Source organism: Sipha flava, unplaced genomic scaffold, assembly GCF_003268045.1.
Source record: "Sipha flava isolate LNK unplaced genomic scaffold, YSA_version1 193_pilon_pilon, whole genome shotgun sequence".
Classification (NCBI taxonomy): Eukaryota; Metazoa; Arthropoda; class Insecta; order Hemiptera; family Aphididae; genus Sipha; species Sipha flava.
The window spans coordinates 196,096-340,274 of NW_020272753.1; the positions used below are offsets into that span (position 1 = coordinate 196,096).

General features: G+C 28.1%; 7 protein-coding genes across 19 annotated transcripts in view; 1 reads left to right on the forward strand and 6 right to left on the reverse strand.

Moving 5' to 3' along the window:
• Window positions 1–20,602: 20,602 nt before the first annotated feature.
• On the reverse strand, window positions 20,603–97,700 carry LOC112681637 (organic cation transporter protein-like). Of its 6 annotated transcripts, none has more exons than XM_025551887.1 (14): window positions 97,403–97,700; window positions 92,113–92,321; window positions 72,443–72,460; window positions 27,260–27,531; window positions 25,447–25,614; window positions 25,267–25,370; window positions 24,308–24,462; window positions 24,072–24,240; window positions 23,876–24,005; window positions 22,479–22,668; window positions 22,115–22,243; window positions 21,208–21,392; window positions 21,004–21,137; window positions 20,603–20,941 (listed from the first exon to the last, which is right to left on the reverse strand). In XM_025551887.1, exons 2-14 carry the CDS (start codon window positions 92,222–92,224, stop codon window positions 20,866–20,868), a joined length of 1,842 nt encoding a protein of 613 aa, XP_025407672.1. In that variant the 5' UTR covers window positions 92,225–92,321; window positions 97,403–97,700; the 3' UTR covers window positions 20,603–20,865. The 6 variants fall into 6 exon arrangements, with proteins under 6 accessions (XP_025407672.1, XP_025407673.1, XP_025407675.1 ...); XM_025551888.1 differs by lacking the exon at window positions 97,403–97,700 and adding an exon at window positions 97,065–97,342; XM_025551890.1 differs by lacking the exon at window positions 97,403–97,700 and adding an exon at window positions 92,850–92,868.
• A 12,666-nt stretch (window positions 97,701–110,366) lies between these two features.
• Window positions 110,367–112,897, reverse strand: LOC112681627 (xaa-Pro aminopeptidase 3-like). Its single transcript, XM_025551872.1, has 8 exons — window positions 112,532–112,897; window positions 112,330–112,463; window positions 111,957–112,257; window positions 111,702–111,886; window positions 111,218–111,521; window positions 110,840–111,081; window positions 110,651–110,771; window positions 110,367–110,578 (listed from the first exon to the last, which is right to left on the reverse strand). Exons 1-8 carry the CDS (start codon window positions 112,572–112,574, stop codon window positions 110,409–110,411), a joined length of 1,500 nt encoding a protein of 499 aa, XP_025407657.1. The 5' UTR covers window positions 112,575–112,897; the 3' UTR covers window positions 110,367–110,408.
• Window positions 112,898–113,133: 236 nt separating this feature from the next.
• On the forward strand, window positions 113,134–120,466 carry LOC112681629 (nucleolar complex protein 4 homolog B). 2 transcript variants are annotated; one of them, XM_025551873.1, is made up of 8 exons: window positions 113,267–113,389; window positions 113,457–113,694; window positions 114,383–114,577; window positions 114,695–114,755; window positions 117,801–117,911; window positions 118,589–118,746; window positions 118,840–119,033; window positions 120,066–120,466. In XM_025551873.1, exons 1-8 carry the CDS (start codon window positions 113,267–113,269, stop codon window positions 120,180–120,182), a joined length of 1,197 nt encoding a protein of 398 aa, XP_025407658.1. In that variant the 3' UTR covers window positions 120,183–120,466. The 2 variants fall into 2 exon arrangements, with proteins under 2 accessions (XP_025407659.1, XP_025407658.1); XM_025551874.1 differs by lacking the exon at window positions 114,383–114,577 and having other exon boundaries at window positions 113,134–113,389.
• An 862-nt stretch (window positions 120,467–121,328) lies between these two features.
• Window positions 121,329–124,374, reverse strand: LOC112681630. Of its 3 annotated transcripts, none has more exons than XM_025551877.1 (5): window positions 124,167–124,374; window positions 122,430–122,511; window positions 122,340–122,367; window positions 121,984–122,261; window positions 121,329–121,916 (listed from the first exon to the last, which is right to left on the reverse strand). In XM_025551877.1, exons 2-5 carry the CDS (start codon window positions 122,495–122,497, stop codon window positions 121,427–121,429), a joined length of 864 nt encoding a protein of 287 aa, XP_025407662.1. In that variant the 5' UTR covers window positions 122,498–122,511; window positions 124,167–124,374; the 3' UTR covers window positions 121,329–121,426. The 3 variants fall into 3 exon arrangements, with proteins under 3 accessions (XP_025407662.1, XP_025407660.1, XP_025407661.1); XM_025551875.1 differs by having other exon boundaries at window positions 124,163–124,374; XM_025551876.1 differs by lacking the exon at window positions 124,167–124,374 and adding an exon at window positions 123,457–124,048.
• A 6,641-nt stretch (window positions 124,375–131,015) lies between these two features.
• On the reverse strand, window positions 131,016–134,603 carry LOC112681638 (tektin-2-like). The gene is made up of 6 exons (XM_025551893.1): window positions 134,354–134,603; window positions 133,968–134,184; window positions 133,704–133,918; window positions 132,866–133,088; window positions 132,580–132,803; window positions 131,016–131,359 (listed from the first exon to the last, which is right to left on the reverse strand). Exons 1-6 carry the CDS (start codon window positions 134,554–134,556, stop codon window positions 131,221–131,223), a joined length of 1,221 nt encoding a protein of 406 aa, XP_025407678.1. The 5' UTR covers window positions 134,557–134,603; the 3' UTR covers window positions 131,016–131,220.
• Window positions 134,604–135,351: 748 nt separating this feature from the next.
• On the reverse strand, window positions 135,352–137,761 carry LOC112681632. The gene is made up of 2 exons (XM_025551883.1): window positions 136,902–137,761; window positions 135,352–136,843 (listed from the first exon to the last, which is right to left on the reverse strand). Exons 1-2 carry the CDS (start codon window positions 137,292–137,294, stop codon window positions 136,295–136,297), a joined length of 942 nt encoding a protein of 313 aa, XP_025407668.1. The 5' UTR covers window positions 137,295–137,761; the 3' UTR covers window positions 135,352–136,294.
• Window positions 137,762–139,289: 1,528 nt separating this feature from the next.
• The window catches only part of LOC112681631, a 6,523-nt gene continuing 1,633 nt past the window's right edge, over window positions 139,290–144,179 (reverse strand). For 2 of the 5 annotated variants that reach the window (XM_025551881.1, XM_025551879.1), the window contains exons 2-3: window positions 142,258–142,357; window positions 139,290–141,172 (exon numbers count right to left, since the gene is read on the reverse strand). In XM_025551881.1, coding sequence (XP_025407666.1) covers window positions 139,457–141,172; window positions 142,258–142,350 — 1,809 coding nt within the window. In that variant the 5' untranslated portion in view covers window positions 142,351–142,357 and the 3' untranslated portion in view covers window positions 139,290–139,456. Of the gene's footprint in view, window positions 141,173–142,257; window positions 142,358–142,988; window positions 143,019–143,680; window positions 143,758–144,179 lie in introns of those variants that run through there. The other 3 variants (XM_025551882.1, XM_025551880.1, XM_025551878.1) reach the window with 3 other exon arrangements.

Genomic DNA, 144,179 nt, shown 5'->3' on the forward strand with positions numbered 1-144,179 from the left:
ATTTTTTCTCTAAATATAATGTTTATTAAATCCATTTAAGTATATGGTTTTGGCATTACAGAAAACACCTTAGGCTTAGGCGTGCACAGATATGATATAGGTTGTAATCTACTTGATAATTTTAATTTATTTAAATTTAAAACTGATAATTTTAGGGAATATTACAATAATACATCAGACTATGGGCATAGCATATACTAGTGTGCAATTTATTACTATGATAGAATGTTTAAGAAAAAAATGTAATACGCTTAAAACTAATTAATAAATTATTTAATTCGTAAATTTTCATTTTTCTTCATTAATTTTCAAAATTACTATCATTAAATAGCTTAATTTTTCAGTCCCCTATTAAAAAATATAAAAAATATTAATAGTACTTTATTTACTACTAGACGTAAAATAATAATTTTGAAGATATTAAAAACAAAACGGCTTTAATGAAAGTTGGTGAAATTAATGAATGTAGTTGAAGTATAAATAACCCTAGTAATAACGCACCCGATTTTTCTAGTGTCTAGCATATCTCATTATTTTTCTGCACTTAAATAATTATCATTGTCGTGCCGTTTTGCTCTAATATCTCATGTGCTAAGTTGTTCATCATATAAAGTTAATCCAAAAAATAATATAACATGGAAGAATAGATTCAAGGGATTTCATGGTTTAAGAAAAATAATGGGAACACATATACTATGCCCTGAAGTATAAATCGCAATTATTAATCAAGTTTAAAATAAGAAAAGGTTAGCAATATTTTGTAAAAAGAGATTTCGGTAAATGTTCTAAAAATAATGTATGTTTTTTTTATTGAAATTAACAAAAGATTTAAAATTTTTACTTAAATTTTTAAAAATTGTATTAAATAATACACTATAATATAGGAATCAGGTACCTATAGGGTAAACAATTTTTTGGAACCACAATCCAATAAATTTATAAAAAATTAAATCATACGTAAATTTTTCTTCGATAAATTTTCATAAGCTACAAAACTACTGAAAAATTTCAAACGACGTGTTAATTAGAAATAATATTTACCATTCAATTTAGTATATTCTGCAACTGCAAGTAAAACTGTTTGTAATAACCTCAAATCTATGTAACCTATCAGCAACATAATAAAAAATATCTAAAAAAGTAATTAAAAACAAAAAATCACTTAATCGTAAACCTAATATAGTCCTCATTCTTTATATATGTATTATAAAAATTATAAAGAATGTTTAAAATCTACGTGTCTCATACATAATAGTTAAAAAAATATTTAATAAACTAAAGACCTCAAACATTCTTACATCTCAAAAAACATTCAATTGATGTTATTTGAAATAATCAAATTAATACAAATGTTATTCTATTACTACGAATTTTCACATTTTCAATATAAAGCCGATTTTTTTATTGTTTAAGTATTAACACAGCCAAAAAAAAAAAAAAAAAAACAGAAGATCAATACCAGAAGATAATATAAATATTTGAATATATTATATTATATACGAAAACAGTAAAATTCCATTAATCAATACAGATTGTTAATAGTTAAAAATAAATATATCTATAAATGAGGTTAATCGTAATTAGGAGTTATCGAGATATTTATTTAAAATTAATCAATGTAACTTGTAGTAAAATCTATACATTATAATCTGCAAAAGTGTACACACATATAAGTTATAAATAAAAATAAATTTAATGTTCAAAAATACATATTTACAAATGGCACGCTATATTATGCTCCGAAAATACCTTTTTCAACTAAAGGAATTTGAAAGAAATTTTCTAAACTATTTTATGTTTACTTTTATATTTACTTTACGACTGGATACAGAGTTTTTTTGTAAAAATACATTTTGGTTTAAAATGATTTGTCATAGTTAATTCGTTTAATTTTCATAATATAAATTAGCTACACAATAAATCTGATGAAAATGTAAAACGTTATTGTATTATAATATATTAAACATATATTTTATAATTGTTTTTAAGGTGTTTTTGTAATTTATGAGTGTTGAAAATTTATGTTTCTTTAAAATTAAAACGTACTTATATATTATTCTAGTTCATTCTAGTTCATGTTATCAAGCAATATCAAGCAAAATATAAATGCTCCAATGAGTTTATATAGTTTATAGTCTAATCACTAATTCCGTCAAATTATATTCCATGAATAAGAAAACACATGTTTAGGTGAATACAATATAAATTCATTATTTTATTCGTGAACAACATAAATTTTTAATGATCTAAAATCTAATTTAAAATGGTGTTTCCAATGGATTTTTTCATCACACGATATTCATATTATTTTAATCTTATTAATATAAAATTTGCTTATTTTAATAGATTTTTTTGGTATAGATTGTAAATTTTCTTTAATAAAAAAAATTGTATTAAATTATTACTAAAATATTATAATATTTTTTTTACTGAAGTAAATTTTGAAAACTTCGAGTTTGTTCACATAATATGTGTGCAATATTCAGTACATAATAAAAATCTATATTTTCTTGCAGCACACTCAAAATTCGTTAAACTAAACAAATGAAATTGAAGGTTGATTTTTATGTAAGCAATACCTACCCAGAATTACTGCGAAGAAATCTTAAGATTTAAAAGCAGCGTTTGAAAGTTTTAAAGTTGTAAAGGTAATGCGAAACCGCACTCAAAATACTTACCTACTAGTTGTTAACTGTTGTGTTTAAACATTTTCAACGTACAACAACGGAATACGGACTACTTGATAGTAATATCGAGCACGGTCAATTAGCTATATAATTTTATGTTCAAACTTTGTTTAGCCCACAGGCTTTCTTTTTGTTCAAACGTGATATGTCTGTAGAAAACTATATAAGTATTTAAAAATTAAACCCAACAAAACAAAACAAACTAAAACTCCAATAACTGCAGTGTCATTTTTTCCAGTAGTTTTAAGTTTTATTATCTCTGACGTGAGAATGATGTATTATCATAAATAATATCTACTTTTTTTTCTTACAATATAAATTATCATTAAAATTTAGTTTTAATTCCTTACAAAGTTTTTAGATTTACCAATGTCACATTATTTTTATTTTTAATCTTTATCAAACAATAGATTGATCAAATTCCCTAATTTTCTTACGTAATTAATTATTAATAACATAAAAATTAATACTAATATGATATACAAATGTTTTCAGTAGGAATTAGTTATTCAATACATAACAAGCACTTACAATAGTAAAAAAAATTATTTAAAATTTAACAACAATAAAAATATAAATTGTTATTGGTTTTAAAATAGTTAGGCAAGAAAAATGTACTCGCATTTCATAGTATTAATCACAGCAAAAGTTGAGGTTCAGTAATGAACAGTAAACGTATACATGTTGTTTAGAAACCATTTTAATATGCACATTGTTCTATATTATATTCGAGTATATTATCATGATTTATTTAAATTAAAACGAGAATATTATTTAAAATCCGAACAATATCATACTAAATACTTACGTCGGAATTAATGAAGTATAATTAAAAAAAAAACAATTTAAAAACGACACATTCCCCTCGCTCATTTTTAATTCGAAACATTGGAAAAAGTCTAGTTATTATTCAAGAGTAACTTTTTCGTCATTTAAATATATTGTTATCAAAAATAATAATCATAAACTAAGGAAAATGAATTAGAATAAGCTAAAGTTAACACTGGTTTTTACACCTCGATAAAAAGGTTTTATTCAATAATCACTATTGCATTAAATGCATTACAATTAGGCAATTATAATAATCTCGTGTTCAAATTTAATTTGATAATCTAATTTATACAACATACGAATAATTTATAAACACATGATTATTTTGTATTTATCTAATAGTATCTATTATACATCTGATAATTGTATTTTAACAATTTAATCAGGGACATATATACCGTTTAAGAGCTGCTCATATTACAAACCGAAATGTAAAAATGCAGTACATTTACTAATTTGCTCCTATAAGTAATTAACATCCATTTTAAGGATATGGATACATTACATACGTATAATTTGTTTTCGATTAAAATATTTGTATTTAGATATATCAACGGTTCAAGATTATACTGTAAACCAAGAACTCATGTTTTCACCTACATTCCGTATTACTTATATATTATACATTACATTTATAACAAATAGTCGTATAAAATTCCATATGGTAATAATTTAATGTTTGCAAAAATTAATACATTTAATGTTCAGTCGGGTTTTTATGATTCTGTATCAGAGAAACGCCACTGATGCATCGTAATAAAATATTTAATAAATTATATTAAATATTAATACATATGTATATATATATAAAAAATTTATCGCAACTACAATGGAAAACTTGTAAAGAACTTTTTACCCATTTTAAATTAGTCTTAAGTATACAATTTTTAAGTCTTATACATATTCAACTATAAATATGATGCACACTTTTGGACATTAGTTGAGTTTTGTCAAAAATAATAAAATTATTTTCTTCGTTTCTCCTTCACGATAAAATAATATTTAAAAAATGTATATCTTCGATAAAATCTCTCGAGTGCATGGGTTTCAGGCAGCCATGTTCGTCACACTAACAAAAATCACTTCCATTTCCTTATCGCATTTTACTCAAAACTTTTAGTATACATACTTGAGCGTTTTATTCAGCCAAAAATTGGCTCATGTTTGTAGAAGTTTAATCGGATTAACACGCCCTCACCTAAGGAATCTTCGCATAAAGTCACCTGTGCATCGGATTTTTAATGCGCTTGTTTCGTAGAAATCATAAGGGCAAATAATAAACAACGCCCTAACAAGATCAATAACCTTCCCGGACAAATTCTGTAATAATTCACAGGATTTTCGCTGTTTGAAGATTAAAACTGTTTCACGCCTTAAAAGCTTTGTATATAAAACGCCACCGCACGTTAAACACTTAAAAAAAAATCAAACCCTAATAAAATCATTCTCGTTGAAATTTGTTATTAAAAATAATATTTATTATACACAGATTTTGAAATGTTTACAAATAATAATTATATGTGTTTACTATTGAAGTATGAAATAATTTATGTTGCATACACGATTAAGTATTCAAAACTAATTACCTTACGTTCTGTGCGAGGTTTGGAAATTTTTTGTTCACTTTAAAACCGTACAGATATTTTATACATATCAAATAACCAACAGTTTTGCACATTTTTAACTGCAAAATAAAATGTGAGGTTTTTGTGGCGTGTTTAATAAACATTTTGTGTTAATAAAATTTAATTTTCTACGTATTTACTAAATCTTTGATTGTTTTCGATAGTGTATGATATTTAAAGTTTGATTATGAAAAATAAAATAGAAAGAATATTTTTACTTACTGTGAGGTGCGTACTGAAGAAATGAAAATCATTTTGGGACAACTGTACTATTATTAAAGACGGACGCATAATCCGGTTCAAGACAGAGTTTTGTCCTCACTTGGATAAACAGAAACTAAACTAAAACGGAGTATTTCTTATACATCGCATGTAATTTCTTCCATCATTTTCGCAGTATTTCGATACGCGGGGGGAGTGTATTATAAGTGAAAATGTTGTTAATACTGTGAACTGCAAACAAACATAATACAAAACGTTATTAACGGTTATTAACGATACGTGACACGAGCTTTCCTTTAAATATAATAAATTGTTAATCTATTTTGACCCGTTATAAATCATAGTAATACATACGTAACGAGCTCTATTAGAAATAATCTATATGACTATACGCAATGCTCGGTTTCGACCCTTCAAATCGAAACAAATCAGCCACGCTCAATAATCACGTATACGTACCACACCCTTCACAGGATATGTAATATGATAACAGTATACAAAGACGTGGCGTGAATAGATAATTTCTAAGGTATGGGAGGTTCACATTTAAAAGGTTTTTATATAAATATACATATAATATATATATATATATTATATTATATAAAGAATGATACTCGTATATTATAACAGATTAGGAAGATTAATTACATAAAATAAATAATTTAACGCAATTTTCATACACTTATAATTTAATTATCATACATAAATATGTATGTTAGAAAAAATTCCCAGAGGAGGGTTGAACAACCTCCTCCCCCAAGCCCACATGAACTTTACTAATACAAAGTGTATTATCCTCTTATTTTCCGTGACTTCAGCTTGCAGACCATGTCATTCAACAAATTTTACTTCAGGTTCCTTATCCTCCTATCAATTCATCCCGGGTCTCAATTTTTCTATCTTTTTTGACTCTATCTTACCTTATCTTTCTCGACTTTCCTAGTGATCGATTCTCTTGAGGTGCATTCTTCTATACTAGCCTTAACAAAATTCCTACTTTATGCCAAGATTGATCTGTCCACTTCAGCCTTCTTTTGTTGATATCTTCATTGATATTTGGATTATTTATACAATGCCTGGAGCTCGTTGCTTTTACTTATTCTCTCCATTTACCTGTATATTTATCTTTTCGCGGTCCATAGATTTACCTCAGTATTTTTTTTTCAAACACTGAATATTTTCGTCCATTTTCTTGAGGTGTATGGTGTTAAACAACAGGCCCTCAAAAATTATTATTATTAGCAAGGCTGTATTTAAGATTTCTCCACCCAGGGGCAACATTTTTCCGGCTCTCTTCCCTGAAGTATAAAACCGAAAATAAGTGTCTCCAACTATTCATTAAAAAGACGCTAGCAATTACTTTTCCCTATGTATTTAACATTATTACACAACATTTGTAATTAATATTAAATCCAAAATAATAACTAAGTAATAATTACAAAAATAAAGTTATAGAAAATTGTCTTTTATAAGACTGATGGCGGTACCCTAAAAAAATTAAGTACCTTTTGGTCTGAATGTACCATCCCCATACAAATCAAGATTAAATCAATTCCAGTATCTTAATAAAATACCATGTCGAATAAAATATTCTTAATATGTATATCAATTTTGTACGCTACTAATTAATATAAATGATTTTATATTGATATAAAGTATTATATTAATATTTATTTATATTTTAAAATATTGGTAAAATAATATATTTGTTAATTCATATCTTAAATGTATTTTTTATAATATAAAATCACTTATTATTTAGAAAAATGTAATCGTTACCATCAAAAGAGATGTAAAATAGAGTATTTATTTATTATTTAATACTGTATTATACTGTACAAAACTTTGCAGTATTATTTCATGGTAAATTATATTCTTAAAATACCAAATTCATTTTCTCAACACATTTTGAAATAAATTAGGATTTGAATAACTTTTAAATATATCTACCGGTTTCAATTTTTTTACTTCTTGCGAGTACTAAGTACTTGTATTTTATATCAGAAATTTGTTGAAAATAAATTTATATAAGCTAAATTATTTGATTTTTAAAAAAATGTAAATAAACATAGGTATTAGGGTATCTGTTTTTTTTTTTTTTTATATTGAATTTTATTATAAAAATGAATATATAGAGAAAACTATAGTTAATACGTATAGTCTCTATCTTATTATTATGACAAGTTGGGAAAATAACATGTTAAAATAATCTATGATAATAACAAATAGCGTTCTCATGTACGACGATAATAACTATAGATAACGCGTTGAATTGCTTTTATCTTCGCCACGTGTTCAACACCGCTGTACCTGTAACGCGAACTCTCAACTGCACCCTTGACGCGTCGACGACACCGACGGCAACGGGATTTCCGCGGCGGCTTGCGCGCGTCGTGAGGGTTGTACGTTTCGCTATAGTATTACGTCGTCGCCGCACAGAGGATCGTGGCATGCGCTGTGGCCCGACCGCCCGCCGCAACCGCCCTCGGACGCTTACGCGCTTTGCGGGACACCCGGCATCCATTACGTTAATTACGTCCCGGATCCGGTAAGCGGAACGTGTGCCGTAAACGCGGCGGAGTTGCAACGTGCCGGGTCCTGGGGTGCGTGGGAGTGCACGAGTTGTCACGTTCCCCTGCGCGCGGACCAGCGGACGGGCACTTGACGCGGTCGAAGGGTCCCCCGGGGCCGGATATCGAATAGGTCCGGTTGACCGCGAACAACGTTGACCGATGGCCGTCGCCGCGCGCCGTACGACACCGTCATGCGCGTTGTGTACGCCGCGCGCACCGCGTATACAACCAGCACCGCTTCCGCCGTCGACGCTCCACCACCACCCCCCTTACCCGATAACAACATGCGCGCGCGGTGTCCGGCAAACGGACGTTGGTCGACGAGACTAAGGATTTACCGTTTTCTAATCCGGTAAATGTTGAGCTGTAATACTGTTCTTACTTGAAGCTCTTAAACAAATAATAAAAAATACATCACTAATTTACGTGTACCGCGCACAATCCAAATAGAAACAAAATGTCACATCAACTGTGAAGATAATCAGTATATCTATACTGCATAATAACTATTTATGTCATAATTATATCCAAACAGCTTATTGCATCGCCAATGACATATCATTTTATCAATAAATGAACATTTAACTCTAAATTTATAATTTTTTTTTATAAAATACCGTTTTATATGATTGCAGTGTTAAATTTCAATTCGATCAATAAATCAACCGCATTATGTTTTCGCTCACCATATGAAAGTTTAATTTATAAAATTAACGATTTTATGATGAATTTTTCGCTTTACTATTTATTAGATGCTATTTTCAATAACATTCTCAATAACGGTTATATTTTCGTTTTGATAAAATTAAAGCAACATCTGTGTCCCGATTTTAATTTAAAGATATTTTATGTGGAACTTTTGAAGCAGAATTCTTACACTTCGATGCGTGCTTGGGACGTGTTTGGCGTGTTTGTTTCCTTTGTTTCAGAAAATAATATAAAATTATAACAATATCGTACTAAAATCGTGATTAGGTAGAATACAACATGTTTTCACATTAATTTTTTTGTTTTTAGTTTTTAAATATTCAAAACATTCATCAAAAAATACACTTTACCTGCTTACTACAGTACATGCGCATGAACGAAATACTTAAATTTAAATTATTCCAATGATTTATTTTATTTAAATGTAATACGTTTAAATTTTTCTTATTTACAATCAAATAAATGATGTTATTGAATAAAAAATAATCGAATGTCTCTGGAAAAAAACCCATATACCTGCAAGTATTTAAATTCAAAATATCAGGAGGATAAATAACATTGCATAAAATAATTACCATTCATTTTTTAACCAATATTTTTATCCTATTATTGTATTGAATTTAATTTGGAGTACCTAATTCATTGTGCGCTTAATAATGTACTAAATCATTTTGGTGCTTTATGGAAACGTCAAAAGGAATACTCAGATTCTACATCTTATTGAAAGACCCTCAAACTGCTGTCGAAATGAAATTAACAGGTATATTTGAAGGACATAACGTAATAAGATCCGAGTGGTTTGGTTTTGATAACGTCGTTGAGTATAAATTAGATAATCTCATTCAGCCGTGAAGAGAAAAAAAAGCACTTTGCATTTCACTAGATGACTTTTTCCCTTCTTTTTTCTTTTTTTTTCTCTTTTTTTTCTTTCTTGTGTTTCAATTTATTGATCAAAGTTATCTTTTAACTGCGTATCTACATAGATGAGTGGACGAGTGGAAGTGAGTTAGTTCGACCGTGAAATTTCCCTCTCGGGTCGTTTAACTGATGCAAACCGTTCCTATAGGCCCCTAGCACCATCCCGGGTAATATCACTTCAATTTCAGACATCAAGAAACTTTCACGGTGACCGCAGAGGGCTTAGACAAATCCAATATAGCTGATAGCGCCCTGTTAGGTAAAGGTTTTTTTCCTTAGCTGTCTATTATTTAGGTATACGACAAAATGACAATGTTGTTATTATTATCATGTCACTCTGTTGTTAAAACACCCTTCATCGTTTAATAGCCAAGTTGAAACATAGTTCCTATCTGTGTATAAAAATCCAATTGATATTTAAATAAATGCACGAAATGCTATTACCATTAGCCGTATGCTAAGTCATTACCATGTATTTTTACCACATGAGAATGCACCCATTTTATATTTTTTTAGGAGTATTGGTATTTTTCATAACAAAACAATGTACATATTTCTTGCATATATAATACATAGACAATTTTTATAAAAACTCGTGAATAAAGTTTATTTAGTTTCAATATTTAAGGAAATATATATAAGTATTTTGTAACATTTTTAATTATAAAATTATTCTTATTTATTACTATGTTATTTATGATTATTTAATTCCTCTTAATTACGTAATATTTATACAGATATTAATTACAGAAAGAATTATTTAAATAATTTATGTAATGAATTAACTTAACTAAAATGTTACATTTTTTTATATTTTTTAAATTAAAATTCCATTATATTACACTGAATAACTTATTGCTGTTTAAAAGTGTAAATGATTAAATCAATAAAATACAAATATTTTATCACAAACATGTTTTTACTATTTCATTTTATTTCACTAAACTTAAATCTGATAACTATAAAATATTTGTTCTATAATGATACTTTAGAAGTTAACAATTAATATTTTATGTTATTATTCTTTTGAAAAATAAACTTGTTGTAGTTTGAAAATCAAATTTCCCTTTAGGTTTTCAACAAGATAATTAGGAATATTTTCAAGAATATGAAAAATTATAAAATTAAAATTTCAAAAAGATTTAAAAAGATAAAATATAATAAATGTAATCGTACAAGTATAATTATAATTATGTCAATAAATTATAACTAAGTGTTGAATATAATTATATTATTATTCATAAATGATAAAAAATAATAACGTAATATCGTTTAAAATATTAACATTATGTCATACAACTGACGTTTTACATATGATCATGATATAGTATCATAACATCAATAACATCATGTAACTAATACTAAAGTATCTACAAGTTAATACTCATAAAGTAATAATAAAACAATTTTTAAGGAATTAAATGTTTAAAAATAGTTAAGTGGAAAATCTACCCATGTATCATTATTTTCAAAAAACAATAATAAATTAAAAATTATAAGTTAAGTAGAGTTAAGTAATTTTTAAATGGGTTACTGTCAAACATGTTTTTAGCTTCTTGACAGCTGAGTCACTCTCACTCTCTGATCACGTTATATTTTAGATATAATAACTGTAATATTAATATATAATACATAACAATGATTGAACCCAAATTCTATGCATTTTATTTCTTTTAATTGCATTTGATTGGTAATTTCCAACAGACGATACACTACAGCAGTGTTTTCCAACTGGTGTTCCGCGGAATCTAAGGGTTCCGTGAGCTTGCGCGAAGGATTCCATGAGAAATTTGGGAAAATATAAATTAATTAGCAATATTTTGATTTGAACTATGATTTGAACATAGAATTCAACATAGAACTGGAAGTAACACATTTCCCGATGTGAGATGCGTAATTTGTAGCCTTCTGGCGTTCCCGTCCTTCTTTTCGAAAGCTTTTTTTCGACGATTATTGTTAAAAATAAAATACTAATATTATTGTAAGGTCATAAAAATATAATTTATTATTTTATTTATAAAACACCTAAATTATGTATGCATGCATTTGAATAATATAAATCAAAAAATACATAGGTTCATCGGTTATATGATTAAAATTACACTATTAAAGATCTACAATTTTGCTCACTAAATAAAATGCACGCAACATCATTACTATTTGCAAAACAATTATTATTTGTAGTAATTTTTGTACAGCTCATTTTATACAAATCTGTTCACATATTATCTCCGATATCGTAATCAGATAATAAATACTTCGATTAAACTTTTTGAACATTATAGTGTTAATAATTAGCAATTGTAAGTTAATTTTTTTAATATTGTGTTATTTTGATTTTTTTTTTTTTGTTTCCATTTCAGGAACAATAACCTTCGGAGAAAAGAACATTCGGGAATTTCGATTCGGAAAAAAATACCGGTAACCACTTTTCGGTTTATACAAAGACTAAGAATAAGTTTCGAAATCAACTGAACGCGACTCCGAACTAACAAATCCAACTATCAGGAATAACTCCAGATTTAAAAACAATTATGAAAAAAAACTATAGAAAGATTTGAATCTTCTCATTTGATCAATCTTAGAGGTAATGAGAGAGAAATATTAAATTTTAAGCTTTGATATGTACATTTATAATATTTTAATAGTAATAAACAAAATAAAATGTTAAAGCCGTCTTGTTTTTTTTATATTAATGACACTCTTGTGCCAGAAGTATCCGATAACCCACTCATTTAAGTGTACAAAACATATGTCTGTATTAATATTATAGGAAAAATATTGGGGTTCCACAAAACGTTCAAGCTCTTGCAAAGGTTCCGCGGGTAAAAGAAGTTGGGAAACACTGCACTACAGTACAACAATTTAAAGAAAATTCGTAATATTATGACATTGCGTGAACCTTTTGGCAATGAATTGTACGAGATAGTGATCAATGCTCGTTTAAGTATTAATAGAAACGCAGTGTACATCATGACCCCTCGTAGAGTCTGTCATTATTATCATCATACGTGTGATAAGCAAATACAAGTAAAGCTAATAAATTTCAATACAGGTATTCATTATCTGCTACCCCTCCGGATATCGAAAATAGTTCAACACTGGTAATTCGGAAGGCGCCCACCCTATGACTCGAAAACCAAACAAACACGATGCCGTTTGCCTAAAGCCACAGAGGGTTCGGTACATTTGATCCATTGACAAACACACACAAAAACGTGTATGTGTATGTCTGTATACAGGACTGAGACCAATCGGAATCGACATTTTGTAATTGGATTTATTGACTTGAACAACCTTTTTGTCCTTTGTGAACTGCATCCAAAGATTATACGTCTATCACATTTGGTGGTTGACAGTGACCAACAAAATCTTCAAACCGAAAGCTACGACGACATATCCGCCAATATTGTACAACATAATAAGTCGTCTCGATGTGCTCTTCACATGAAAGCTATTCTGTTTTTATTTTTTATTATACTAGATCCAATCATAACACTAGGTAGTATATTTATTTGTATAGAACCTTGCGAATCACCACTTTCAAATATTATGTAAGCAACATACAATATTTCTCATGATATGGTTGTTTACATTACGGGAAACTCTAACAAACTTAAATTTTTATTTTTAACTAGTATTTCACAATGAATTATGTAATTTTATGCAGTACGAAAAGTTTTATACAGAAAAATAAACAAAAAAAAAAAAATTATCGATTTTCCTTTTATTTTTTATTATTTAAAAAATATTTTATAGCTTTCAGCACAAACCATATTTAAAATTCCCTAAGTTATTGTATCAAACTATATTCAAATACCTTTTTTAACATACGTATACACAAAAGTTATCATTTATGATTTAAAAATCATAAATGTAACTTATAGGCAGTGTTTATACTTATTTAGATAAAAGTATTAATTCTTACTAATCTTCAAAAACTTCAAAAGAGATTTTTCAACGCATTACCTGAGTAAATACTACAATAAAATTTAATAATGAAAATGTATAGTTAAAATTAATATGATTGAAAAAGTACCAGTACATTTTCCTTAATTTCGATGAACAATTATACCCTAATGAGTATCGACCTAATTTAGCTATTATCTATCACAGATATATAATATATCTGCGGGCTTCACTAAATATAATCATATTTAATAACGAAATTTATAACTTTTTGGGAAATGGATAACAATTAACAATCATCATCGTCTTCATATACTGTTTCTTGGTAAAAACTTTTAAAATCTTATTTAAAAAAAATCTTTTGTTCCAATCAAATCAGTATTTTTTTTGTTAACTTTATATTAATAAATAGTAAAATATCGTGACGCGCTACACGACGAAACGGCTAAGGCAATCGCTCATCCACCACCAATAACCGTTCGCCAGTGTTTTTTCCAGCATGCTCGGTCTTATCTTGAAAAGCGTCAACGCTTAAATAATATTACAAAATAAGTACATATTACCGAATTTTCCCACAATTTTTTTTTTATTTAAAACAAATAAAACACTTTAAAATCGAGATACATTTAAAACGCCTCAAACAAATAAAAAATGTTTTATTCATGATAGGCCTGATAATTTTTTTAGTTTTTTTTTTTTTTGATAATTTAATATAAAATCATTGTTTTTTAAAAAAATATCTGCTTTCTATCAAGATGAATTATGATTATTTTTTACAAAGATAATTTTAGTTAAACTTATTTTTATTTCAATAGATTTTTGGTATACTATATTTATCTTAATGTAGATAAAAAAGTATTTATCTGGGCTTAAAGTTGCACTGTAAAGTTAACTTTTATTAAAATAATAATGCAATTTCATATAATTGTTCTGTCGTTACTTTATTAGATTAATCTTCTGAATACACAATTTCCATTAATTTCTCGGCTTATGAACATATTTTCTAATACTTTCAAGGAACCAATAATATTCTTGGATAACAGTTATATTTTTCTAACAAAAAATATCGCTCAAGTAAAATAAAAAAGTTATACAAATAAATAAACTGTTTTTCATTTAGTTTAATATCAAAACACTTTTTACCCTCAAAATTTCCATCTTCGATAGGTTACACATAATACCTATTCACTGTAATCGAGTGTTGATATTTTACTCATATTTCAAGTATACTTTTATAATCCTTGACAAAAACCAAGAGATAGATTTATTTACTCGTAATTTGAGATCTAATATCTAATATATATTATTCAATCAAAAAACAAATGAATTACTTCAAAATTTAAATTTATCAAATTTTTATTTTTATTATTCAAAAAACACATAGAAAAAAAAAATATTGACTTTGTTCAATGGTTATAATTTAGTAAAAAACATAAATTCTTAAATTTATAAAATTTTTTCCTAAAATATCCCAGTTCTTCAAATTTATAGTACTTTATTTTCTCAATAATAAAATAGATGATAGATACTTTAGATATTTTCTCAATTATAGATTCTTAGTATAAGTTAGTATAAATTAACAAAAATATAAAGTTTACACCTTAAATTCTTAAACGAGATAAAAAATAATGGATCACAATTTGTCTGAATATCTCAACTAATAAAATTACGTTTACTACAAGAGTTAATTACACCCTAAAAAAAATTATTAATACATGTATAATACAGTACACACACGATATCTGCTTCTATTTTAGACATATTTATGTCTATGGAACGTATAATCGTATATAAGTTTAGATGCAAAGGGATCGTTGCCATTAGAGTTATGAAACATTACTATAATTGATTATTGTGATTTGTTTCGCCAACGAACACGACTTTTCACTCATAACAATTAAAACTTGGATTATCTAAAGTTAACCAACTAGAAAGTTGATCATATGCCAACTTTTGCAGTACCTGAGCCAGACCCCGAGGCTGTTGCTGATTGTTTTACAACTGAACGTTGTAAGAAGATAAACCAAATACACCAAAACTTACAAAATTATACCATCATTTGATTGATAACCGGTAATTTTGTGTATAAAGTGAAAACTAACTTCATGAACAAACTAGTCTCGTTCATCGCACTATAATACTTTAAGCGCAATAGGTATATTTAATACACGCAATTTAGTCCAAGATAATATTTCAAATAAATTAAGTTTCCGTATCTAATTACATTCTACAGTATTAAAAAAAAAAAAAACTCATATTAATTGAATAAAGTAAACACTTGTATAACTTATAGAAAGTATGTTTTATTTATTTTACATTTTCAATATTTTAATAGTGTTCAAATTTAATATATTATCTATCAGCCGTTTTCGATTAATTGTTTCCAATAGACAACCTATACTTTCATATTTGATTCTAGTTTATGATATTATATTAAATTTTATTCTTCTAAATAAATACCAAATAATTAATTTATCCACTACTAAAGTTTAAATAGAAATATAAAATTTCTTACAAAGATATATCGACTTATTAAGTATTTTAGAACTCGTGTCACATTATAGTAGGTAAATATATTTAAATTATTCATTAAACTATTCTGTCCGATAAAAATTTAATAAATTATAGAACTTAAATTATAACTAATAATATAAGAATGGATACTGAATATTAAAATTAATATAAAGTTTGTATTTTATACATTATTTGAAATCTGTGAAATCTGTTAGAACCAAAAAAAAAAAAAAAGGTGTAGGTATTAGTTTAAATTAACAGAAAATTGATATTGTGTTTTATTACAAAAAAATTTGAAATTGAAATGCTACACTGCACATGATTTTCGGCCAAAATCCATTAAATGTTGAAGTATTATTTTTTTTATTATTTTTTTGAATTCTTTGCATGTGTCAGTGTAATGTCTATATAGTCGAGTGCTACTTTTTATATTTTTATTACGTGATAAGAAACGTCTGGTGTCAAGTTTACGCACGTGTACGGTTAGTGGTTTTGATTTAGGTATATGTACAGCAGAGGACGTTTTTGTGTAAACAATAAAGGGGAGGGCCAAACAGAAAGAATGGATAGTGATAGTGGAAGCAAGTTTGGCATTGCGACGCGGTATATTTCTTCCCATTAAACATTCACCCCGCGGGTAGTAGTTTTTTATTTTATTTTTATAGACTCATAGTTTTCAAGCACATGTTGTCGCCCTCTATGAAGTAACAAAAATGAACGGCTCCTCGTCACTTTCCAGTCTGAGACCTAAGTGGGAGGTAGAAAACGAAAAGGATGAGAACAAATGGTGGGGTGGGAAAAATAAAAACCATATAAAATATTCAAAACGGTTTTGACAGTGTTTTACCACGGATTTTCCAATCCAAATCTCGTTGCATAATTTAGCAGCAGAATACAGGTGCTGAATACACTACGCTGTTACCCCACACGTTCATTGAGAAAGTCTGTATACAAACGAAGCAATTTACTTTTCTGGTCGAAATAAGGTCTCGGGAAAACGTATTATTTTTATTCAAATATGTAGACCGTATATTATAATATAGTATATTGCCACCATCGAACTCGATCAAATGGACAAATCGTATACGAGATTTCAACACATTTTAAAATATATATGAAATAAATTCGAAAAAAACAAGCACTAATATTTAAAACTAAAACACATGCGCACAATCACAATTGTTTCGTTAACATAAAAGATCAATTTAAGTTGTTGGAATGGCGTTTTCCATATGTTTATTTAATTAAAGTCCAGTTTACTAAAACTAGTACAATTAACATAATTTATCGCACTCCGAAATCATTGGTTTTTTTCTTTATAATTTATAATGAAAATTATAATATAATATATCGCAATAAATATGTTATATCACGTACATACAGAATACATTTTAAACTGAACTTAATATCATACACATATATCCTTGGTTGAGCTTGTTTTGGACTGAAAAATATTTATATAACTGTAACATATATTTTAAAAGTATAATATTTTATGACATAACTATTTAAATTTGTCTAATGCATTAAATATTTTAAAGTTTTATTATTGAAACTTTAACACCTGAATATAATTTTTCATTAATTTTATTCATTCCAAAATAAAATATTGATATTTGATTGGATTTTGTTCTGTGTAAAAAATGAATTATAGCTTTAAATCTTAATATACTCGCAGTTACATAATATTATTGAAAATATAAAGATTTTATCAGCATTTCGATGACTTTGGTAAGAAATATGTATACCTTTGATATTTTTTTTCGCAGTTCGACCACGTTTTAATTTTATATAATATTATTTTTATAATTGAAACAATGTAAAAAATATTGTGTAAATTCCGTTTTTTGTTGGTCAAAATGTTATGAATAATAATTTCAGTAATTAATTAAGTTAAACGAATTGCTTTCGATTTCTTAATTTAAATTCTTATATTACAGGAATGATTGAAAGATAAGTGAAGTTTCTATTTGAAATTAAAATAAAATTTTTGTTGTATCACTGAAATAATAATAGTAAATAAAATGAAACAGTATTTTATTATTTTAAAAACTACGATATCTTAAGCACGTTTAACTTGTGAATTTTTTATTTCGATACGACTCCTTAGTAAAAATGAACGATATACAGGTGCTTAAAGTAAAATAAAAGAGTAAATTACTTTTTATTCTGAATTTAACTTCACTATTTTCCACTTCGATTTCAATTTTATCGTGAAACTCAATAAAGCTATGTGTGTAATCTTTCGGTCGAATTCGATTTCTATTATAGACTCAAATGTTATTTTTAATCATACGTTCCTGCGATGTCCGATGAAAGTAATTTTTTATTTAGGCTTGTCAAAATGTGATATCAAAGGTTGAGAAAGAGTGGACGAGTTTTATTTTTCTTTCTGTCCCAGCAGCAGTAAATAATACTGTATTCTCGGTAATTTGACAACGGACCCTCTTAAAGAGCTTCTCTGTAAAAAGCCATAAAACCAAAATAAAAATGTACTATATATCGTATTCTTAATAGCCACTTAAGTTTACACCAGGGTAATAACTTTGACTTTTTGTTTTCGAGATTAAATGATGTTTATATAATACACCAAATAATAACAGATAAATGACTAGTAGGCTATAGCTATATATATATATATATATATATATATACTTAAGTCTACTCGCTTTTGGTAAGCGTAATACGTATCTAAATACAGACAACACAGTTGTGAAACACTTATTGTAATGTGATAATGTTGATGAACGAGAACAACAAATTTTAATTAATTAAGTTTGGAGTCTTAACATTAGAAATGTTTAAATAAAAACCAAATGCGCTAGAAACTGATAAAATGTTTTCTCCAATAATGAATACGGAGAAAATAATAAAATATTATGGCTGTCTACTTATATGCGCTTTTAACATTACGTATTGAAAAATCATGTGGATATATAAAATATTCCTGATTCATAATTAATTTATGTATCTCTTTTCTCTGAATATAATTGTTTTCAAGTCTATAGAGATGCTTTTTTAGGTTAAAGGACAGAATAAATAATAAAATTAATATCGCTTAATAAATTTCGTTTCAAATGAACTTGTGTAATTTATATGAAAAGTAGTCCTTGTTAGATGATATCAGTATTATGATAAATTCGTAATTGAAAATTAATTAAATTATACTGATTAAATTATACTTACTATGCAACTTTTAATAAAAATAACTTAAATACTTCCTTTAATCGTGATATTGCTGTATCGCGACGTTTTAAATTGATTAATATTCTATAAAAAAACAATAATTACTACGAACCATAAAATCAAAAATAATCAAATTAATAAACATTATATATTTATGCATACTGTGTTGGTTTTTATAAGTTTTTCCGAAGAAAGTACTTTGATATTATATTATAATATATTAAGACACAAACATTTTTAACCCATAAATAATTTATTACTTAAATGTAATTCTTATACAAATTAAAAAAACATAACATAACATTTTAAACCCTAGAGTCTCGAACGAATAATATATCACAGCCTAAACTCGGAGCCTGTGGGAAAATTCCAGACCCCCTTGATCTCCCCACCGTAAAATCACCACTGTATGCTTAAACAAATATGCAATATTTTTACGTATTATAAACACCAATTGAAGAAACTTATTTTTAATTGTATAATAAAAATTATTTAACAATTTAAAATGAAAAATAAATCAGGAACTCATTCAATAGAGAACACCTGCATAAATCTTAAATATTATTTAATTACATTTCAAAAAATAAACGTAGGCAACATAATATTGACAGGTTATTTGTTCCCCTGCTAAATTATATTTTTAGCTTTTTTTTACTTACATTTTAAAGTAATATTAAGTATTATTAAAAAAAGTGATTGTTTTTTAAATTTAATAGACCAAAAAATCGTATAGATTTCTTAAAATCTGATGTTCTATACCATATTTCCGAGGTTTTCTGAGTATATTTTACACTCAACTATTCAAAGTGTCTTAGAAACTATTTTTATCGAAGCACCTATTGCACAGGTACATATTTTAAATGTGTTTTCTATATTTATTTAACTTCATTAGTTGTAAAAACCTTATAAATTTATTTTTTATACTTGATTTGTTTTAATTTTATTTCCATTGAACAATTGTTGTTTTTATTTAAATTAATTAGTATACTACAATTTTTATGATATTTAAAAATTAAACAAGTGAATTCCATAATCTAATATAAAAAAATTAAACATTGTAATCAATATCTAAGTATATTTATATTAAGTCTTGGTCAATTATTGCTATATCATAATATTTAAGGTTAACTTAATTGGTAAAATCTTATAAATCAAACAAATATATTAATATTTAACGTTTTGTATACTATAAGATTAACAAAATCATAAATAAAAAAATATTTATATTTATTGTAATCTTTAAGTTAATTATTCTAATACATTTAAAATACATACACAATATTATAGTCTTATTAATATAAATATATACATTTTATAATATTAATTAAAGTAAAATACTAAATATAAATAACATTTATATATATTTGATATCTGATGTAATATTAACCATAGGAAATAATTTGTATAAAAAAAAACCATAACGAAATCTGTCATAATTTTAACAAGAACTTAAAATCTTAATTAATCAACTATAATTAATATTTGTATAAATCTATATTAACATAATATAATTTATCGGTGTAGTACTTTCGTCAACTTATTGATCAACTATGTTTTTAAATATATTTATCACAGAAAAATGTCGAATGAATAAAATAAAGTTAGCTTTTTAAAACACTCATAAAAACGTAATAAAAGATTAGGAAGACAAATGAATAAGCAATTAGCTGCATAATGGATATGATAAGGTTATTATTTTTCGGGTTGCGTGATCGGTACGTTACTACTAATTGTATCGATGTATTTTTTCTGTGCATTGTTAGATATGCTAAAATAAAAAAAGAAACAATATGATAATCTTCATCATTACTATAAGAATTATTAACCTACCTAATACATTCTTCCACTTCTTCTAGTGTATCAGAAAGGTGATTGCCTGTCTCCGGTAACATAAGTACAGATAATCCGCCGATGACACTAACTATTCCCAGTACCATTAATGGTAAAACAGAACTAAACGATGACTGAAACAAATGATAGTTGCAATCAAGGCACATTTCTATTTTTCACGTGTCCTTTTTTTTTTGTACTTACAAGATCCCAAAGGTACGGAACCATGATAAGCGCGATTCCGGCTGGTATATTGGAAGTTCCTACTCCTAAATTCCTTATGACCGTTGGAAACAATTCAGCCGTGTACAATGGCATAATGACATTTGCCGAGGATACCGAAAATTTACCGGCCATCACCAATGATAGCGAAACCCATTTTTCCGTATCTATAAGGAGAAGCATTCAATTGGCTGCATTCGAATTGGGTCCCGAATTAAAAACCACTACACTAGTTGGGTCCCAAATTGTTTTAGGTACTACACTAGTTGGATTTCGAATTATTTTAGGTACTACACTAGTTGGGTCTTGGATTTTTATAGGTATTACACTAGTTCCTGAATATTTTTTGGTAAGTACTATATTATATTAACATTTTCCTCCCCATTTTAACAGGCATAGATAGTCATCTATGATATATTTAAACCACAGGTATGGTTAAAATGTTTTTTATAGATTTTTTTTTGATTTTTTAGTTTCTTTTCCATTATTTTTTGTTTATATTATATAATGATTTTAACATTTTTAATATTTTTACCAACAGAATTCTAATAATTTATATTTTAATGGAAAAAAAATTAAAAAAAAAAAAAATCTATAAAAAACATTTTTAACCATACCTCTGGTCTAAATAGATCATAGGCAGTCCTAAGTCTGTTAAAATGGCAAGGAAAATGTTAGTATAATGTAGCACTCACCAAAAAACATTCAGGAACTAGTGTAATACCTAAAATAATTCAGGACCCAACTAGTGTAGTACCTATAAAAATACGGGACTCAACTAGTACACTACCTGTGATTAGCCCCTAGTACTCGGGACCCAACTCGGATGCTCCGGTTCAATTAACTGTGTATCGAGCAACATAATGAAAAACAATAAATCAATAAATACCTGATGGTATAATTGTAGTAAACAGGCACGCTATTCCTCCAGCTACCATGGTGATGCATAAAGGTAATCTTCGACCCATTTTGAGCAATATCACTACGCTGATCAGTATTGATGGAATCTCGACCAAACCTAAAAATTAAAAATCTGAAGTTAAAGTACATTCGCTGATACCTTAAATCGATATTGAATCGCATAACATAATATTATTGTGTATACGTTTAATGATTCATCATAATTTAAAATTATATATCGATAGTATAACCTATTTCTATAATACAATATTAAAAAATAAATTATACATTACATTATACTATATTACAAGATTAAGCTATGACTATTGTGTCAATTACTGTTTTTAAATTACCAGATATTATAGTATTAACGTAAATATTTCCACCGATGTTGGATAGATTAAGTACAAGACCATAGTATACTAGGTACAGACTGAACCAAAGTATATATAAAACAAGTGAAATTTTCCTTATATTTTTGGTTCGGAACAAATCTGAGACTCGAACTTTAGGTTTGCCATTAATCTCGAATTTGCTAATACTCTGAAAAAAAATACAGTCAATGAAATGCTAAATCTAACTATCATTTAAATATATATTGTAACTAAATTCAAAAATATTATGTTTGCATTTAGCTTTTTAAATATATCAAGTCTTACAGTCATTAAATTTATCACATTTAGAATGTGTCGATTTGTTTTAATAATGTACTGCAATTTTAATAACCTGTTGATATTATAATAGTTATAACAGATCTCGATTAACATCTTGTCTCTGAGTCTAGATGATTCAATAGTAAATCAATGATATATTAACTTTCGAGCTCATTTCCAAACTACTAATTACGTGAATGAGTCTTTAGTGGTAAAATTTGAATTTTTTCGATTACAGGATATTTTGCGTAAAATTTAGTAATTGATAAATTAGTTTAAGTCACAATGTTCAAAATATTAACAGACCAAATAATATAAGGTTAGTTGTGATGGATACAGCTTAAAAGGAAAATACTGAAAGTTCTAGAATGTTCCCCTGCAGTTCTTAACTAGATATATCACTTTATAATTAAATAAAGATATTTCAAGTTTTCCACTCTAGATGAATTTGTTTCTCGTAACCACTGATTAATATCAATCCCACGCAAACAGTTCTATTTTAACTAAAATAAAAGTTTTAAATTAAAATAATGTTTATAAAAATAAGTTTCAGTTCGTCTGATCGTATGAATTTAAAGTCAAATCGTTTTTGACTTTAAATTTTTGAGACACTGTTAATCACGTTCGGCGTATTCTTTTCCGATATAGAATCTTTAAATCGGCTTTTAACTTACAACTTCAGTACAGGTTTTAATTAACAACCTTGAGTAAGTTCATGTAATGGTTAAGTAACCTATAACTATCTAAACTACGATACGGTCTACGAAGGAAATCATTTTAAACAATAATTTAAAGCGTTCAGTTCAGTGACCGCATCAGAACAATTTTTCCATCATCTCCTGTGAAAATTTTGATATTCATTATATATTATTAAGATAAGCTATTTTAAGAATACAACTATATTATAAGCAAAATAATTTTTAATTTATTAAGTTCACAAAACTATAGGCAGTTAACTGTAAATACAATGAATACCCAATACACAAGTTCTTCAAAACATTCAAGTTTGTTGTTAGAATTTTTAATACTTACACAGAATTAATTTTAAAGCTTGCATACAATATGTTCGTATGTTTTATAATTTAATGTTTACTTACTTGATTGAGAATTTTATCTATATTAGCTGGTAATGGATTGTTATTGATTTTAGAGGCCTTAATTAAAACTTCCTTGGTCTCTTCGACTTTACCCATGGCCAATAACCACCTCGGTGATTCTGGTATAAACCTAGTAATTTATATTATTAGAGTTGATTTTTACCATGCTTCTATTTATAATTATATATTTGCATACCAATGTAAAACCAAAAAAAATACTGCGGGCAATGTAACACACCACTGCAACAACCTCCATCCTCTACATATGTATGCAATGCCGGAAATAATTATATAGCTCATCGGTACTGGGAGCAAATAAAGTACCCCTGCAATTGTTAACCATTTACCGCCGACCAGTTCCATACCTATGAACAATAAAAATCAGTGATTAATTTATTTTCGAAGTTATAAGATCGCCAACGAAATACTTACACAACACAAAACCGCTAAAGACAATGCTCACACAGACGAATCCCAATATAAATCTTAATACCATATACAATTCAAACCAAGGACAAATGGCAACTAAAATACCGAGAGTCAACTGCATAATTAAAGAAGCCATTAACGTCTTTTTTCTACCAAATCTGCAAGTATAAGACAATACATGTATTAAGTAAATTGTGCATATATTTATACAAAATAATATATTATGTTTTATCATTTAAAGAACGTAGTATACCTATAGTAAAGTGATTAATTTAGTGTAAACTCAATTGAATTCTCAATTAAATTTACTTCAAATCGATAAGTTTATTATCATCTAATTTATAAGATATTTCTGTTTAATAGATAATAATACTTTATCTAATTTATATATTTCCAACAATTATGGGTATTATAAATAATAGTTATCCAAGTATTGTGATGTTTAAACGAATTGTACAGGCCATCGAACAAAGAATAAGGATATTTAACTACATTTTTTAGATGCAAAGAAAATAGTATGAAAAAATAAAGAGAATTATGAACTCTGCACTCTGATATGTTATAAAATTCTCCATTTCGTTAATCCATTAATTATACTTGCAAAATTAATACGTGTAAGTAAAACAACTATGAAATAACATTACTTACAATTTACTGAATAATAATAATATTAATGCAGTATAAATTAGGTAATATATCTATCTTAGGAATGAATAATTTAAACGCAATATTAAAATATACGTTCTTTGAGTTTAAACAAAAACATCAACTGCAGTAGGTAAGTATGTGAATATTTTAATGAATTTCGTTACCAGGGTTTAACAGTATTGTAATCAGTTCATCCAAATAATTTTCATAATCCTTTTAAAAGTTTGTACCCTTTTTGTAGAATTATAAGAGATTACTGTATGAATAGTTGTGTTCGCTCGTTAATGTTTTAAAGTTGTCGACATTTGGCTTACCTGTCAGATACGAGACCGGAAAAGAAACCTCCAAAAGCTACACCCATCAAAAACATCATCTCGGCAAAGTTTTTTAATTCTTTCCGGTCGCAAACCAGATTCCACTGTAAACACAATACATTTTAAATTAAATAACAACTATAATTTGTTAGTAATTTTTTAATTGCTGTTAAAAATTACTTCAGAAATTATCGTATCCCCGAACTCTGATGTATTGAATTGCCACGAATTACACATTTTAATCTTATCATTCTGTGTGTTCCTTTTTAATAATTCTTCATAACTATTGTTTTCAAGTAGAATTTCGTAATTCAAATCACGATAAGAACAAGAGTCGTATGGTGAAGTCTAAATAAAAAATTTAAGTAACGTTTAGTAAACGGTAAATTAAAATAAAATCATCACCATTTATTAAACTCGTATGACTTTTTTATATCGTATAATTTTATTAGTAAAATAAAACGTGCAAACAGTAAAATATAATTTTGATAAATATCTTTACAGTCGTGTATTAAACATACTAAACAATTTATAATTTAAAACGAATTAATAATATATTAAATATTCATAGAGTAATAATCCATAAATGGAAATATATGTTTATAATATGCATTTACTGTTTCAATAACATTATGAAGTAATATTCAAGGATATTGACATCACAGGCTTCAACAATTTCAGTTTTTTCTAATAGGTACGTACAATTAAATAATACTATCTAAAATTCAACTCCATTCTATACTATGCAAATTATATTTACAATTACAAAATTTAATTTGTTTGAAATTTAAATTTATATAATAAAAAGTGTGTAGTTTTGTAATACATATATATATACATAAACTATATCTTAACGAATTAATATTTTGAATTTCATTTAGTGCTTACAACATAATTTTGATAAGTATAATATTATTGTTACTTTTGTTTTCCATAAAAAATAATCATTATTCGATTAAAAGTAAAATAAATGTAATAAATATAATAAACTTTTTCTTATTAATTCCACTAAACTTAAATGATACCATTAATTATGTTTATGTCGTGCATTATCAGATCTAATTGAAATTTAATTTTTAAATAATTTTTTATGCCTATAGCTGCTACAACGTAATAATTTATAAAAATAATATATATTACACAAATAAGTTTTTGATATTATTATAATTTATATGTAATAATAACACATGCACTTAAGTTAAAAATTAGTTTTTAAATTATATCCTTAAGTTTATAAATTGGTGATTAATTATTTATGGTTTACGCCATCCGTGGCGTATTAATGACTTATTCATCTTGGTAGTCCTACTTTTAATGAAACTTTAAACTTTCAATAAAATTAACATAACCAACATTTCTGACTCACATCAAGTTTGATTCCGCTGGATAAAATTTTACAGCAAATATCTTTATTTCTTTATAAATGATAAATTTAATTATTTACTCTTTGAACATAAATATAGTAAATAGAAAATCATATTAACTCAGTTTAAAGAATTATCATAGTACATTTTTATTTATCTGTCCTTTCAAGATTATTCAACATTTAAATTTATGATTACTTCAATTTTTTTTATTTATGAATATAGCTTTTTTAATAAAAAATATCATCAAAGAGATAACAAAAAATCTATACGTATCTCTGATAATCTTTATCAATACATTTATTACTACTTAAAATTAAAAGTGTAAAAATTATTTTTATTTTTGACACATTATTTATGTTGGTGTTGATTTGTTTTTCATATAATACAACTTAAAACTATGCCGATCGCTAAACCATAATATACAACATGCATTCAATAATAAACATTTCGTTCGGCGTTATTATACGTAATTCACTTGATTATACAATAAAGTTTAAAATGTAGAACAAATGTAGAACTACACCCGTATTACGTAATTTAAATCATAATATATATTTTGTAAAATGTCATTCTTTATTCACGATTTTCCTGTACTCCCTCCCATAATAATTTCATTTGTGCTTTACCTTGGTCGACGACACACTGAATACGCCACTTAAATTCTTCCATTGGTCCACAGATATATGGTGCAGCACGCCCGGCGGTGGCGTACACCAGAAGTCTGTGTCTGCCCCCTGGAACGTTAATACGAATATATGCCAGGTACAAGGCAAGTTCAACAAGGACAAAATCAAAGTAAGGATGGCTTGCCATCGGCCAAATTCTCCGATCGCCATAGACACTGGATCATCGTATGTTTTCTCCGTCCGTTGATCATCTTTGAAAACTCCAACGTTACCTGAAAGATGAAAAATAAAAAAAATTAAATATTAACTTCAGGTTCAACAAAAAATTTTATTTTCAACGTAATAGCCTACACGTCATGCGAAATGCTAACTGATTGGACACCGCAAGTAAACCACAATAATGTATTGAAATACATATACAAGAAATCGTTTCTTTCCTATCAATGCCAATTAATATCAAAATAATGAATGTTTTTTAAATATGAATACAATTCAATAGTATTATTATATACTATTCTTGAATAATATTTTAATGTTCAATCCAGTAGACGATAAACTACATTTTAAATGTATTTAATTTTATTTCGAGCAGGCAAAACGGACGAGCCTGACGTATCGCTAAGAATGATACAATTTTATGCATTCATTTAGTACAATATAATATAAATAGATGCTGAAAAATGACAGGTTACTCATTGAAAAACAAAATTCAATGCAATGATAAATAATAATGTTGGTGTTTACCTCATCGAACAACAAATGATCCAAATGATCTACAATTATTAAACAACACATGATATTTTCTCTGTATTTTATCGCATTTAAAACCACATTTATTAATCGACAGCAGGAAACAATAATACTGTAATAGTCCTTGAACGGTATGGAATTGCCATCGACATACATGTGTATGTGTGTGTCTGTGTGTTTGTGCGTGGAGAGAAGAAATTGTAATATATCGACAAACGCGGGGGTCCTTCTATGCGAACGTATACGCCGAGGATACAGAACAGAATAAAAATTAACTTCCGGACGTGTTTAGCCGGTACTGCATTAGATCCCGTTTACAAGCATCACAAATTACGACCGTAGTCGTTGCTGCCATTGCATCAATCACGAGCACCGAATGAAAGCGAAATTCGTTCTGAGTGTTTAAATTCTAATCGACTGACCGCCACCCATAAGTAATAGAAAACTGGATAAGATATCGATACTATTACTATTATCGCATGAACGTTTAGTATTGAGTTTTCGAGGTTACATTATATTTATATATATATATGTACATATATAAGATATTCGTTTACATTGAAACAGTTATCTATATACTCTCATAATAAATATTTTATTTATCACACTCATGAAATGTTAATGCTGTCTCTGCCGCGAAAAGAGTGTCAACATAAACACTATCTCTCCTATTAGATCGCATATTTGTTAAAGGGCAGATGGACAGTAGCGATGACTGAATCGCTTCTAACAATCATTTTTTTCTGATGCCATACGGTTTCATATTTGTCATTAATGTTAAATTACAGTTTGCATATTTTAATACTTGTTAAATATATTATATGCATGTACAATGCAATAAAAACGATGTATCATAAAAAATATCATAATACATGTAATAAATGTTATTAAGAAATCTACCTATCAAATTATGCGTCTATACTTAAAAATTTGTATTCAAAAACTTATAATTATACATTATTCAAATGAGAAGATAAAGCAGAGTCCACCCCTATAATGTTATTTGGGTCTTAATATAATCATCTCCTCGGACGAGCTTTAGACGTGCCACTGGTCTCGTGCTAAATCTATGTCTGTAACGTTAAGTTTCGTTAGCTTTTATCGATTTCAAACCGATTACGGGTGTTTCACTGTTTGCCATAACGTCCGTTGATCGTGCACGGCTAAAAATAATTCGCCTTCGGAGAAACATTTTTTGTTACTGCGATTGTTCGTAAACGTATTAGCCGTACACATAACATTTAAGTACGTACACATATTAAACGTCATATAATACCATGGTACCAAGGATAAAGTTCTTGATGTGTGCTTATGTATCTGTATATACATATACATACATACACGACCGATCTAGGTATATCGCACACTGCATACGTAATATTATAAATTGATTACATCTTTATACCTCTCTTCTTTCTCGCTCATTCTCTCGACCTCCGTTATTGCGTTCAGAAATACGTAGGCACACCATATATACAGATTGTGTACTCCATAACAGATCTGTGCGAATGTGTGTTATACATTTGAATAAAATATCGTTTTTCAATCGACTCCTTATTAAGCACCAACGTCTAACCAATTTGACAGCGGTATCTGTTGAGCTCAAAATGTCGAATGTGTATCGCGACGATCGTATTTGTTTATAATTATTTCAAAAAAAGTTTCGAACAATGATATAACATCTTAAGTGACATATTAACCGAGGTCCCATGATGTCAACATACACTAAAAAAAAATAAAAAGCTTTCTTATCAAATTTCATCAAACGTCTGTAATGTTTTTTTTTTTTGGTGTAATTTAATTGGTATGTAATAAGCAGTACCTATAGTATAGTTTTATTTGTTTACATTTGAGAGCAGTGTTTATTCATCATCACAATATTCGAAAAATTAATTTTAACGAATATCAGTGTATGAGATGTACATGTGTTTGTAAATACTCGCGATGGTAAAATTCGATGTGATGAATTTTAAACTTAAAAATATTTATTATATATTTAAAGAATAATCGACGGGGCCGAATCGTCTGAATTCTTAACATTCAATAAAATAACTCAGTGTTAGCTTTGTACAGAAAGCCATTAACTTGAACCATAAAACATAAAATTACTCATTTTGTCAAAAAAAATACAAACGGTTGCTGGACACAATTCTATATTATTTCAAAACGTTTTTTTTTTCACTTTTTTTCACTTTTAACAATATAAAACTGTAAAGAAAATTTAAAAATTACCGGAAAAAAATATCTCTTACATCCAATTACCAATTTTTAATTTATACTGTAAGAAACATTTGATATCAATATACAAAGAATACAAAACTTTGAACAAAAAAAAAAAAAGAAGGGGAAAAATTTAGAAAGACATTATTCTAGAACATTATTTTAATTTAAAATATATCAAGTGTAAATGAAATATACAAACCTGCTTTCCATTGATATAAGTAAAATAATATATGGTACAATTTTATAGTATACCATCTAGTTAAGATAAAAATATAACATTAGCTTAAAAACAAATATTATAAAATACGATTCGTATATGAAAATCAAACTAGTATATACACATATAAACTAGGGATGAGGTATCACGTCATCGTTTTGATCATTGTGTGACTAATAATTATTTACACTTATTTGTCTAAAATTTAAAGAACGACCCAAAATTTAAAAAAAAAAATTAGTTACACCTGTAAAAAGTTTTAAATACGAGTATGTCACTGAAGATTGACATGATATTGACCAATAGTGATGATAAATTAAAAGATAGATTTTAGCCGCATCTATTACGCAAACCAATTTTAGATTATATGTTTTATACAAATATACTATACAGTCAACAAGCACCTAAGCTTCAATCCTATAATACATTCTATATAATTATACCAAACTCGTACGTCGATTTCATAATTCCCTGAACGTATAGTTATTCGGTTAAATATTAGCTACACAATGGGTTTTTTTTTTTTTTGTAATAATTTAACTTCCAACATAGAGATTTTTAATGAAATTAAAAACAAACGATATATAATTATTTTTATGAATAGACCTATTAAAATTATAAATATTGTATATCGCCTAGTTACTATTCTGCTGTAAAGAAGCTTACGACTGACCACTCTTGCGTGTAAAAAAGTATAACATCGCTGAATTAAGTGAATAAATATCGCTTTAAAATATGTTCAGCTAGAAACTTATGCAAATTTAATGAAATTAACTCTATATAATGTAAATTTGTTTTTATCGAATTGGCGATCGGGAAACTCATGACATTTTAATTTTATCTCTAACAATAATAACTATACCCGGGAAATTTCAAAAAATATTATTATAGAAACATCGTCGTCATTATTCGTTCAAACTTCAGAGTCATGGCTATTTATCATTATTTTTTTTTTAAATACGTGGACCGTGAAATTTGCAAGGAAATAAAAGCATAATTTTCCATGTATAATTGCATGTGTAACCACTTTCGAACTTTATACATTTTTTAGCCAATTTAATAAAATATTAGCATATGACCTCGACTCTTATTCATTTGGATAATTGTTTTCCACAGTCCGGGATTTTACGTATAAAATTCATATTAAAATGTATTTAACGTTCCATTCTAAGATATTTAAATAAAACACACGTCATTTTTTTCGCACTGAAGATTCTAGTATGATTGAAATACTGCTACAAACCCGTCTTTTAAAAAAAAAATAATTATCCTTAAGATTATTTGATTCACTCATAAGCTAATAATAGTAACGTTGCTGAATAAAAATAATCGAACAACAGTGTTCGTGTGGGGAAAATTTAAATTATATTGGTATATAAGGTGTGTGGAAACAATGAAGTGATCGGAATCAAAAATCGATTAAAAAGGAACTTGGCTGTTCAAAACCAATTCAAATTTTTTGGAAAAATTCATTTATTCGTCATATTTTTTATTTTTCTAGCCATATTCTGTGTTAGTATAATAGTATACATATTAGTTAATAATCTGTGTTTATTTCTCAAATGGTTGAAATAAACCTTTTTTTAAATATTTACTGTTCTAAACAGCATTAATTTCTTATTAAATTCTTTGCAGTAGTTAGAAACTAACGCCAATGAAATAAATTCCAAGAACAAAACGGTAAGAAAATATAAGTAAACTTGTACTAAATACTTGTTAAGATGGAATATTTTAAGTATTTGAATAAACTTAACATTATTTTGAATCGGTTTTCAAATGCGTTAATTTATATATTTGAACTTTATTACTGTTCCTCGCTGAAAGTGTAAGTGATGAAGTTCTGTTGGATAATTATTTTGGTACATAGTATTTTCACAAAAAAATCTCGTTTTTAACATTAACAAACAATTTTTCCTTCTTTTAATAATAATACTATTTACTAGAAAATCAAACAATTTGTAAGAGATATTTTCTTTTCTTTAATTTTTTTCTTTTTTGCCACAGATCAAAAGGACGTAATTCCTACATAAATCATATAGACTATTAATAAACGTTCTGCAACAAAAATCGATTTACAGACATATTGCACGAACTTCGTTGGGATATTTCTAAATTAAACTTCAGAAACAACAAAATGAAATCTACTGCATCCGTGTAATCCCGAAATATAGAAGGGTTCCGAAATTGGTTTCAAGTGTTTTTCTTTTATTTTTTTCCAGTCCTTCAAATTTTCGTTTGCACCCCACGTATTATTTTGTAGGGTTTATTATTTCGCTATACAATATTTTCAAACATCTTATTGATAAGTTGAATTTAATAATAAACATTATATTTTTTTATTTTTTCAATGTATACTCAAGACCCTTAGATTCTCGTATAGCTAATTCAGAAACTGAATTTCATATTATTTTAAAAACTTTAAAGTGGGTAAGTGTATATATTTCATAATCATTTTAAAAATAATGAGTTTGGTAAATTTTATACGTGAATACTTATAATTTAAGACCAATGCAAATTCATTATTCTTTTTAGGTGTTTCTTAATAATTTAATACCTGGTATTTTTTTTTATCATTATTATTATTATTATTTAAGTTAAATATTAATAAATTACTTATCTCCAATTTTAGAAAATAATACTGCCTATGAATCTAAAAATGTAATTAAAAAATAGAAATTGTTGCTTAATATATTATGTATAATATTCAAAAACAAATATGAAACATAATATTTTTATATTTTTAGTTAAAAAAAAACACGAATAAGAATTATTTTATATAAACAAATCATATCATTCACTAAATATATAGTATTTAACAGAAAGTTATTTTACCTACTCAGATAAAATATATTATAAATAAAATTCTTACTATTAAAACAACGATTAATATGATATGTATATTATGCGTGTACGAAACGAAGCTTTTGTAAACAAAAATTTAGACTGCAGTGAGGATTCTGATGAATGTAGTTTTGAAGTTAGAAAACGACCAACATACCCTTCAGAGTTTGTTTAAGGCTTCATCCCTTCGTTCAAGTACACAGTCGACGCATTCGTGGGAATTCGTTTTATCAACACAGCTTACCGCAAAAATGAATCCGCATGAATACTCGCAGAGTTATTTGATATCATTTGAATGCACACCCCCGCGAGCATTATAATATGCCGAATTGTCAGCACAACTTCCCGCCACGCCCTTAATAATTGTGCGTTGTCAACTTCCATTATATTGTCTGAGTACAAGTTATGAGTGTTCTTTGCAGAGGTATACACAGCTCCAGTTTATTTATACAATTCACAATTTCGACATTTTATAAGTTTAACGCGTATTATTACACGGTATAACACGCATCATAATAATTTAGTCTTAAAAGAAAAATTAAAAACTACCGGGAAAATTATACCCATTTAAAATATAAACACGAACTCAAAGTTCTTTGAAAATAATTTCAAATAGGTACTCTCAAAATGTTTAAGATCAAGTGGAAATGTTTAAAAACCATAACTTCTATTCTGATTAACTGTGATAACTGTGAGACATTTCTATAGAGTGTTTCATTTTTTTTTTTCATTTTTTCACATAAAACATTTTATTTTTATCGACTATAAATCAATTAAAACAACGTAACAAGGACTAGTTGCTCATCACCTTGCCGAAGCATTTAAAGTATTGAAACTCTGTGTTTACAATTAATAAATTTAGACTGTACTGTTTCAGATACTTATCGAATACTTGATTTAAAAAACTGTTAACTTAATACGATACGTTTAGTTAAGTGTGCTTAAATACGTTTACTGAAATACTTTAAAAGACTGACGATGTAATATACATTACGCACGCTTTCAATACTATCGCCCGTAATAAACATTTACTGCGCTGTGGCACGGGTCATTTTTCGATTTACTCGAGACAACTCGGAATGGTTAAATTGTAAAAAGGCGGAGTGTGTGTGTGTGTGTATGCACTGCGTATATATCGTAATACATGTTATAGTTATAAATGTAAAGCGCTAAAAACATGTCCAGACGGACACCGTTTCGTTATTATTGTCCTCTATATTGGCGTTAACTATTATATCCGTAGTTTAAAAGGCGTTAAACGACAACGAAACCTGATGAAATGGCTCTCGATTTTTTTTTTTTTTAATGGATAGTTAGTAGATTAGAAAATAGACCTATAATTGTATTGTAAACGGACCGCCATCGAAACGCGGGACGCACCGAAAACCCCAGCGAAGACCATCGTCAGTACGCATACGCGTATACAAACAACATACACAACACCGAGGCTGTCAACCCATTGAAACACAGCCCACGATCCGTTCATTAAGCAAGATTAATACTTTCTATTATAGTATTGTGTTATAAACACTTCAATGTCAACGAGCGACATTAAATGGGTGACCACTTTTCACTGTTTCCAGACAATGTTTACGGAATATGATTTCATATTTTCTTTTCACGTCTAAATCATTTGATCAGATACAATAAATGTTTTTAAATCGGTATACGTGGTACGTTTATGGACAATGACGAAGAAAATAAAAAAATAACGATTAAATAGAAAACAATATTTGTCTAACTTCTATTTAATACTCCTGCAGAATATATACTATTTTTAGTAAGTGTGAAACAAAGATTATACGAGTATTGCAATTGTCCCATCATATAATGTAAATATAGAAGCAAAGTTCATCGGTCAACTGAATACATTTTTTTTTCTGTAAAACTTTATAATAACAATAATAATAATACAATTAAATTTTAACGTGTTAAAATAAATTTTAATACTATGTTGGTATATATTTTAAATCCTTCACTTTTACTAAACGGAGATAAAATACGTAGTGCGTGCGTACATGTACATATATAATAAAATATATCATTACATTAGGTCATTTCGAAATAGCAAATCTAAATATAATTTAAACAGCGTTAATACACTAACATGTCAACACACATACTGATACTAGATTATCATTAATTTGATCGTAATTACTTACCTATTTGTTAATCCCATTGTATTAATATTTTCATAATATTATTATTTAATATCTCTTTAAGATTAATATGCATGCGATAATGTTGTCCCATTTTTAAATTGAGACATTTATATCGATCGTTGATCGGCAAAAATAAAAATAACAGTTTTATTTATTGATGTAATCATACATTTTATCGAATTAAGATATGACTTTTTGAAATAAAAACATATGCATATCAATATACTTATTTTTTTTATATATAATCGTAGCAATCGAATTCGTCTAGACTCTAAACCATTTTTGAATATATTCTAAATGTTTGTACTAATACAATTTTTGACAACTGCAATTTATTCATTGACGTATGATATCATATTGAAAAATGATACAAAGTTTATTTCAATGAAATTTTATATTATTTACTTATTTATTTATTCATTTACATTCAGGACAAGAATAACAATAAATGAAGCATTCCATTAGTTGTTTAATTATTCAATAGTTATAGCTTATAACGAAATAACATAAGGTATTCATATTAAACATGTACATCGGTATACCTACGTAAAAGAAAACATGTAGATAACCACAAAAATAATAAATTTAATCTATGAAAAAATATAAATATAGGTCAGTTAATTACAATTTAAAAAATATTAATTACAGATTTAAAAAAATATTGTTTTAAAGATGATTAATTTATAGATGAAATCATGTTTTAATCAATAACAGATAACATAAATATTGTTTAAGTACCCATATTTCTTATCGTAAAAAGAAAAATAATATTAAGATCAGTTACTTTATTACGAAGAAATTAATCGATTTATTTGAAAAATATATTATTAGATATTTAATTATTATTTTAAAACTCTTATTAAAAAAAAAACAATTATCATTATTGCATAACATACGAGTAGTTCAACGACAATTTTCTATATTTAGAATAAAAATTAAGTTATTAAAACACTGTCGTTAAATTAATATTTCAAATAACAGCTTGCAGTATATTTTATTTTAATACGATTTTATTAACGTTATTTTTCAAATAATACAAATGATTTCTTTAAATTTTAGGAGCAATTAACCGGAATTAACCGGATGCAAATCAAATTCCAGCTTACCTTCACTGCATAATTAATCGGAAATCATTGAATAGATAAAAATAGTTCACTTTCAAAATATTTTGATAAATGGTAAACGAAAAGTACTAAACTTTTATCTAATAGCTATAATATAATGGATAGTATATTTAACTTGGTACGTTTTCCGGTGAGTTTAGTAGTTTTTACTTCCGAAAAAAATGTTCAAAAATGTTCATGTTTATAAAAAAGTTAGACAGCATTTATTAATATAAAAATTTGATATATACACATAGTACATGCACAATAGGTAGTAGTACTACGGTATTATGTATAACTAAATAAGTTAAATAGTTAATTTTCATTTGGATGTTCTATCTCCACTCGGTGACCAAATTTCTTAACACAAATTATTTTCCTATAGTCAGCGCAATATCTGATAATTTCTCAATCCGAACACTTAATTACAATACATAATAATATTGCCAATTCGATAATATCGAATTTGGAATTATCGGGTACCTACCTAAATAATATATACCTATTCATACACAATCCAAAATCGCGAATGCAGTTGTCTCACGGGAGAAATTACTTCAACAGCTGATGTGATAGATGGTTTATAGAAATTATAATTTCTCCCTGTTGGATTGACGAAAAGATAATTTTACAAGTGTAAAATATTACTACAGACAATATACCTATTATTATTAAACAACAATCGGCAGCACATGCTATCGTTTAGTTAACAATACTCAAAGCGTAACAAAACATAATTATATCGCGATCAAATAAAATCGTTCACGTGGTTTTAAGACGCCGATAATGTACGGCGTTCAAGTGTTTACAGTGAACGAATAATCTGTAATATTAAAATATGTCTATATCATTTCTTATGTCGAATTCTCAACATTTATCACATGTTCAAAATCGCTTACCTATATAATAATTACGTATTGAAACCATACATTTTCTACCACACGTGTTATTGTATTTCTTTCGATAACTACGAAAAAAAAAAAAAAACCGCAAGCGAATAACCATATATTTAACATTTTGAAATAAATTTTTATTACACAGTTCTTAGTTCAAAATTTTATTTTAAACTATAACACGATCATATAATCACAACATACTTATTTAAATATTCTGCTAATCTTGAGCCATAACGATCGCATTTTAGTAATTTTTTAGTTCAAAACAAATACTAATGTATAAAATTGTAAGTGATCAGCTAGTATAAATAAAAAAATAAGCGAATTATCGATAAATACATTCGAATAGAGTAAACGTTATTAAAGAGATAATAAATAACGATTGTAGAAAAACAAAAATAATCAAGGGGGACTGAACAATGGCAATTTTAAAATTTGCATGCCATATTGTGAAGTAAGTATATATTATTACAAGAATCGGTTTGTTTTAAGTTGTAGGACGTAACATTCTATTTACCTTTTCTATGTTTTGCGAAAGAAAAGTTAAAAATACTTTTTAAAAAAAAAAACAATTTAATTTTTAAATAATTTAACACCTTGACTAATTTAAATATTTAATTTTCTTCCGTTGTTTGTGGTTGATAAAGAAATGTACTTGAAATCAGACGACTTTTTGTGTTCGACCAAAGACTTCACAAAATAAACATAATTACACATCATAACTGTATGTATAAAATAATAATATATCATATCAATATTATAGTTAGATGAAAAATCTAAGCGCTAGTAAACTCGTCATGCTCGACGAATAATAAATGTCACAATATAACATTTACTATACGATTTAATATCATTTATAGACATATAAAAGTCTCATGTCTTCTACTAGAAATACGACTCCGAATGAAACACGGCTGTAAGGCGGCCACACGTGTGCGTAGGGAGAAAAAACAATTACACACGTCCTTCGACTTTTGTCAACTTGTGTGTGTGTGTGTGTGTGTGTGTGTGTGTGTGTGTGTGTGTGTGTGTATTGTGCGAACTACAAAAAACGATCAACTGTCGTGCATATGAATTTGGGGGAAAAGAAACAGACACACCGAAAGCCCTAAGGGGTAAGTCCATAATAAATTGCAAAAACAGTTAAGGTGTAGTAATAATCGATAGGAAAATACTGTAAATACGACATATGTTACAGATTTCGAAAATACCTTGTTTCTTACATATTTCTTGCGTGTTCTCATATTTTTATGAAAATATACTATTATGTATTATTTTAGCCTCGAGTTATTTTCTCTAGTACCAATCGTTTTTTGAGTGTCGACTACTCTGAAATTAAAGTAAATCTTCAATGGAGTGACGTAAATATTACAGTAATAACCTAGCTACCAAATAAACTATTTTACTTTTTCGATATTATAATTCTCTCTCCTCGGATTTCGAATTGACATGTCTAACTGGACTTATGGAATAAGACGCATAACAAATATACGACTGTTGCATTTTAATAACTATTATTAACTAGAAACGAAATGCAATTAATAAATTTGACCCGAAAATTGTTTAGTTACTTACGTATATCTTTGTTTATATAAAGATACTGCATATTAGTTAATATTAGTTAAAAATAATGATTAGATAGTATATTTAATATTCAATCAATAGTTATAACGATTCACGAGTTTGTATATCAACCAGAGTCAAATCTATATCCAAATTCTGAGCTTGATTTTTATCGGATTTTAAGCTTAGTATTAACAATTTGGGTAAAAATCATTCGATTTTTTTTCTTAATTTAACAAAAATCCCATAATTACAAGCAGTGTATATGCCACATACTCTATAGATCATTGATTAATATTTTTTTAACGAATCACACTCATAATCAACACTACATCGGGATGATAATCATTGTTGTGCGCGATTCTATTAGTGTCCAAATTTATACTTACACAAATATATATGCGTTATAATAATACTCGTACAATATTGGTCAACTATTTTCAAGTCGATAAAACATGTTACAATCATGATTAATTGTTTGAAACATTTGTGAATGTTAAGTTGTATCACGACGGTTTCGCACACTAAAAAATATCGTAATTTATAATAGTGATACGCATTAGAAATAATCAACACTCAGCTCAATATTATTATAACACTCGTGTGCATTACTTCGTAGACAAATTACAATTTTTAATTTTATAAAATTACAAAACTCAATTCTGTATGTAATTTAATAAAAATGCAATAGTTAACAAAAAAGAAAAAAAACCAACGAATAAACAGTATACATAACATTAAGTTTTATAGTAGATACGTAGTTTTAATCATAAATGAATCCCCAATTATGTTAAGTTATTCACATCAAAGAAATATTTATGTATATAATTGTTTCGCAATCAATTTTAAACCATCTTCTACAGTCGCTGGCAGTTGCAATCAGATGTGATGGAAAAAGTGAAATCTCATTGTTAACGTAATAATAATAATATGAAAAGAGACAAGTGGGTTAGTGGTTGCATGCTCATTTGTATATGTCAATTACGCAAGTTTATATTGATTATTATTATTATTTTTCTAGTCTAAAAATGAACTAGACATCGTGAGATATGTTTTGTTAACAAGAAAGTTCGTTCGTTCATATTTAATTAGGTTCAACGATTCAATTCAATTATCTAACACTTATAGGCATACACATATAAACGTTATTACGTTGAATTGATCATCGAGAGAATCGTTTCAAAGCCGCAAATTATACAGGGTAAAAATTGATTTAGGTTAAAAATTAATTGATAGACTTTCAATTCAAATGACATCGTCATCAATAATTTATTCGATTATTTCCTTTAAGTATGTAGACATTACATTAGCACGAGTTCGGCTTAAGTTGTTCATTTTTTTTTTTACACAATTCTGTGGGGCACTTCCATACTGTCCACATTTTCATATTTACCATTCGATAAATTAATTTCGTTAAGAAATTTTCTTCAAAAACAACTAATACTGCTTATAATATAGCTAATATACTCCGGGTTATTCGGATACGATGAAAACTAATGAAAAATCATGGGAACAAAATATAAGTCTTGTCGTATGTACATTGCCATTTATTGAAAACTAATAGAACTCTTCGGGCGCGTTCGGTGAACGAAAAACGATAGGTTTGTTTCGAGAATTGAGTGCAAATCGTGTGATACGTACTAAAATCACAGTACGTTGGTGTAAAACATTTTTTTAAAAAAAGAAACAACGTACACGATGGATTTGCGATCTTTACGCGTACATTATTTTCATATAACGTTTTGTTTTAAAATAATTTTTTTCAAAATGACTAAATGTTTATATACGGTAGGTACTCACGTTCGACGGTATAGTTCTTCGACTGTCTCCTGAATATCTTCGAAAATATCTTATCGATAACGAAAGTGGGTATCACCGTCATGACGTCGTCGGTGTACGGTGGCCGTTAGCACGCGACGCGCGCGTAACTCAATGGAGTCGAGCGAGGGAAATAAATAAATCAGTTGACAATTGAAATCATAACAATAAAAATATTGATCGTAATAACAATAATAACGATGATGATGACGATGAAAAGTTTGTCTCGGGCACGTTAGCGGTTGGTGCACGGTGTTGATGAGATAATATCCTAAGACGCGTTTGAATGCGACTGAACGAAAATCGGCCGGTCGGTGCACCAATTATTGACGGGAAGAGGACATGCCGCGTGCTTTTACCGCGCGCGTACGTGGAGGGGAACGCACTCCGCCGACACGTCCAACAATATCATTGCCAGGTACATTTGTCGTAACCGCCGTACCCGCGCGTACCGTACGCATCGCGTACCGTACGCATCGCGTACGTATTGTGCGTACGTACAAACCATCATATTCATGCCGTGCAACAGGTACACGGCCGTGCTCGCGGGCCCATGATCCCTGGGCTCGTCGGGTCCTTGACGGCGGAGATCGTGTTTACGTGTAAACTCAGTGTGTACTTAGTCCGCATTGTTGTTAGCGATGTATTAGTTACGCGAGAAAAATAAAAGAAGAAGAAAAAAAAAACAAAAATTAATGTCTACTTTATATTTTATAATCAACGTTATCGGTATTGTTATTGCACGCATCCCCAGCTTTACTTCTTTCGGGTGACTTCCAATGTTTTATCGGTACGATAAAATGTAATTGTTGGAAATAAAAATATAAAAATTAAATCGCAACGCTGTTACACGCAGGTCGCGTAGTATTGTGTACATATATTTAGTGTTTTATTAACCCGTGACAATAATACAGCGTGCGCGCGCGATACTGAAATTATGACGGACACGACGTACAGGTAAATTATTATAATGTAGTACGAAACGATCGCGGTAAACAATGCGAAAACCAATTAGCCGAAACGACGCACGTCACCGATTTTTTTTTAGATTAACCGCCGCCACGGATTAAATTCATGAACTTTGTTGTGGATCCAATGACGTTGCGCGAAGAAAAATCTATGAACAACGTGGATTCGTTAATTACGCTTACACGGGTGTACACGTTTATTCAAAAAATAGTGCAAATGGATAGGATGAGCTCGGATGAAAACATGGGCTTATATAGACTCACATCTAGGGTGGAGGGTGGATCAAATTTTTTCTTTTATTCAGGCTCAAAATTTACAACTAAAATTGTTGGTAATATTTAAATCAGGTGATTCCTTAATATTTGTGGTCTTTTTTTTTTTTTAATCTAATGCCGTATCCACTTAGAATCCACTTTTGTGTAGTTCTTTTTTAACAACTGTGTTTTGAAAGTTACGCTTATGTTTTCTTTAATTTTCCACTAAGTACGGAACCGACAAAAAGCCCAATTCAGTATTCATAGCCAAGCGTAATTTGATGTCGTTATAAAATGATCATAAGAAAAAAATTTGAAATGTGTATCTCACATATAACCAATTCCTTAAATACGGATTCATGGGGAGAACGATCGCCCCTTCGTCCCCCCCCTAAAATACACCCATGGATGAAAACTATTTCGCTGCTAGTTCCGTTGACGTTCAATGACGTATCCATATGTGCATACGTACCGAGTACAGTGGTGCGTTTTTATACGCGCAGCGCCTGCTGTTTGAACAGTGCACGCGCATCGCATACGCGATTGGCATGTGCGATAATATCCGTTTGAAGTTATTGTCGCTATATCAATTGAAAAAAAATATGTATACAAAAACTAACACGGATCGAATAATACGCACCCTGTAGATGTTACCGTACCACGAGGTGTACGTTGTGACCGTCGCGGCGAAATAAACAAGTCCCAGGCACTGCTACATGGAAAATCTAAACATTGTTTTAAAACTACGAAATCGTATTTGTTATCGATATTATTAAAATTGTAAATTCATGATTGAATATTGAAAGCTTATTAAGATATATCCCTCCATAAAATACTTTCCTCCCCGAAAACATGGACAATACTATTGTTTGCTTGTTTGTGAGCTTTATTCAAAAAATACCCTCTATCTTACAAATTTGAATTATTCAACGTCAAAATTATTTATGTTGAATATAATTAATATGTAAATAAATAAACAAATAGTTTATTTATAGCAATAGATAAAAATAGAGTAGTATCATATTTATAAAATACGACCGGTTTCAAATTAATAATTCATATAAATATATATAAAGTTAATAAAATAAACGAATTGTGATACTCGTACATATTCGGCTATATGAGTCAAAATCAGTGCTGGATTATCCATTAGGCAGAGTAGGCGACCTCCTTATTAATGTTGATAGTAATTATAGTTGTATGTAAAAAATAATTTTTAGGGTCCAAAATTTTAATTGCCAAGGGGTCCACAAATGTTTAATCCGACACTGATCGCACTTAATAAATATATTAATACTCCAGGCTGAGCATTTATTTATTTATTTCTATAAATAAAGTATTTGTTTATTTATCAATATAATAATTTACGAGTATTAACCATTTATTAATTTTTAACTTTTGTTCTATTTTTTATTGTTTTATCGTAAATATAATTGATAACAAAAAATATTATTAATAACAACGTACTAAAATACTTTCGCACATCAAATTATGTTCACTGGACATTTATTTATTTATTGGGTAAACGCCCAAGTGAACTAAAGTACAATGACAAAATTAATACATTCAATGAATACATAATAAGAATAAAATACAAAAAAGTGCATTAATAGTATGGATTCAATAACATAATAATATAATTAAATTTACAAAATAATAAATAAAAAATAAATTTAGTAATATAAATCAAGTACACAAGTATACATGGTTAAGTTATCTTAGTGCCCTGGTACTATTTCTACATTTTAAAATTCTAATTAAAAACTCGTTTCCAAACTTCACAGTATATATATATTTATAAATATATAATCTAAATATACAATTTTCAATTATTATTATCAACAAATATATTTAAAATCGTTACGCCCCAGGTTAAGAAAACTCCTCCTCAACACTTTAAGACATTTATGCGTAAAAAAAAACATATACATGCACAGAAACCATTTATTACAAATTTAAATTGAAAGACAATTAAGACGGTTATTTATTTATTCATTATGATAACAGCCGATAATTATGATAATATCAATAAGTATATTACGATTACAATGTTATAACATAAAATAAGCAAAATGTTATTTTGTTTACAGTGTCATTTTTCTGCGTAACTGGTTCATAAAAAATACTTTAAACCTGTTTAAAACGAGTTATTTTTCGTTATTAATATTTATAAAATAGTTTTTTTCTTCCGAAATAATATATAATTAATTTTAATCTGAGTACTTAAGTATATTATTATATTTTTTGCAATAAGCAAAAACTTATTAAAACGATTTAAAGTTCGTGAAACAATAACTGTCCCATATTAAGTACTAAATTACATCGGAACATTCCAGATTTTGTAATTGCTATTATTATTTTTTATTTTTAAGTTTTTTTTTGAACTGTTCACAGAGACAAAAATTAAATATTCTGTTATAGAAAATAAAGCTTATCTAAATAGCTGTTTCATTTATGGCACCACAAAATTATATTTAATTATTTACGTCATTAGCTTGTTAGTTTTTTTCAATTTAGATTTCAAATCTACTTTATTCGTGCATTGAAGATTTAAATTACAATAAATAACAACAGAAACTGAGCCAATATACTGAGTCGATTGACAAAAATGAGACACAGGTCAAAAGTTTTTTTCTCAACATACTTCTTTTAAACGGCAAAGAGAATAATTATGATAATAGAATCATCAAAAATTATCTGCATTGCATGGGCAGAAAAAAAGGGCTGTCCATCGTCGTATGGGCGAAAAAAATAGATGTAATGTCATTCATATTAAAAATAAAGTTAAAGCGACTATCAAGATAAAAATTATCCATTGACTAAAAAATTGTGATAGACGTATGTAGTCTTCAAACATATGGATTATGATCTTAAATTTAAGTGATCTAAAATTAAAGAGCATATGTGCCAAGTGTGATCTGCAAAACTAAATAATAATTTATGAATGGGGCACTTACGAATTAAGAGCAATCAGAAACAGTATAGTTTATATACTACTGGATTGATTTATATTATTATTTTAACACCTGAAACACATATTATCTAATAGTAATAATGTGTCATCAAACACATAGAAAGTCTTATTCGGTAAACGGAAAACTGGTACGGTCTTTATAAACGCAAAATACTGTTTCGATCCACAATACTTAAAGTTTCCCAAACTTTTATAAAAAAAAAAAAAGACTAAAATATGAACATTATTTTTAATTTTATTTTACCGACGATCGATGAGAACATCGAGTGACTGCGAGTGAAAATAATCGTTATTGTTATGTAATTACGGTACAATAATATTACGATAAGATATAATAAATATCTAGTAATCAGTAAATGTCATGAACTATATTCACCAAGTTCTCACCAGTAAATAATTTGCAATAGTGGATTGAGCACGTACTATTTTTCACAAAAATTATACCTTAAAATACATTAACTAAAACAAATTTAAAAATCAATAGCTTTATTGATGGATTTCGCTTTCCATTTAACGTATATTAAAATATGTTATAATTTTCAATAATAACAAGGCAATACAATTTATAGTACCATAGTAGTGAACCGCAATTATAAGCCATGTTTTCAAATGAGTTCAATCATATTGTGTATAATTAAAAGCAAAGCTGTATTATTCAAATTAGTGGCCCTGGGTTAATTTATTTTTGAGGGTCCTAATTTTACAAAAAAAAGGAATTTTATATTATGCCAATTGATATTTATTAGTTAAATATGAAAAATATTTTCCCTCAGAGAGCCAATTTGGATTAGATACATAATGTATTTATTAAAAAATACAATTTAATTAAATACTAAAATATAAAATATATGGTAATACCTAAAACAAAAATAAAAATAAATGATTATTTAAAATTTTTTTTTCTGTATTTACTTAATGAAAAAGTATCTAAGATGTTGTCAAATTATTTACATATGTCATTGTCAATTGACATTGTTAATGCGTACAATTATTAATACGTTTAACCTATCTTCTGTCTGTGTAGATTTTTGTCGATTTTTAATTAGAGTTAACTTTGAAAATGAACGTTCTACTTCACAATTTTTCAACGGTATTGTCAGATATAATCTCAATGGAATGTATAAATTTTGAAAAATATCAATAAGATTTATATACATAAAGAACTTTTGTTATAGCACCACAATTTTCAATATCTAAAGAAACGATTTTGATATAATGATAAAAATTAGATATTTGTATTATCAAGTTATCATCGAGATAGTTATGTAAAACTGAATACAGTTATTTAATAAAATAAAGTCTGGTTCATTGTTAGTTTTAAAGTTAACTAATCATTTGAATTAAAAAAGAAAAAACTATAAGAATTTATTCTTTTGTCAAGTTCTTAAATAAATTGTATTAATAAAGAAAGTATCGACTTCAAACTTTTTTTTTCTACTTAAAATAGTTTGATTTTCACATCGTCTTGGTTTTTTTTTTACCAACGTTTTCATATTTGGCTATAATTTTCGTACTAAAAGTCTTGTCAAACCATCATACTTTTCATAGTTTTTCTTTCGTGAAATATAAATTGTCATAAAGAACGCATTAAACAACAACCAGATAATAAATCTAACCCATGTTTTTGTAATTGTTCACAAACTTTATTAAATCTTTTTAAAATAGTTTGACACGAGACCACATAAAAGTCAAGTCAAATTTAATATATTTATTGATTTTGATTCTCTTCTTACATTAGCTTTTTATTTTTCTTTTTTCATTATTTAAGTCTTCCAAACAATTAAGAATATTGTCACAATTAATAAATAATGTTATCATGATTTAAAATAACAACACCACATAGTTTAATTCAAACTTTTAAGACGGAGTAGTTTTTGATTTTCATTTGGACTTTTCTTTGAAAATTCGTTGTTAAAATGATCCACGAAAGGGAAAGATATAAAACAATTATATAGTTTTTACAAGTATGAAAAAAAATGAATTGCTTCTTGACATGATTCGGCAGCACTGATGCTAACTAAATTTAGTGAGTGACCTGCACAAGGAACAAATTAAGCAAGTGAATATTTTAATAATTATTAATGAATTTTAATATGAGCTTATAATCCTTTGTATTTACCGGACATTGCGGCGTTATCAAATTACTGTCCACGGTAATTTTCTAAAGCTAAATTATGTTGAATTAAAAAAATATTAGCGACAACAAAAAGCGATTTTCTTTGACTGTTTATTGGAATAAAATATACATATCATTTTTTAACTTTAAATATACATACCTACAAACAATTGATAATTGATAAATATGTGAACAATCTGGTGTAGAATCTATAATTAATGAATAATATTTAGCGATATGTATTTCTTCAATAATTGTTTTTAAGACTTTTTGCCCATAAGTTGAATTAGAACTTCCCAAATAGTTTTTGATAAATAAAAATGATTTCTTCTTCCTTGATTACCGTATTTTTGATATGTGTTCTTTTAAAAATGGGCCGAATTGAGATATAAACTCTAAAATTCCTAAATAATTACCATATTTTTTAACTCCAACAACTTTATTATCGCCTTTAAGACTTAAGCTTCGTTTAAATAAAATTTTTACAATGGCCACTACTTAAAACATCAATCCAGTAGGTAGTTTCATTCCTCATGATTCAATAGACTTTTATCAATACGAAAATTATCATGTTGACAAATCAACTATGAATTTACTACATTTTTTATGTTCTATACTGTTTTCATGACTAGTTACCAATTCATCAGCATGTTTCCAGTCTTGAAAACTTGATTATAAAAATAAAAACTTAATTTAGTGTCAAATGGAAATAATTCGTATGGAAAAAAGAAAACTGTTCCAACTGAATATATTAACCATTTCCTGGTTATTATTTCACCATTATACATTTTTCAATCGAATAAATTGTCGGACAAAAAAATATTAAATGTTTTAAAGCTGGATATTCTTTACTTTTATTTTTAAAAAATACAGATCTTATGGTAATTTTATACATTCTTCTCTAAAATTTGTATCAATTGTTCCAGGCCAAAGTCCAGGATCTTTTAATATTTCAATGTTATTATAAGACGATATTAATACATTATTTATGGAAACACTGTTATTCACAACCAACTTTAATTCCGTCTCATGATTTTCAATTGTAATATTATTATCAAAAGAAAAATGAATAGTTACATTACTTTTGGCGTCATTTTCTAGCGCTTGAGGAATTTGAAAATTGTTGGATGATTTTTTTGCTTAATTTTCTGTATTATATTTTAATTTTTGTTTTTCTGCGCAAGAAAGATACTTTCTCGAAGACATTGGATTTTATTAAATAATTAACTGATATTTTAAAATAAATATATAACAAGGCGGGACTGACGTGTTACTCAAATGAAAAAAGACTGAATGTAAATACATAGAAACATGGTACAATATATACAACAGAAAACAAAAAGATAACAAACAAGATCAAAAACATGATATCTATACCCCTTTACATAAAGCTTTACAACAAAATGAAATAACACAATACATTTCATGTTGTATGTACCTATCTAATTCAATAACATGGTTGTCGCAGATAATTATTTTGTAATTGTGGAAAAGCTGCAGGCTTGTAATACTTTTTGGAGGTCCCTGGACTATAGCCCACTTAGTCCCCTCCCCTTTATCCGGTTCTGATTAAAAGCCATGCTAGCGATACTATAAAATTTTTTTTATTATAACGTGTGTATTTTCAAGTATAGTGATGTGACAGAATTATTGTCACGACGTACCAACGAGCGTTTAGTTAGTGATCGTTGAATCCACACGAACTGGTTGACATTTTTCCTTTGGCTTTTCACGTTTGATCAAATCGTCGAGAACTGTGAAATGTAAATGTTTCAAGTCAATATCGTCTCTAATAAGTACTGTTTAGTCCCGAAGAAACGCAACATTATGCTAAACGATCGAATATTCATCCGCCTCGATCCATCACTGCGATGATAATATTATTATATTTTATATGAGTATTATATACTCGTACACCGATTTTCAATAATATTAATTCGCTTTTCATTTGAAAATAATCATAACTGTACATTAATCTGACGTAATTACAGGATAGCCACGAATTCTTTAGAAAGAGTGTGATGAAACTCATCATCTACTCGAGTGTATGCATTTTTACACCATCTATTGTGATTTATTTCATTTAGTAGCCATACCCAATCGATTTTATTACTATTTAACAATCGGTTGTATATTTTTCTAGATACTTTATTTGTTGATTATACAGTTTCCTGGTATCTTACATATTTCATTTACCTATCATTTTAAATGATTAATTCGTTACCATCCTATGCATTGTTTTGAATACTCGTAATTTGTATGTACGTTTTTAATACATTGCTAAAACATTAGAAAACCATCAAAGCAATACAATTATATTTTTATTGTATTATCATTCACCAAGTGATCATATTTATAATTTTCATTTAATGTTATTACTATTATAATATAATGTTGAGGTTGCTGAACGGACAAAAAATCCAACTACTCATATCCATACTTAAATAGTGTCACATTTTTCACTTTAATCAATAAACAATGAATCACTCTCGACTCACTATGAAGGATACTGCCTGAAAATTATTTTGGCATATTGGCCGTATTAATGTATTTAAAACTCCCATTTGGCTAATTATCTGTTGATTCAATATTCGTACACATGTAGAAATATGTTTCGATATGACTTTACAGACGATCGTACGAATCCCTCACCCTTTTCCGAAACTGTTTCGAGCTATATTATCGATCTGAAATATAATCTTAATGATCGCCTGATAATACAAAAAGAATAATTGATGTTAAAAATATGAAAGTTACACATTAAACATTACGTTCTAGATTTTTCTTCTAATTTTAAATTCAAAAATACAATAAAATTATAATAAATATGTGACGTTATTGTAATTACCAACCAAGGTTTATGGACGCGACAGTGAATGAATGTTTCGTGGCACGTTTGATTTTGTTATTTTTAGTATTCTTTGTATTTCATTATAGTATCTTCAGAAGACATCGATAATATTTAATTCATACTTTAGTAGACGGACGGCACTGCGCAAACGCATCGTTTACAGAACCGACCCACGAACGGTTAACACCGAGTCGGATCGACCGACCAGTGGCTGGAGCGCGCGCGTAAAACGCGACCCCGCGCCTCAGCTCACCGAACGGACAACATCGGTGTACCAGTCCCATTTGGAGCGCAAGACAATACGCGTCCTTGGCCAATCGCACGATATCGTTTATCCTTACGTCACACGGCGAACGTACGAACGTAATGTTATCGCGACGTCAGCTTATATTCAATATATTATATATGTATAATGAGTGGCGTAGATACAATTTTTTTCTGGGGGGAGGGGGGTATTTAAGATTCAATTCATAATATTCTTAGTGTATCTTAATACGAGGTCCTATATAATAATATTACATTTAAAATGATATTATTTTTATATCCCGTATTTAATGAAAATTAATTTGTAACTCAACTTTTAATATATAACCAATCATGGTAAAATGAAAATATAATTTTACTATGATATGTAAATATTAATAAATAATAATTAAATATCATAAAAAAAAAAAACCTGGATGGGGTGGAAATCTCTAACACCCCCCCTCTCCCCACGTAACTATGCCACTGTATATAATATATATTTATATTAAATAAAAGTACAAGGGTAGCGAACGCGAACGATCGTCAGCGGGTCTAGCGCGAACAGTGGTGGTACGGCTTTCGTACGTCGTGATTCATGAGCGTCGTAGATTTCCACTCGATCCTCGTGACTTACGTACTTTTGCGACACACAAAGTTTTTTTCAAAGTTGCTAAACACAACACTGCACATTTCGTCCTCCGTACGGTTCGAATCAGGTTCCGCGAACCGAATCCGCGTACGTCCGATCGAACCATGATCGAATTCGTTCTCATGAAATTCATAAATAAATGCGATGAACGGAAATAATTGTTTTTCAATACTCGATTCGTCCAATAAAGCCATGCAGGAATGTGCGCGCGCGACATATGTTATCATCGTGTGTTGCTATAGTGATGCATAAGTGTACATTAGACTAACCCAAATTCGAATCAAATATGGTTTTGTGACGTCTGCTCCAACAATCAATAGAATTATGGTAGTCGACGAGAAAATAGATATTCAGAACAATTTTTTTGTTGTTGTAATTTTTCGATTAAAAACACATTACATGCGTGCACCCCGACCTGTGCCTACAGTTCGCAGGATGAATAATTTATATACTATTTATATTCAACCTGTTGTGCGAACTTCAATATTAATTTTTTTGTTTTTTCTGCACAATCTCGTTGGAAACGACTAGTCTTGACATTGACATTCACAGGTACATAGTAGGCAACAAATATGATCCTTCTATTAAAATTGTATAAATCACTTAAGTCGATTTAGTACGTTTCTAATTTCGACCGAATACAGAATCACTGCGTACGAATGACAGAGAAATAATTTATACGTAATCGCAGATTGATAGAGTTTGAACGAATCTGTAAACCAGTCACCGTCCAGTTACGAGAATTAAACGAGCTGGCCGTGCAGAAACAAGAAAATCTGCAATTCGACAACAGCCTTGAATGGTGGCGCTGCACACTGCGTATCAGTTGCGGTTTTTAAGTATCTTGCCGGTGGCAGTTGAATCGATATTATAAAACAATTTGCAAATCAACTGAAAACTGTACCGATCATATCGTACAGTATATATATATATATATATATATTTATCTAATTGCTTAATAATATATAAGTGCACTGGAAGACACGTTATTATTTGGTTTTTTTCGTTTAATTTATTACTCTTCGGAATATTATTATCCGGTATATTATCTGTACACCATATTTCATGTGCGTTACTCCTACAGGCGTTCGTTATAATAAAAACTATGATAAACGTACTCGTGAAAAGAACTATACGTACACGATGACTCGTCTGTATTCGAGTCAATTAACCGTGATTACATTTTTTAGCTTCGTCGACAATATTGCAATCCACGCGTATATTATCATGACAGTCATAAAAAACATTCTTGTCGCACGTGTGGCATACGCTGAAAAAAAACAACGGACACCACAAAAGTTTGTGGAGAACACCTCCCGCAGGGTGAAAGTAGCCGTACAAATATTATTTTTCTCTCAGTCGGTCGTCGTCAACGATGACATCCGAACGGTAAAAGTGCGTAACAAAATTCATGATGATGACCAACATAATGACGTAACGACACGTTACGTTTGCGCATCGCAACATGATGTGTACACGTTGTACAGTGGCACAATGTACGAAGGAGATTTTGATCGATTGGAACAATAAACGTATTTCCAAAACGACGAAGTGCCTGTGCGAAACGTGAATTTTATCGATCACCTCACCATCGTGATCTTGAAAAGTATACCAATGATGATAGCTGACATAACTGATAATCCACGCATGCGTTATATTAAAACATGTTCGTCAAGAACTCGTATGAAGACAAAACGCGTACACTAGGTTTAAGACCGTTGAGTGTGACGCGGTAAAATTGAAATGTAATCGACGGTGCAAAAATAAAGACTAGTTAATTGTTATTATTATAACACGTATGCCACAGTGGGAATGACATACTGCGTTTACTAACATCGAATTGTTTTACAAACGAAGCGCCAATTAAAATGCAATAAGCACTTTTTACACATTATCTAATTTGCGGAAGAAAGTTATATAATTTCAATACAACGCTTCAGTTTTGTTTTTCATTTCACATGTTTTACTGGTTAAATTGAAACTCATTCCAGTGCAGTTCAACACATAATTTCTCAGTCTCTTATGATTTTTTTTTTTTTTGTTTATATTCTTTCCGAGTTGGTTGTAATGACGCTTTGTGTTGCCGCGTACCTTTCACGAACCATAATATCTCTCGGACCTCATAACGAGATATAAGTTTACAGGAAAAGGTCGAAAACAAATTACCTTCAAATTAATCCCAGTTCAAGATTTTCCTCTTTAACTAATAATTGAATGACTGTCTCTTCGACTGATTAAGATCAACTTTTTCTTCAACAACAATTTAATAATGTCTACATTACCATATAAACTATATAAATACATAATTTTAATCTCTAATGAAAATTGTTAGCGTTGTTAGTTAAAGGCAGCATATATGGAATTTAAATCAATTATTTTTTGTAATTTTATTTTTTAGAACCATTTCTCTTGTTTTAAACGTTAATTATTTCGAAAACGTCTTACTAACTCAATTGGTATAACATTGGTATTATCCATTTAAATTTAACGAAAACTCGTTGACAACAAAAAAATAAAACACATTTTAGTTTTTTTGAGTCGTATGTAAAATTTTAAGTGTCTATATAAAAAACATTAACGAGGATATATTTTTAATTCAAATTTCAAAATGTTAATGCTGAGGCAGTGACTGAGAGAATCAATGGAATTTTGTCCCCTTAAAAAATGTTCTAGTATGATGTACACATATTCAATGCCACGATTTACATTTTCGTTTATATATGAACAATACTACTATTAAATAAGACGTTGTTCAATCTTCGCATATGCATAATCTAATTCATACAATTTACGTAAAAAAAAAACTGAGATCGAAATTCTGTAAAAACGATTTAGTTTATTAAACCAACTACGTATGAACTTTAACTTTACTGTGCAATGTAAACTTTAAACTGTTCGTTGACAGTGTCAACAAATTAGGTCGCAAAGTGACCGACGTAAAATAAATTTATACTCAAGTTGAATGTCATTAAGTATTCATTTTTAAAGTGGACTTATTTACGTTAATATTTAATGAGTATGTGCCTACCATTTATAAATATATAATAATCACTTGCCTAACTTTTTGTCGCCCACGGTAAATAAATATATATATATAACCAGGGCCAAAGATTGTTCATCATTTTTACATGACCAATTATATATTAAGGACTATTATTCGATCTTGTACCGTGTTCTACAACCAAAGCGTTTTTGGGTTTACGTGGATTGACAGGCTGTTTTATAATTTATGGTTTTCTATCCTTCTATATATGATCAGTTGTCTCTGCGCTTGATTATCAATAGGTCACGGATAAATGTGACCAAAACTCCATCTGAAAATGGTGTTGGACGCCTCGGTTTTCCTTGCTCAAGTGCTCGGGTGTTAGATGTAATAGACAAAATCAAGGCTCGCAATCACTACCTAAACGCTTGCGGCTAATCAATATAGCGTTTCAATACATTTATAACTGTTCAAACAAGGATTTTATTATTTTTTCAAGCATTAAACGCGTCATTATATAAATTAATATATGATAAATATTTGATGGAATTAATATGAATTCAACTTTTGATAATACCTATATTTCAAATCATATATATTAACTCGTATTATTTAACTTTTTTTTGATTTGACAACACAAAAAAAATACCATCAACTCCAAGATTTAATCGTATACTTATATTTATGGTCGACCTCATTATAAAGTAGTACATAAGTATCTTTTTTTTTTTTTATTATTATTAAAAGTAGTGTATTAACAATCTATACAAACAAGGTATTAATGAGTAAGTGTGTGATGACTTAAAAACTTAAAATAACATTAATTATAAAGAAGGAAGGCTCCCAGCAGTGCCATCTAACAAGAAATTAGGGTTTTAATTTTTTAATATTTTTTCCTTAGTTAACCGTTTTTTTTTTTTAAAGATATTGAGCAGTCTGTTGGCCATCGTCTTTTTAACCTTCCAGGAATGATTGAGATAGAGGACATATTTTTAATTAAAGGATTTAAATGAGCGCGAAGCTTTGAGTGGAATTTTGAGCAATAGAATTTAGCTAAGTCGTTGAGGATTGGTATGTTCAGGTCTTTGTGAAGATTTTTGTAGGTAACATACCAAGAGGCACCGGTTATTAGGCATAGGCATATGAATTGGAAAGCTTGCAGGGTTTTAGTGTTTGATAGTTTTGCTGGTCCCCATAGTTGAGTGCCGTAAAGCCAAGTTAGACGAATTATCGATATGTATATCGTAAGTTTGTTGGCTAGAGAAAGTTTCGATTTTAATAGAGGTCTCAGATGCCATCTAGAGCTCACTGATTTACGTTTTTGACATAAGTATCTTAAAATTGTATTTTATTAATGAATTTAAAATTTATTTTTGTAATTAATAAATTCCGTCGATTAATTGAATTTAAAAACACGTTCTAATTGAAAATTAATGTAATAAATTTGGAGGTATTCAATACTATATAATTATATACCAATTATACGGTATAAAATCAATTATTAAATTAATTACATTGAAAATTTAAAATATTATAAAATTGTAGTCTTAGGAGCATATCTAATGTAGGTACATAATTTTTATTTTTTTAATTTAAATATTTTTATGTTTATTGTTCTAAATAACTTTGATATTAATGTATGACTTCTTACTATAGACAATGCAATGCTTTTTCGATTCAAATTTAAAGTACACTACTTCCATACGTGATTATTTTATTGTTTTATTCGTCAAAAATTACAGTCGACATTCACTTTAATACGTTAGTATTTGATATTTCATTAGGGTTCATGAACTTTACTGATATGAATCGTAGGGGGGCTAATCGACTAAATTCTCAGCGTATACTGTAGTTTAACCCCCTATGGTTACAATGCCAAAAATGTTAGAAAAAAACAAACCATTTGAAAGTTCCGGTAGAGTGGTGAATTCCACCAGGACACCTATAGAGATAAAATCATTGAAACAGTCCTTATGAAATCATAATTGTTTTTTTCCGTGTTATTATTTCTCCTAGTACACGTGTTCGGTTCTCATAAATTATATTTTAACGCTGTAACTTATCTCCAACACACGACAATTATGTAATTGAAAAACTCATAAAATTCTATTTTCATCCCAATCAACTATATTATTTTGTAAATACAAATAGGTCCAATATAGTTTTAAACTGAATAGACACTTCGCTTATGGACGAAATGGAAATATTATGCACGAGAATATATATTTACGACGTGTTTACTTCATAGACAAACGATAACTGTCGTACAGTATACTTAATTTCACGACTTTATACGTATAAAACGCAAGTATTATCGTTTGATAACATATTAAAATCAAACACATGATACAAAAATTAATGATCATCAACTTCCGCGGTCGTATAAATCAATATCATTATTACTAATCGCTACAATGTACACTCACAATACATGATTTATTGTCAATAAATTTTAAATTAACGGTATTTAATAGCATTATGTAACGTCAAGTAAATTCTTATCTAGTTTTAATGAAACACACGACTTCTGAGTGACATTTTATTACCAACAACGCACTTTAAATTAGTTGTAAGTGTATAAAAACGAATCAGTGTTATATCAATCTGAGAATTAGTGATGCTGTATATTATATATAATATTGTATTGAAATTAAATATAATAGATTATAAACTTATAAATTTGAAAACTGTACAATTTTTAAAATTTTATTTTGAATAGTATACCTATATAAAATATCACATGTTTTATGGTGTTTCATTGTTTTTTAGATCTTAGACGTATCATTGTCATCACAATGTATTGTTTGTTATTAAAACAATAACATTTACGATAAACGTGATTTACTCGCAGCCAATTTTGTAAAAATGTTATATTATACGTGTAAAATAATACATTTCAATTCGACTTTAGTCAGGTTATTGTTTGACCTAACCTTTAGTTAGGTCGTGAAATTATTTTTTATTTTTTTTTATTAGATTGTTTTGTTTTTTTCAAAAATAATCTGCTTAGTATGTTTACATTATTATATTGCATGTTCGACATCACTTTATCCTTATAGTATTTTAGCAGTTAATTATACAGAGGTACCTATTCGATTTTCCGCAGTCGCGAGGTTTATTGGAAAATATGTATTTTACGGTGTCAATGACAAAAAAACATATATATATATAGAGAGAGAGAAAGAGAGAGAGGGAGAGATTTATTGTCTGGACCCTGGAATGTTTAGTAAATGGAACCATTACGGTTAATGCACAAATATTCTGTACATGCTCGGTAGTTGGTATGCTGGGTATGAAGTAATAAATTCAATTAAATAAATCAAACCTCGAAACAAATTAACTAATTACACATACTTTCTCGTTGCACTCGTGTCACTTTTATAACGATCGCCGAATCCCTATTGTATTACGGACATAAATGCAATGGTTTATATTATCAATCTGTAACTGGATAGCTTGAACTCTGTACGGTCGTTTTTGGAGACTTTTCATTAGAACCCTACAATTGTACGTATATATTGTGAACAAATTAAAACATTTTTTAAAATTATGGATATATGGAAACTTTCCACGTACGACATCTCGTGAAATACTGTTGTATCTTATCTCGTTTCAATGTATAACTTAAACCTTAAAATGTTTAAAATTCAATAATTATTTATGACCAAACTGCTACCGTAAGACACAAGAAAAAATTAATATTGGAAATCGGTCACTTTCTTGTTTTTAATTCTTACCTATGGTTTATAATACATAATATACGAGATTATTAAAATAAGCTTAAATATATGTATCTCTAAGATTAAAAATATTTTCTAAACAATAAACGTTAACGAGATTTGCTTATTAAAATAATATCTACGTAAAGTTTAATTAATTATTTTTAAATAAACAATTTTTTTAATTTTAAAAATGCACTTTGAATTTTCATTTAAGATAAAACCTATGAATTTGTGCATTATTGTATCACATACTTTCACGATCAATTGAAATACGATAACACAAAAAAAAAAAAACATTTCAACGACGACAATCCTACCTCAATCGTTTTCATCATGATTCGATTTTTACAGGACACTTGTCCTTTTATTTTGATTCAACATAACATATACATAAGAGAAACAACATACACACACATAAAATATGGATCGAAGGCCTATAGTAGTAACACGTCAACGTACGTCGGCGCTCGTTCACGGCTACAACAGTCTGAACCTTTCACCTGGGTCGTAACAATAATTATTTATCCGATAATGAATTCTCCAAGTGAAGCAAAGAAACATAATTTAATAATATATAACATTAACTACCTATTATAATGCGCAAGTACGCGCACTGTGAATATTGCGGAATATTAAATCAGCGCGGACAAGAAAAGAATATTTTTAATCATTTTTCTTCGTCCGGAATACTGTCACTTAACAAAACACATATTTTTATTTCATTACTTTTCCGCTAATAATAACACTTACTGGCAACCATGTATAAAATACACTATAACATTATAGTAATATTAGTAGGAATACTATATTTGCTTTGATAACCAAACTGTCTTTAGCTTAATTGCATAATATTAATACGAAATCGTTATTCATTCAAAAAATTCATAATATAACATGGTATGGTTACACTTCTACATTTATATACGCTATCTGATGAGTTATACAATTACAAGAACCACATTCAGTGTTTATTACAGACCTTCTATCCCGGGGGGTGGGGGATGGGGGTGTTTCGGGAGGAAAAGGGTATGTGGTAAGCAGTATGTTATAGCAGTAAATAATTAATTAATAAATTTTTTTTTGTGGGAGGTCACCCATTTTCTTCGAAAAACCCCCTGTTACCTCTTGAAATAAACACTGACCGCACCGTATTTTATTTCATGATTATAATAGTTAATTAAACATATAGCTAAATTAGTAAATCGGGCCTAAGCTGACATTACGTAAAGATAATAATATTATAATAACAGAATAATTGAAATAAAATAATTTCCCAAACAATCTAAGAAAAAATATCTAGATTCTTATCAATAATTCATCGGTGTACGCGTTTTTAGAATAATATTTTAAAGGACATGCTTTGTATTGAAGAGGTATTTTTGTGCTATTTTAGCTTGCTTTCCATGATGATAGTATAATAATAATTATAATATTATCACGAACAAATAAAGAGAATAACAATAAAGTCTCACATCACCGGTAGTAGAAGAGTAGTAGTAAGACAAATTAATGTTTATCGGAGTAGTAGCGCGACTTGCCCGACAGGCCATACCAGATCGCAAAATCGGATGGACCCCATCGGGGATTTTCAGACCATTTTGTTACGGATCATCGATATATAATAGAAAAACTCTGGCAAAATAAACATCGAGGCCGTTGCGTTCTTAATCCAATTACGATGCAACACAAACTTATGACACACGCGACACACACACACACACAAACACAAAATTATGCGACCGTATATTGTTCGCCATGAGGATGCATATCAAACAAATACGGGAATTTATCAGTGCGCGCGGAAGTCAGATGACGCGGTGTGCCCGGTGGCAAGAATCTTAGCTGCGGATATACTGATTTATTTAATTTTCTCTCTTTCTCTCTTCTATAACGAGACAAAACTAATAAATAGATGCATTGTTTTCGCGAACAACCTCAATAACGGCCTGCCGTTTGAAGGACATCGAATATTAAAAGTTCCAAACTCAATAACCGGGATGCGTTCCAATCATATTGTCTGTTATTACAATATATATATATATATATATATATATGAGCAAAGCAATCTTAATAATACGGATATGGATAGTATGTATGTTTGTATACCATCAAAAGAGTGCATCCAAAGTAAAACAATATATTCGAAATAAATTGCACGTGTGCTCATGATATAGATATCTATACAAGTATATTGTCATTATTATATGCTACGAAAGTTACTTGTCTCTTTTACAATCACCCTTGCGCTGAAACCAGAGGCGGCGAAATATTCTTCAGTGTAATTAATGGTATATCCTTCGCCGCACTTCCGCGATGTTGATATATGCAGATAGAAATGAGCCTGATTAAGTTAGTTCCGAGAATCTAAGCCCCTAGAACAATGTCCATGATCCTTAGCGTTCCGATGGGTAACCGTAGGGTAAGCGCACCTCCCACGCGTACGGACTTAATGGCCGAGTTTTCAAGTAGGCTCCCGATCCCTTCTTTAGAATACCCTATTTCGTAGTAAAACTACACGCGTATATGCGATTCTTAATGCAAAAGGGTGTGCGGTGCACTTAGGATATTAGACGTTAGTCATCAAACTTTGAAAAGTCAACAAAGCGATATTTTTTCAAACTATCGCGCAGGCAACCGAATTAATTAAATTACAATATTGAAAGACCAAATCCACTGCAAACCAAAACCGATTGAACTATCCTCGTGTATCAAAAATATAAACCATAAATATGCTTGTTTACACAGATTCTACAATTGTCATATATTGTGCATGTCTGATTTTATTACAATGTTCTGACAGACAACTTTACCTGTAGGTACATGCATTGTCGATACCGGAAACTTGTAATACATCATTATTTAAATTACTTGTTTTTTTTTTTTTATAAATGCACCATTTCCTCGTTTTAAACACTGTTCTCTCGAGCATGTCACCAATTCAAAAATAAAAATAAAAAAATGGTTTTATTTCAGATATTAAGTCATTGAACGTTTTACGAGTTTCAATAGAAAAAAAATTGACAACCTGAACTGACCTTTCAGATTAATATTTCATAAGTTTCCAGTTACTTTTGAAAACTGAAATTATAGATCACTTTTCAGTAAAATATTTTAATATATATATTTTTTTTTTTATACAAATAAATAAAATTCATATATACTTTTGTCATCAATCAATATTATTATTATCTTTATCTGTCTTCCTAAAACCTTATATATTTTATATGCATCTGTGTTCAATATCTCAACGTTTCACTATTATTTTTTTTTAAATTATTCCCTATATACGAATATAATATTTGATATCCCATTAGTTTTATTTTTAATGCACATTGATCAACTATACTCAAACAGTATTACTATTGCGATAATCGTTTAGAAAATAAATGTTTTAGAATTAAATTAAGAAATATAATTCTCTTTTACTCGAAAATTTTCCAATTTTATTACATTATTAATACTTCATTATAATTAATTTATTCGTGACATAAGTTTTTTTATTTATTTTATATTTTTAATTAAACTTTTATCCAGCCTAAAACTTGTATCTCATTGGAGTCACTTAACACCGAACAATGCGTAAAGTTTCAACAAAACTTTCCAAACATACATTTAAGAACTCGCAATGAATATTGTAACGATGGTTGGTATGGTATATAGCTTTAGAAGTACAACAACCTTGTTCGGTTTTTTTTCAAAATATAGTTCTCCACGCAAAACCCGTAAGACCATCAAAAGTCAGTTTTTAACCTTCAAATTTTATTAGTAATCACAATAGTGACTGATATTATATAAACCATATACCAAATATGCAAATACCATATTAATTAATAAACGTTTAATCATACATAGTACATAGTTCAACATAACGTAAGCTCAAATATTACAAAAATCAATACTGTATTTAATTTACGTTGAAAATATATTGATACCTGATTTAAATTATTAGTGAAAAACATTAATACTATGAGTTCGACCTTAATCCGAAATAATAACAGTATGTTATGAATAATGAATGGGTATGTAGGTATAATATATTATTAAAATAAAGAGAATGCAATTAGGAACTATTACGTTTTGTTGTATGACATTACACTTATGAAAAATAATAATTCAACCTAACCTCATCGATGAACATCATATTTTCAGAATATTTACTTAATTTAAAAAAAAAAATTATAAATTATTCAATACATTTCTTATGGATGAGAAAAAATCGATAAATGAATTTATAAACTTAAATAAAAAATAAACATTAGTAGTCCATTGGCACAGCAAATAAATAGTATTGCTCTTTATTGCATACAAAAGATGTATCAAAACTAACTTGATGTCAGTCACTGGTTTCACAATGATCAATAAGTTAATTAGTATTATATTAATTGTTATTTTAATAGATCTATGATAGTAATAAAACACAATTTTACACAATTTCCGTCACACAATAATAATATTAATATATATATATATATATATATATATATATATATATATACTGAGATGCCCCAGGTACAGTTTTATTGCCACCCTTACACGTATACGTTAAAGACCTGCAAGGGCCAGGTTGACCCAAGTCAGTCCTCAAAATGCCCGGCCCGTAATGAGATTGGACAGAGTAGGGCCTTAAAAAAAATAATAAGGGCTATATCGGACTTTCGTTTTCGTAAAAATTTTCAAGCCGGGCCAGGCTGGACTTTTTTTGCAGAACTTTTCGGGCCAAGCCGGGCCGGACTCTCAAAATAATAAGCCCAAGGATGAATCAAGCTTTTTTTTTTGTAAAACTTTTCGAGCCGAGCCGGGCCGGCTCTCAAAATAATAAACCCAAGGATGAATCAAGCTTTTTTTTTGTAAAACTTTTCGGGCCGAGTCGGGCTTAAGGATTTTTACATCTGGCCGCGCTTAGATATTTTATGGATTATTTTTTATATGACAAATAATTGTTATTTAAAATATAAATGATAAATTCACATTACGACGTAGGAATAACCACGAATATTATGTAATTCGTGGAACGTGGGTACTGAGTAATGGGCAGTGCCGCAAAAACCGGGTGTGCAGAGTGTGCCGCACACACGGGCCCCAAGGCTTACATACATTTGGGGGGCCCCCTAGTTCCAGCTTGAAATAAACTACACTTAACAAACACACAATTATTTAATAATAAAAATAAATTTTTATAAAATTCAGGTTAGGTTGTTATAATATTTTAGAATAATATAATATTTATTTAACAATGAGTCCATTGAGTATTTGAGTAGGCATACAACATACCTACATAAACTACTTAAATAAATTTACTACATAAATATGTAATGAAGTATAATTTACAACAGTTATAGGTATTTAGTTTGATATATATACATATATCATACACCAACTGATATGAAATGTGTTTTAAAACCTAAAAAAATTGATACTTAAATTGAACAAAGATAAATCCTAGGAAGGGACCCTTACAATTACCACACACGGGCCTCCTATTTTGTAGTTGTGGCACTGGTAATGGATATAATAAAGTTATTTATATATCATCCGTAAATATGTCGTTAATAAGTAACAACACTACCAAAATATATGGCATACTATTAGCGGGGTAGAGGTACTTTTCTATTAGCGAAATTATTATTTCTATATTATCATAGCACCAAGTACCAATATAAAATAGAAACGGTAATTTGAAGTATTTAAAAAAAATCCATTGTGTTTGACTATGAAGATTGTTAACACAAATATAGGAGATTATACTATAGCCGGTTTCTCCTGCCTAGTTTTAATGTTCCACGTTAGTGTACCAGTGAACATATGTTGCGTACCTACATTTATTTGTTTGAATCAATATTATAAGGTAAGTTTTTTAATGTTATCTACATATTTAATATAAATTTGTAGTATTTTTTCATTTTACTAATTTATCAGTATTTATTATGAAAAGAGTAATAACATTAAAGAAAAAACTGTTGAGAAACCTATTGCTTTTTAAAATATACAATATACAAGCAGATTTATTTCGCCTTTCTAAAAATACAATAATAATCAAATTATTGTTTTAATTATTTGTTAAAAGAATTACCCAGGTAGTAGGTATCATAAAAATTTGTTTTTAAGATTATAATGAATAGGTAATTAAATAATATTGATGAATAATAAACAGTGACTGCTTTTAAATATTATTTTTTTATTTGATTACCTATATTATAATTTTTAGAAATATTATATTATATATATTTATTATTTATATATTTATATATTATATATTTATTATATTAATTTGAACATGTTTCGAGTAAGGTAATTTAATAAAAATGCAAATTGCAATGTGACAAATTCTCCATGTTTCGTCCAAGAAACTTACTCAATATACAAACATACGTTATATTTTATGAACTGACCTCGTGTACTCCACACTAAAATATACCGGATACCGCAACATTTATAGGCGACGTAAAATTACTGTGTCGTAAAAAAAAAAAAAGTTCCCAGAATGCATATAGATTCGATTCACGAGAACGTGTACCAATGTAAGAGTGATACAGAGAGAGAGAGAAGAAGCCGGAACAAAGACGTATCTAAAATTAATATCTCGATGTCGGCGCGTGTTAACAGTCGTTATGCTTTTTGTACAAGCGAGCAATCAAAATGATCATTAACAGTGTACGCTAATTGATATTTTATAAATTAAGGAAATTACCTACCACGAGTGTTCGACTCGCAGAAAATTGAACAGATATTCATTATCAACGTGTGCATGGGCGGGCATTAGTATTATTTCATTGTTTTACGAACTAACACAATGATCGCCCGAGAAGTCTCGTACGAATCGTAAGTATAGTGCGTTCATCAATATTATTTCCAAAGACAAAAAAATAAATAAAAAAAACTCTTTTAGTCGTATAACTAGGATACGGTACGGGAACACTGCACAACGTGCATGCATACTTAATATCCTCCTGCGGCCATAATTACCAAAACATTTCATGCTTATCTATGTGACACGCGGATCTCACTAGACGATTTAAAACGATTAATATTATTTTAGAAACTTAAAAAATAAATTACTTTTTATATTTATTTCATTTTTAATGTTCCTAAAGTGAAATGTTTTGTAAAGTTCTAAGAAAAACTTTTTATATATAAATATATCTTAAAAGGATTATTTCTTTAAAATCAAATATTGACTTTTTTTTCGCAGTTCTCCGCCAAAATCAACCATTCTGTGTACCGCCCCAGATGTACGATTAAAATAATGTATACTTCCATTTTCTACCCCAGTGAAAATTAAATTTTTTTAGTTATATAAATAATTCCGTTAAGGACCAAATCTACAATCGACATTATTCACCATACAAAATTAAATACTCTCTCATCTGGCACAGTAATTTGGTATATTTTATTTGTGTTCAAAAATATGTGATACAAAAAATTATTAAGTATACGATGAACATCAAAAATTTTCGATTTTTATATTCAAGAAATTTCTAGATTCCATATGACCCTCACACTTAGTTCTGAGAGTGCTATCAAAACCTAAACCAGAGGGATGTAATATACTCGTATATCAGGATAAATTGCCGTATGATTAATGCTTTAGCGTTTTTACCTCTCAATGAAGTATCCAGTGGAATGGATTATTTATACACAATAATTCCTATAGAACTATTGCCAGTAGCTAAATATTTTGATGACATCTATGTCAGTGGTACTAGTGGTACCTCAATGTTTTCTCCAATTTTGTGGAATATATTCGACGTCACATTGAATGGTGATATATTCCAATATATCACACCAATATTCCGCTTATTTCATTTATTTTGTTCAAAACACAGTAACCGTACCAATTTTCCGTTTACCAAATTGAATGATTCGTGTGAGAGGCTGTAAAACGGTTTTACCCGTATCCGTTACCTCCAATAAGAAAATTTAAAACGAAAATTAACGATTTATTTATGTTTGTTAAATGATTATTTAGATAGATTTTTACATTTATAATCATTACTTTTTTTTGCGTGAGTTGAAAATAATTAATAACTAATAGATAAATAACTGTACACTATGTATCGAATATCATATAAAATGACTGCAATGTATAAAAAGCTATAGATACCAATTGTAAAGTGATAAAATGTTATTATAAAGGACCATTCAAATAAATTCAAATTCCTGTAATTTGAAATCTATTGCAAACGATTTATTTTATGAAAAACTTAACATATAGGTAAATTGCGAGGACATAAAACTATTAGATGAGAATATAAAATAATTGTAATAAAACCAATAATATTGTAAGCAGGTAAATAGTAGGTAAATAATTAACAAAGTTGGTATGCAGAAAAATTATGAATACTCAGTTCCATTATCATGAAATACAAAACTATTAGTTTTATCACAGAATAGACAATAATTTATTTCGTAATTTATGGTTTTACCGTCATTTGAATACTGTCTATTATAAACAATTGCAAATTCAACATGACCAAACAGCTGTTCGTTTTATATAAGCTTTTCACACCGTGTATAAATTATTATTATTTCATTGTGTAAAAAATATTGTGTCTGTAAAATTTACAAAAATAAGTAGGCATTCGTTTCTTAAAAATATTAATTTTATTGTACTTGGTTGCAAAGTGCTAAAGTATAATAAATAAACAACATGTTAAATGTTATACTGTATCGAAAATCAATGATTACTTGGTGTTCAATATTTTGTTGCATTGTATAGAGAAATAAACATTTGCTTAAAAAACTATAATTAACCTTTTATTTGCACACCATTTATATTTCCGGAACAAACAAATAAAATTTTAAAATTATATAATTGGGTATTAAAATTTTATACTACCAACGGTGCGATAATACAAGTGGTAAATGGATAATTGGTACGGTTACTGTGTTTTGAACAAAAGAAATGAAATAAGCAGAATATTGGTACTATAAAATATTTGATTTTCAATGGTTCAAAAAATGTGTTCGAAATTAAATTAAATATGTTCAAAAAAGTAATATAATAGTAAAAAAATATGTCCTTATATGTAATAATAAAAAAATGTGTCCAAAATTAAATATAAATTCACAATAGTCAAAATTAAATACAAATTTACAGTAGTTCATAATACCTATTTACAATAGTTTCCCTATGGAACTTAAAAAAATATCCATTGTAATTTCTTTATTTACCTAACTAGTAATAGTTTCATGAAGTTTATATTGAAGTGAAGCATATTTTTTATTTTTTTTTCGAGGTGTTAAATTATTAGGTTTATGCCGTATACTTTCAATTCGCATCATAGATTCATCTTGTTGATTACATTGAAGAGCTAACCAAAATTATGGGTTGTCTGTTCCGACAAGCTTATTAAAATAATTATTCCACCCTTCATAATAGTTATTTGTTCGTTCACCACCATTCAATATGATGTCGAATACATTCCACAAAATTGGAAAAAACATTTGGGTACCAGTAGTACCACTGACATAGATGTTATCAAAATATTTAGCCACTGGCAATACTTCTATAGGAATTATTGTGTATAAATAAGCCATCCACTAGATACTTTATTGAGAGGTAAAAATTCTAAAGCATTAATCATACGGCAATTTATCTTGATATTTTTGTTATTTTTGTAAACAGAACTTAGACCTAGTTGTTGAATTTTTCGCCACATAGACTGGCATAAATGAAAAAACATCCTTTAATCTGCACACTATTACCAAATACATGTTTAGTGGCACATATAGCTCCTATTTCGAAATCCATCATGATATATTTTGGTTTTGGATTGTTTGAAGTTTGAATACAATTAATAACAACTTGTTGTAAAATAGTGATATACGTACTTTTTAACTTATTTGGTAAAAATTCATACACGCATGTAGAGATTTTATTTTTATACTTTCCTCGTATAACATAAATTTGTTGGAATATAGTAGTTGAGCACTTAAAAGTTCCATCCATAAACCAAGTTTCCATGTAAGATAAAATATTTAAAGCGAAATTAGAGAAAAAAATCAAAATTCGTGAATCAGCTTGTTTATTGTCAAAAATCAAAAATGGCTTAAGTTCAGCACCCATCGTAGTTGTCCACTCATCAGGAAGACAAAAATTTACATTTAATGGTTCATCGGGGAATTTTCTATGTCGATAATTTCGTATGTTACGTTTTATGGAAGACAAATTGCCAAGTGTCACCACTGTATCTTCAAAAATATTGTGCATGATAGTCGAAACCAATTGACTAGGAGTTTCTCGTGTGTCTAAGGCTCTTTTTTATATTATGTTTAATAACAGTTATTTCGCAAATTTCACTATTTGAAATGTGACTATGTGACACTATATTTGAATAGTTTATATACTGAAATAAAATTAATGATTTCACCTTACATTATACATTACAATACATACAATAATATAAATTTTTACTAATTTAAAACGTACGGGTTTAATTAAATTTGTTGTAATTTTTCCCGGACATTTTAATGACGTATTTTGTGAACATTTCCACCTAATAGTATTATTATTTTTCTTAAAATAACATACGAATAATTATTGTACAGCATTAGTTCATTTCCCTTTTCAGAACTTTCCATTATAATTTATAAGTAATAACAAAATTTACAAAATTGGAAATTATGTGCACGTGGCAATATGTTAAATGTTTATCAGTTGTACTAGTCGCATAAAACCCATGCAATATTTTAATTCATCGTTATCGACATTATCATTTTTCGTTGTAGATTAGATTAATACTTACCTACAAAGTCATGCAGTACTTATCTTATGTATATATGCTTCATGATTATTTTTATAGTTTAAGAAACCCTGGTGTTTAACGACCGTACCAATATTCCACGTTCGAAACGACCGTAATAATTTTCCGACAATCATTCAATTCATGAAATTACTTAAGTCACCAAAATGACTTATATGCGTACATATAATTTTGGATATGTCTAATCTATATGTCAATAGCGTAAGCCTTAAGTCGATTAACGACCACAACTGACTAGATGATGAACATAATAATATGATTGCGAAAAAAAAATATTGATAAACCTAATAACATACGTGAACACGTATCATTAAAGCCACTGGAAAAATTTTGTATTTCCGTTCCAACGCAGCCGATCGAGCGGACTTTAATAACATAGAGAACGAGACCAGCAATTTCGAAATCATTTCCGTCGACATAGCGTGATTTTTACGACAATTCTCTTTCTGTCTCATATATTTATTTTGGACGTGCAGTATTACTATCACACGATCACGTCATCTCCTCCACACGTGCAAACAATAATAATATTTTATTATTTTTACAATTTTTTTTTAATTTTTTTTGTCACGTAAACATTTTGTTGGTCACCGACTGCTATGTATGGCGGTGAATTCGTTGTACCGACAGCAGCGGAAGCGCAGACACGTCCGATGACAATTGTGGACAACGTTTCCTTTCCAATCATCACGATGACCGGTGAGGTGCAAGCATGCACATTCCAACGACCATTCGATTCCTTCCACCGGCTGCTTTTATTTCGCCAGTCCTAACAAGAAATGGACGATTTACGAAAAACACAAGCGACCAAAATCGTATGCGGTCTCCGATAACGTAGCGAAGCAGTTGTCGGAGCAGGACCCGTTTTCGAAGCGAGAAGAATTATGGTAGGACGATGAACTACCAGGGAAAGATGAGAGGCCAGGGCCAAAAAATAAGCAACTAAAATAAAGCAAGGTGATGGAGAAAAACCAATCGTCGAAAAAAGTTCGACCAACGAAGAACTTGTCGGAGGAAGACAAGTGGTCGGCTGGAACAGCGAAAACGGTCGGTGAAGGACTTAGCGGTCGGTGCCAAACGTCGCCAAAGGAGCCGGAGTACGGACGACCGCGGACGACCGCGGACCGTGACAACGAGTACACCCTATACCAGCGGCGACCGTCTCTCACCGATATGTAACGTTCAGCCACCGTTGAAGTTCAAAAAGCGGGAAACGTTCCAGGGCGACCGCAGCAGTAGCAGACAATCATCCTGCCCGGCCGACCGTTACCGCTGTTATTACCGATGATTACCGATGTTGGTTACCGTTCGGTCAGAATTGTCATGGTGAGCCGGCGGTGAGTTTGCGCGATAACCGACAAGTATACCACAGTGGTAATAACAGCACGGCACAGCGCTAATAATAAATATTTCGATTGCACGCGCGATCGCGTGTAACAATAATAGTATTGGCAATAATAATATATGTAATATAATAATAAATGTTATTACTATCATAACTTCTTGTGCATAATCATCATATTACACGTTAGAACTGTGTTATAATAATAATATAATGTTATGTGCGTATATGATATTATGTTATTCGGCACTGCACGAAAATCGAAAACATAATCGTCGTCGTCCATTCCGGTTGAGATAAGACTACTACGACGATGACGACGTACTTCGTACGATATTATTTATATGTACAACCCCTTTCGTTAGCCCACTCGAACGCGCAGAAATTTTCGTTTTTTTATATCTCCTTTTCGCGTGTTTAATTCCACTCTTGTAATTAATATAATTCGAGCCCGTCATGATCGGAATATTGTAACAAATTAACTTTAAAACACGGCTATATATATTTGTTTATCAATACTATAGATGCACATAGTATTACAAAAACGTCAGTACGAGACCAATAAACAGCCAAGGAAATAAAATCACTACACAAAAAAAAATTATCAACTCCACGTGTTAATAATTTTAATTAATTTTAATTAATACAAAACCACACGATAAAACGACAAAATGAATTATTTTTTGATTATGATTTTTATTTAATTATGATTACGAAAATAATATAATGTAAAGGTTGAACTGGTCGAAGAGACGTTTTTGTGGCGTTAAATAGAGTCCAAAGAATTGTCCAGAATCATCACCACGTTTACGTTTTTAATCCATTAAATGGATTGTTGTCTACCGGTTTAAAAAATAAACATTTAAAAATGATAAAAATAACAGAATAATCAGTACTGCGATTTTTAACAAACATTTTTTTAAAGGTGTATACAGATCTTCGATAGAAATATAAATATTAATTTATATATATTTTTATTTCTTCAATATAGTTAATCAAATAATTTAGCAAACGCAATCCTTTAATAAATAAACCATAAATTTATTTTTTCCCACTTAATCATTTAACTGAATTATTATTGTATAAATTCAGATTCATAATACCCCAGTGATATGAAGAATTATACATCAATTGTCGTCCAGTTATGACGTATTAAACCGCACTCAACTCGACTAGTGGCATGATAATGTTGTTGATCCTAATGTTAGTTCTGATTCATCACTGACCTCTAACATTTTAATCGTGGTTAGCAATAACAGTGTTGAACTCATTTCTCGTGAGGAAAAAAATGTATGTAATATATTCCCCATCCCCTTAGCTATCCTAATTACGTTCAATAATTATATAAATATACCCGTTGTGGATCCTAGGGGAGGTTATAGAGTCACTTCCTCTATGACCCATTATATAATATACTCATAATATAATGGTAATATGTTACATTTTAAATGTTTGTAAGTTTTTTATTATTGTCTTGAAATCATCTTTTATTTTGTAACATTCTATAATTTGTATAAAAAATATTGTTGGCAGAGGGCACACCAAGGGTTCTGTATTATAATTATGTTATATGGGCTTAAGCAATTGCGGTTACTAAACTAATTTCTAGAAACCAACCACCTTATTAGTATATTCCTAATAATATATTGTAACTGACCGACGACGACCACTGCATAAACAGACTGATGTTTTTGGTGTACTTATTTATTACTACATTTTAAACTATAATTAACAGGATTTGTGCTGTAAAGTAGCGTATTTCATCCATTTTTCATTCGCGTACTCCTTAACCTCTCGCCATTGCTTTACGTACCCCCCAATAAGAAATTACAAAATAAGTTTGATTGGAATATATTTTACAATTCAATTTTAATTTAATCCTTGGGGTTGTTTGATAACACTTAATTTTTTAAATCTGGTTCCACAGATGATAAGTAAACTCGAAAGTCTAAACTTACAAGAATTCTATAACGATATTTATTTTTAATGAACGTGTATGACAAAAAATACTCGTTATCAAATATTTCATAAATAATTTATTAATTAAAATACATAAATTTTTATATTTTTCTTCATTACCCTTTTTTCCGATTACCATTTCATTAAAATGTCGTATGCCACCAGGTATACGCATACCTCCGGGTGAGAAATACTGCTATAGATTGTAGGATGTAGGTTATATAAGTAAGACATATATTTGTACACGTTGTATATTTCTATTTTCTATAATATATTTAGATAATTACGTATTTTCTGCAGACGGATTACCCATCCACCAAAAATTTTGAAAAAGTAATTTCCAAAATAATACCTTCACCATATCACTACTAAATATTAATATAAAGATAAAATTCACTGTTGTTTAAAGCCTTAATTTCATGTACTGCATAAACACTAGTTATTTCAGTATCATTATTGTTAAAATACAATAGCAAGTGTTTAATAATAAGCCTGGAAGTATAATTCAATCAATTAATATAACATTTATATATACATATTGCCTATATCTTAGCTCCTCAACATGGTAGTTTTATACCATCTTGTTAACCAATAATAATAACAACAACAATCTAAACATTCATTTACATATTACAATTTGAATTTATGTACAAAATGTTTGATTGACAAATATTATTTTAAGTTAACAATTCATATATACATCTATATATTTATTATGAACCATATTTAGTCACGATAAACATTATATTATTGGTTTATAAAATAAATTTACTTTTACTTACCACTTATAATTTTTTCTTCTGTAAAAGAAATGTAAAAAAAAAATAAAAATAATTATTATAATACATAAAATTATTAAATATATAAATAAATATATAAATGTTATAATTAAATAATTGACTTAAGTTGCAAATTATTTTTTCAAAACGTTTACGAATTATAATATATTTAATTAGCTTAAATATACATGTATAATTTGAAAAAACCATTCAATATTTATTAAACGACATTCTGACAAGTCTCAAAACGACCAACAAACATTAAAAACCAAGAAATAACTAAAAAGATAATCTTACTTAGTCGTTGACTAGATGATTTCTAATTTTATGTATAAATTTAAATATATAAAAAAATTAATATCAAATATTTGGATTTTAAACTGCAAATAATCATAGTAGATCAGTAAATGCAATAATTTTACATCGCGATAGGTATGATTGGTTTTTGAAATATAATTTTGCGGCAGCTTGACCCACCCGGTGACATAACCTATTCGTGAACCACCAATTGACAAAAGTTAAACTGCCTCTGGACGTCAAAACGGACGTGGTGCAGTTGATAACGAAGTAAATATACAAAACGCATACTCATCGTATTTTCTGCATCTGTCGTGATTTACAAAGAAATTGTTTTATGTACACACTTTGATACATCGGTTATCATAACAATATTTTTTTGTATCGAGTGCATTTTCGAATTCGCCGCCGATTTTTACCACTGTACAAGCAAACAGTACCGGCGAATGGGTTGCTCTGAACGTGCGCGGCGAACGACCGCTCATCATCCACGTCACTAAATCGAAAACAGCCGCATCGAACGACTCTGAATAGTATAAATTAACCCATCTGCCCACTTGCACCACTATTGCGGCTACACGCGTAAGCAGTGAGCGTATGGAAAAATTTTAATAATAAACCCCACTGATGATAAGGGTAGATAACGTCCATCCAACATTTCGACTCGTTGTCGAGGGTGAGGAAAATAAATAATCAAAAAACCCATTTTTCCTAAAGTCCTTTGCCTTAATTGATGATAGCGCCGAGTGTCAGATCCTGTCCAAAAAAAAAAAAAGAAAAAAAAAACGTCGACGACTAGATTTGTGTGCAACACACAATATTATTATAATATTATCAAGGCATAAATGAATTGCGAAAACTACGTGATGCAATGCGATTACCAGAGCGCAATTCGATTTTAATTTAACGCCCCAAAACTTTGATCATAAATCTCGTTTACCATGCCACTGTCCTAGTATTACGCACCGTCTATGCTCGTGTGGCGACCAACAGAAATCTACCTTTTCATACAGTCGATGCCCTTAGAATTTTCATTAAGTAAGTTTACCAAGAGAAAAATAACGAACAGTAACGAAAATATCCTCATGACGGCATGGGTTCAACTTAAACAGTTTCCGCATCTTACATAGAGGATATTATATCTATATCTATTATATATATAAATTAAATAATAATCAAAAACCAGTTTTGTTTCAAAATACGTAACATTTTTTTTTTATTCTGTACTCCGAGCGGTCGAAGCTTTAAGATTTGTCGCATATAATTATTTTTCCGGATGAATCGAAAACAATGTTAATGACAGACCCATGTTTACTGACGTCCCGGTAGATATCACATTAAAAATGCACCCTCATAAAATATGGTCATGGTTTTCAATTTAATACTTTACCCCAGACAAAAATATTAATATATATATAATAATTTCATGTTTTCTTAAATATAATTTAACTATTTACAAGACCTATTCTTCATTGAGTTGCAAATACAGCTTATGTGTTCAAAAAATACAAATTAATATTTCTAAAAAAATAAATATTAAATATGACCATAAATTATTAATTATTTTAGTACTACATTTTTTAACGTTTAACATTAAGGGGATTGTAAACCATGATTTTCTTTCTCTTTCTCTTTCACACGCGCAATATAAGGATTTAGACGTTTTCTATTTCCAATGTACCGATTGATCTATTGATGCGATAAGGATTTTGAAAACTGATTTAAATTCATCATAAAGTCTTCTTTAGATCGACATTCCCACTTTTTTGATTTTATCTCCCAAAATTTCAAAAAATAGGATTAAAAAAATTGGAAACATAAAAATTAATTTTTAGGTATACTCGTATTAAACACAAAATTTAAAAAATGTAAGAAGGTCAATCTAAAGAAGACTTTACGACGAATTCAAATCAGTTTTCAAAATCTTTGTCGCTTTAATAGATCTATCGGTAGGTATGTTGGAAATAAAAAACGTCTAAATCTCTATATTACGCGTGTTATAGAATGAGAAAGAAAAGCATAGCTTTCAATCCCCTTAATGAATAAACTTAATAGTTGTATCAATGAAACTATTTATTCTTCAATGACCATAAAAACTAAAATAAATATTGATGCACTAATCTCTACGGTTGGACAATAAATAATAAAGCAATATTTTATTAATATATAAATAAATAAACAAATAGTTTGAACACAGAAATAAATGCTTATCATGGAGTATAAATATTTTATTATTAAAATGTTGATGATTTTCAAATATAAATTTAGTAAGCTATTAAATAATAAATTAATATTGGTCATTCAAATTCCATATTTATTTCTGATTAGACTTGAATGTTCCATTAGCAATATAACTGTGTTGCTAATAGAACATTTGGGTATTTTAAAAATTTCATGATTTAATGTATTTTTTTAATAATTTTTCGGTATTCTTGAGTAAACCTTTTTCAGGTATTATTACATGATGTTAAATTATTTATGACATAATTTTTAATAGATTATAGATTTTTGACTAAAATTCAATTAATTATTTACAGAATATTATTCTAGATTATTTATCACATCTGAGTAATGAAAAACACACAATTACGATGAAATTTTTTTTATATACATATAATTGTTGATAAAATAAATGACAATTGATTTATAAAATAATACCTAATGCCTACGTTATATTTTATAATATTATTTTCCTTTCAGATTAATGCTTGATTTATAGTTTTAGCGCTATCTAACGATTTATACATAAACTATTAAAAGCATTATAATAACAATTCACATTAGTTATACTACTAGGTCCGCTTATTACGATGCCGTATAAAACGATATTCCGAAAAAAAAATGATTCCCATCAATGTATTTGGTCGATTTCATATCTCAGGTGTACTTATTTTGGTTGTATTAGTTTTACTTATAATATACGAGTATAAAATATAAACTAAAATGTACAGTATTGCAATAGTGTTTATGTTTTTAAAATTCTCAAATGTTTTTACTTGAGTTCTTGAATTTGAAATATGAAATTTGAATATAAATAATTATATTTATATAATATAATATAATATAATATAAATAATTATATAATAATAATAAAAATTTGAATATGAATTTAAATATTATAGAAGTTGTATTTAAAAATCTATAATTGTATTATATAAATATCATGTTTAATATTTCTTAAATGATAAAGAAATGTAAAGTTATATTAGCATCTACACAATGTATCTTAGTGAGGCTCAGTAATTTGTAAAAAGATAAAAATAAAAAAATAAAATAAAATAGTTATTATTAAGTTATGAACAAGCATTAAGTTTAAATGAAAATCAATAGAATCAGCTTAATAATAATCGTTTGGTAGAATAAAATAAACATTTTTGTAAAATCAATATGAAAATATGCTATAAAAAAATCAATTAAACTATTTTAAGTGAATGTCACAGTTCTTTATCTTAACGATGCTCGATTTGATTAACGACAGCGAGCACGCGGTTAATTGAACCGTTGAAAAAGGTTTACGTTGGTCGGAGACGATTTCTTGTGTCGACCGATGACGGTACTATTATCACTGCTCCCCGTGCAAATAATATTTAAATCGATATTGATAATCAACATTTACGCCAGGTATTATGTTAATAAATATCAATCGTTTTGTCATTGCAATCTAAACTCAATGACGAGACAATGGAATAGATAGCCATCTGTCAAGACGATGACATGTACTGGGTTTAAAGTAATCATGCACTTTTGGGCGTCAAAAGTTCTTTGGAGCGATCGGCGCGTTCGTCGCCAGATCACGAAATCCATCTCGAAACCCGTTCGACAAGACAAGATTGGAAAGGAAAATGTACTGTTACGCATAATCTCATACGCGCAGATAATGTACAAAACGTTTTGGTTTTTCGGGATCCGTTCGGGAAACGATTCCCGTACGGAGAAAAGGTGTACGGTAAAATTGATAGTAACAGCTCATCTTAGACACGAATCTTTGACGGCGCCCAATCGATATGACTCCGAGCGATTTCTGTCCACTGAACGCGAGACGCAATAAATGAATAACTCCTACGTGCCCGGTACATCGTAGGACATTATTACGGTGAACGACCAGGGAGGGCGCAGGCAAATATGCCTTTGAATATTTCTAGTCCAAATCCAAATATGGTGTATTATCCCTTGGTGAATGTTGTTGAAACCTGTCGGTAGAATTCCAGCCGTGTAGTGGTTAAAAAAAACCCAAAGATGATTTTCGTTCAAGGCGATAACAGCATCCTAAAATATTAATACCCCTCGGGCAGATCGTTCGACCCGGGTATAATGTACGACTATAATATTATACTTGGATCACGTTTAACCGCGGTGGTACTCGTGAAAATATCCGAAACAAAAGACTGTACCATAAATAATATTCCAGAAATAAATATCCGCGAACGAAAATATTCCCAAAGACGTAGGAGCCCGGAAAATTTCGTACGATAATGGAATGTCACGTGTAAAAATGAACTTAGCGCACTTGGACTTTACTGTAATTTATTGTTACTTAGCAAGAACTAGGTGTTTTGGACTTCTTTTCGTTAAACATGTTAATAATACTGTTTTCAATTTACATTACGTTATCATAATAATATTATACCAATAAATCTGCTCGACTGCAATTTCTCAACACTTGGTGTACATTAAATTGCGTTTCCGCAATGAGTAAGGCGTCCGTGTGCTAACCAAACGACAGATATTGAAAATAATATAAAACACTTTAAGACTGATATTTTTATTTTTTTTTACCACTATTATTATTATTGTTATTATATTTTTTTTTTAATTAACGATTTACAACTATTATTGCTATAATATTTATTTTGCATATCACGTATTTTATTTAAACGGACAATAAACATACTTTATCGTATTACCGTGTACCTATATAATTATAATATTAATTATAGACCCACGACGATTACCATAATAAATGTCGACACGTCATGTGTAGTTCCTTACTTTGTTTTCAGTATCTAATTATTGTATCCCGTTAAATAAACGAAATAACCCTATAACCGTTTGATTCGAACATAAATGATTCCCAATAAATTTTGTAAGAAGAGTGAAATTAATTAAAGTATTAATGATTCTCCCAGGAAACTTTAACTTATACGAGTGTTATTAAGTGTGTATGATACACAAAAGCTGATATATACGTAAACATTTTAATGACTTCTGTTAAACATTTGTTAAAACACATGTAATTTTCTTATTTATATAATTATTGCAATATAATGTAGGCACTGTATAAAAGGTTAAAACTAATACTATATTGACGAATCTTACCATTTGTCCAGGTGCATGAAAAAAAGATTAACACGGGTTTTTATGATATTATCAATCGTTTTTAAAAATCAAAATATTAATATTTCTCGATTAATGTTATTTTAAACTATAATATAGCAGGTATTTGTGAATTACGTTTTTAATACATTTAAAAAAAATCGTCTACAATTTTTATAGAACTTTTATATTCATTAATTAAATGGCAACTATTTAATACACAGTAAGTATGATATAGTAATTTTTGCACTTTTGTTTTTTTTTATAGAGATGACCCATAATTTCGTTTAAACATGAACAAATTAATGAGTAAAATATTGTATAATTATCTTCTCAAAGAGAACATACACTTGTAAATATTTCGGTTCTCAATCATTCGAAACAATGACGGGTCGGCAAATATTAATAACGTTTAATAGGCACAGCCAATGCATAGTGTTTACAAATTAAAATTAATCAAATCTACTTTTCATTCCATTGATTAATAATATAACCCGTGGTAACGCTGTTCAATATATTTATCCGTGACGCTTAATCACTGTCTATATCTGTGACAGCTGTGTTGTGTTTATACTTATTATACGGTCATAATTTGGATAATAAATTATATCAACATGGTTTTCTACATAACTTCTAAATTACATTTTTCTACTCTATTGGCTTTTTTTTTTTTTTGGAATTTATTAATAAAAATGCAATTAAATTAACTAATTAAGTACATAAGCGTTTTGATCATTTCACTCTAAACTTTAACTTGTAAATTAGTGCATTTTTTAACTAGTTAACTAGGCGACACAAATTTCGCCCACTGATTATACTCTGTCGAAAATATTTTAAAAGATTGGGTGAAATAATGCAAAACAAACGTGTAATACTATAATCGTACTATGGTATTATACATTGACTAATTTGAGAAAAACATTTTTTGTTGCCCAGTGAAAATTCGTTATAAAATCCACTGTTGTAAATAGATACATACAACAAATAACAATTCTCCGTTCAAGGTACTATAACATGAAATTAGTTTTCAGTGCGTTTATGAATATCTCTAAAACGCTCAATAGTTTTACATTGACGATAATATTCCCCTAAGTTAAGTTTTCATTCTTGGTTTCCGTAATTGTAAAATAATGACGTACTATTATTTCATTAAACAATCGTAAATCAAGATATTAGATTTGGATTATCATTGTAATAAGAAAAGTCATTAACTTTCTCTAACCCGATGCAATAAGTATTTTAAGAATATTTTTTAACGGTCGTTAAAAATAAATAATACTAAAATAGTTCTAAGAATTTCAAAAAGTATTTAATAAATATCGTATAAGCACATTGATATTTGAGAATTATCTTGAGATTTAAATATGAACATGTGCATTAAAATTAATGTAGGTCAAAATATATACAGTATTAATTATTTATTCATAGAATATTTGCATAACAATATATAAATTATGAAATGATCAATTTTAACAGATTAAAATTTATAATTATATCATATTTAACGGGTGATGCTCTGTTTCGGTAGGCTATCATTCCCACGTTTAATCCGTTCAAGACAGATAAGTTATATCATATTTCAGACACGACCCGTCCAGAAGAACTAATTTAAAAAATGAGTAATGAATTAACATCATGATTCTGATTATCTTTTTTACCTCAATCGGTGTAACATTTAAGTTGCTCCTCCTATGAAATGAAGATAATTACATTTTTTACTAACTTTATGTACTATGCGAATCGAATAATATAATTACATCCAATATAACTTTGGAAGATTAAAGTATTATTATTATTATTATTATTATTGATAAACAATGTACTAAGTAATATGTCCGTTGTAAGCAAGACAGCGAAATAAAAAATTATTCAAATATTAAATCTATGTATTATGTTTTCAATATTATACCTATTACCATTGTTTATAAATTGTATTTCAAATAATCAATGCTATTATAAATGAGTCACGGGTAATGAAATATATCAAATTCTTTTTTTAACATGTAAATCGAATTGAAGCACCTTCGAAATAACCTTCGTTGAATTACAGGTGTGTTTAATTTTACTTTTCTTTGACATTTATACGGGCCCCCATTTGTACAACATCAAAACAATAATTATCAACCAACGACTGAAAAAGATTTTGCCATATGAAAGAAAAAAAAACCAACGACGGATTATTAATTTTATATGATATTACTATTATGTAAATATATAAAACGAAACAATAATTTTTATAGAAATGTATATTATACAACTTCTAAATGCCATTAAAAATACAACACTGCCTTAAAATATCAAATTATAGTCACGTTCTCAAAAAAAAAAAAAAAGACTAGTTACATTTAACCGTAAACTTGTTTTATTGTTCGGTGTTGTTTGCACATAAAATGTACAAAACAACGAATCTTATGAAAGGTAGTTATCAACAACAAAACTATCCAAATGCCCATGGATAATCTGCAACTTTCCAAGTGAAATTAAAATAAGAACCCAGCAGCTTTATCTTTTATATTAACCAAGTTAATTCAGTGGAAACTTAAGAATATCCGGACAATGTTGGATTGTGTGCCTACTATAACACTCATAACACGTATACCTAAACTACAAACTAAATAAATAATATATTAACTAAACAAATTTGTTTTGATTTTAATAGCTTACGATTTTCATTAGAAGAGTTAAATATTAACATATTAACATTAATATTAAATCATTAATAAAAATGTAACATTGGTATAAGTTTTTACCTTAGGCTAATCTTAATGTGTTAAAAACGGACAACAGTTTATTAGACAGCACTCGACTCGTGTAAATTACACTAAACTCAGCTATTACTTAAAATCTGATATAGTGTTACAGTATATCAAAAATTGTCATCAAACTCGACGATCTTTTTATGCTTCGAAAGTTTGCTAATCATCGTCAGTCCATAAAATATGTTTAATAACCTTAATTAACGAAGAATCTCACACCTAAAGTTGTAATGCTGATAAATACTATTTCACTGTTTACCAGACCATTATAACACAGAAAATACCTTCTGTAGTTGGATATGTTTCCTATATATTTATCAGATTACAAACGAAAACAATTAAAATTACATTTTGTCATTTATTAATCAATTATCGCTTATTTAGTATACATAGTGAATAAACTACTGGTTAATTTCTCTTACGATAAGAAAAAAATTATTTCAATGGTATGCAGCGGTAATGCAAATATTACAATATTTAATGAGTTAATTATTATCAATAGTTCGCGGACCCTGAATCACAAGGTAACACATACATTATTGAATGACTCTGGAATTTGGCAGAAAAAAAGTATGACGAAGAAAAAACAGAGCGTTTCCATCACCGAGGTAACCGAAATATTGATAAACTACAAAATATAACACAAAAGCTTGGTATAGTAAAATTGTAGGTGTCATATTTATAAACGAGAATGTACCTATCACTAAAATAAAAAAATTAATTTTTTAAATATATAAATTAAATTTGATTCCAATAATTAATCATTATATAGTTGTTAAACTATGATCATAATATGTATGTCTTAAAAAAATTTGTATTCAACTAAAAATATTAATACTAAATTTCAACGGTAAATGTTAACAAAGCATTATTTTACAATTAAATTACATTTTTCAAATAAATTCTTATAATTTTATTCTGTATTCTGCATTATTTAAAGATATTCTAAAAATTTTTATTTTTCATGTATAAACTACTATTAACAAGGTAATAATAAGATTGTTTATCTTTATTTATTTCTTATAAAATAATGCCAAACAGTAAGGGCTGCAATAAATTTAATATGTGTAAATGGAACTTTGAAAAATTTTGTAAACACCCACCCGCTAACTCATTTAATCTTCACTAAAATTCGCATTTTCTTATACAATATTAGGTTAACATTTGTTTTCATCGAAAATACTCAACAGTCAACTATAAAATTAAAAATATTATTAATTAAAATAGTTAATAATTTCTGTAAATACATAATGTCGATCATTTATTTATTTCACAATGTTTTTAAAATAAAATCATCAAACAAATATGAACACTGGTTTTTAAATTTTAAATTTTAAGTATACAAAATTATTACCACTGAATTATATGAACGTATATTCGTAATAGCATCAAATGGCATTTAATTAATCAATATCAGTATTCACTATCCAGTATGATTAGTTATAGTATCATTAAAGTTATTCGATATGAACACAGCGAAAAATCCAAAAATAAAGTATTCAACAGGTTTTATTTTAACAGGCGGTACGACCCAAGTTGGGTAGTAGGAAAAATCAAAAGAGCAATGGACTTTATAAATATAGGCACCTTACAAAAATATAATTTTCCTTATAGAATGATTGAATATCTACTGAGTAATTGAAATTTGTTGTATCTTATAAGCCCAACCTAGTACCTAATAATAATAATAATAATAATCTTTGCTACTTCGACAATTGATGAATCTATGAAATTTAAAGTTAAATAGTGGTATAGGTACGTATAACGGAAAAGATACGTATTTTTTTTTTTTTATTTTTTTTTTTAATATTTTACCACGCGATGGTCAAAATTCTAAAATTTCAATATATAATTTATTTGGGGAAGGGGTCAGTATTATAATCCAAATGAATTTCATAAAACAAACTTTTCAGTGTATTTTGGCAGTAGGTAAAAATCCTTAGAATAAGCCCAGGTATTCAAAATACACAAAAATAAAACTAATAAGGGAAACTACTTTGAATTTTTAAAAAGCAATTGTCAAATGTCCTGCATTATCATAAGTAAAAATATATTTGGTCAGGCCCAAGGAAGCCATGCAAGATCAACCTTCCTGGTCTTAACGATTAACACAAGAAAACAATTTTGTCAAGTGAAGCTCTAAACAATATGATAAATAAAACGAATTACAAGAAAAATATTAAATGTATCACCAAAAAATTGTTTAAACAGTTCATAGAAATTTGAAAAATTGGAATGGCAAAATAGCTAAATTTTTTCAAATCAAAGTGCAACGTTAAATTGTACGTTAATTCATTAACCATTACTTCTACAAACTAAGAATACGATAAATTACTTAAACGATAGCAAACTAATACAATTCTAAAAATGAAACTTCTTAATATTTTATTTCAGTTCTAAAGTAAATATAACATTTTCTGAGCATTTTAAATAAATTTAAGCAAATAATTATAACGAATTAATTAACGATTACGATTTGAAATTAAGTTTATTTATTCAAGTTAAAAAAACATTAAATTAAAAAAATTTATGTTGAATAATATTTTTTGTAAATAATTTATAACGATATCAAATTTATACATTTATTTAATCTTAAATATTGAAAAATTACTATAAAAATTTGTGAAAAGTATGGTTTATTTTATTTATTTAAACACACATACCATAATAGAAATTAACTTTTTAGTACATAAACGTACAATTAAGTAACTACCTTGAAAAAGTTTATATTTTATCTATGCGAAACAAATAATGAAAATTTTTAAAAATGTAATACCATAAACCATTTTTAATTCGTCTAACTAAAGAAGTTTTATGCATTGTTTGTTTTATGATCGTTTGATTATAAGGAGAAAAAAACATTAAAACTGACAATTATTATTTATTTGTTGAGATCCCAATTTTAAATGAAAATACAACAAATATTTCTTGAAGATTCGTTTTGTTGTGATTAAATTTAATACTTTTAAATATTCACTATCAGAGAAATGTGCGTTTACTTATCAAGGATCACTCAAGTGTGTACTTTAATTTATAATAGACAATAGGAGAATTTCTGTTTCATTTTTCATTTTTAATAGCAACATAAAAGTTTTATGAGACGACTTATAGTATAACAATAAGTAAATAAGTATCTTGCCTACTTAATATATCTTTACTAAAATAATGAAACAAATTAAAACAATAACATGACCTTCTTAAAACTCTAAAAATTAAATGATATAATCTTTTCTTAAGTGCTTAACACTTCGTAAAAAAATACAAACTAGTTAGTACTTTCAAGTTTGATATTTATAAAGGTTTATTTATTATACGGAATGCATCGATGCAACATTGTTATATTGAATTTGAACTTATACTATTTTACGTATATTTTAATTAAAATTAGTTTAATCTCGATTAAAATGAAATTATATTTCGTCGTAATTGATTAACAGCTACATTTACCACTGATTTAGAATATATTCGATTATTAAAATATATTATAATAATATTGCGAGCGCAAGTAGATATTATTATTTACAATATCTGATATATATTAATGAAGGCAAAAATAAAAACGATGTACCGATGAAAATGTAAATAATTAAAATTAAAAAACGAACAATAGCTATTACAAAAGCTCAGTGTTTATAAATTAATTATCATTATCATATAAATACAATAAAAATGTTCAAAACTTATAAGTTCTTAGCACTGGTTTTTTAACATAAGTACTTCTTTCTTGAAAGCAAGAAAAACAATTAGCAAAAACGTATGATTATACATATATCTATCGCAGCGTAGAAAAGAAAAAAAATCTATAAACAGTGTTGATATTTGGTCAACTTGATCTCATGATACGTAAAAATTCGTTAGCAATAGAACATTTAAGATTTAGAACTCGAACATGTACGTTTCCTATGCCCGGTCATTGTAAGTCTTCAGAAGAGCATGCACGCTTTATTTTAAAAAACAAATTAAAAAACAAACTAACAAAGTATAGCACCACATGTATAACACGCCTCCAACCAGCATATTTGTATAAATATTGTTATACAACACAAATATATTCATAATCAACCCGATAAAATCATGACTTCCCGGCCAAGGACAACCGGGTCGCGTGTAGTGTTAAGCTTCGTTGGTTCGTACCTACATGGACCAAGAGCAGTGGCAGGACCAAAAACACGCTCGTCCTTTATTGTTTTCGCAAAACCCGCATCGTTGCCTTGATCATGCGTTGGCTGTTTAACATCATGCGCTATGAGACGATATTATTAATTGCATTTAGTATAATTTTAATTTTTTTTTTCAAACATTTCTACGTCATTAATTCAAAACAAATATCTACTAAATAATACGTAGTACGTTCGCAGGACCGCGATACAGTCGCACGCGGCGAACGTTACGAGTTAATTTCAGAATCTCACGGATTGCGCAAATGGTTTGACCGCGGTAAATACCTCGTCTTGAAGTAGATACCTACGGTTTTTTCTCTGACTGAACTCAACCTTTTCCGGTTTCAACGAGTTTATTTCGATATATTACCTACGTCTCGTACAGTCCCGGACAAACCCTCGAATTCCAATTACAAAACACATGCAAACACCCACGCGTGCGAGCGCCTAAACACACGTGTACGAATTTACGTTTCTATGGTAATTATGCGCACATCAACTGCATATATCTCGTACGATGTATACAATTAAACGGTTCAAACGCTTCCCACTTGGATTACGTCCAATTCTACGTGTAATTTATACAACGATCCGATGATTTACATAACGAGATATATAATGGTTTGGTGTTATTTAATACGATATTCAATCCTATATATTGTTGTTATTATTATTGTTATTATTATTACTATTTCACGTATAATAATTGTATCTATATCCAATATGTATATTATGTATGTATTAAAAGTATCTCCTTATTCAATGAAACTCTCTGTATAATCTACTGTAGGTATTATAGTTTAGGTATGTTAACTGAATAAAGTTCTCAGCGTTTAATATGTGTAATTAAAATATTACAATAGAGTTCTATATTTGGAATTAAGTTTAACAATTATGTACTATTATAAAACAATTTTATAAATTAATCAGCTAATTTTTTTTAAATAGTATGCAGAATATGACCTTTTTTACTACCCCAAAATCAATATCAATAGCAAATATTAACCAAATTATACCATGTTTTTTGGTTTCACTCAAAAATATCACCAAGTTGAAGCGCACTATTAAGGTTCATGACCAAAATCAAAAATTAACAGTCCCAAAAATAAGCGTTTCTCTGAAAAGAGCATTAATATATAATAATTAACTGTATTCTGTATAGAATAGTGAAACTGCCCCTCATCATATTAAAAACATAATCATAATTTTAAATATACTTTATATATTTTACTAACCCATGAGAAAATAACAAGATGTATCATGTTACTGTAGACAGTATAGTTATTCTTGTTAATACTAATATTATTTATCTGTTCTAAAATTTCAAAATCAAGCAAAGTATTAATGACATTCATGCTTTTATGATCTATAAATTATTTCTAAAATTCATTACACAATAATCAAAAATGCATAAGCCAACAAAAATTCCGTCCTTGAATCATAAACATTATAATTTACATGAAACCCAATTCTTAATATTTTATACTACTACTCCTTTTAAAAATATTTATATAAAATATAATTAAAAAATTCCAATGAAGTTGATTTTAATACGAATCTATATAATAATACATAAATAAATTTTAATTTATTACCTTTCGTATACCTACATTACAATCAAAAAGTTTAACTATTTTTTATGATATGAATTTTTTTGTATATAATTTATTACATTCCAGTGTAATATCTAATTTAATATAAATCATCGATTATATGATGTTTTAATTAATAAGAAATAATAATACTTTGGGAAAATAAATCAATTACTAAACCACATTTAATTTTATTTTTTTTATTATATTATAATTTTGTATTTAAATAAATTTAAATAGATTTAGTTTGAATGAAAGATTATATAAAATTATCCTAGAAAAATATATTGTGTAAAAAAATTATTGCTTTGTGTATTTATTATTTTTCATCAAAAATGCGTTAACAATTATTTACTGTAGTATATTTATACCGGCGTTGAAGTTACTTGTGATAAAATAAACGCGGCAACGTTCGACTAATCCTTATACGTAAATGACACATACATATGACTGTTAGATATAAAATGCTCTTATCCAATTGAAATTAATAAAATTGTCAACTTCTTTCGTAATGCATGTGTGAAAGTATTCATTTTTAAAATAATTAATGACGATTGGGAATTCGTTATGATTCTGAATTGAAAATTGAGAACAGGAATAAATCGCTTTTTATAAGTGTATATATGTAGTTATAGCGATAAGTAAAGATATAATGAGACTTAAAAAAAAAAATCCAGGAACCCTGCGCCTGTGTATAAATTACCTTATGCACAGTATTATGCGCGTTGCGGTGACATAAATAAAATTAATTTAGAGAAAACATCAGATTTCCCGTTATTTTCAGAAATATATAACTATATATGCATAGCGTAGATTCTGTACATTAACGGTCACAACTAATAATTACTATTTATGAGACATCAAGGTTGTTGAAAGACTTTAAAGGTCCCCAAAATTATGTAATGTGTAACGACCAATTGAAAATTCGTCCTTTTATTCACTTGTTTGTTTACAGATTCGGTTCTCAATAAATACATGCGTGTTATCATACATCGAAATAATACATTTTTTAACAATGGCAAGGTTATATGTAGGCCAATCGAAAACAACAAACGCAATATTTACGATTAAAAACAAAAGAAAATTAAATTGAAAACTCATTCGATGCATTTAAATCAATAGCTACGATATATATATATATATATATATCATCACATAAGAACTTAATAGCGCAACATGTACTCCCATGTTCCAAATTTGATATATTAATATACACATTTTAAAATGAATTGCAATACGGCATCCACTATGGTCAAATTACAAGCAAAACTGATATATAATTAGGGCCGGGATTTTGATGCACTTGGCATTTTTTTCTGAAGCTTTCTGTACGATGCTCGTTTTGTTACAAATATGTTTTAGCTATTTTTAAATTAGAATATGAAATTTTATTTTGCATTTTTTTGCATTTTATGACAATTTTTTATTTTAAGATCATTTTTCCCATTTTTTAGGGCATTTTAGAGATTTTTAATTTATTTTTGGTGCTTTTGAATTTAAAATTATAGATTATAAATTTTTCTACCGACGAATTAGTGTTGTGTAAGGTATGCGATGTAAAAGTTGCTGTTGAAATACGTTTTACCATACAACAACATATATCAAGAGAAAAACATATTAATGGAGTACAACAAAGAAAAAAAAATTGAAGAACAAGAGAAAAATATGTACATCTACAAAAACTTATTGGAGAACATCAGGAGATACGCTCTCGTGACTTATTGCAACAACAAAGAATTATTTTTTTATTTTTTAATATATGAAGTAAAATAAAATATTTATGTACATGTAATATAATTTTTTTTAAATTTTAAAGGTATTTTTGAATACATTTTTTAAATTTTTTGAGTCATTTTTGCATTTTTTTAGGGTCATTTTTCGCGATTTTTAAGGACACTAAAGACCCAGCCCTAATAATGACCATATATTTACTTGATTATTTATACAACGCATGCCCACTTCCTACATGTTAGACATACCGAAAAAAGGAGCTGAAGTCAAAATATTATATAAATTTTTTTGACATATCTACAAGTATTAGTATACCCACAAATTATTTTTTGATCAAGATCACCTACAAAATAAACTGACTGGCATCTAATACATTAATGTATGAAATATCGGAAAAGAGAACAAAGCTAACGGGTATGTAGGTATGTATCACCTGAAATTGTCCCTAGGGTAGTGTCGGTAAACTACCATAAAAATAATGTCAAACCTACGTTCGAAATTCGTGTAAAACAATGATAATTTATTATTTCTTAAACGGTACAATACGCAACCGGTTTGCCCTCAGTATCTGACGAGGCTTAACATAATATTGTAATAGATTACCACCACTACTTAATGTTGAACCATATTAATAACAAATAAAATTACTCAATTCCAGACATACAAGTAGGGTGCACGATATATACACAATCGAATATTCGTATGATATATTATACCATGTCCTACTAACCATTCGTCAATCCATCAAGTTCCAGGACATTATTTATTGATACGTTAAGTTAATGGAAAATATATTTTAAAAATCACTTGTGCCTGTTGGGTTATACAGCAATGATATATACTATAACATTTAAGTTTTCTATTTTATAATATACTAAATTTAAAAATTAACCGTATTCTTACAACATTACATTTAGCGTTTGTTAATAATCAAAAACGCAACTTGTTATAAGGTGTTCGGTCCTCTTGTCCTTGACATTAAATACGTAGACAAATACACAAACGACTTGGACTTGCAACGATAATTTGTTGCCATGAAAACGTACAAATATAGAGCTTCAATCCAATGTATAATAAATATTCTGTACTACTTACACTTTGCTCGAGTATGTTTTCTTCACGACGTAATAATACGAGCTTAAACTATAAAATTTATACATATGACGAGCATATTTACTTTCTAATTAATTCATCACTTTTAAAGTGCATTAAGTAGTTGGGACAATGCCGAGTTATGTCACCAACACTCTTTAGAGCTTTGAGCAAAGCAAGACCTACAGTTTTTAATTCATGATTTTCCAATAATGAGAACTGATTATACCTAAATTACGTACATATTTTTAATTATTCAAAAAATATGTTTAATCAAATAAAATTCAAGTATGTTAAAATACATGAATAACCTTAAATATAATTTCACAAAATTTAAAAAATGTGAACATTTTGTATACTCTAAAAATCTATTTTATAATAGGAAATAATTGATTTTATTTTTATTTTGTATTAAATTAAGAAACGAAACTATAATAGTTCTAGATTCGAAATATTATATTATATTAAACATTAGTTGACCAATGACTTATGGGTCATAATGTAAAATATATTTCTGTTACTCAATTTTATTTCATATTAACGTTTAAAAAAAAACAAACATAAACATTCAAGAGATATAAAATCAAATACTAATTAATACCATTTTCAATCTCATTTGACATGCGTAGAATTTTTCATGGACTATTTTTACAAATGTTATTAGTAATGAAAAATTAGAGCAGCGTTTCTTAAACTTTTTATCCATAGAAACCTTTTTGATGTCCACATTTATCGTGGAACCTCTAATTTTTTTTTAAGCTTTTTAGCTTTTTTTAGGATTTTAAATAAATTATAATCATATAATAATATTGTTTTTAAAGGTATTTAAATTAAAAAATATGTTAAAATTAAAACTAAAATAATAATAATTGTATACATATATAATTATACTTTAATTAGACTAAATATAAATTTAGACTATTTTATATGGCTTGTACATTGTTATTTAATATAAAAAGATTTTTTTCCATAATGCAAATATTTTTTCACCATTACTAATCTTTAGTTGGACATTTTAAAGTTATTTTCATAAAAATATTTAAAAAATTACTTGAGCTTCGCGGAACCCTGAAGTGATCTTTGAGAAACACAGTTTAAGAAACGATGTATTAGAGATTAATAACCCATGTATAGTACTTTATTATAATACGTAAAAAATGTCAATAAAAATAATAACGTATTGATAAATTCAATAATAAGAAACCCAATACGTGATTTCATAAATCATTACATCCAACAACTATAAAAATTAATTACAAAAATAATAATAATGAGTAAGTATCCATAATATTTAATATCATAATTGATACAAAAAATATATTTATTAATTTTTTTGTGAACGGTATAAAGAATAAAATATTTAAGTCTATTACAAAAAAATTAATTTAGGTACTTCATTAAAATACACAAATCTTTTATTCAGTTTTCGTTAAATCCGTGTTTAATAACTAAATAATTTTATTTTATATTTTAATATTTTGTACATTAATTAATGAGAGTGACTCGAATTTAGTAATTTGTTTTAACTACAGTGAACTTTTTTTTGTATTGGCAATCAAGAATAATGAAAAAAAGAATAATAAACTGTCATACATTTTAATCCCTATTAGTACACATTATTAAAATATAATAATATAAAAGTAAATATTTCTTCAGGTAATATTTGTGTTATTTAACCAAGGCCAACAAATATTTAAAAAACATGAACACATAATATATAATAAAAACCTTACATATATAGATGTACATACATATAAGTATATTGCACTGTCGTATTGTTGTATTTAATAGATCTTAAATTTATATCGGTTAAAATATGGACACTGAAAATCATGTTTAAATACTTCATATTATGTTTATCTTAAATATATAAATCACAAAATGTAATAATAATATATTATGAATACATTATGAAGTTTAAAAAAATGATCTTCAGTAGGTAGGTACCTATATTTTCATCAATATAGTTAAATTCAAAATCTAATTGAACAATAAGCTACAACAGTACCGGCGCCAAGAGTAAGCCATATAAGGTGATAACTCTACTTAAAATTTTCTGAACCTACCACTAAACATTAATCCGACCTTAAGCATAATAATGTAGTCAGTAATATATATAAAGGAGGGGACAAGTGGGTATTCTTGTCCTGATGCTGTTAGTATAAAGGGCTTTTAAATTTATGAAAAATTAAAAATTCGTGAACATACCCCGTAATTTCCACCTACGTAAAAGTGCTATATTTTTACTAGCCCCGGGCGTCAAATTTCCAAGAATCGACACTGAATATAGTCATTTTTTAACAAACAGAAAAAAATTGTAATGGTTCACCGAAAAAACACGAATATATATATATATATATATTCGTGTTTATATATATATATATATATATATTAAGAACCATACAGATTTTAGATAGTGTAAAATTATATAAAAAACTACCCACAACCATAATCATGTAGGTATCATATAATATTATTTGTATTTACAGTCAATAAATATAATATTATTGTTGCAAGGCCTGACCACATAATTTCCGACCTCTCATTGGCCCTAACTAGTAAAATTTTTAAGTCTAACTTTCTTTTCTGTCACAACAAAACGTATCGAAACAGTGCACATTAACGTTATATTTTACCACTTTGGAATAAAGTGACAGCTTGATGATAATGTCTCGCAGCACTTCATGGTTATTAGACAGTTTTCATTAGGTAATTACATTAAAGTATCTTACCGGATTGCCGACGGTTCTGTCTGACGAACCCTGGCTGCGTGCTGCGGTCTTCGCCCAGAAGGAACGAGTTTGGTTCCGGTTCCTCGGACCAATTTTCTGCGCTGTTAGCCATGGTAAGATCTGAAATTGACTACGTAGGACGACGATGTAGTACAATAACGGTCTTCGATTCCATCGACAAGCGACGAGTGCGGAAAAACGAGAGATGGCTAGAAAAAAAAAATCATAAAATCACCTAGTGGGTTACGACTAGATGGCCCACCCCTGCACCTCAAACGTTCGCGCGCAATAGCTCGCAAGGATTGGCCGGCCGGTTGAGATATGATGCGAAAACGTAAACTGGAAATTTAGGAGCAGGTTCGCGCATATTATTGCACTGCGGTTACGCAGAGGTGTACATTTTATTAAGCGTGCGCGCAGTAGGCATCATATGTACCGGACATCAGGCAAACGCGACGCCTCGACCCTGCCGGCGCTTTTAAACATGAACATGTATGTTTATTCATTGTAAGTACAACTGTTTTGCGACAATATCATACACGAACCGATACACCTCTGTACAACAGCAGCTGGATAAGCGATCGGACAAAGTAGAATTTCGAACGGGAAAGAAAAAAACGCGCATAATTAATGTATTAAATATATTATTACGATTGCACTACACCGTATTATCGAGCCGTTATACCGGCACAGTGCGTACCGGTACGCCGTACGCGAAACAACGTAGTCCTACCTACCTTACACCTGACGTCGAGGGTAGGAGTGACGAACGCGCGCGATACGTGTAAACGCCAGTTAGGCCATACGTAAATCATTTTTTTTTTAGTTCAAGGAACGTTCTCCGCGTGTGCCAGCCGCCACCACGCGCGACGGAAATCAAGGACTCAAAATCGTGTGCGTACATACGTGTGTAGAAAAAAACGCCGTGCTAAACCGATATTATATTACATTACTAGGCTTTATCATTATTATTCCTAGCATCGCCGATTGTAAACGCGCGTGTTTTGACCGTACACTGCTGGACAATTCAACGGAATAGTATCGTTGTCGTTATGCCAGTGTATTATACGGACAAGTAGTCATGCGCGCGCGTTACGAATCATGGGTTACGGTGATAAATACAGCAGGCACGAAAGCAGGGGAGGGATTTAGGGGTTCAAACCCCACCACGAAGCATCAGAATAAATTTTATAAAAAATTGACCAGACATACAAAAGTTTGCCGTGGTACTTGCAAATAAAATGTATATATATATATATTATATAATGAGTTATAAAGCATGCTGTTTATCAACATTTTACATTTATTATACTTTCAACCCTATTTGAAATTTTTTCCAGCGTTCACCCCTTCTATATAGTGATGTACAATACTAATAGTGATTAGAGCTCGAGTCTACAGATATTTTCTAGCCGTTATTGAATAAGTGCTGATAAAAATAGTTAAGTAAAACTCTAAAATTCATATTTATTATATATTTTTAGAATATTTTTCTAGTTTTGATTTGTGTTTTTTTCTGCTTATGTGCATTAAATTTTATTTATTTTGTAGTATTCATAAAACTCGTAATTAATAAAATTATAGAAAAAAACATGATTAGAATATAAAAATATCCTTGTATTTCCATTTCGTTTTCTATAAATGTATTAATAAATAATAAATAATTATTTAGTAAATATACATTTTTTTAAATTGTTTACAGAAAAAAATCATTTTAATTTAATTTTTATTTTGCTATTTTTCATGTTTTTTAGGAAATATTAAAGAGCTTTTTTTAATATATTTTATTTTACATCATAAAAATGCGCATATTTCATTACATTTTAATCCGAGGTCCCGTTAGTAATAATCAATGGACGAAGCTCATCGTTTTCGAGATTTTTGGGGTTCCGACGCGGCGGGGACCTATACATGTCGTTGTACAATATACGGGTATAATCGGCAGCGCTCGGATGCGACAGTGATTAGTAGTCTAATAGGCGAACGGGATTTCAATCATCCGACAAGCGCATGGAGCACGTATGTACTGCAAAACCCATGTTATACATAATATACATAATAGTACGAGTGATATGCATGTGTATATAAGTTCCGTGTACGTGTTTGTACACACGAATTTCTAAATATACGCCATATATGTGTCAAATATCGACAGGAAAAACCGGAAAATTGCACAGGGCACTTATTTCTTATATTTGTCGAGTACATTTAAAAGAAAGAAAAATATGGTAATTTGGATATTTGTGATCAAATAGTTGCGGTCCTCCAAAAAACCTTCGTAAAAATGTACCTACCTTTAAGTATGGCAATGTTTATCTTAGTGATACGTGTAGGTACTTACACGTTTTGTATAATAATATTGCTTCGATTCCGTGTCATATTATTGCATTTATTTTTTTTTGGAAGGCCATATTGTCGACGATCAAAATTCAAGGAATCCTAAAGGCTTGCTAAACATTAAGCAATTTATAAATGATCGAAAGCTCGAAATATCTACAAGCGTAATCTACGAACAGTATATGCACAGCTATAGATAGTTTGAGCCCCTGAACATATTTTTGACTCTCAAAAAACACAAGATATTTTTTTTAAATATATACAATAATAAATTATATACAAATAATATTGTTATATGTTACAGTTGGTAGCAAAAGGTCCTAAAAAATAGGTAATACTAGATACATTTATTCAATATTCAAAATAATATTTAGTACATCAGAATAATTTAAAACGTTTGAGTATTGTGACACAGTTTATTTTATTCAATAGTGACACACATGGACGATGATCAAAAAAGTTAGATGTTATATAAATACAAGTTAACCCTCTAAAAATTGCATAAATTATTGCGAATTTCAATTTGCAATGAATATAAATGACTGCTATAATTTTTTATCAGTTTTTTATTATTTTCGATTAAAAAATCAAATTTTATATAGCAATACATGAAAATTATACGCTCTTCATATTGAAAAAAGAGGTACAGTATAATTTTAAACTCGAGGAATTATTTAATGATATTAATGATAGTCTCAGAGATCATAAGGCAATTGCCTTTAACATTGTCAATTACTTCCTTTTTACAAACGACATATAAATTATAAATTATTTATATATATATAGAATATAAAAATATACATTTTTTATGACCATGAAGTACAAAATAGGTTGTACATTAGCAAAAATGCTATCTATACACTGTATGAATATTAAAAAATTAAGATTTGTAAACAATTAAGCTCTAGTTGCACCTTTAATCCTAGTTTTGCAAAGATAATTTTATAATACTCAATTACTCTATTCAACAAAATGTAAGTTAAGTTAGTTGGGGTAAATAATCATAGTTGATTCCTTTTTTAGAAAATCATACTACTCATTTAAAAAAAAATTTAAATTACTATAGCTTACTCGTATTATAAAGTTGGGTTGAAATCACTTTTTTCGTTATAATTTTAAACTAACTTTTATTTTATTTATTTATTTTTTTTTTAGCTTATTATTGTACGTACCTTGAAATATGTATAGGTAAACAACGTAGATAAAAAAAATGTTATTTATATTAAACTTAGTAACTTTAATTTCAATTAATTATGAATATTAATATTTCAACTTGGGAAATATGTTAAATAATTTGTATGACATTGTGGAACACTTTTAATTAAAATGTATTAAATTTATTAAACTACTATGGAATTGCATAGGTAACTGTTGTATTTGAATCATGAGTATATATCAGGTAGATTATAGTTTATACTGCATGTACAAACACAGAGCTAAATACATATGGCACACAACACTTTAGTACTATTATGTTTCAACTAGGTGTTCAATAACGTATAATTTCAATAATTTATAACAAGTTTCTTACTGAAAAACAGTAAACCTACAACTAAAATATTACACAAATCACACTATAAGCTACGAATGGTACTAAACATAGAAGTATAACAACCACAGGGTAACACACATTTCAAAATTCTATAAGCTGTAAAAATTAATAGGTTTTTAATTATAATGTTCATTATGAATTAAAACAATATGTCAGTGTAATAATAAATTATATATTACCTACATTTGTTCGTTCATTACTTAAAAACTCCAACGTCATCCTAATCTAGGGGTACTTCGACATTGTAATACTTTCAAAATTCCTAACGGTATTCTACTTTATAATATTACGAAAATATTTAAAACCACGAATCTAACTATTTTATGGGTGAACGGATTAAACAACACGTTACGTAACTCGTTATACATTTCAGAGTATTGTAATCATCTTATTTGAATATTAAATTATGACCATATACATTGTTACAATATGGTTTATTCGTGGTAAACAGTTGTTTAAATCTTATGGTACACCATAACATGATCTACGAGTTATTGTATTACGTATTTATATAGTTCTAAATGTTACTCACTCTTCTCGCCGACCATAAATTAAAATAATATTTGTCTTCATCATACTTTTTGTGTAATTCATAAAATTATATGATGAAATGTATCCTCTAGTAGAATGGTATTTTAATTTTTTTTTTTTAAAAAAGTCGAAGAAAAAATAAAACGGGAAAAATGGGAAAATGTAACTAACGTGAAAAAATCCCGTCTGTCTTGAATATTGCAATTCATGAACAATATTATTGTACTCCTTTGAGTATTCAGCCCTTATATTAAATACCATGCTAGTTTACAGAATAACAAATCTAGAAAAATACAGGCCAAAAAAGTTTTTTCCCTCTAATTTCAATAAATTTACAATTCCGGGAAAGCACAATAATGATCGTAAAAATTAAACTATAAAACTGATGTTTGTCGTGTTTAATTTTTATTCTTAGATGTATCAAAAGTGAAATGTATAAAATTAGCAAAATATGATAAAACACAAAGATTAGTATATATATATATATAATTATCTAAAGGATAAAATGTATATTCTTCCGCGGATAACCTACCCTCCGTCGTTTTTATCGGATGTCTGCAGACAAGACCGTTTCAATTTTGGTTGCGACCGAATCTAACCCGCACCAACAGGCAACGCAGTATATAACTGGGTTAGCTCGAAGTTGGGGTATCAGGTACCTACTCAAATCCGGAACCTCATAGATTTCAGAAAATTCGAGTCATCCAAAATGTTCTGTGCTGAATAGAACATGTCAGAGACTGGAAAAGCGTTCGACGAATCAACAATTTCAAGTAAAGAAAAAAAAAAGATCAAGCTGACCGAGTCCTACGTGACGCGACTAAAACGAGTACCACTTTCCGTTCAGATTATAAGTCGTGAAAAACTTACTGGGCGCGCGGACACAACAGACGAACCGTAATATAACGGTTGTGAAATCTCGGAGTTCTTGGGCCGGAATACAAAAGGATTAATCGTTACAGTACCGTAAATCGTACGCGGACAAATTCGAGACGGTTTCACGTGCGCAGCACTCGGGGCGAGACGGATGCACGAATTAACGTGTATTCATTATAGATTAACAATCACAGCGGACCGGCGGCACGCGGAATTACGCGCGACACAATAGCAGCACGAACGCGTGCTGCACGTAACGTAACAGAAACCAGACTTCGGCGGATGCACCGGTTTTTGTGATGCCGCGCGGCTCGACGCAGCGAAAAGAGAGAAAAACGTATTCGCGCGCGCGCGCGCTCGCTCCTATAAATAAAATTATATTACGTTTAATAATAATATATAATGCACCTGGGTAGTGGGTAATACATACATACTATATATATATATATATATATACGTATAACGTAATAATAATAATAATAATAATAATAATAATAAATATATACAGGGTGTCTCGCACGAGAGCTTATTGATTACGACTGCTTTATAGTTTTATATTATTATGCATCATTTTATCTTTGCATATAGTAGGTAGAACTTAACAACAAAATACGAATCATAGAACTCGAATTATAACCTTAGATTTTGTAATATTCAGTTCTGTATATATATATATATATATATATATAATTAATACATGCAATCTGTTATATAATCGTTTGTATTAAAATATTTAGTATAATATATACATTACATTTGTTCTTATACATAACAATGATTTAAAAATGAATTTTGATAGAAATAATAAAATTGTTATTTAAAAATTAATTTTTTATTTACAATTTTTATTCATTCGTTGTAATATTTTCCTGGGCTATACTCTTTTTAGCTATTTTTTTTTTTAAATTCAAAAGATTTTAAGACATTAAAATAATGATAAATTAAACGATTGAGTTACATTAGTTCTAATTTCCTTAAATATAATGTTTCATCGATCATAAATTTACAATTTCGATTTTTTTCATACGTGAAAATAATAAAATTAAAATCAAAATTTAATTATCTTTATCATCTCTTCAATATATCACAATTAATAGTGTGAGTAACACACACATCCTGTATATATGTTTATATGTGTGTGTGTGTGTGTGTGTGTGTGTAACTTGCTGCTGCAGATTCCACCACCAAGCGCTGACGTCTCGCCGGTCAACGGACAACGGACAACAGTACACAACGTTGTTTTTAAGGAGAAAACGTGCGCCAAGACGAAGCGTATTCGAGCAACGATGACGATGATGACCGGTTTTCCGCGTCGCCGCCACCACGATTTGCTACGAATATTTTATTATTATTACTATTTTTTTGATTATTTTATTTTTTTTTTTTTTATTATAAATATACATATACACATATGAATATTTTTATATTATAATTTATAAATAATACATTGTTAATAAGTACATTTCATGTGACGTGCATGTACTCTAATGGTGAGATGGATTTTTTTTAAATAAAAGACACCTCATATCATGGCCGTGAACTTAGCGGCTACTAATCGTCACACGATTTAACGATATTCAAAAATTGTACGTTAACCTCATAATATTACTATCAACGATCAAACATGTAGAGAATACTTATAATATATACTTTGAATACGTATTGGAATGTTTCCTTCTGGAATATATTCAAATACATGTATACACATATGAATACATTACATTGAGTCTCAAAAATTACTCCCTTTTTTGATATTTAATTTTGGTATAAATCTCTCTATAAAACGTCAAAATGTCCCCTATCAAGCTACTAATAACATCTAATACAAATTGTGTCAAACTCGGACAGCAATAATATAGTATTTAACTTAAAAAGTATGTCTATAAACCATTCAATTATTCTTTCGAAATTAGTGTTTTATATTTCCAAGTATCAACGCGAAAAAGAAAGAGTACTCAAAGTATAAATATTTCAGAAGACAAAAATTATAAAAAAAAATAATAGAAGTTGTTATACAAATACGTATTTATAACATATTTGATTTATTAACTAGTAATTACATAATATTTAAAAACACACGTGTGACGTACTACGTTAGTATTTTATTTCGAAACAAGAAAATCATCCAAATATTCAGTGTCACCAGACCGATAACAACTACGTAGAATAAAAAATTATTCGAGCAATACCTACTAAAGAATTTTGACACATGACAATCATAACAAAAAATACGATCTTGTTACGCAATAAATAAATATTCGTGTATTACATGTATAGAAATCGTAAAAAAAATTATAGGTGATTTCTAAGGGCTGCGCTCAATGATTCGGGTCAATTGTTTTACTAAAAAAAAACATTTCAACATTTTTATAAACAAATGGATGATTAGTTTAATTTTGAATCTAGTAAGTGCTTACCGATAAATTTACAGTCGGAAAAATTAGTGTACCAATATGGTACGTAGTAAAAAAAAAAAATAAGAAAACACTTGAGTTAAACAAAGGATTCCTCGATGGAGTTAATAGTAATACTTGAATTATATGTATAATAACAGTTAGGTAGTTAAATACTGTAAAATAATTTTATGAAATAATTTCTTTGAGTAAATAGAAAATATATAATTCGGTCTAGTGCTCTGTGTAAAATTAAATAGTAATTACGAGCATGGAAAAAATAATCTGAAGATACTATAAACGATTATTGACGCGCAGCAATTAATATTCTAGATACCTACTCAGTGTTACAAATTCAATTTGCATATAATCTACAAATATAAAAATAAAATCAATTTCAAGTACGATGCTAAAAACTAATGACACGAAAATGTATCGGATCAGTTCTAAATTCTAGTCAACTATAGGATATAAAATGTAGGCTATTTATAAACCGTATACTTAATCAAAAATAAGTATAATATGTGGGTCTGTGTAGGTTTATCTGTTAAATCGTATTGCATTTTCTAATTGGATTCCAGAAAACATTTAAATCTTCCTTAAAAATATTATGTATATATCACGCATACCTGATTTAAGTCGTGTAAGAAAAAATTCTAAATAAATCATTTTACTGCAGATATAAAATACCTATAAACTCATAAACTAATAATTATAACTTAAATTACATCTATACTAGTATAATACAATATAGCCGTGATTTATAGGTAGGTATACTATAGTTTTCTCAAGTTTCATATTAAATTCGAGTATATATATATATATATATATATATATATATATATATTCTTTTTTTGTACCACACATAAACCATGCTTGAATTGGGGAGGGGAAGCTCAAGAAGATGGCACTCTTTTACCAAAGTTTTTAAATATCAAGCAGATCCCTACTAATTATTATCTTATTATCGTTGAATTAGAAAGTAAGAGAGGATACATCATTTTTTGAAAAATTTTTTAATCATAAACATATGAATGCAATTATTGGTATGTATTAAAACACGTGGTTTTTTTATCTATTTTTTTGATCAATGCTATAATTTATTATAGTTAAATTAAATTTTCTTAATTTGAATGTATAAATAGAAAACAAAGGCAAATTATAATGACAGAGTTGTTATGGATACAAAAAACTCTGCAATACGGTCAACACCATTTTTGTTTTATATACCTTATTTGTTATAATATAAAATTATCGAATCAAGTATTCGATTCTTTATATTCCTTGTAAATAAAATGCAGTTTGCAAATATCGATATAGAACGACTTGAATTAAAAATTGAATAAATATAATAAAACAAATACCTAATGAGTAATTACAATAATTAGCTGAACTACCCGTCAATACCAGGTTACGGTAAAAAAAATAAAATTGTTAAATAATTAAATAAATAAATAATAAATATAAATTATGTATATGTTATATATACATATATATATTATATATGGGTAACGTTCGAAAATTGGTAGCTTACACATTACCCGGGTAAAGTACACCATAATCATATGAATAGTATAATGTATACATTATCCAGTGTGCTATGGATAAAGTATGAAGTAGAAAAAAAAATCAAATCATATCACGGAGTTGCCCAATTACGGCCCGAGTTCAGATAGTCGTTTTTTATCCCAAATATAAGTATCCCGATTATGTCCAAACACATGTTGGTTCAAAAAATAGCTTATAATTAGTAAAATTAAATATTTTGAAAATATTTAAATGCTGTGTAGGAAAATTTTGTTCAGTTTTACCAAATAATAAATTATTTCAGAAAAAGGTACGAAAACTATTTTATATTAATAATTACAAAATTAATTTTGCGAACCGACTTTTATAAAATAAAATTATAATTAAAAAAGTAATTCAAAAGATTTTAAATACATGAAAAGTATATTTTGTATTTTTAAGATTGTAAATAATATATACATATACAAACAAATAGTCAAATAATAAATTGTTTACAATAAAAAAATGATATGAAATACAAATCATATGTCGGTAAATAATTAATAAATAGAATATTAAAATAATAAATTTAAAAAGATTGGGGTGGATTTTTAAAACTCAAAATTAAATTTTCAAAATAAAAATTAAATATTTCAAAGTTTTTTAATTTTGTAATTTGAATTTGTATAATTTTTTTTTTTAATTGTTATTTGTTTTCCGAGGAGTACAAACTATGGATTTAATTTTTATTTTAGCATCTGTTTGGCATTGTTTCAAAATTTCCAAAAATTGAAATATACTTGGATGTGACGTGATAATAGTGATAATAGTGATAATAGTTGAAAATAAAGAATTGAATTTCGAATGGAAACTATCACATGCATTCGTTGTCAAACACATACTGGAACTACAAGTAGTCCATATTTTAGATGGAAAATCAGAATCATCATTAATATAAATGTTTACCAAATTATCACAAAATGTTTGTATTTTAGCCGTTGAAGGTTGTATAGAAACTAAATCTATGACACAACATTCACCTACCATTTCAGGTTCTAAAAATAGTAATCCAAATATATATGTTAAAAACTTTCCTATATCACTATCATTGTCTTTATGTCTGTACTTAACCCTAAAGATTGTATTTTTTGAAAGGTTCATTATGATTTATTTGTTTTTTCACGTTTTTTTTTTTTTTAGATATGTTGTAATATTTTGATTCCGGTAAATTTAACAAATTCTCATTTTTTTCATTAATTAATTTATTAAAACTATCATTAAATTTCTCTTTTTAAGAAGACAAGTTTTTTTAAAAAAAACTAAATTATCAAACATTAATAAACCGAACAAGTGAACTCGAAAATTTATAGCATCGTACTGGAATTTAAAATCATACAATATTAAAGCACACAATTTACCACAATATATAATTTATATTTTATTATATTTTATTAATATTATCTATAATTTATTTTTTGACGTATTTTATTTTGTGAAAACACTTTATCTACTCAAATTTAGCTAATGTACAAATTACTCGGTTAATGCACACACAAAATAAACGTTTTACAAACATATTTACTTTATCTAATAGGCATGGGTAGTGTTCACATTACCCAAATGATATGTACATTACTCAATTTTTGTACTCTACCCGTAACATATATATTATTATAATAATGTGCATTTAATGTTTAGGTTAAACATAAAATGGAAAATTATTTAATTTCTTAAGTTTTAATTACATTTATAGATATACGCAAGACATTTGCATGCGAGAAAATTGCTAATATTTCACTCATTACAAAAATATTGATAAGCTATTGAAAATTTCAATGAATTTGTGTATTATTATTATAGAATTTCTTTATAAACTACATTCATTCTATCTTTTTTGTTGTTTAGTATTATTTGTATGTTTAATTTTCTAAAGGATCTAACTCTGGACATGGCAATATAAAGTTGACCATGACTAAATACAAGTTGGGGTAAATACAACCCTATTTTATCCAATGTTTGACCTTGTGCATTGTTGATTGTCATAGCAAAAGTTATTTTTATCGGAGATTAACATCTAGTAAATGAAAAAAGAAAAGTATAATAGAAGAGTAGAGCTTGATACGGTCAAATCAATTCTAGGCGATAAAATACGCTGGCCAGTTCTTTAACCAGCTATAGATTCCAAGTCTAAAGAATGACCGTATATATTTTGTACAATAAATCTTTAAATTAACAATCTTTAAATTTCGATTCATGTATTATACGACTTTTTACTAAATTATAAAATTATTATTAATGTACTATCATTATTTAGATCAGAAATTTCTGCGGATACTACTCTATCAATATTCCGAACATCTCTAAACTTACAATGGTCCTCAAGGGCTACCAACAAATAAACGTGAAGTAATCCTTTTTTTTAAATTCTTATGTATAAATGTAAGTTTTCACATAACCAAATATTTTTTTTGTTCTAATTATTTTTAATAAGTGTTCAACTTTTGCATGAAATATACCAACAACAATATTGGATATATTATTTGCAGTTTCATATGAGTGAATACTTGTAGTAATCTCTGGCCATAAAGCATTACAAGTAAATGTAATGAACAAATCTAGTTTTCCGAACTTCCTTACATTGCCATGAAATCTTGATAATTCGACGAAATTTCCCTCTCTAACATTGGAATTATCTGTCTTTGCTTGTAAAGCGTCTACTAAGCAAAAATATGTATTTACTCTTAATTTTGATTGTTGACTTCTAATACATTTTAAACTATCACCTTCAATGTGACAATTATAATCAACGATCAATTGTAGGGTCAATTTACCTGAGATCAGTACTGTATTAAAAGTACTACATGGGATGAATCTTTGATTGTCATTCAAAAACAAACATATCCACGTATGAAAATATTGCATCTTATGGCAGTTTTGCGTTTTCCATTACATAGCATATTTATATGCCAATATGGTTCACCGTACATCCATATTAAAGTGTAAGGCATGGAGTCACAGGCCATACTATTGTAATAAATACTTTATACATCTCCTTTTTTTGGATTAACTGACATATGTTTATGTGAAGGAGGTGCACCATCTGAAGATTCAAATACTGCTGTGATTTCAGAAACTGCTGGATTGTTGTACCTACAAGTATCTTCTCCAGGTTCATGATAAAATCACGTAATAACTATATTAATAGTAGTTGAACTCTCACGTTGAACCGTCAGTTCATGCATTTATTTGAAAGATTGAGCATATGGATTAATTTTACATAATACATTATGTAATTTATCAAATTTATAACTTTTTAGGAATACATTTTGTGATTTGAACCATAATGACCTGAACTATAATCCACAAATTCAGTAAGATCATTAGATCTATACACATGAAATGTATTATCTGGATAAAGTTGACGAATGTATTCAAGTTCGACGTGACCAGCATACTCGCCATCTGTGCTCATTAAAATTTTGTAACAATAATAAATATGTCATCTATATGAAAGGACCAATGACAAATTCTTTATACATTTCCCAATTATTTATCACAAAGTTAACAACACTTACTCAAATAATTTTTTTTTTAATGCATATTTTAACACATCAGTGTATATACTTGTGCATATTAAAGATTTTTTAACGCATATTTCCTTGGTTTTTAATGCATATAAATCCGCGCTTTAGTAAAAGCTATAACCAGCTGTTCTGTATTAATTTTAAAACAAGTTATTTTAAAGATCACTGTCCCTCCTAATTATTATCCTAATATTTTAGGGAGCAAATTCTTCACCCCTTGCCCCCCCCCCCCAGTTTATGTCTATGGATATAGCCGTCCAAAGATATCGCCTCACGTTTAAATAATATTTAAAAATATAAAGATGATTTATGTAGGATACTGTTTACATTTTATAATTATTTTTTATTATTTTTTTTTTTATTTATTTATATTTATATGGTTTGACTATTTTATTTGAGGTTTAATGTATAAAATGTATACTATTTAAATGCAGAGGCATGTTTAACGGGGGGCAAACAGGTCATTTTCCCTCGGCGACAAAATTTGAAAATATTTCATAGGCGGCATTCGCGAATACTAATTTGTCAAACATTTTTTATGGTTTTTCTCAATAAATCAAAATTTCGATAGGTTATTAAATGTATTATAAAATGTAATGTTAAATGATCAAAGTGTTATATGAAAAATATTTTTAATTATAATAAATCTTTTTTACTTATACCTGTACGGCTATACATATATCTTATTCGAATGATTACAATATTAACGCGCATTAATGTGTAAACACAGTCGAGACTCGACGTACGAAGATATTGCTTGTACGCCTGTACAGTTGCAGTAAACACTAAGTATAAATAATAATATGTATCGACCCTATTAACTATAAATAGTTTATAGTTCTCATTAACGTCATACATTCATATCTATAATGAGGCGGCAAAATACGCGTACCCCCGACGGCATTACAACTTAACATGGCACTGTTTAGATGTAGGAGCTCCCAGTAATCTATTACTAATCTATAAGAAAATAATTTAGAGCATGATATATGTGAAATCGCAATGGCGCTGTCGTTTATAACACTTGTACGTTACATCACTGAAGTTTACGTTGGGAAAATACGTATTAATGAACCGAAATGAAATACGGCCAAAACCATACGGTTAAATATCAAATGAATAACTCATAATATACGATACATAGCCTATAGGATGAATAATAGTTTATCTTTCTATTTATAAAAAAAATAAATTACTTTATAGACACTAAAATGTATAAATATATGTAAGCTAAACTCACGATAACGATGAATGTGCATCCGTAATGTATAACGTATCATTATTTCACTGCAATTAACTTCACACCGCATCATAATATCATATGGCTTTTAAGCTGAAATCGAAACTTCGTAGTGATTTCTTGGAGTTGTGGCTCTGATTAATGCGTTGTGCGATCATTGTATATTTACGAATCAAATCAAATATTCCAGAAGTCGTTTGTATAATTCAGAAGATTGAAACAAAACGATAAAAACCAAATATTTACAACCAGATTACCAACTGGTACGGTTTTTCTCGAGATAACATTTTAATCCGATCTGAACCGCAGCGCACACTGTTTGTTTTTTGAATTCATATGTTGAACCGCCCACGATTATCCAACGCAAATCTGTACAAATAACGCAAATGAAAAACGACACTCGCGTTAATCATGACGTGTCAATACAAACAAATATGCTTTTAAATTGTATCGCACCATTTGAAAAATAGATGTTTCCGGAATTGCCAGTAAATACACGGAAAAATGCACGAGTGCGTAAAATAGTATAATAATAAACATTAACATTATTATAATATTAAACAGTGTTCGGAACGTTGACTCGAAAAATTGAACTCGTTCACGTTCATGTTAATTCTTGTTATAAAGTGAACACGTACGCGTTCATTTAGTCGTTCGTTTAAATTTTTTTATTTTAATTTTAAGAAACACATACCTGCATGCTGTATAATTGGGACTTTTACAAAATGTATTAGGTATATTTTACTTAATGATCAAAATCTATACTTAAACATATTATAATCAACATTTATTATTTATATATACATTTTTAAAATGGTAAATACATTTGAACGCCCCGAAACCCGTTCAAATTCATTAAAAATATAAACGTCGTTCACGTTCTATTTGAAAAAAAGCGAGCGACAGTCGCGTGCCGTTCACAAAATATGAACGTAAACGCGTGAACGTACGTTTACGATCGATGTTCTTTCCGAACACCGATATTAAAAAGTATGATGTATAGATAATACATATATACACGCATTATGGCACATATAAACTACGTTTATTCTCATTGAAAACAAAATACTTTCCAAATTTGTTTTACTTCTCACGTCACTCGAAACATTATTGAGTATATAGTATCGACATTTGTACAGTAATTATATTATTACCAATACACTGCCGGTACTCTCTCGATAATTGCTAAGTGGTAGGTGTAATATTGATTATCTGTCTACGTGACGGACGGATGTTTCATGACGACAAAGCAAATTTAAACTAGTCCAATTAGCCGAATATGTAATAACGTTTATTTTTTCTCCAACAAGGTTGACGACAATAATTTGTTATTGGATTGCTTTTTTTTTTAAAAAAAAATCAAAAGAAATCATTATTTTTTCTTTTACTTACCAATAAAATGCTTTAGAAAACATTAACTAATCACATTCAGCTGCTGATCACCCCATATTTGTTTACTCATTGTGTTAATAATACTCAAGGATGTGCAATCACCTTGTATTTTATTTAAACATAAAATATGATCGTAAAAAATAAGTGACATTGGCATAGCACACTTTTTTGAGATATTTATCGACCAAATGGAATATTTTTATTTACATTTGCTAAGGAGTTTCGGCGATTTCACATAGAAGTTTTGTTTAATATTAGTAGATGCTCTTTTTAAATCGCTTGTAGTTGACGCTTATACACATAGATCAAAACGTTTGACACGGTTAACATTGAAATTAAATTATTTAAATTAGCCACCTTAAATTGTTTTAAATCATATTTAAACGATCATTATCAACAAGCTTAATTCAATGGTCATTTATCCTCTAAGTTGCTAATCTTTACTAGAGTCATGAGATGAACACTTATATCCCTGATTGATTTTAATATTTTTAATGAACATCGATTCTTGTTTTAACTTTTTACAGACAATTTTAAGCTTTAATACACAATTACTAATAAAATGGATTACCTTCTTCCTAAAAGCTATAATATTAAATATTAATTATTATAAAGAATGTTATTATAATATTAAAAATATTAAATAAAATTAAATAATTTAACCAAATGGAGTGAAGTTAACAAATTTTAATGTTTCTAAATGTCGTACTATCGAACAAAAAAATTAATTCAATTTTATTTATAATATTGAAAATTTTTTTTTACCTTGAGTATGAACTTTTCAATATAATCAATCTCATATTTTCTAGTCATAAAGACCAAATTAGTTAAAAATCCATAAGAATGTTAGGGGTTTTAGTTAGATCTACTTCAACCTTTAATGATATATGTTAAAAAATAAAAATTTAAAAAGTTAAAAAAATTATTTATTGTACTTTGGTTCGTCTTTTAATATAATACAGATCGGTAATATGGTACCTCTTTTCTACTTGTCTAATTGAAAAATTAGAAAGAATGCAAAGAAAATTTTTTTGCTATAATGGCTATAAAATCAAAAAATCAAAAAATCTTATGATTGAAACTTTAATATCTTAAATTATATTTCGAATTTCTCAATCTCAAATCTTTATATACACTTATAAAAAAATTTAGACATTATCTTTCTAAATAAATGGCTCAGTAATATGTTCCTCTTTACCAGAACATATTTCTTTCCACATACCACAATATAATTCTAGATAATGCCCTTTTTTTCATATCAAAACCCAACAAACTAATAATGTTCAAAATAAACCCTTCGACAAAATTATAAAGTTGGGAAATGAATCCGGTTTGATCTTTTTCCTTTAATAATCAAACAAGAATAATTTTTAATAATTTATTATTATTAAGTTATATTTTAAATTACCTATTTAGTATTCCAAAGTCTGTATAAATTGGAAAAAATAGAACATTTCAAATTTAATAAAAAATATGTAATAGACATAAAAATAATATACATTAACCGATTTTTCAAGGTTGTTGTAGATGAACCTCACACCTTACTTACAATATTACAATTGTCAAATTATAAGACACGTTTATAAAAATATATAAGTATAAAACTCTTGCTGGCCAAAATTTAAAATGATTTTATCAATATTATTTTATTTATTTTTTTAATTATTATTATTATTTTTATTCTTATGAAATATTACTTGAGACTGTATAGTGTCATGGTAATATTTTGTTAAAAATAAAAAAAATTATCAATGTTAATCAACCAATACATTTAAAATTTTGCTCAAAAATGTAAAATCGTAGGAAAGGGACAAGAGATTAGAAACAACATCTTCTTCTTCTTCTTCTTCTTTTTCCATGGCTTCGACCTTCAAGACCATGTCATCCATCAAATTTGCCTCCAAGTTTCCCTATCTAAAGCTAACTCCATCCAAACCATTCCTGGTCTCACCTTCTCTATGTCTTCTTTGATCCCATCTTCCCAGCGTAACCTCGGCCTTCCAAGTGGTCGTTTTCCTTGTGGTACATTCTCTTGTACTAGTTTTATCAATGACCCTGTTTTTCTCCAAGAATAACCTACCCAATTCAATCTTCTTTTAGTAATATCATCTTTAATGCTTGGTTTTTTATACAAGTCCTGAAGGTCCTTGTTTTTACGTATTCTCCATTCACCTGTAGGTTCGTCTAAACATGGTCCATAAATTTTCCTCAACACCATTCTTTCAAACACTAATAGGGCATTTTCATCTATTTTCCTCAAGATCCAAGTTTCCGAACCATATATTACCACTGGCTTAATAAGTTTCTGGCATATTTGGGACTTCAGTTTTTTTTGAGATTACTCTAGATCTTAATCTTAATCTTCTTTTGGAAGCCACATTAATAAAATAATACAATTTTTCAATACATAAAATGTATAACATGTACATATAATAAAGATGATTCAAAAATAGTAATTATAGAACTAATATGAATCATTTTTTATTTCACATAAGAATATAAATTGCTTTATTGTTAACAAAACTGATTGAATTTAGAGTCTTTTCAAAACACTATAAGATAATGTAGTAATCAATTGCAATTTCTATTCTTTACAAAGAAACAGTTCTTAATCATATATACACAATATCATATATATATATATATATATACCTATATAAGTACAAAAACATTTTTACAATCAAAAAACAAAATCTATTTACAAATACACTATAATATATTCAACAATAATAATACAATATAAACAAAACTAACAATTTATAGGTTTAATATTTTATTTTTAACAGGACACAGCCAAAATTTACTAAATTAAAATTCGTCAGTTTTCAAAAATTAAAAAGGATTTTTAAAAAGATATAACCAACCAAAAACAATAAAAAACTTAATTATTTAAGTGGGTTGGATATGATTTTTTCAATATCTGCTATTTCTTTAGGACAATCTTCACTTAATACCTCTATACTATTTTCAGTCACTAATACATCATCTTCTATTCGTATACCCAATCCCAGAAATTCATTGTGAACTTGTATATTATTTTTGCTAACATAAACACCTGCAATATATATTCATAAAATATATAAAATAATTTAAGAAAAATTAACATCTAAAAAAAATTATTACTAACCCGGTTCCACTGTTATTATAAAACCAGGTTCAGTCTTAATATTTTTTTTAACAGTACTAATATCATGTACATCCATTCCCAAATAATGACTAACATGATGAGGGCACAGCATACGGGCAAACTAAAATTTTTGATTGATAATTGAGTTAAAAAGAAATTAAACAACCAATAAAATAATTCAATATTTACCAGATTTAATTCTGAAGAGTCAACATTTTTTTTAAATACATGGGCTTCAGCCAAGACTTTTCCTAATTTAAAACACATTGCTTCATACAATGTATCCAATGATGGACGTGCTTGACACATGTCAATCAATTCTTTTTGAACACTGAGTGTCGCTTCATACAATGTCTTTTGAGCATCAGAAAACCATCCATTAGCTGGCCAAGTCCGAGATATATCGCTTGAGTATCCATGATATTCACAGCCTAAAGAATGATAATGATATTAGTATTAGTGTTGATCATAATATATACTATTAGTATTAAGTGCCAAGATTATATCAATATTGCAACCAATAGATTTAACATTGTTTATCGTATTTAAACATTCATTTTATCCTACCAGCATCTACAAGAATTAAATCTCCATCTTTGATCTGTTGTTTGTTGTCAATATAATGTAATGTATTAGCATTATTTCCAGTAGCAACTACTGGAGGATATGCAAGATATTCAGCACCTCCCATTCGGCATTCATAATCTAATCTGGCATAAAGTTCATGTTCTGTTGATCCAGGTTTTGTAGATGCCATCGCATTAATAAATGCTTTAGAAGCTATTTGACAACTTTGACGCATTAACTTTTGTTCCGCTGGAGACTTATATAAACGCAATTGATGAGAGTGAATGTTTAAAGTATCATCTATCTGCAAATGTTTAAATACTATTAAATAATATTACTCAGAGATAACTAAATCCATAAAAAAAAAAAAAAAAAAAAAAAAAAATTAATGAAATTTGTAAAACACAATACCAATAATGACAATAAGAACAATATAAATAATAAAGTAATATCAGTAATTATTAGTTACCTAATGTTAACTCACATAAATTGAATTTTCTGCAGCAATATTATTTACTGTCTTGTCAACAACACTTTGGATTTTTTGCTTTTGATTGTACCACAATACACAATTTTTATGATCTTTAAGTTCAGAGATTAAAAATTCTGAAAGTTGTGGCAAAGTTTTACCATCATCAACACCAAAAATAAATGGTGCATACTCAGATCCTAAAAAAATATTGTAATATCATAGTTGTAGACAATTAGATGAACCAAAAAACTTATAACAATTACATACGTGTACTGGGTCCATTCCACAGCTCAGACTGAGGATCATATGACTTGAGAAACAAGGTTGATGTAAAATTATCAATAGAATTACCACATATCACTAAAGCGCAATCAGTTTCTTGACATCCACTAAAATACAAGAAGTCCGTATTTTGTCTAAACGGATAAGGAATATGGTCAGACATGTATTGTCTAACAGCCGATGGTATTACAATTATATGATAGAAATCTTTTCTTGTGTTCAGAACGGATTCCATGAGCTTATGTCTTCTGATTATAAATTCTTTTTTTTGAATTCCGGGAACCAGCTGAAATGTAATATGTATATTTTAACAAAATCGCTTGATACAGTTTGTTTAGTGAAATTCATATTTACTCACTTCACCTTTCTTCATTAAATGAGGATGAGTTTCGTCCGTAGGTTGACCGCATATCAGTGGAGTCTTCAAGATTTTTCTAACGTTCATTTGGTGTATGCATCGTCTGCTGTTAGACCAGAATTCGGTCAGTTTCCCTGAATGAAAATATCAAACACATCGTTAACCCAATTAATCGTAAAAGGAGTTGAAAAACGATTTTTACCTGTATAATTGCTTGTGCACAATAAACGCGGTTGAAGATACATGATTGACAAACGTAATGATATTAACAAACAAAATAATGGTACTACAATAATGATATTATGTACAGAAAAAATATTAAGGTGGCATCAAAAAATCAGTAAAATGTTTGAAAGTGATTCTTTTAAAAAATCATATTGCCAGCGTGTAGTGTGTCCAAATCGGTAAAAATATTACCGTACGAACGAATTGAAAACCAACGCGCACGGTCTTCATCAACATTGATGAAGACGTCGTTCGAAGTCGGTGATCTTAAGAATATTTTCGATGGATGTGCACGGCAAGGACGCCGATAAACCGACGGCTCGGACAATCGGTAAGGCCGCGGAACGAATAATTATCGGATACTATTGTTTGCTATCGACAACGTTCGAAAATCAAATCGATACTGCCATGGTACACATTATTATTGCTTTTCGTATTGTTATTGCTATGCGCGGTTGCGTACAATTATCGTTCACTGACGAACTGGAGACCCTGGCACGTTGAACACGTGAGACAATTATTGGTTATACGGGCACACATTGTAAATAAAGAACGGAACGTTTTGATAACAGGATATTCGAAATATACAAGTTGTAACCATAATGCGTTTTGCTTTTTCGTTTTGGGGTTTTATCAAATTTTCAATTTGACGTTTTATCGTGCGACGAGTGTAAAAACCGAACGTCCTCAACGATATTTAACTGACCGTGCCATGGCTACTGCTACGGCGGTGGCCGACTTGAAAAAACAGTTCAACACATTTTTACGGGAAAACAAATGTCCAACGGGAGAAATCGTGAAGAAGAAATATTATTTCCCCGTCAATCGGTTAAAGGTGAGCATTGTTTAAATTACACACCTGGTGGACGCTTAGCTTCTAACGGATGATTTGTGTTTTATAGACAATTTACATGTCTATGCTTTCCGCTACTGATGTACAATGGTCGCAGTTGCAAGTCATGTTAACCGATCACGTTGAAAACTTGGATTTTTGCTACTACTCGTGGGAATGTTTTGCATCAATTGCACTGCAATTAGACGTAAAAACAATGAATGTCTACATATTCACAAATCTTTTAGGGCTGACTAAAATTCCAAATGAAAAAAAAGAGGACGATAAACTACTATTTCACAGTTTAAGTATGTACTGATGTTTGATTATTTTTTAAAAAATTAATGCTATTGGTAATGTGCAGGGTATTTTTAATTTGTGCGATAGCTAACAACTCAATTAATAATTAAATTAGAAAGAATTATGTGTGTATAAAAATGGAAATTAATAAAACCATAGGCTTAACTTGGAAATTTATTGGGAAGGGGGTATAAATATAATTACTAATGAAAAGATTGTCCGAGGCTAAACACCGCTTTACTACCTACATATTATTGTATAAAACTATTCATTTTCTAACTTAATGTTAGATAAGCGAAAATTTAAAATTAAATTTAAAAAAAAAAATGTTATAGTAATAGCTATAAGCAGCTGTTTTGTACTTATTTTAAAACAAAGTATGTTGAATATCAGAATGGGCACTGTCCCTCCTTATTTTTTTCTAGGGGGAAATTGCCCCCTTAGTCCCCCCAGTTTACGCCTATAAATAAAACGATGAAATATGTTGTCATTCAATTTTTTTCTTATTTAATCAAAAATTATCTATCTATAAAGTTTTTATACTCGCACTGCTTTTTTTTAAATTAAAAAAACCATTGTATACTTACAATAAATAAATTTGCTTGTAATTTTACATATACATAGCCAAAATCATGTGTATTTGATTCTTTATAAATAATAGATAAATTAAAAATATTTGTATGAATTTGTGTTAAGAACGCCCTAAGTTTAAATACAATTCAGAACAAATAAAAACATGGGTAACAACAGTTTGGGAAGGAATGAAACCATTTATGTTGTCAAATTCCAAAATTAGACGTGAAATGTTAACATTATTAATTGAAAAAATGCTAATGCATTTGAAAAATCCTCTTGTAACCGCAGATTTTCTCATGAACTCAATGGATACCCGTAAGTTTTATTTTTTATATTTTTTAAATGACAATTTTATCTTTTTTATTAAATTTTTTTTAATTTATTTTATTAAATGACAATTATAAATCCAAAATTTTTTTTTTTTTCCTATAGCTGGTCCTATTTCAATCTTAGGACTTCAAGGAATATTTATATTGGTTAAAGATTATAACTTGTAAGTAAATATTTAATAACGGTGCCAAATTGTTTATTATGATATTTATTAATAGGAATCAACTATTCATAGTTTTCTAAGAACAGACTAATGTTTATCATTATATATTTCATTATTATTATTTTCTTATTTTTATCATTATTACCTAGTTGGTTATTTATTTTAATTTTATCCTTTATATCAGCGGTCGCCAACCTTTTGGACCTCACGAACCTTTAAGTATATACTCTAAATTGTACTGACCTTTTAGCTTAAAATGGCTTTTTACATAAATACCATTAAATAAATCAATGCGGTATTTTTTTTCGGTCATGTTTAATTTTTTATTTTAATTGTTTGCTGTAAATGGATCTATTATCCACATAATACCATGTCTAGGATTTTATTTTTTGGGAAAATAACGACAAATAGATTCTGTAAGTAACGTTTAAATTTTTCTGCAGACCATCTAAATTTTCTCGCGGACCATCGGTTGGTGACCACTGCTTTATATAATTTCATTGAATACAAAAAACTTTTAGTCTTTAACCTACTACAATATATATACTTGTATATATTTCAAAAGTGTTACACATTATTAAACTATTTAGGAATTTTAATAATAGTTACTTATTTGATTATTTACAACAGATTCTAATTATCCTTATCAGTAATCATATTCACAGTGCTTGAAAGGAACTCATTCCTCTGATTTTGTTTAGTTTTTAGAAACTTAACGAGAACATAGTTCCTACTCATGTGAAGGAACATATAGTAATTTCATTCATTTCTTTAAAGGAACATGAACAATTTTTTTGTTTCTTTCTCGGTTAATTTATTATTAGATCATTTATAGAAATAAAAGAATACACATTTATAGATTTTCTTTTGAAATTCAGCTACCATAAAAACAATGAAGCAATGGACTTATATTTATATTTAACTAAGTGTTCTTTTTTTTTTTTTTTTTTATAAATAATAATAAAAAAATAATACAAAAAATACATGCATACTAAATAAAATCTTTGTCATCTTCTATTTTGCTGGCTCGAGTTTTTTGAGGGGCAATGTTCCGTATTTTACCAATATGTACGACTTCTATTGCATTTGTCACCTCTTGTACTTCAAACCAATTGATGCACTTTGATAACATTGCTTCTGCTTCTGAATAGGTAATTGCTAGTTTTAAGTTAAGTACTGATTCTTCACAATGTTATCAACTCCATCAACGTCGATGACATTCTAAATAATTTGATCATCATTCAAATCTACCAGTCTGTTTATCACTTTCTTACCAATCCGATACTTCTTTCACTTCTTTCATTGATAATGTTTCACTTTTCAATCTATTGTTGCAAAATTACACGATTTTGTCTACACTAACAGACTCAGTTTCTTTAGATTTATAAAGTATTATTTCAGACCATAGTTTATTCCACCTACTCCTCCAAATGGAACCACCACGGCTATAGATAATTATTTATTAAAATTATTAAAATTATCTATAGCCATGGGTTCATCATTGTCAAATCAACCCATACATTGGATGTATTGAAAATAGCTTCCTTCATATTATAGCTTTTTCAAACACTTTAAAATCGATAATATTGTCAGATGACTGCAAACTTTTGATTTAAATAAAGTTGCTTAAGTAAAAAGATTTGTATAATTCTACTTGTTTATGATAAAATTGACATTTTTTTTGTACAATGTTAAGTCGGTTGTGGTCTTATTAGTGTGACTTCCTTAGAGTCTAAAAAAAAAAAATTTAACTATAAATTATATTAATTAAACTATGAAATTATTGAGATATTAAAAATGTTCCTTATTTAGGACTGAGAATAGGCCTTTCTTTAAACCAGATTCGGAATAGGATTTACTTCTTTGTATATAAGAACTTTCCAATCATTACAAATTCAAAAGTAAAATAACTTTTGAGAGTTGTATTACATTTTATGTGTTACATAAAAATTAATACAGTCAACTCGCGATATAACGAATTTCAAGGGACCGAGCAAAAAGTTTGTTACATCGAAATTCATTATATCAAAAGCATAAATCAACAAAATTTGTTTAAACGATATTTAAAAGAAAATTTAAATTTCATTAGATTTTTATAATTACATACCTACATACAATATGAGATTATTATTAAATATTTTATTAGATACATTCATACATTTTTTGTTTATTACATACATACATATTTATTTTTTAAAAAAATAGGATTTTTTTTTTGTTTGTATCCATTTGCGCTTACGCGATTAATAGTGTTGTTCAAATTTAGAATATTATAAAATACACTGTCGTCAATATCATGTCTTTGTAAAAAACTTAAGACGGCACGGAGACCTAATTTTGCTTCATTCGAGCTTACGGGGGGCTCTTCGTCATCAGCTTTATTCAAAATCTCATCGCCATTGAGAACTTCACAGACAACCAAACCTTTGTCGATAGCAACAAATTTTTATTTATATTTAATACAATTTACATTTAACAGACGTGTATCATATAAACGATACATGAACATTATCTTATCGCATAAGAATGGCCGAAACAAATTCATAAAATGTGCTGTATCAATCTCCAAAATTGTAAAAATTCGTTACATTGCGTGAACTTTAGCCAAAAAATCTTCGTTATATCGAGGGGACCAAAATACATTTGATTTTTCGTTATAGCACGAGGTTTTCAAGGGTCCGACAGTTTTATACGTTATATCGAGATTTTCGTTATATCGAACTTCGTTATACCGCGAGTTGACTGTACAAACTATAAAACAAAAATATTACTGTTTTTATTTCTTATTTTATATCTTTCTATAATTTTCAATAATTTATAAAATATTACTATGTACGATTCTTAATCATTATATTATTGTTTATTCCTAATTTTAAAAACACATTTTCAAAGCCTAGTGGCTAGTAGAATTGATAAAAATGTTTTTTTTTTTTTTTTTAATTTTATATGATATTTATATTAAAAAATTGTATTCAATTATAATATTTTTATTTACTTGTACTTATTATAATTATATTTATTTATTTATTTTTTTTTTTTTTTTAGAGAATGTCCAAATATTTATGGAAAACTTTATAATTTTTTTACTACAGATATGTTTAATTATCGATATAAAACGAGATTATTTTATTTGGCTGATATATTTCTTCGTTCAACGTAAGTAGTACTACTTAATAACTATGAATATTAACTAAATGAAATAGTATATTTTTCACATTTATTTAAATAAAAAAAATATATTATCATTCTTATTAAGAAACTTTAATTACCCACTGGATTATTTTCATTTTATTTATTATAAATAATAAAAAAAACAATAAAGATTTCAAACACAAATTATTAACACTCGTTACTCATGTTCAGGCGTTTCTAATGTGAGGCGCCTTCATATCTCTCACAGTTATTTTTTATATTATTAAGTACAACACATAACATTCAATTTAATTTATTACTAGCATATGGCTCCTGCAAACATTTAATTATTATAGATACATGTCTGTATATATTACAAATTAATTACCTAATTACAATTTAGAACAAAAATAAAAAAAATGGTTTTACATGAAAAATTTTATTTAGTAAAATAATATTAAATCATTTAACTATACTGAAAAATATATCATAATTACTTTTTAATGTAGAAAAAAAGTACTTATATTAAAACATAAGAATATTCAACAGTTTTATAGAACAATTTTTTTATTGCAATTTAGACATGTATATCTCAATTTTGGGTCCTACAACCTACATGCAACTTTAATTTTTCTTTAATGTCTTAAGTATTTAGTTTAATTTTATACATAACAGCAGTTAATAACTTATATTTATTGTAGTCATTTGCCAGAGCTACTAGTAGCTGCATTCATCAAACGTATGGCAAGGCTGTCATTGATAGCCCCACCTACAGACATAAAAATCATGGTTGCATTTATAGGAAATTTATTAATTAGACATCCACCTTTAAAAGTGTTGATCCAAAATGATTCTGTTGGTAAGTTTAACTTTCTAAAAGTATTAAGTATAAGACAAACTTAATAAAATATATAATATATAAATTATATATAAATATATAATTATATTTTAGTTGGGTCAGATCCTTACATTTTTGATGAAAAAGATCCACTAAAATCAAATGCATTGAATAGCTCACTATGGGAACTCGTGTCTTTAAAACAACATATCCTACCAAAAGTGAGCAAATCTGTAAACTTTATATTTAAAAAGTTGCCACAAGTTGAGTGGGACGTAAGTGAACTCCTTAATGACTCATATGAAAATGTAAGTATATATCATGAATTTTAATTCTTACTCAGAGGCGCATGCAACTGTATATTGATTATGATTAAGTTTCCCTATTTTACTTCACATAACAAATTTTTATTAATATATAAATAAATAATTAAGTAAATGCTTAGCTAGCCTAGAATATTATTATATTTGTAGTGTATGACTGGTTTCAAATTAAAAATTCATTGTCAAGTCACATACAAAGTCAATAAAATCATGACTCAATTTTATTTTTAATTTTCTTCTTTTCCCTTGCCTCTCCCAATTATTTGGAGTCGACCCTTGTCCTAAAACTCCATTTGTCTCGATTTTCTACATCCCTTACTCACATACCAACAGCCCTCATATCATTCTCATTGGTACCAGCCAATCTTCTTGGTCTTCCTTTTTTTCTTTTCCCTTCAATATTCAGTTTCATAACAACTTACTGCTTTTGTTTCCTCTAGGCTAACATGTCCAAATCATCTCAGTCTATTTTCTCTCATCCACCATAGACCCTACACCAATACTATCTCTTACATATTCATTCTTTATTCTATCTTCTCTTATCACTCCACTCACATCTAAGAATTCTCATTTTTGCAACACTTGTACTCTATTCTATTCTTCTATCAACTACCCAATACTCCAAACTATATAACATGGGAGGGAGCTGCAGCCCCACCCCTGGCTATGCCACTGGTCACGGTAGACATTGTTCCTGATTCATATGATCAATCAATACAGAGAATTTTATTTTATGTACTTACAAATGAAAATTATTTTCCAATGTTTCAATAATATTTTAAAACCGTACTTCACACATCTTTAATTTAGACAAGGAAAGGCCAATTAAATATTGAATCTTTTTCAAGTTACAGCCATTACTAAATAAACAATAATGAAGAAAAAATTAATTAAAATGTTGACTTAGAAAAAAACTCAGTTTATTTTTAAAAAACATAGTTAACATAATAACATAGTTAATGCGTTCATTTGAAAAAATACCATTATTTATAATTATTAATTTTTTAATTTTTTTAGATGATTGATGAAGAATTTAAGACTGAGTTCCAGAAAGTGAGCTTAACATATGAAAAACCCACATCATATGCTGTACCATTATCCAATCATTTCGATGATTTGTGGACTTTGGATTAATAATTTTTTTTTATACATGTTATATCATATGTATTCCAAGAATGTAACAAATCCAATCCTTAGTTCTGCCTATAATTTAAATGGATTCAAATAGTTATAAAAATTTGAATATTGGACTACAGTAGTTTAATTAATTTATATCAGAAATATGTGTTCTGATAATAAATACAATAACCTTTTTAGGTGTCTAATCAAATGTTGCATAATAAACAAGAAGACTTAATCATCTAGGCATACTTCCAGCCAAATAAAAATAAATGTATTCAAATTATGCGTAGTAAAAATAGAAACCTTTTTTAAAATTGACAAAATACATAACTCCTTTATTTAGCATATTGCATTTTTTAATATTTTTTTTATTTTAAAAATATAAGTTTGACACTACATTGACATAACATAAATCTGATTAAATTTAATATCAAGTAAAATTGTGATTTAGAATATGCCTAGTGTTCAATAGGTTATTATAAACAATAATCTATGTATACATCGCTTAACAATCAGAGAAAAGAAAAACAATAATTGACAAAAAATATAATGTCTTTTCTTAAGTGAGGTACACATTGTGAAAATAAAAAATATATTATCTTAAAAATTAATATTTTTTTTTTTAAAAAAAAAAAGCAAACTTTATACTTCAATAGCCCCTAAAATAAAGTATCACTGATTGTATAATCATCAAAAAGCAGCTCAAGATTATTGTTAAACAAATAATAATTATATTAAAAAAAAAAAAAAAAAAAAAAACTTAAATATTTAATAATATTTGATATGGTTTATGAACATACTTCCCAGTGCTATCTCATTTGTTTTTTTGTTTTTTGAAGTTATACAAAAAAATATTATTTCTTGTTCAACAAAAATATCAATAATGAAAACAATAATATAATTAAAAATAAAAACATAGGAATCAAAAAAATTAAACATAACTAATTGAAAGACATTTATGGTCCGCATACAAAGTTATATGTTATCAACGCGCTCATACGATAAAAATTTGAATTGCTCATAATTAACTTAATAATTAATTATCATGTATTATACTTCCCAATGAACATTTATAGTATCATCTTATTTTCATATAACATACAATTTACTTAATAGTTGCATAACCACAAATGCCGATCAAACTATTTATATGTACATCACTAAATAGGATTCGATACTTTATTTAGGGACTAGTTATCTCTTAATTATCAAAACTCAATTATTGATGTTTGTCATGGCAAAAAACAAAAAACAAATCAAACAGTCCGTGCAAGTGCAGCCATAAAAACTCCGTAACTACTGCGATCTGATTTAATATGCTGTATTTGGTGCATAGTAAGTAAACATTTACTTATGAATCGTTTATCACAAATAACACAGACATATTGATAATTTAAATCCATATTTTCCCTAGATTCGTAGTTCTGAAGGCTTTGAGCTGAGCTCGTTGACTGGTTGTCTGAAGATACCGAAGATATGTCACCATTCCATTCTGTTTTAATAGTTAGCGTCTGATTGTCTTGAGGTAGATTTGGAGTAATAGTTTTTGTACTACTTGGAATGTCTTTAACAACAATGTTGTTGTTGAATAATTTTGGTTTCATTTCTTCAACACTTTCATCACTACTAATACAGTTTTCAAGAGTTTCTTTCTTAGTCTTGACTGTTTTATCAGAACTCGTGGAACCAGAGTCTGATACAGATTTTGAAATGTTATTCACTACTACTCTAGTATTGGTATAACATCTTAAAAAAAAAAAAGTTTTTAAATTATTTTACTCTACATAAATTTAAGACCATTTAAAACTACTACCTTTTTCTTGTTTTGCGAGTGTTCAGAGTTTCAAGATCCATAAGTTGAGCAGCACTTAAACTGTCATTAATTTTTTTCTTAGTCTTAGCTTTCCTCAATTTGTATTTTTTATAAACATCATTATAAGTATTAAGCTTATAGTTAGTTTCAGTTGTGTGACATGACAGTGTATTAAAATGTTTTCTAAAATTTAGCCATGTTGTAAAACTCTTATAACAACCACGGCATATCACTTTTGCACTATCATCATAGTAATAAAAACTTACTCTTTCACAAATCTAAAATATTAAATATTATCAATTTTTTAAATAATGTGCAGAATTAATCATTATGTCAAAACCAAACTCCATACTTACAGTACTTCCATCTTCTTGATCAGCATTTCTAAAAATTATAATTAAAATGAATGAAATAGGATCAGTTATATTAAATAAAAACATTAATACCTTGTACTCTTATTTGGTTGGAGGCCAAAATTCTTTAAAAATTTTTGTTTGCGAAAACGTTCCTTCATTATTAGCTTCTAACCTGAAAAATAATTCAAATATTTTAAACATTTTAATGGCTAATTACTACATGTAAAGAATCAATTGACTTAGGAATAGATGATTTTTTAAAAAATAACTAAAATCTAGACTTCATTTAGTATTTGTGGTAGTTATTCATTACAATTGTCATATTTCAACAACAAAATTAATGATTATTAGAAACACTTAATGAAATTTTATATTTTTACTAATTTAACTACATTCTGCCTATAAGATCAATTATAATTTTTAATAATAATTAGTTATCCTAAGATCTCTTAAATTATTTCATTTGTAATATTAAATGATATGAAACTAATAGTCACAATCAAAAATTACATTATAATCAGAGTCATATTTAGAGAAAGCAACAGGAAACTGTTGCTCTGGGCTGGTAAATTTAAGGACAGCTAGTTTTTATTTATTTTCAATTTGTTAATCCTATCACATTTGTTTTTTTTTCTTTTGCCTCAAGGCAACAAATTCTTAATGGCCTTTTTTATAATACAAATAAATCTATAACCATGTAACTATAAATAATTTCTAAAATCCCTGCTTCATTGTTAACTATACCCAATAATAGTATTGTATATTTATAGGTTTTAATTATCAAACAATACAATCATATTTTAATACATATGTTCATTAAAACTGTATAAACTTAAGTAATTATAAAGATGAAAATGTTTAACAGTTGAATATTTTTTTATGTATATGCAGGTACATAAAAACTTCTTTATCCTTATCAACAAATACACTGGGTGATTCATTATATTTCCTCACTACTTTCAGGTGGGGTGATTAAAACAACACTTTCCTTGAATGCATAAACGTGTACTCATATAAGTAGTGTACTAGAATTTTATTTTGCATTAGCCTTGTTATATGATGAATAATATAAATTATTTCCAACTTGATTAAATCAAATGAAAGTTAAAAAATTTACTTTTATCCGACGTCGATGATTGTAAGTTTTGTTGCTGTACCGATAGCACAGTATTTCTAACAGAAACTTTTAGACAGGCTCGAAACTTGGTCTAGAAAACTTCGATTTTTGATATCGGTTGCAGAATCAGTGAACATCGGAAAATTCCACAAAAAAAATTGTCCATCAGAAACGAAGCATGTAAAACGATTTCGGAAAATTTTTATTAAAAAAGCAAAACATCGGGATACGCTTACGGACAACAAAAACTTTTTCGTGACACTTAACACGCGGCACCCCGTGAGTCACGAACACGAGACTAGGTGGTAGACAAACCGTACAAGTCAGAAGTCTTCGGGTCGGCTAAGGAGTTTTTCCGAAGAGGAACCGCAAGAGCCAGTACTGGGTGTGCGACAGAGACCGCGGTCACACGTACGCCACATGCCGTCATCAAAACTACCCCCTCCCCGCACTTCGCCGTGCACGACGAGGTGCCAAGTGCCCGCCGACAGTATTCGCACGAGCGGGGGCACGTGCGTCGACTCGGAAACCGCGAGAAGAACGACGACGTTCGGTGTCGTCGGATCGGAGGCAGTAAAAGCGGAAGAAAAAAAAATCCCCTCGAGAATAAGAACCGAAAAAGATTTCCTGGGTTCAACGAAACGAAATGAAATCAACGAAAACAATAATGTTTACAAAAATAATAAAACAATAGTTATATACTTACGAACCACGGCGCAACGGGCTCAGTGGTAGCAGGTTGGTACCGCGGACCGGATGACGGTGGTGGACGCACGGTCTCGACGCTCGTCCTCTCGGTCGTGCGGAACAGACGCGTCCAAGAACGACAACTACCCAAGTCCAAGTGGATGGTCCGGAAAAGGAATGTGCCCATGCACACTCGGCGCGGCGGCGGCAGGAGGAGATAGTGTTTACTGTGTTTATTATGGTGACATCGGGGAGCTCGTGCCCGGCCACCAGTGTTGCCGGTTGCCGGGGATAAAAACGGCGAGGCGCGTTCCTACGACGTTTGCACGTACATGGTACGTAAATTACGTAACGAGAAAACGTGGTACGGTTTCCGAGGAAAATTTCTTGCGTTCGATCTTCCGAATATGCGCCGATGGCGACAATAATTAGTAATAGTAATACAATAAATAATAATCACGACCGCTTCATTTGTGTTTTTACATCGTCCACAATACGCAGCGGGAGGGTATTTTTTTCTGAATGGATCGCACGGCACCACTTCACTATCTTACTCGTCGACGGACCGTTCGCTTCCAAATCTTTATCGACGGAACCGCAACGGAAAAATCGATCCTTACAATCAACGACTCGCAGTAGTGTTACGCACACCGTGTTGTCACGAGAAGTTTACCGCGCTTCACTCTAGTCTACCAAAATCAGACTCGTTCGCTTTTTTTCAGCCGGTACAATGTGTTCGCAATCACCGGATTGATCCTATCTCCGTTCGGGTCAACCATTCTGTCATCGATCCGAGATACCTCTTCTCGACCGGGTCCGGATAACGTAGTTGTGCGTGTCGAAACGCACTTAGAATTCACTCTGCGGTAGACGGCCGAGCCAATTACTGAGGTTAATGTTGAGATGCTTACTGTTGATACTACGTCAACATCCCTTTCGGTCTTAAATTATCGAGACCGTAGCACTCAGAAAAATCAAATTGCTTTCTATACCATATATACGTGTAATTTAACGTAGTCCTGCAGAAGGTATAGAGTAATATCTAACCTAACCATAAGTGGTGTTCTCATTGGGTATTTACTCATAGGCGTGCGCACGGAGTGTGCCCAGGTACCCCCGAAATTTTGTAATTTGAACCATAACATTTTAGACTAAAAGTAAATGGCACGTATTTAAATTGATATTTCTCAAATTAAATGTAATTATATTACAAAATATTTAGTAAAAATGAATGATATTTCGTAATAGAAAAGCTAAAACTAAATTTTCATAATTTTCTTGCAAAAACTCATTATGATAATATAACAGCTACAATTGACTACAAAAGTACAAGTCATAAATAATTGAAGTTATCAGAGAAAACTACACGAGATTCAAGGAAAATATATTCATTGGGACAAATATACCACAATATTAAATAAAAAATTTAATTTATGATTATTTAATTATTTATATATTTAATTTATTAAATATACCTCACGTTTTGTAAAGATAAGGCCCAAAAATATTGTAGGCACCCACTTAATTACAGGTCTTCACACGCCTATGGTTATACTACTAATGGAGGCTCATGTGAGTTTCACATAGGAGCAGGAATGGATCCACAGTTGGAGAACTGTGGGTTAGGCTATTTCAGGCCACTTATAAGGACTGAAACTGAACTATAAGTATATACCTTGTTATAAAAAAAAAAAAAACACTATGCCAATATAATATGTTTTCAAGTTTATTCATAGTTATTATTGAAAAAATTAACATTTATTATATTTTGTGGAGTCTCACATGAGGTACGGCATAATAGTTATTTACTGTACTATACAATTAAACAAGTGACTATATTTAGGGGAAGGGGTGGAAACTGGGGCATTCGGCCCAGTATGGTATTTACTTCGCGGTGTTATATGAGAAGTCTTCAAGAGACCAATTTGTCGACAACTATTAACTGTTGGTCAGCTGACCTGAACCCACCCATAGATCCGACCCTGCATAGAGGTGCGACTAAATTTTCCAAACTTAGAGGGGGTCTTCCAAAAAATGAAAAAAAAGTTGTGTTTATTTATCTGAACTAAAATATGTACTCGTATTAAATCTGTTATACCAGCCTTACTCCATGATAAATCACCTCCAAAACAAACAAACTAACTAACTAACCTAACTATCTTAAAATGTTTAAAAGATGTATTTGCATGCTGTATAATCACTTTTAAACACTGAGAACCGAGAGGCGTTTAGCTTCATCATGTGTGCGAAATAGATATAAATGTCAATGTACGTTTTTATACTTGATATGGTATAAAGACATGCATTGATAAGCGAATTGCTCTATCGCATCATAGTATCCTACCGTCTACAGATCAACTGTCACTTAATTTTTACATTTCTATGATTTTCTAACTAGAGTGTAAATGCATTCATCCTAAATATCCCACACCCACCCAAACACCAGAGTTAAATGAAGGAGCGAACTGTCCCATAAAAGTACGTGTTCGGTGCCACTGGTGACAACGTTAAGCCATTTGTCCATATTAATATTATCATTGAAATTTTCATTGTAATTATCATCAAATTAACCGGCATAGTTACACAATTAAACCAGAATGTACAAATTTTTTTATACATAAATTAAAAAATAAAAAACCTTTTGTCCTTCAAAAATCACCATTTTCATACAGAAATCGAGATTACTCTAAATAATGCCTTATAATAAGCTTATTATTTTTATTTTATTAGTTATTCTATCGAATAATTCCTAGAATACTAAAAAGTTTTGTTTTCATATATTCCATGATTGAAAAGTAGTACTTTATTAAATATGATTAATGATTTCCTTAAAATTCTCAGAATCGTTTCATCGATCGTAAATAGTTTATCGATTTTTAACAATAAGGATTCATTAAAAATCCTTTAGTATCACAACTTATGTCATTATTATTGTTAATTTGTTCCTAAAAATTGTTATTGTCCGTAATTCTGGACTCAGACTTTTGCTTCTACGAATAAATAATACTTTATAAGTCTAACAATGTACTATAATACGTCAGACTGTGTTGTAACTTTCATTAGTTATTTATATTTAATATTTGCTTATAAAACAACTATAGTAAGTAACATAATATAATAAAACCCACTATATACCTATACTTAGGGCTGGGCAGTATCTTAGATACTAGTATTTGAGATACGTATCTGAGATACAATTGTACCTTGTATCTGGTATCGTGGATTTAAATACTTTTTAAACTTGTATTTAGTATTTTTTTATGATTAAAGGCTAGATACAATCTATTGTTATGTAATAATAATTATTAATAATTTAGATTAAAGTTTTTCACGTCAAAGGCATTCACTTGATAAATGAACAATATATATAATATTTGCTCATAATAAAGATTATATTACATATAATCTTTATTATGAGCAAATTTTGTAATCAGGAAGTTATATAAATCCAGTTTATCGGCAGAATGTTTTCTTAATTTTATCGTGCTAAACATTTATTTTAGACTGTGTGATTGTGCGGTGACCGGTTCATATTTTCTGTCTACGCGAGGTTTGTGTAGTCTCGTCCGATTTTAAGTATCTATTACTAAAAATATGGATAATAATGTAATTGTTAATATTCCAAAATCATTAGATGGAACATTCTATACAATATTAAATTTTGATGAAATAATTAATGTGAATTGAAAATTGAAATTAGTCTCTTCAAAAGGTAACCAGGAATTTATTTTAAAACATGGGATATAAGATATAAAAAACTATTATTATAATACTACAAATCATTTTTTTTTCAAATTTAAACATTTAATAGTTAATGTAAATAATGTAAATGAATAAACAAATAAATAAATATTAATAAATGTATAAAGTATCTTATATGTATCTCAGCTACCTTTATCTAATATTTTTAAAAATATCGAAGTATCTTGTATCTTGTATTTAGATACTTTTTTTTAGATATCTTGCCCAGCCCTGCCTATGCTAAATATATTTTGTCTTTGAGTTAGATTCATGTTTGCGTAGGTACTATTTTAATGTATTATATTATGTTCTGATATATATATAATATTTACTGTCCCAAAAATAAGTGAATCCTGCACATAGCTCACCGCAGGTGATGTCATTATGTTGGATGCTAAACGCAATTCCTCGTAAAAATCAGTGTATATTGTAAGGCGCTGTTGAGCATTGATTGCGATATCGAGAACATTTTTTGCGATTTTAGAAGTACATTTTTATGTTGTTGATAATGTTATAATGATAATATTACGGGTGAGAAGGTTGGTGAACTCAGTCGTGTTAGTACGTGTAGCTAGCTATTTCAAAAGAGGGGTGTTATTCAAAATTATACACAACAAAATAAATACTTTATGTATACTTTATTGTACAAGGATACAAACACATTAGTACATTACACATGAATATCTATTCATGTGTAATATACTATTGTATAAGAAAGTATTTAAATATTTTATCATATTAAAATTTCAAATGTACATTTTTGTCATATGTATCTATTTTAAATCGCGCATGATACGACTAAAACCACGGCTTTGGTTTATTAGACAAAACAATGTAATGAGAAGCTGGATCTCGGCTTTACATTATTGTTATGTATATATTTCGTTATGATAAATATGTTTTCATCATGGTTTATGATCAATTTTTACCTTTATTAGACTTCAATATAATGTTAACGCGATTAAGGGAGGTGTTACTACACCTGTAAACCATGGCTACGGGCCTGGGTAAAATGGTTTGAAAATTATATTTTTGAAAAACCACCGATATCATAATTTTGTGGAAATTACGCATATTTTAGTGAAGTGATTTTCAAATTTTTAATATTACATGTTAAATTATTTTACCAGTTATATGTATTATTTTAAAGATTATTTTTCGGAAGTCGATTACCTTATCAGCACTAGCCTACGCCGAACATAGACGTAGTTTCTTAATTGTACTTGTTTGATTTAGTATTATGTATATTGTATACATTATTTATATGCGTTATGAATATAACATTATAATAGGTATGCGAGCCTTGATTTGTTTCGATTCAGTTCCAGTAATTCCACCAATAATTATTTTACAAATCGTCGGCTTTCTATTTATTGCACTGGTATAATGTACCTATTCATATTTGAAGTACAGTATTAGTTTGAGAGTGCACCTAATATCTAGCGTAGTGTTTATTCATATAAAAAATTATATTTAGTATACTTAGTTAAGAGTAGAGTTATAAATGTGACTTTTGATAGAAGGGTAGAAGGAATTTAATGCGTTGTTGACAAAAATTATTAGAATAGACCCTGGTAAAAATAATAGGCACACTCTGTGTTCTGTGAGAACGTTCCCTATTCGGCTATATTGTATTATGCATACATGTATATCTGCGATATGATTAAAATAACATAAGCCATAGTAACGTACAATTAGATATCCATTACAATATGTCCAATGACAAGTGTTGAATCTTAAACGAATTTTTGATTGAGCTCTCTTACGCGTTATTAATTTGGATAACAAAGCTATGCCCCCCCCTATGTCCATAGGCGTAACTAAGGGGGTAGTTGAGGGGTTAAGCCCCACCCCAATATGAATTTTAGCCTTCTTGCCATAATTTTTAGTCTTGCTAACGGTAGCTACATTTTTAATTTTAATTAAATTAACCCTAAGGCCAACTATATTACCAAATCGATTTTCCAAGTTAGCATTCATAGCAATTGAAAGAGATTTGTCAAACATCCTAAACAAAGAAGACATTTTGAATTAATTTGCCAATACTGAGCGGAAGCTTAAGCTGCAATAGCTATAAAATTCTTTTAAGTTTTTAATTTTTAAGAAAATTTAACTTGTATCTAAAATAATAATAATAATATTAATAATTAATATAGGATAAATATGTAAAAAAAAAATACATATATATATCATCACAGCGGGTCTCGTCGCTGTACATAATTGTTTAAAAAAAAAAAATAGAATAAATTGGATTGAAAATTGAATTGTCAAAAAAAATACAATTGGCCATATGACACTATTTTGCAAATTAAGTGCCAACAAACTAAATGATTTAAAAAATGATTTGCGAAAGTCGATATCAGATTTTCATAATTTATTTTGTAGAATTTAATTCTTGTCAATTAGTGACTGACAAATGATTTGATCCATCGGATTTTTTGTACTACCTAACGGATTTAATCTCTTTTTTTCACAACACAAGAATTTACCAGCGAAAAATTGAAAAAAAAAACGAAATTGATTCTTCAAAGACCAAATCCACTTAAAAGTACGCTTGTGTATGGTAGACTAATATGTTGAATGGTACTTCGTGTATATTCTTAAACTAAGCTAAAACTCAATAATAAGACTACATCGATATTATTATTTGTGCCACTAAAAATAACAAAGAATTTTATTTGTTGAACGTTTACATTTTTAAATTTAACTTTTAAAATGTTACCTATATAGTTTCATGTAATGATGAACCAATTTAAAACAAAAATATATGTAACAGATGTATAAGTATATTTGATTTTATGTGACCAGTTAGACGTAAATAGGTACATATTGAGTAATTTTTTATATAAACACGAAAGGGTAGTGTATTAAAAATAATTTTATATCCATAGAATTCATTAAGCAGCGGTGCACACAATAGGCCGGAAGGGTTAGTACCATCTTTAGTGCTATTCTCATTTTAAAAAGGTGCTTATTTAGTAGATGGTAAGTGATGGGTATAAGTTTACTAATTCTGCTCAAATTTCAATGTGTGCTACTTAAATTAAGTCTAGAATCGTATAAACAATATAAATTGATTTTCTAGAAAAATTATAAATTAACAAGAAAATTTGTGAAATAATTTTTCTGGATAATCGTATCTATATATTATTATATTATTATATTTATGCCATAATATTTTTTTAACTAAGAAAAATAGTAAAACTGCCGCTACGCTAACAGACCTACGGCCTTCTTGATTATCATAATATTATCAACAGTTATATAATAATATTGACTACATGTAGTGTTTCATAAATCATGACCTAAGACCTAATATTAGTATATTAATACCTATTACGAGATAGATTCTTTTTGATCCAGCAATTGTATTCTATATTCGAGACATTTACGATCAACTTCTAAAGTATGAGCTTTGTGTTTGAGTTCCTCTTCTACTGCATTTACTAGTTCCACGAGAATATTATGTTTATCTCTGCGAACAAAAAACTGTTACAATTGTTTTATTGTTGTAGAGTTGTACAAACAGAGCTGGATTAGTATTATATATTTCGATAATTCATGGAGTCTAAACCTATATATTTTGATATTACTATATGATTTTTACTTTTATACATTGTATCCTACTACACTACAAGCTTGCTTTTGGAAGCATCATCTAAAATATGCTATAAATTAAATTAATTTCCTTTAAAAAAACATAACAAATATATTATTTTCTTCAGGAGAAGTTAAGGTTTAACAGTGAAAAACAATATCGAGCATATGACCCTCCCTACTAGTCCTACAGGCGATTATTCTTTCCATAAAATTTACTATCACTGGATAACACATTTCCCCATCGAATTCGTTGAGAACACGACGAATTTCTGGCTTAAGTTCCAAGACATTTCAAACTTTGTCCTGGTAAACTCGTGACTCTCTATAAGAAAAAATCACATGGCGTAAAGTTTCAAGATCGAAGTGGGTAATTTTGGCCACGCAACGAGATGAGTCTGCCCCAGAACTTCTCACGAAGCAGAGGAATTGTTTCTCTTGAAATGTTGCAAGTTTTGACTTCTAGTTGTAACTATACCTACTGAGCTCAGTAATTTTATTTGGCTTCATTTGTACCAAATGAATATGAAAAATGTATGGTTTTGACTTGTCACACTTCAAGAAAAAAATCACAATGCTGCGTGAGAAGTTCCTGGACAGACTAATCTCGTTACATGGAGACCAAAGCAACCCATTTCGATCTTGCGACTTGACGCCGTATGATTTTTCCTTATGGGGATACACTAAGTCACGAGTTTACCAGAACAAAGTCCGAAATGTCTTGGAATTTAAGCGAGAAATTTGTCGTGTCCTCAACGAACTAAATAGGGCAATGTATGATCGAATGATGATAAATTTTATGGAAAGAATAATCGCCTGTAGGGCTAATAGGAAAGGTCATATGCCCGATATTGTTTTTCACTGTTAAACCTTAACTTCTCTTGAAGAAAATTATATATTTGATATGTTTTTTTAAAAGAAATTAATTTAATTTATAGCAGATTTTAATCCTGCGTTCTTTTTGAGACACCCTTTTGATTTGATTTGTTCATAGCTAAGAAAAATATTGTTTTATTTTGTAATTGAGAGTAATTCAACTTTTTTGGGAGATAAGACATTTTCCTAAATCCAGCCCTGAATATTTCATTCTTATCATACTTTGTTTGATTTAGCTTATTTGTTAAAATTTGAATAGTGTTATCAAGTTCAAGTTGTTCTTTGTGCAATTCAATTGTAGTTTTATCTAGGCATAATTCAGCACCGATTCTGTACAATCTCTCTTCGCAACGTGTTTCAACCAACTTTTTAGAATACAACTTTTTATCTAAAGCATTTTCTAAGTTTTCAATTTCTTTTAGAAACTTTTCTTTGTCAGCCAATATCTTAAAAATAAATTATGTTTATGGTAGCAAAATAACATATATAAACATTGTATTTGTCTCACGTTCGATTTTTGCCATTCTAATTCATATTTAAGCTTATCTGTATCATAAATACGTCTTCTCAGAGCATAATTTACTCTGCCATTTTGACCTCGAAGATCATTTCTAGCTTTATTTCGTGGCAAAAACATAGTTTCACGCAATTTTTTTGAAGAGGTCAATTTTTTTTGAATACTTTGTTTTATGTTATTACACTGTTGGAGCCATTTTTCGTATGTACCAAAACTAAATTTTTACATTTATATAAGTAAGTATACTAAATATTTACACAAGTTTTTTAATATTAAGAACATTAAATATTCTTTAGGTAAATTTAGTTCTTAAAATAATTTTTAAATAATTTGCTAAAATATAATTATACATTAAGGAAAATAAATTATTTTATTCTCATAATAAATTTAAAGATTTTATTTTATTTTATATGAGAACATTTTTAATTTCATATTTTGAAGTAGAATATATTTTTAAAAAATATTATATATAAAAATAAATTAAAGCACTACCTAATTAATAACTTATATATATTTAAAACTAAGGTGAGTGGAGTAATGCATTTATATTTTATAAAATAATCTCTCTCTTTCTACTCCACTTGTCATACATTTAAATAAAAATGGTGTAATAAGATGAGTATGCATCTTAAAAAATTAAAACTGTCATTTGTGACTATAATAACTTCAAGTTATGAGAAAAATCTCTTTTAGATACACAAATTGAAGGTCAACTGTAACCTTATAACAGTGGAAACAATGTATTAATAAATTAATTTTTGTTAAAAATATAAAAAAATGTTGTTAATTACAAAAATTACATACATTTTCCAAATTACTTCATACTTACTGTTCAGGAAATCTTAGCGGATCTGGTTTAAGAGATATATTCGTAGAATCTTTTGTCATTCCCAACAATCTAGTATCTATACAGATTGTATTATTTTTATTATTCAAGTCTTCTTCAACATTAATTCGTAACTCCTCTAATTCATTTATTTGTTCCCATGCAACTTGGCAAATTTCAGTCAACATTTTTTTTAGATTTTCTAAAGTCAATTGTTCCTAAACAAACATTATTAGTTTTAAAAAGTATTTATTATACAATACATACAGTATTTAGTTCAGCAGATGCAATATCATAGCAAAAATCTGCTCCACCTCGTTCATCTCTTATGCTTAAGCAATGATTAGTTACTGTAAAATTTAAATTCAAATGATCAAGAACTTCTTCAGTTTTTTTTTTATCATTTTTTATATCCTCTATTTCTTTTTCTAAATCTTTGTAAAGTATTTCAATCTGATATTTCCAACGTATTATTTCATTACGTCTGAAAAGTATAATTTTGATGTTTAAAATTTAGAGAAGTAAAATTGATACAGTTACATTACTGTACTCCTACCCATTGGGGTGTTTGTTATTTATTGATTTTTTTATTGCAATAAATAAATTATAATAATTATTATTATTATTATTATTAAAAGTATAGAAGTGCATACCGGTTTAGGATAGCAGAATTGGTATGATGTGTATTCCAATAAGTAGTAATATCTGTATTATTCCTTATCTGGTGTGATTCATTTCTTAATTCAAATACATTACGTCTATGGTCATTACATGATTCTTTTAATTCTGATATTTTATAATACCAATCTGTTTCTGCTACTCTAGTCACAGGCTTCTCAAATGTAACTATAGACATTTTGTATTAGTTTGTAATTCTTATAAATATTTCTTAGTAGAAAATTACTTTACAGATAATTAATATAAGAAAATAAAATTGCAACATAAATCTAATATAAAAAACAAATATACATATATATATATATATTAATAGCTAGATAGCTTAAATAAATAATAGCATATATTATTGATGCGGAGAATTGTTATTGAACACACAGTGTACTACATAGTATCAATTGGTTACTATACCAACAACTATAGTAGTAATATTGAAATAAACAAAACCATGGGTTTATTCTTTATTTAATTAAACTTATAATAAAACTTCTTATCCATGTTTTGGGGCTTGCCTGTAATTATGAATAAAATAAATAAAATAAAATAAAATAAAACAAAAAAATGCAGTTGTTACACAGTACACTATTGTAAATATATATTATGTATAAGTATACATACATACAATTTATTATTAAAAATACATTTATTTTTAGTTTAAAAGCTTAAATTTGATTTTTTTAAAGATATTGATAAATATAGCAATAGATTATACTATTCAGTATTTTAGATAAATTTCTGTACAAACTACACAATGACTTATATTTAAACTTAACTAAAAATAGTAGGAAATATTATGTATTAATATAATTATCTAATATTATTATTATTATTATTAATAATTAGTTTAATTAAAATTTAATGAAAGACAATTTTAATATTACAAAATGCATATAAATTTAATGATACTTGATTTTCTAAAATAAAAATGAGTCTTAAAAATTCCATATTGAGTTAAGGCGTATACACACAAGTGCAACACATAGTTGTTAAGCACGCATATTTGTAATTAATTGTTTTGATATTTTAAACAAATACTGTAAATTTGTAAACGAATCCCTGGTAACCAAAAATCACAAATATGACAGCTAATTTTGTTTTTACTGATTTTGGTTCCCTCATATTCGTTGTTTGTTTCATTACTTTTGGACCAACTAAATTGATGAAAAATTGTAAATCTGATTATGACATCCTAGTAAAATTTTTAAGATGGCCAGTTTTCATAATGGAATTCTGAGTAGCTACGGACTAGCATTTATGCTCAACTACCATAAGTCACACAATTTGATCTCGTGTATATGCGCCTTTACATTAAATTATACATTAGGTAGTTTCAAATAAAAATATTTTTTTATATTTATTATTAGCTTAGCACTTATTATAAATATAATTTTTGTATCAGTCTTAATTATCAGACCTTATAAAATGTATAACAGTCAGTGAGTATATAAGACATTCGAAAAATTTATAAAAATGTAATAGTTATTGATTATGTACATCTATATATAATATGTATATAATTTTGTTCATTAAAAGTATAGTATAAAATATAATTGATACTAATAAGATAAAGATTAAATAAAACAAATTAAACCGTCATTTTTGATTGTAGAAAATGTTAACTTCAGTAAATGAGATACATATAAACCAAAACAATACAATATATTTCTTATTATAGTGACCAGTTAAGATTATACTCATAGTAAAAATAAAAAATGAAGGAAAAAAAAGTAGAAAACTTGTATCAAAGTAAATTAATACATATATAAGTGTCTAAGCAAGAAGAGATCCATACTTATTATTACAATAAATGATAAGGTTTTATTTTAAAAACATATTTTGTAATACGTAATAATTTATAGTTTATAACTTAATTATAAGTATCTCACTTAATCAATAATTCAGTCAAGTACACATACTGTTTACAACACATTAATAGGTTCTTTATATCTACGATTAGTCAAAAGGATTTCTGGTTCAGCTTCATCTACATGATTATCAGGACTATATTGGTTTTTCATGGAAATATCTTTTAAGTATGGATACATTGAATGTAAAAAGAAAATTAAATGTAAAATATTTTTCATCATAAATATTGAAGCATTTTCACTGAACACAAACCACATATACAATCGTACGGCTAAAAATGGCATTTGAATTAACATTAAATGCAAAAAATTATAGCATACTGGTTGAGGCAGACCCATTGGCTTGGTATCAATATCTGGCTGAGACACACTATATAGTATCCACAATGGCAGCATGAAGTTTAATAAGGCTGTGGCGTAGATCAAATATTCTATGTACCCGATCTTAGCAGTTGTAGATATAACAATAGATAACATTTCAACTGAATCAAATATCTCGATGATCCACGAATTGGTTGGCCACCTTTCACGGTCCACTTGGCGTCCTACACATTCAGCACTGACCAATAAATAAAACAAAATGCCAGAGATGCCGATCAGTAGCTGAAAGCAAAAATAAAAATATAAAATGTCCACATTATGAGAACAATGGTTAACACACCTTGAGCATTTGTGGTCCCATGAAGTCATAGTTACCGACTAACGAAACAACACCGTTTGAGAAAATCAAAACGATCTTGCTGAACAACAAAACTACATACGAGATCCAAGTAATGCAGTTGAGGTACACGGGATACTTGGTCTTACTTTGGACCGCATTCGCGGTCCTCTTGTTGCGCTCGTATTTGTACTCCTTGTAACAGTTAACGAAAGTGTGGTAGAACAGCAATGTCAGTACGATGTTGAGCACCACGAATAGTACGTTCGGATACCTAGAATACCAAGTGTCCTCGAACACGATCATCACGTAATAGTCGAGACCCAGCAACTGCAGCAGCAGCAGCGTGAACAGCGCACCCGCGTCCAGCACGAAAATCGTTCGCATTTTGTTCATAGTCCCGGCTAAACCGTCTTGGGTCGATGATGAATTAATCGGTAATCCTGATAAATCCAAACTATTGGAGCGCCGCGATGTGATCTCTCGAGAGAAATAGACTGATGATTATAAGGATGAAACCTAAATGTACGGTTATGTATACAATTCAGAAGATTCTTTGAATACGGTTGTTACGTACAGCGAACTAGACAACTAGAGGAACACTAAAACAAAGTCACAATGTGACCCAACATGATAATATTAAAATGTTAACAAACGATTATTACGTTATATCCTATGGTTAAACAGCCTCGGTATTGTCATTGATGAAATTACGTTAAATAGTAAACAATGGCCATTGTTATCAGTGCGCGTCGTGTGTCGTGTTTGTGTTTATTATCAAACGGTCCGCGTGATCTCTCCTTCCATCGCCATCGCACGGTGTTTCGTTGACTCGTGCACGGACCGCGACCGTCTCCTCATCACTTATCCACTGACCGTCGTGTCCTTGACCACTGATCGAGTATTTATTAGTCTGAGCCGAGTTCGCATCTAGGTCAAAACTATTTATAATCGTCTTACCCATTCGTCTATGATTTGATTTGCGTTCCCGACACGACAGGATTTAAATCAAGGGCGTATTTAGACTTACTTCTAGGGGGGGGGCGACTCAATTTTTATTTTTAATTCAAGCTCAACATTTACAAATCAAATTTTGGTAATATTTAAATCGGGTGAATCCTTAATATTTGTGGTTATTTTTTTACACCTGTCTGTGTTTTGAAAGTTACGCTTGTCTTTTATTTGATTTTTCACTAAATATAAACCCGACAAAAACCCCAATTCAGTATTCATCGCCCCCCTCCTAAAATAAGCCCCCGATTCAAATCAACTGTTCTGTGTCCATGATATACCGGTATCAATAATCCCAATGATCGCTCTTTTACAATAAATAGTTATGAAACATACTACACCTCAATTTCAGCATTCTAGGATTGGACAGAGTTTTAGTACCTACATTGTGGACTATTATATTTATTATTAGGAACATTGATTTTTAATTTATAAATTTATCTGAACCACAAGTTTCTAATTATTATATCAAAACTGTGTACACTGACTATTAGTAAGAATATGTACATATTTTTTCCATTGGTAGTAATAGGTAATAGGTAAATTCAAATAAATAAATTGTACCAGTTGAAAATAATGTGAAATATTAGTAGATACTGATCTCTATGGAATTTGAGCTTACCAACTTGAGCACTTATTATTTGGCCAACACAAAATTGCACATTTTAAAATATAAATTTTCTGGGTGTTTAACAAATGCTTTGACGATATTGAATTATTAATAAAATTATAAATTGTTTATTTTGACAGCAAAGTTTATAACATTTTAAGGGAAATACAATATCTTTGAGCTGTACCCTTTCAAATTCAGTCTAATAAATTATCGTTCACTATTTAAGTTACTATACCATTCATGTATTTAACACAATAATGCAGAATACAAGAATAAGGTGTTCTTCCTGATGTTAAATATGAATATTCTTGTTTTAATTATTTTTTTTAATGCATTACCTTCAGCTTAAAAAACTTACAAACATATTTATATTTCTTAAAAATGCTTAACTATTTTTAAACTGGTAAATTAGATAATAGGTACTTAATAACACAAGTAATAACTATTACTATATTAATAATGGTATAATAATTAACTATTCATCTATTTTGTAGATAAAATACATACATTTTAACCGACATAATATTTTGATTTATTGATTTTATTATCTAATAATATAATTTTAGAAATACAAAATCTTGATGTTAAATTAAAATTTCTAATTATAATAGGTATACATTTTTATTTTTTGATCTATTGTTTTTTTTTTTTACTAAATATATTTAGGTATAAATTGAACACATTTTTTTTTTTTTTAAAAAAAACATTTTTAAATATAAAATATATCAACAATTTTTATTACAATAACAAAATTATGTTTTATTCAGTTTAACAACATGTAACAATATACAAAAATATAACAGTTTAAATATGGTAAGTAACAGAATCAGTACAGTACATTAAAAAGTAAGTGTATTGCAAAGTATATGAAAAAAAGGTTACAAACTCAGTTACAATAACTGTTTTGATCAGTTTTAATGTGTAAATTGTACTGTTAAGAACATACTTTGATAGTATATTTTTTCAAAAACTTATCAGTATCTTCGCTTTCTTTTTTTGATTTATGCTGAGTATCAATATTATTTACATCTTTTATATTTGGACTTTCTTGTTTAATTTTACTATGTGTATTAATATGGTTTAAATAGTTTTTAAATATTTTAAACTTCAGACCACATATTTTACACAAGCAATTTTTATTTTCTAATAAAGCCAAATGTTCAGAACGATGCATTTTCCACTCAGCAATTGATACAAAACAACTTCCACAAATTTTACACCCCAAAATAGGGTTATACATATAATTTAAATCATCATTATTTAAATCGCTATGATCTAAACTGGAACTATTTTGATTTATATCATTAGTTAAAGTTTCTAGATTTTCTTCAAAGCTATCCTTGCTAATCAAATCATCTACATTTAAATACTCAATTGTCATATCTTCTTCAAAATGTTCATCATTTACATACTCAATAGTCAAATTATCATTAAAATGCTCTTCTTCTATATACTCATTGGTCTTAATGGTCTCACAACCATCATTCATTATAATAGATATAGTAGGGGCAACTTGATCCCTCATATCATTATTTAACCATTTACCTATACATTTTTCATCATCATCAATAATTTCATTCACATCTACCAGAGTTTCATCATTAATATTTTCGATCAAACAATGATCAATATTTTCTTTTCCTTTATTAGTCATTAAGTTATTTTCCATATCATTTTTTTTCAGTTCATTATAATTAAATTCACTATATTTTTCCTCAAGTTTTGACAGCATTGATTCCAATTGACTTTTATAACGTTTATTCTTACCTTGTAATAATTGTTCACGAAGAAGTTTCAAATCATTTTTTAGTCCTTCTAGGTTTAAATAAATATCTTTTACAATAGAAGAATCATTTTTCTCTTTAGGTAATTCCATTGGATTATGATGTCCAAAAGATTTTTCATTTCCTTCAATATCATGTTTCCAATCAGTATTAAAAATTTTCCAAAACTTTTCAGTAACATTTTTCATACTAACAGACAACGTTTCTTTCCTACCAACTTTAACATTACTATTAGAAGGTTCATCAATATTACTAACCAATAATGGGGTTTTAAATAAAGTCTCATCATTGGCTATTTGTGCTTTTATTTTTTTTGGTCTGCCTCGCTTTTTAGGCTCAGCAGCAATGTTCTTTTTAGGCCGTCCTCTTGGTTTTTTCACAAGAGGCTCATCATTATCTTTAGAACTATTTCCACGTTTTGCTCTAACAATTTTAGGTGGACTTAATACATAGTCCGAATAACATTTATTACGTGTCTGTAAGGTATTTAACATTTCATGATTTAATAAATTTTTTTTTAAATCATAGCTATGTATATCTTCCATAGACTTTTTTTTATTTTTTTTACGTACTTGTCTACATTTTCGTTGTTTTTTGGTTTTCAAATACATCAGATTTTGTTCTTTACAAGGTTTGACACAAATATCAGTACCAACATGAGCTATGTATGACAATCTTGAGTCAAATTGTTGATAACAATTTTGACAAACAACATTTTTATCAATAAAATCAAAGTCTTTAGTTGGATACAGTTTTACATTGTCTTTTTCCAAACAAAAATTTTCATATCCAGTTACTATACTGTTATTTTTTACAGAGAGATCAGTGCATGAATTTGATGAAATCAACATATGGTTTTCTAAAACCTAAAAACAAATTAAACATTTTTTTTTTTTTTAAGATAGTTTAAAATCTTAAAGCAAAATTATTTGTTTTTAATTGTCATAGCTAAACTAAGAGGCTAAATTTCAGCATCCTTGTAATGTTAGATATTTTATACAATGGATACTGGGTTTAATGATAACACCTGATATTAAATAAGCAATAACATAAGGCTTAAGTTTTATGCAATTAAATAAAAAAAATTGTTCGTATTATAATATAGATACATACGGTAAAGGCTTCGAAATAACATTATTGATTTAGTTTTAGATTTTTTATACCTAAACGACATAATTTTACCTTTATAGATGTGTATAAATATATAGCCTGTTTAGAAGAGTTTGCCATTTTATAGTACTTTATACATTGCATTATATAATAAGGTAAATCAAAATTTATCACTAAAAAAAAGTTTTTATATGAAATAATATCAAATCAAGACTTTATTGAAGAATAATTTATTATTATATTCAATAATTTAAATTATTATGTTTAAATGAATTATTATTTTAATTATTTTAATTGTCAGATAAAATGTACAATGCAAAAAATCTAATGAAATTATTTGATATTATAATAATAATTAAAAGACATGTATTATACAGTATATTAACTCTTATTTAGTATGAGATTTGAGATTCAACTAAAACTGTAAAATAAAGTAAAAAAGAGAAGTAAATATAAATCAGATATAATGTAGGAATATATTAGTAAATAACCATTTATAATTGATGAATATTTCATCTAGTTTTATAAAAAAAACTATAATTATATCATAAAAAAAACATAAAAAATGTCTTTTATGAAAAATAGATGTGGGTAATAGAAAATTGATTATAAAATAAAAATATACAGGTACTTAAAATATTTCAGTAGAAGAAATAGTTTGTTTTGAAAATTCTGGTAAGAATTATTCATAAATATTAATTGATATTACAAAAAAAATTATCAAAAAGATTTTAGTAGACTATCTACATAATTATTTAATTTATTTTTTTTTTTTTTTAATAGTTTATTCTGCATATTTCAATCAACATAATGATTATTAAATTATCTACTTTGCAATTACCTTGGGTGATTTATTTTCATGTACTAGTGGTACAACTGGCACAAGATTTAATTGTCTCATAAATGCAATTTTATCTAAATCTTGTTCAATCATTTTGAAACTAAAACAAAAAATCAATAAATTCATAAGGATTATTCAAAATTGAAATATAAATAAATATTTATTATCAACTGATACCAAAAATAAATAAACAATTAAACAAAAATATAATTGACTATTAAAAAAAATAATTTACATATTATATCAAATTAATCTCAATAAAACATTTTTTTAAATTAAATTAATTCAAAATTCTATAAAACATATATTAATCATGTATGTGTATTTATTATTGTTAATCCAACAATTATGCAGTATAATTGTTAATATTTATTTCAATAATTCAATACCATTCTCATTTAAATTATTTAAATTTTAATTGAAAAATAAAACAACATTTTTTAAATTCTTAACTATGTATTTTAAATAATAAGGTTAACATAAATTACATTTAAAATAAATTTATTCAATTAGTTATAATAAATTTAACTATTAATTACTACTATTTTTTAACATTAACCATCTAAAATAATATAGAACATAATTAGAATATAAAATATACAATAAGTAGAAGGTCACAATTAATAAATAATTAATTAATTTATAATTACTTATATTTTATAACTATTTTTTTCAAAAATAAATTATTTAATTTTAATAGAATAAAAAATTATATTAAATAATTCACTTACATAGGTATTTTATAAAACATTGATTGAAAACTGAAAAATATAAAGGTAATTATTTTGGATAACCAAAATGAAATTTTTGAAATAGTTAAAAAAATTACAATAATCAAATAATAAAATTAAAAATAAAATAAAATTTAAAAAATAAATAAATATAACAAGACAGTTGCAGTAATCCTGTAGCAGTCTTATACAACTGACACTACACAATCGCATTCCGTGTGTACTATCGATAGTAATATCGTTATATCGATAACTACTAGTTTCCTTATATCGTATACAATGTTGTAAAACTTTTTATGTTATTAAATAATTATACTTATAACTTATACGAGTGAAATTTTAGTGAAATTAAAAAAAAATTGCTTTTTAAGATATTAAAAAACCCAGGTTGTTAATTTAAAAAAAAAAAAAAAACACTTGTTAAATGTTACAAAAACATGATAATAATTTCTAATTCATATGTAATAAATGGAAAACACGCTTAAATTAAAAACAGAATAATCGACGTATATGACGATTGACGAAAATGTAAAATTGTCTGAGTGTCACTGAATATCTATTACTACTACCCTATGATTCTGCAAGCAGTGTGACCATTACAATATTAATTACATTTCTAATCCATTAGTATCAGAAATTTTTATTTGTGTAAAACAATTATTTCTTCACGATTTAAAAAAAAAAGTAAATACCATATATATGATACGTCGAATATATTATCAGAACATATTGCATTTGTTCTCTCTTTGTTGGTCCCGAAATTGCGTTCCTAAATGTATATAATTTTAATGATAAATGTAATGACTAAACATTTAATCCTACAAGACAAATTTATACATTTTTATTTTAACCATTTTCATATATTACCTGATGATTATTTTATTTTATTTAAAAAATATTTTTTCTTAATGTAATTGATACATTTCGAAATTATTTTAAAATTCAGGTTCTATTTAATTCGGATTAATGAAATAAATAAAAAAAGAAACATTTTAGATTTAATTGTTGGTTTCAGATTTGAGTTTCAATGGTTTCATGCTAACTATTTTATGACATTGTTATAATTCGTTTTTAGATAACTCTATTCTTTACTATTTACATTTAACCTAGTTCACAACATTTAAAATATTGGTTTTTTTATTTAATAAAAACTATATGTTATAAGAATAATATGAATTATTTATACTTTAT

Excerpts from the sequence above, each read along its gene's own strand:
- LOC112681637 (XM_025551887.1), bottom strand. The coding sequence starts at position 92,224 with ATGGCTAACAGCGCAGAAAATTGGTCCGAGGAACCGGAACCAAACTCG. Across the intron at positions 25,371-25,446 it reads GGGATACGATAATTTCTGAA|TGGAATCTGGTTTGCGACCG; the intron begins GTAATTTTTAAC and ends TTGTGTTTACAG. Across the intron at positions 24,241-24,307 it reads CTTTAGCGGTTTTGTGTTGT|GTATGGAACTGGTCGGCGGT; the intron begins GTAAGTATTTCG and ends TATTGTTCATAG.
- LOC112681627 (XM_025551872.1), bottom strand. The coding sequence starts at position 112,574 with ATGTATCTTCAACCGCGTTTATTGTGCACAAGCAATTATACAG. Across the intron at positions 111,082-111,217 it reads TTTAATTCTTGTAGATGCTG|GCTGTGAATATCATGGATAC; the intron begins GTAGGATAAAAT and ends ATCATTCTTTAG. Across the intron at positions 110,772-110,839 it reads ACTCTTCAGAATTAAATCTG|TTTGCCCGTATGCTGTGCCC; the intron begins GTAAATATTGAA and ends CAAAAATTTTAG.
- LOC112681629 (XM_025551873.1), top strand. The coding sequence starts at position 113,267 with ATGGCTACTGCTACGGCGGTGGCCGACTTGAAAAAACAGTTCAACACA. Across the intron at positions 113,695-114,382 it reads ACTACTATTTCACAGTTTAA|AACGCCCTAAGTTTAAATAC; the intron begins GTATGTACTGAT and ends ATTTGTGTTAAG. Across the intron at positions 119,034-120,065 it reads TTAATGACTCATATGAAAAT|ATGATTGATGAAGAATTTAA; the intron begins GTAAGTATATAT and ends TAATTTTTTTAG.
- LOC112681630 (XM_025551877.1), bottom strand. The coding sequence starts at position 122,497 with ATGAAGGAACGTTTTCGCAAACAAAAATTTTTAAAGAATTTTGGCCTC. Across the intron at positions 122,262-122,339 it reads ATCAAGAAGATGGAAGTACT|ATTTGTGAAAGAGTAAGTTT; the intron begins GTAAGTATGGAG and ends TTAATATTTTAG. Across the intron at positions 121,917-121,983 it reads ACTCGCAAAACAAGAAAAAG|ATGTTATACCAATACTAGAG; the intron begins GTAGTAGTTTTA and ends TTTTTTTTTAAG.
- LOC112681638 (XM_025551893.1), bottom strand. The coding sequence starts at position 134,556 with ATGTCTATAGTTACATTTGAGAAGCCTGTGACTAGAGTAGCAGAAACA. Across the intron at positions 134,185-134,353 it reads AATTCTGCTATCCTAAACCG|ACGTAATGAAATAATACGTT; the intron begins GTATGCACTTCT and ends TATACTTTTCAG. Across the intron at positions 131,360-132,579 it reads AATAAGCTAAATCAAACAAA|AGATAAACATAATATTCTCG; the intron begins GTATGATAAGAA and ends TTTTGTTCGCAG.
- LOC112681632 (XM_025551883.1), bottom strand. The coding sequence starts at position 137,294 with ATGAACAAAATGCGAACGATTTTCGTGCTGGACGCGGGTGCGCTGTTC. Across the intron at positions 136,844-136,901 it reads TGGGACCACAAATGCTCAAG|CTACTGATCGGCATCTCTGG; the intron begins GTGTGTTAACCA and ends TTTTGCTTTCAG.